Genomic DNA, 119282 nt, shown 5'->3' with positions numbered 1-119282 from the left:
TTATTCACATTTATCGGAAACTGCTCTGGGCCAACGCCCACAATAAATGTGTGGGATGTTTTGCTACTCGTTTACGCATGGAAAAGCATCGTGCCGGATACGCTCGCCTATGAGTACTTCGGAGTAGCGCTGTCTTTATTTTTCCGATGTAGGTGCCGACGACTATTTTGCTGGTTTATCTTCACTAATATTTGAGCCAGTAAATCGTTAAATATAATATAGGTATTGAAATCTTTAAATAATTGAAAAACTTTTCGTCTCTTCTCAGTGCTGTTATTAAGTTCTGGAATGTACCGAAGCTAAATCTTTCCCTCAGCAATGGGTGCACTAAATATTTTATTTCCTTGTCTTTCTTCGTTTTCTTCTTAAATAATAATACACCACAACAAGAACTAAGAATTGGCACACCAGGTTCGACAGTTGCCGACAGCCAATTAATATGCCTGGTTTACATTAAGCCAGCTCAGTAAACCAGTAGCACCTACCCGGTATGGACTGTTTTGGCATTGTTCGTCTAAATTATGCCAGCCCAGTCTTCGATCTGTAGACTATTATTGGGACAATGACTTCTAGGAAACAGAGGAAAAATCTCTTTATAAACATACACTATACAAGATTGATGAAGTTAATATCGAGGTTTTAAAAATTATTTAAAGACGAAGTTAGTGAATACTGCTATTTAGGATGCTATTATATGAGAATATGAGATCGTAGGCTTTTAAAACTAAGTAAGCATTAAAATTAAAACGCAGTAAATGTTAAAAAAAAAAAACCATTTTATATCCTCAATAGCCATTTTAGTAACCGTTTGATATAACAAGAAATCACTGTATCATTGTAATATTTGTAATATATTTATAATATTTTAATCAATAAAGAGTTACAACAACGACAACATGAATGGGCGGTTGTTGCGCAAAGTTTTTCTCCTGATCCGCAGTCCAGATAAAATTTCCCTTTTTTTTTTTATAGTCAGTAAATGCGTTTACGCACGCCTACGCCGGGCTGTGCAATGGCGTAGGGAGTGTGGGACTCGCCGGCCTCAGAAGGTGACCGGAATACCCACTAAAACCTGACTGCCCTCTAACGCATTATGGCGGGCGCCACGGGAACGCTTTAGCTTTCTTCCGTGGCCAAGATAAAGTTTCCCTAAAATAAGCAACGCGTGGTTATACAATTGTTCTGTAAGCACTGAACTGGCTTAGAAATTTATGCCAGTTGCGACGGAATGGACAAACTGGCCTGAAAAGTAGAATGCCATCCCAGTTCTCGGACTGGCTGGCTTACTGGCTTCAGTGGGTGTCCACATTATGCCAGTGGAATGTCAGCGCTGATTTGGAGCACGACTGGCTTACTGAGCTGGCCTAATGTAAACTAGGCATAATGTTTAAAGCTTTGCGGCGCCTTTTCTCCGTGGTAACGACGGCATAGTTGGTGGATGATGGGCGCGGGGTCTGAGAGGGGCGACGGGATGCGCGGGGAGGGCCACGTGCTCCGGTTGCCTGGAGACGCGCGGGTGTGGGCGCTGGCTAGGATGGCGGGGCGCGGGGCCGGCGGGAGCGCCGCTAGCGCTCGCGCTCGCCCTACCGCACCGCAACGCAACATAGCCAGTGCCGCCGACATCGAGCCGGAGTGTGCACCACTTTCGGACGCGATTTGCTCTTTTTGTAAATAATTTGCTTCGGCGACAAAGCGCGGTTGATTAGTTTACACCGATATTATGCAGGTTTCGATGGATATTGACGTGTCTCCAGAGACTTCCGGCGAACAATCTCCGATCTACGATGAGGGGTAAGTGGTCGACAACAGTTGAGCGTTTCGTTATAGTATTGCTCAAGTTTGTATGACGTATGTTTCTGTGCGTGGCGCCGGGAGCTTTTGTTTATAACCTAGGTAATACAACTCGGCGCCAGTACCGTTGCAATGCTGACTTACATACTTGAACCTACGTAACAGGTTACGAATGTGGCGCAAAACGCAAGCATTTTGCAAGTACCTAGTAGGATACAGAGCTCTACTATCCGTGTTATAGCAGTCTGAAGCAGTAAACTTAGAAATATGTGAGGAGAGGCGAACGCAGACACTTGCGAAAGAAGTTTCGCAATGTCTGGAATATGAATAGAAGTTGGTGCTGGAGCTAATTGATGTACGGTCGATGTGGAGTCTGACACAAACAAGACTTAACAAATTTCGGACGGAGTCTCGGGCAAAAGATTAAATCGATTAGCATTTCGGCAACTGCGTAGATTTACGTGTATGTTAAGAATTTATTAACCACTAGCTATTGCCCGCGACTTGGTCCCCGTTTGAAAATATTGAAATGTATAAAATACGCGCAAGTTCAAACAAAACCATTTGTACAGTGTACAGGCTGTACAGGTGATTTTTAACAGACTGAGCTTTGCGGAGGAAGAAAACTTTAATAGATATCTTTATGCTCAAAGAGTTTTCCCATATTCTGTAAAATAAAACGTGGAAATCCGATTTTCTACTAGAAGTGCCTAAATATGGTGAATACAGTGGTATTTTTTTTTATAAAACCTAATAATTGGGCTTGTGTACCGTTATACGTTTTTTTAAAACAACTTACATAAGAAAAACAAATATTCAACATTTCATTAAAATGTAATTTCTTTCCCTCAAATCTTTGCTGTTTTTTTAATCAACTTTTGCCCGTAGAATAAAATTAAAGAATCATTCACATTGCATTTGTTTTTCATGAAAAATAAAATTATTTAAAATACGATTGTGGTAGATCCCGCAACAACAACATTTGTTGGGTGCGAATGTGCCGGGTCGTGCCACGATCACACAGAGGACAGGCGTGAAGTGATAGCAATTCCGCGTACTTTCTCTTCCCACCCTTTTCTTATAAGGAAAGGATGGGAAGGGGACGTGGATTTAACGGAGGAGGGAACGCATAGGAAAAGTATATATCCTCTTACTGTATGTCCCCTCTTCTGTCGATTAAAGGTACACAAGGCATCTGCAATTGCTGATGTCTATACGCAGCGGTTGCTTCGCTGTTTAGGCGCGGACTCTGTGACCGCTTGCTCGTTTGCCACCTAATGATATATAAAAAAAATTGCATTTGTCATGTAATTTTCATACAAAATATGTGAAATCTGCATTTTCAAAGGATATCTAAAAAGCAAATTTTATAAACGTTTTTATTAAAATAACATCAGTTAAAACAATATTTATTTTTTTAAAAGATGCTCAAAATATAATTCGTCACAATTGTGATCTCAATTAATGTAACTTGTACGTTAGATGATCAATTAATTATAGTTTTAGTTTAATGCCCCGTTCACACTAGACCAGCTCAGTAGGCCAGTCGCGCTCGAAATCTGCGCTGACATACAACTATGGCATAATGTGGATACCCCTGGAAGTCAATAAGCCAGTCTGACCGATAGATAACTAGGATGGCATTCTACTTTTCAGGCCAGTTCGGCCATTCCGCCTAAACTGGCATAGTGTGGACGGTCTGGAACAGGCCAGTCCAGTTCTGACTAAGCAATTGTATAGGTACCACACGTTTTTATTTTATCTAGACTGTTTAATGTGTCAATGTTATTATTTGTCATTTTTGCTTATTTGAATAAAAATGTATTATGTAGAGACTTTGACGGAATTAAATATTAATAAAAATAGAGCTCCAAAGCCGTAATGCAACTACGCAAATAGTATGTAACTACTTAGTATGCAACTACGGATGGAAAAAACTGTATCTATTGATAGAATGGTAACTAAAATTGCTTTTTTAGGTTATAAATTGTCGCTAATTTATGCTCCCCGGATCTTCCGCCTTGAGCTGCTTTAATAGTAAATCCGACCCCCCTCCTTCTCATCTCACACTGATCTATTTTCTGACCCAGGTTTTTTTTATTATTTAACTCACAATTAATTTATTTTACAATATCCTGAAGTACTAAATTGTAGGCTTGCTTATGTAGCGTATTCCATTTTTTCTCGACGACATTTTTCCTGTAGTCTTTACTAAACCACGCCTCAGACTGGACTGGCGTAATGTGGACAACACCGTCCACGACATGCCAGCGCGGCTGGCCTACTGAGCTGGCCTGATTGGTGTGAATGAGGCAGAACTGTTTGAGATCTAAAATTCTTTCATACATAATTTTTTATATAGGTCTAACAGTGACTTGTTTAACTCTATAAGAAGAATATATAAAACTAGCTTTTACCCGCGACTCCGTTCGCGCGGAATAAAAAATAGAAAACGGGGTAAAAATTATCCTATGTCCGTTTCCTGGTTCTAAGCTACCTGCCCGCCAATTTTCAGTCAAATCGATTCAGCCGTTCTTGAGTTATAAATAGTGTAACTAACACGACTTTCTTTTATATATATAGATATAGATATATAATAGATAAATGAAAAGTGACTATTTTAATCACGTTTTATTTATGTACCTATTACCTATTATTTTCATTTATCAAATGATAATCATAATTATTATTTGTCTTGCTTTTTACACTTCAATACTACTTTTGTGTTTGAAAAAATTTTGTATGAAAATTTCATTATTTTTATTTTGAGGCCAAAACAAATTTTTTAATTATTAATTTTTGGTATTATTTAGTTTTCACATTTTTAAAAACCTACTTCGAGACACTACTCTAAATCTTTTCGTATAAATGTAAGCTGAGTCTCTACTGTCGTTATACTTGTTTTATCACAATATTTACCTTACGATTATTCACTTTGAAAAAAAGAAGATCAAATTGTTATTAAAGTGTCACGCCATTTTAAATATGTGGTAATTTCGTACCTTCCCACTTATGTAGCTTCCCATAGAGGTAAATATGTCATCAATCTTGATTCCTAAACTGAAATAATTCTACGTAACCGTCACACACATCAACCACTTTGTATTGGGTAATGTTTAAGGGTAAAACGTCCTCTTTTATAACCACGTTGATATATTTATAGGGCTTATTAGTAATTAATTAAAGGTAAAAAATCAACCTATCTGTTCGCAATACGGAAGGTGGTCGCTCCGCTAACCTCTTGGAGCCATTGACATCTTGAATGAAATTGACAACTTTTCCGATTGTATAGATAGATTTCCAAGGAATTCATGCAAAATAAAGTTTATATGGATGGATGTTTGTTATTTGGTATTTACTGAACGGCAAAACTAATCGTATCTAAATTTGTTGTAGATGTAGAACACAGTCTGAAAGAACACATAGGATACCATCTATGATCCCGGAAGTATAAATGGTTCCCGTGGGATACATTTGATTAATATATTTGCTAGATTTGAATAATTCTTTGACATAATATGTAATTGTAATTTGGCACGGTCATAGAACATAGTATCAACACAATATAATACTACTATTCATCCTGTTTTATTTTTAATTCCGCGGTGACGAAGTCGCTGGCAAAAGCTAGTATTATATTCTCCAAATTTCCGGCCTATTTTTAGGGATTATAGACATAATTTCCTAGGATTTGTATCTGTTAACGGGAATGTATTTAATCTGTCAGCTAAATGTATGCATCTTATCTGAAATTAAATCGAGTTTTGTGGCAAAATATTTGTTCGTCATCGTATAATAAATTAAAATTCAAAAATATAATAATAATAGATGGATAGATGACGAATGCCGCTCACACTTTGCAAAACATATATTTGTTGAGGCGATGCGAGTACTATAATATGTGAAACAATACTTGCGAATGTTTATTCTGCATTATGAAAGCTATCTATGAGGTAATCAAAACAAGTAGCCTCATGAAAGGCGAGTTGTAGATTCGCACGTGTTATATTATCAAATTGGAGCGCATTCCACTAAGAGGTCGATTCATAATAATTTGAATAAGTACACGGCATTTTGAGCTCGAGTATATGATGCTGTTGCGCAAGCATCGGTAGCCATTACCGATTATGACTTTACACATATATGTTTTAGCCTAGCATTTTATACAACGATACGCCTAAAATGTAATACAAACATTGATACAATTTACAATATTTATCAGCAAGCCTGGCATTCTCATAGTTCGTCCATAAATCACGTAAGGGTCAGGGTTTGGAAAAAATCACAACATCACAAACCTGGTGTGGGGTATTAAAATCAAGATTCGTTTGTATTTATTTTCAGACTGATGACTGTAATTCAATTAATAAATTAATGTTTTGAAAATGTTAATATTACTGTGTACTAAAAATAATACACGTTATATTTTAGGTTTAGGGGTGAGTGAGGGGTAGTCTAAAAACACATGATTAATGAACAACCTCTTAGCAAGTGTAACGTACTTTTCAGCCGAAACAAAATATCGTCTGCTCAAGCAAAGTTCAATTGCCTATACAAGTAGATTAATTTTATGCAACAGGCAAGAAACTTGAATCGTGTAAATGCACCTTTATTGTGGGGGCAATTTCTTTTCCATTTCGGCAATTACGCGGGGCGGACGGACTTGCGGGGCAGACGAACAAGAATTAAAAAATTGATTCTTCGTTACTAAATAACGCAAATAAATATAACATACTTCGATTTTATTTACTGTATATATCTTTCAATGTAACCTCTATCTACACTTATCTATTCACATACAGTGTTATTAAGAGGATATGCGTAAGAAGGGGGTAAATTCAGATATGACGACTGATAGAGATGTATGTAGGAGTAGTACATACTGTGCCGACCCGCCATAGGGATAAGGGCAGGTTGATGATGTTCTGATTCACTCCGTGAATTGAAATATTTTTGAAATTTCAGGTCTTATTTAGCTTCTTTTTCAATTTAAGTCAAAATAAAATTTGAAAAATGTATATAAAAAAGTATAATTTTAAAAAGAAACTATTAAAAACTGGTTATTTATAATTATTTAAACTACAATTATCGTTCTAAATGTAAAAATGCGATACATTCTTTTCAGATTTCATTCCACTAATAATAAGACTTCAAAATATAAGCATTTTCATAACTCCAAGAATCCATAACAACTAGGTATTTATTTCATAGTAACTGAAAACGGGCGAAAACAGAAAGGTTTTTGTGAAATTCATCCCGTAAAAGTCTGTAAAGTGATGGTCTAAAGTTTTTATGGGACAAAGTTGTTCTTTCAACATATTATATCACTTAAAAGTTGATGGGGAAGCACAAGCAGCATTTAATATTATCTGTCGCCCATGACTCACGTCCGCGCGGAATTTTAAAAAACTTAAGTAGTAGGCTAAATGTCTTCTTCCAGACTATGTTCTACATATGTATATGAAAAATGTAATCGAAATTCGTTGAGTCGTTCTGCTAACAAACATCCGTTCATCCAAACATTCGCATTTAAAATATTACAAGAAAGATAATTACCCATGTCTTTAATTTTTTGTTCTGTAAGGGTCTAAAACGGGATTGGAAATTATTTAAAAATATTTTACATAAATACGCGACCTAAACTCTTGAAATTTTGCGTAGATTTTTTTTGTTATAAGGTGGCAAACGAGCTAGTGACCTCTGCCCACGGTCAAATCCACTGCCCTTTCCAATCCTTTCCTTATAAGAAAAGGGTACTAAGGGAAAGAGGAAAATTTGGTCTCCGGCACCACACTCTGACAAAACGCAGATTGCTTCTTCTTCACGCCTGTTTTCTGTGTGGTCGTGAAGTGTCGTTACGTCGTTACGTATGAGTTTTTTTTCCAAAGTGTTTTAGGAAATTCGTCCTCTAAAGGTCTAAAGTAGGAATGGAGAGACGTTATTCTTTCGGCAGTATCACTAGAAAACTGAGGAAAGCACGTTTCAGCACAGTTAATTAACTAGGTTTTTTTTTACCGTTGAGGTCTAAATGGAAAAAGGCCCGGGAAATGTTGAGAAAAGAGTAGCAAAATGTTAGCACGGAGTCATTGCACGCCGGCAAATTACTGTAATTATTTATCGTTGCAGTCCGAATGTGGTTAGATCTGTCGATGGTAGGAATCTACGTGGTGACCGGCGCACGGGTGGCTTGTGGAAACTATGCCAAAGAAAAACTTGGCACAACTGGTAGGTGGGATGTGTTTGTGCGGGGCGGTCGGAGCTTGGTGCGTGGGGAGGAGGGGGGGAGAGGGTGGCCTGTTGCATTCCGCGCCCCGTCGCTGTCGCTTGTACAATGCCATCAAAACTTTATCGGCTCAGTTATGATATAACCTATGTAGTTATTTGAGGGTTGTAATTCAAAATTGCGTCCTTCTGTAAAAATAATGAAAAGGCAACAATTTCGATTATGTATGTTTTCTTCATGTAACAGAGATTTTCGAATTGAAGTATTATATACATACTAGCTATTACCCGTGATTCCGTCCGCACGGATATAAAAAAAACCAAAGTAGCAGCCTCTATGTGTTCTTCCAGACTATGTTCTACATGACAAATTTCATAAAGATCCTTTCAGCCGTTACGGAGATACTTCTAACAAACATACATCCATATAAACATTCCCATTTATAATATTTGTAGTTATATTTTATATAGTAAGATTAAAAAGGATAGAGCTTTCTTTCCTTTGTTTGAATTCCACTCCCATATGTAAAGAAAATTAGTAATTGAACTCTAAATTCACTAAAAATCGAGAAAAAAAATAGAATTAAAAAAACCGACTTCAAAAGTTTTTTCTTAAAAGGAACAAAATAACAAACTTACCTAGACCGAAATAACAATAATTGTAATTACAATCTAGTCATACGCTAGCTTTTGCCCGCGACTACGTTCGTTTTTCTTATTTCTTAAATTTTTTGTTTATATTTTTAAATAAATTGTAAAAAAAACATTTGGGGTAAAAACAATTACAGCGTCTCATTAAATAAATACGATATAAGTTACAGAGATAGAAATTACTTTTTAAGAATGTGTTAAATAATTTGTTTTTATTTTCTTATATGAGATGAAAAAGACGTAACTTATTATTGCTGTTCATCATAATATTTTGATGCAACGGGCAAATTTTTGTTGAATCTGAAATTTCCTTATTTTTACAAAAAATAAATACTTTGTGCTTAAACGATAACTTTTAGAGTTCTCTATTTCCTCAAAGCTTTTGATTGTCCATTAAAAACACTTTCATACAGGCTGTCCAGGAAATACGTGTACAATAAAGTACCACTGATTCCTTGGTCGAAACTATTATTAACCCAACTTACCTCCATCTAAAATTGCATAGTTTATTAATTGTAGATTAGTAGCCGCCCGCTCCGGCTCCGTCCGGGTGGCAAAGGAAGGATACACATCTGATCTTTTCTGTCATATCAGTAGTAGAGATATTGTAAACACACGGGCACGCGCCCGGCTCGAGCTGGTTTTTCGGTTACGCTTATTTTTTGTGATCGTGAGATTTTCTAAACAATCTCTCAGAATTATATACTGTAAAAAGCGGATTTAATCTACATAATTTTTTCCTGAAAACGAACAAATTACTTTAATTTAATAATTAAAATTAACTTCCTGTGCGTTCCATCCTCTGTAATATTGAAGTATGCGCTTGCTTGTTAGCCATCTGACGAAGAAAAAGGAACAAATAGTATTTTTTCGCGTAAAAAAAGCGAGTGAATTCGGTACCTGGGAGATAACTTGTACATTGTCGGTTGCAATACGTCTGGGCGTGACACGTTGCACGCACCACAAGTTACTTGTTTAGTACAGTTGCCGCTGGAAATAAACTCGAATGTCGATGTCTATGAGAACGAGCACGCGCGCTCCATTTTGCAAGAAAAACATTGGTATTGTGGTGGGGTTAGTGTACTCTAATCTATGAAGGTAATAAGCTGAAATAATATCTATTAGCAAAAAGCGATGCTTTAGTGACCTTTCCACCTTGTTGAGATAAACATTTATATTGGTGATATATTGTTGAGTTAAAAATTTCAAACATATGAAGTTAAAAATACATTAAATTGTAATGAAATCTTTTTCGAGTGGAGACTCGAGGAGAGAAAGAAAACAAGTTGCGTATATACTGCTAAAAAGATAATTTTGGCATAGGTACATCTCCCCTGGTTGTCTTGGCCAGATTCGGTATATTCGGCGTTGACATATCGAGTGAAATACAGCTTCGCGGTCACTTGGAAGACATGGCAACGAAAAAGGCAGTTCCTCCCCCCCTCTGTTATAAATAAGAAAAAAATAAAAAATCATCTACTATAAGCAGTCCAAAACGCCTTCACATAGTTTTGCAGTCTTACTCCATATTTTTTTTAGTAAAGGTTTAAAGAATCTATTCTCAAAAAGACAAAGAAAAAGTGACTTACATGAGAACAATATCGCACATTTTACATAATGCAATAGAGTCGTCGTTTTAAGTGTTTTACATTTAGTTTTTTTACAACAATCTAAGATGCATTTAGCTAGCTTTGATTTTAATTGATTACATGAACTTAAATATTTAATGAATGAAGGTAGGTAGTTACTACAGTTTTACTCCTTTGTATGTTGTATGCTAGGTATGTTGTAAGTGTATATGCATAAAGGGATCTATGAACTACCTACGAGATGGCAGAAGTGTACTTTGGTTAATTAAAATACTAGCAGTCGCCCGCGACTCCGTCCGCGCTGAATAAAAAAAAACGTAATAAGTAGCCTATGTGTTCTTCCAGACTATGTTCTATATCTGTGCCAAATTTTTGCGAGATTCATGCAGCCGTTTAGAGGATACCTTCAAACATCCATCCATCCATCTAAACATTCGCATTTATGATATTAGTATGATTAGATGAATATAACAAAGTATAAAAAAAACACTTTATATTACTCCTATACAAACGGCAATTTTATATGACGTTTCAAATTTCAAAGGCGGGGGATGCTGCGTGTTTTTGAGGCAAAAAAATTAAAGCTTTATATAAAACGCGGGGATTCACACAGACAATGTGAGATGCAGCTGCGATTGTGGGAAGCCGGTTGAACGTGCGCGGGGCACGCGATGTGCACGGGTACTTTCGGCCTGCGCGGCTGGCCCCACCACCCTTCTAGTGTCTAGGACAAAGACGCCGCCCGTGTGACTGACACCTTCCGCCCTCACCGTGTTTACTGACCTGTTTTTTAATACTAAAAGGGGGGGGACGATACACCAGACACTTGGTATCACTTAAATAGATAAATGACCTCAAGCCAATACCCCACAACTTACTTTGAGCAAATCATTTTTAGTATTTTAAATTGGATTACACCACTTTGCAATCTTTTCATTTTATTTTCAGGTTGTTGATGATTGTACAAATATATGTCATCACCACAACTGACACGTAATTAGACAGACAGCTATTAGCTATTATTAAAATAATTAAAACCTTTTATGCAATATTTCAATTTATTTTTCCACATGAACCTATAAAATAATGACTTTTCAGTGATTTTTTTTTCGTCGTAAATCAAAAGATCTTGTACATGTTTCCATACTAACGTATCCTGAAGTTCCATGTGGTTGTATGTACCCGGGGTTGCGTGTCCATTGCGCACCGCACGTCGTTTATAAAGCTTTTTTGTCTTGTCATTGTCATAAAAATCATCACATGCAAAAATCTTATTTCCCCCCTATCAACCCCTTACAGCCGTTATTCGCGCCTATAGACATCTGCAGAGAGGGAATCGCACGGAAAGAAAATATTTCCTCTTCACATTCGTCCTCTTCTAAGTCAAATCCTAAGTGGATTCCCATCTTATCCGTATATGAAAAGGGTGGAAAGGGCAGAAAAATTAGGCCTCCGGCATGAACTCTAACACGATCAGGCTTTCAATTAAAAATACCACTGTACTTTAGGTGTATGTTTTATTACTTTTCTATTTATTATTTGGCTATTTATCACACAATTAAAAATCATTTCAATTATATTTTCTTACATATGTCAATTAATTGTTGATTCAAAAGACAATGTGCAGATAAAGTATATAACAAGAATGCTCTGATAAATAAAAACTAGTATTATGTTGTTAATTTTAAATCATATGAAGCACTGGATAAAAAGTTTAAAAAATAAGATGTTGTTGTTGACATTGCAGTACCTACGTAATATCATCGTTCAATAATTAATTCATGCTTTATTACGGTCTGGAATCACGTCCTTTGGCCCATTGCAAAACCCAACATGATTGATCTTAGTCATAAAAGTGATTACTAAACAATCGAGTAATAATATACAGCTTTACAACAAAACCAAATAAAAATATGATTTTTATAATAAACGTCGCCGTCGTTAGATGAAAAAACATAGCTCAGTAAGCATTGAAAAACTAATATCAATGTTCAATGCAGTCTGTAAACGATAAAATGTATAAAAAACCAATGCGATGTTATCATATTTTGCAATATCTTTTAAACCGGTGCTTTATATGACATTAAATCTAGATTCATATAAATACTGTTATCATATGACATAGAGCTGCAATTTTGGACATTGCATGGCATTACTGACTTTCAGTCCCATACGTAATATGGGCATGGTCCTTTGTTCTTTTTTATATTTTAAACAACGAAAAAGGAATAGAAAGTAGAAACAATTTTATTTGTTTAGAATTATTTCTATGAGAACAACCTTCGAAAGTCGAAAAGATTCATAACGGGTTTTACCCCCAACCCCTTCCAAGATAAAATCAAATCAATTGTCAACCTAATCATCATAAGACTATTTATACGGACAAAGTAATATGGTTGAGGGATAAAATCTGTAGCTACCTGCTTATGAACACACATACTGAACTTAGTCGACCCTAAAGATAGATGCGACCACTTAGTATTGTGTAGTTTATTTTTATTATCTACATTGTGTTGGATGGAGCTAAGTTTCAGCACAAAGGGAGCGGTGATTATCCCCCGGCAAAGGGCACAATCGTGGGACCGGCGCGGCCTCGGTCCCGCCGGATAAGCAATGCGTTTTGAAAACTTCAGGGACACTCGAAGGTCACACATCACATTCTAGCCTTTAGCTTGCTCTTAGGTGAGGGGACGTCGCGCCCGCCGATTTACACCGTTGTTGACTTCCGATTTTCAAGAACTTGAACATCATTCTGTAAGCATAATGTTTAGGTATCGTCCATAATGGCATTTTTTTACTCAGTCCTCTTTTTTGGTGATATTTCAAAAGTAAGTGACATTGAAATTTTTAAAACATTTCAATATAATTTCCACAACGTTGTCGTCTATATACAATATTTACCTATTAAAATATCAATCGTATTCAACGGCTTTTCTTATGTTTTTGATTTACAAGCTGTCGCCCGCGGTTCGTCTGCGCGGAAATAAAAACTTAGCCTGGGTGTTCATTCAGACTGTGTTCTATATACAGCTTTGCCAAATTTCATCAAGATCGGTTGAGTCGTTCCGGAGATACCTTCAAACAAACATCCATCCATCTAAATTTTCGCATTTATAATATAAGTTAGATAAATAAAATACTTAAATTTACTTTAATTTTAATACATTAGATTTTTCGCAATCTTAATCTGTTTCAAAATTCTTACTTTTAAATGACAAACTTGTATGAAACGATCTGACTATAGATTTAAAAAGTATTTATTGTGTTTATGGTTTGACAGAACTTGTGAATTGTTGAGTGAAAAAATAATGAATACACATTTAAGATGTTACATGTATTGTATATTATGTTATTTGTTTTATGATAATTAAAAAATAACCGTGTATATATTAAATATTATAATAGTCATTAGTCAGAAAATAAATACACGTAATCTCTAATTTTAGCATCCCCACCTCCGAACCCCTCGTGATTATTGAATGATTCCTTATTTTATGCAAAAGGATAATGAAAAAAAAGAACATTAATGAATTTGGTGTACCCTTAAAAATGTGTCTGGCAAACTTTGAATAATAATATAAGCCTGTGGTTAAAAGACTATGTCTATGTTGAAGACTATGTTGTAATATAAATTTATTTGTTAATAAAATAATACATTTTTTATTAATTTGCTTATCAATAAATAGATATGCCCAAGTGTGAATTAGGAGCGGGGTTGTGCGCTGTGCATGTGCAAGTGCAACTGCCGCGGAGGGTGTGGCCGGAGCGCCATTGGCCGCTACCGCCGCGACGCCCAGCCACCGGCGCCGCCGCGTCGTCGATTTCGCCACCGAAACCGCTACAATAACGAAACTTTTCTCTATTTACACTAGACAATAGACAAATTACAAAGGCAAATCTAGTAATCTAGGTCCAGAGTAAATACAGCATATTATGAGATACATATGAGTTGCAATGTGCAATGCACGTGGTGTACACTGTCATTCATCCATCGACTCTATTTCAGTCATTAAAGCTTAAATAGCTGTTTTTTTTATTTGGGGTACCCGTGCCCACCTCTGTCAAATCCACTTCCAAAGGAGAGAGGAACAAAATTAGACTTCCGCCACAAACACTCATAAATAATAATAATATAAACAGAAACATGCAAAATTTCTAGGTCCCGTGGTGTAAGCTGTGCGTTATCAACGTCAGATATCATCATCATCATCATCAGCTCACTATACGTCCCCACTGAGGGGCTCGGAGCCTACTCCAAGTTAGGGGTGACTTTCCTTATTTATTTAGTTATAGCTGTCGCCCGCGACTCCGTCCGCGCGCAGTTAAAAAAAAACTTATAGCGGTATGAAAAATAGATGTTGGCCGATTCTCAGACCTACTCAATATGCTCACAAAATTTCATGAGAATCGGTCAAGCCGTTTCGGAGGAGTTCAAGTTCGAACCCCGTGACACGAGAATTTTATATTATCCGTTTATTTCGTTCATAATGTCTGGTCTTGACACATCTTAAATGCTAGTTATTCTGTAGATAATTGATATAGACGGAGGAATGTAAATGTAATGAATTTTTATACTTGATATCAGTCTAGTTTATTAAGTGTTTGATACAGGACAAAGATGTAACTTTAAAGTTGAAAATAAATATTGTAATGTGTAGGGTTTCATTTTCTAACGATCCGAGGCATGCGAAGGCATCAAAATGCGCACAAGAGAGAAGGGTCACCTCTAAATACTTATAAGTCGTTCTTTACAAAGAGCTCGAGAATTCCTCCGGCCTTACGCTTTTAGGATAAATCTTTAGCTCACATACGTATAATAATGGCTCATTTAACCCCTTTTGCTAGTGAATAATAATATCCTTTTAACAAAAAATGGTTTTTATCCCGCTTCAAACCTGATCGCTAAATAATTCACATATCAGAGGGGGGTATAGCCGACGGATACCAGTCGCAGATGGGCGATCTAATGTTCCTAACGATTAATTCTAATCGCGTCTCCTAACATCGCATTGCAACTCGCGAAATGTTTCAAACATACATTTAGCATGTAAAATATTGTGCACATGAATGAATGTGAAGTTAATCCAGTGCTAACGCAGACAATAGATACCACCTGTTGCTTTCGCTGAGTCCCTATGCAGGATTTTTGTCGGCAACATTATACTTTCATTGTACGGCGGACGGGGACACGGGACACGTTACACGTTGCAGGTGTTCCCGTCCCGCTGGTCGGTGACGGCCTATCTCCTTGACTTTGTCTATATCTAGTCTTTAACAACATCAGTTGTAAAAGACTATTATATATATCTCATATTATATATATATAATATGAGATTTTATATTAGGTTTAAATTTTTTTTATCTTTAATATGACCTATCTCATCTCTGATCGATCGTTTTGAGTTTAAGTAGCTCGGAGCGAAAGAGCTTAAGTTGACTTTTTAATTGCCCCCTGTAAGGGCGTGAACCACCCCGCATTGGGAAACACCGGTCTTAGAGCCTGAGAAAGGGACAATGAATGTTTAAAAAAAAAACAATTTTATTTCTTGTTTTCCCTGAAATTATTTCTTTTAAATCGATAATTTTTCTTTGAATTTTAACATCCCTACCTTCGGCTCGCCTGATCATTGGCGGTGTTCTTGACTTTGAAATTCAAGCACACAGCGAGCCGGTACGCCGAGCGAATCCGCGGACTTTGACTGCTCCATTGGCGAATTTAAAAAAAAAGTAGCTTATGTGTTCTTCCAGACTATGTACTACATGTATGCCAAGTTTGATCGAGATCCGTTTAGTCGGTTTGGATACACCTTCAAATTAACATCCAACCAGCCATCCATCCATCCATCCATCTAAACTTTCGCATTTATGACATTAAGTAAGAATTAAGATATATTGTTGTTTGACATTGTATATATACGATTAAACGTAAAACTTGCTTGACACAGTTATACTGTTCAAGAAAGACGTGTACAACGAAGGACCACAGATTCCTTGGTCGAAAAGATGACTAAGTCAACTTACGGCTATCCAAAGTTTCTTCGTTTATCTGCTAGAGCTTCAAAGTTTCTTTCTTCAAGTAAATTAACATTTATTCAAATATCTCGAAAAGACTAACAAATATAATTCATATTGAAATCATAATTTTCATTAGCTAAAATACGCCTTTTTCTAATTAAAAAGCAAACCTTTGTTATAAAATCAAGGGCTCGAAAAAGTGACTCATATAAATTCAATCATGTTTTTGCAACCGCCTGAACAATTGACACAATTTATTTTCTTTGCTAGAAAATTCAATTTACGTGATTTTAGTTCTCTCATAAGATTTTGATTTAGCAAGCGGTTTTGCAACAAAGTAGGTTTTTCTAAAATTTTATGCGTTTAGTTTAACAATTTAATTAATGAGGATGCAAATGCTTACATCTTAGTCATACCCTAGGTTCAATTACAATTGAGGTCATGAGAGCCAGAGTTGGCCTTATTACTTAAACAATAGTTAAGTTAAACGCACTTAGGCCAGAGATGGCAATTCTCGAACTAAACTTTAGTTCATTGTGGCCCTTAGAACTTTAACATTTGGAGGTTTATCAATTAAAATCAGTATTGAAATAATGACAGGCCACTTTGGCTCACATAGTCTCGATTATAATAAACGTTTGTGGGTGACACTGCAATGTGATACCTAAAAGTCGAATCACATTATGATAACACTTTTAGAAGCGTGTTATCTCGTGGTTCCAGAGTTAAGCGCTGTGAAGTATTTTACTTAAGCTATTTTGGGGCAAAACCGCTGGCCAAATCAAAATTTTACCGCATAAATCTTGTAAATTAAACTTTCCATTTTCAAATGAAGTTGACAGCTACAATACAATACGCCTGTTACAAAAATATGATTGATTATTCTTTAAATATTCATGTTTTCGAATCTCATGTAGGTTTTATGACAAAAGTTTGTTTTATTTTACAAAAAAGTGTAGTTTATGAAACAAGAACCCTGTTTTCAATATGAGTAAAATCCATATAGCGTGCCCTCTAGCCCTATAACTTTGGATAGAGGTAAGTTGGGTCAAATTGCCGCGCTTTCGACTAAAGAATCCATGGTAGTCCATTCTACACGCCTTTCACGGACACTCTGTTTATCTTTCGGGTTTAGTTTGCGGAAATGTTTGTTAAATGTGGTGGTATATAAAAAATTTTAGCATTGCGGGTGGTGCGGCGTGACGCGGTGGCGGTGGCGATGGCGAACGCCGCGGACGCGGTCCCGCGGTGAGTCAGTGGTGACGACGCGGTCGTTGGCGCGCGTTGTAATCGCTCGCTCGCCGATCGTCTCTCTTCCTGCATTGAAACAGAACGTACGCGCTGCTTTTGGTGTGTTTATTCATATCGCGATCTGTCAGACGGCAGTAGTCTCGCGAGCTCCTAACGAACACAACCGTGTACCACGAGTGTTTATATTCCTCGCGGCAATATCGATGCATTAAAGTGTCTTGTCTCACAAGATCGCCTACTTTGAGTGACCAAGGCATTACGAATTTGCGAATCCAACGGATGGATATCATAGTTTTGGTACGTGTGTTATGTAGATAGCGAAGACGATGTCGGTCTGTTGGCGTACGGCTAGGGCTAGTGTTGTGCTTGATACGAAATGAGGCTTTATTTTAAATCATAGGCTGTTCATAGCCATTTAAGGTGGGGGTGGGTTATATTTAGCAGGGCACGAGTCGAGCAAAGCCTATACGGGACGAAGTAGGCGGTGTCGGGCGAACGCCCCCCGCGGGTCCCAGACGAGTGCCTTGGAAAAGCAAGGGCGCGGGGAGCTGCCGCACGGCTATACTGACGAATATACTTCACGAAGTGCCTTTGCATTTATTGTAACTATACTCTGATAGTAGCCAACCAACACGTAAATGATGTTAAATTATAAAATCGTTAGAATGTAGAGAAATAAAACGAGAAATAATATTTCAAAATATACACTAAAAATTCGCATTGCTTGCGGCCAAGAATCTTTGAAAAGGCAGGTGCGTGGTTATTTTTGCTACACGGATCGCCTAATTAATATACTTCTCGAAATACTTTTCCGAAAGAGTGACTTTAATAGTAAATAATTGTAGAATGGTCAAAATTACACTGAACGTAAATTAAAGTATGACATGAAACTTCCCCTGGACAAGCGCGCATCTCGGTTAGAGCAGGGAGCGCGGGGGTACCCCGCCGCACGAATCTACTGACAAATATACTTCACGAAGTGCTTGTGCACATTTGATTTTGCGAAAATATTTGCTACTTGGAAAAAGTATGAATTAAAACAAAAAGAACGCATAATATATAACGGAGAAGATAGACAATTATAGTACGGTATAACGGTACGTTCGAAGTACAATAGCGAGGCATTTTTTTAAAATGTCACGACCATTTTTAAATTTTACTTGAAACTAAAATATATACATTAGAAGAGAGGTTGTAGATGATTTTTCAATGTAAATATTGTAGTGTAATGCCTAGTTTACATTAGGCCAGCTCCGTACGCCAATAACGCCGGTCGGGCGTGGAATGTTTTGGCATTGTTCGTCTACAATTATGCCAGTCCAGTCTTAGGTCTTGATTCGAAAAGACTATTGGGAAACAGAGGAAAACACTTTATACTTAGACATTACAATTAGTACTATAAGATTGATGAAGTTATTATCGAGATTTTAAAAATATTTAAAGACGAAGTGGCTGAATACTCGTATTTAGAATGCTATTAAAATTAATATTTCATCAGAGGTTTTTCAGCTGTAAGCATTTAAACTCGGTAAATGCCCACAGTATTTACAGAATCCTTTTTTATTCAAAAGTCGCAAATATAACAAATAAAAACAAAGATGAAAAAAATCTATCATCTATTATATTTTGAGGAATAAAATGTTACAAGAACACGAAAGAACCTTATTGCTCACAGATTCTAATTCGCAGATAAAATTTCCCTAATATATATATAAGCTCCTGGAATAAGACTTCCACAGTCTGACGCGGGAAGTAGGTGTATGAGACAACTAAGACAGAAGTCAATAACACCACAGCTTGGTTTACATTATGACTACAGCTCAGTATGACAGTACGCTCGAAATCAGTGCTGACATATAACTGACATAATGTAGAAGTGACATACTCTGAAGCCTGAACCGAGATCCTGGACTTAGCATCCTAAATATTAGTATCCAATTTTTTTTTAATCTATGATATTAACTTCATCGATAACTTCTTGTCATATTAATATTAGTGTTTGTTCATGAAGAGATTTAAACTACTTTTTTAAAATCATTGTCACAGTAGTCTAGACGGTTCGACAACTTATACTGGACTGGCATATTGGGAACAATATATACTACATTGTAATTAGTATACATGAATAAACAGCATATTTCTGAACGTCCTTAAAAATTTCCTCTTTTTACTCGTACTTAAGCTGGTTGATTCGTTAGACCTGTATAAAAATTATGTATAAGAAAATTTTACGGTATTTTGTCACAACCACCTAATCCCACATCATTTGAGGCGCAATTTTTTCGCTTCTGATGTTAATCCTTATTTCTTGTATTTGTTATCACTGATATTTATGTAGATTATAGTATGTCTATTTAACGATGATTAGTTTAAAAATTGACGAAAATTATTTTCATAAAGAAATTCCTAGTTGGGTTTCGGAGATAAAAGCAAAAATAAACTAAACGATTGACGCCTGTTCTAATGTGTGTGTATTTGAACTGTTATTCAAGTCAAACGAAAACAAATCTAATAAGTATACATATGTAATACATGAAAACGAAGCAAACGTAATAGTTACTTATTATACATAAGATAGAAACGGTTAAAATGACTTAACGGATTCGTCAGAAATAGTATCAATTGCATTCATCGTCAAGTGCATCACAGAAATGTCAGCTTTTGCTTTATTCGCACTTAAATGCATCTTGTGAAGTTTCTTACAGTATTATTAGTTTCAATACCCACCACCCCTACAAGCCAGCCGCGCCCATACATACATAACGAAAATTGAATAGGCACATAATACCACGGTTAATTCCACGATAACTTTGCTTGTTGCTTGTGCAAAGGAAAAGATTGGTCACATTCAACTAAATAAAAGAGAAATAAAAATAATTATATTTGATATTTTTTCTTTTGATTTGACTCCCATAAACCTAGTACATAATCGTAATTTTGAATACATTCGCGCGGCATTAAAAAAAACCTAATAAGTGGCTTATCTATACTTCCAGCCTATGTTCTACATCTGTGCCAAATTTCATCAAGATCCGTATAACCCTTTCGGAGATACCTTCTAACAAACTTCCATCCATCCATCCATCTTAACTTTCGCATTTATTTGTTTTGTTTATTTATTACTTTTTCAATGTTTTATTTGTAAAAATGTTTATTGTCATGTCATAGGTAAGTAAAACCATGTTTTTTGATAGTAAAATAACTGAAGATCCTATTGGGTAAAGTTTCGGATTGGTGTCAACAAAATATTGTTGATTCCAAAAATCCCAAAAAGACAAGTTTGCGACATTACCGCTAAAAGACGACCTTTTGTCGTTGATATTCGTGTTGAGGACATTTCCCTGGTTGCCTCGGCCAATATCGGCGTTGACATCGAGTGGCGTTCAGTTTCGCGGTCAGACAAGACCAAGCTGGTTTCCAAAAAGCTGGGTTTTGCTCGGTAGGGCGAAGCAGTACTTCCAGACGACCGAGCTCTTATTGATCGGCTTAATACCCAGAGTATTGTTGCGAAGGGAAGTCTGTTCCCTCTCCATTTTTATTGTATGTACCACGGGATTGTTCCGAAAAACTGTATGGAACGATTCCTGCCGCCGAGTTTAGTTATCAATTAATTAAATTATTATTTCCTGAAAGATGAAAAAATAAAACTATATATTTTAAAAGAATTTCGTTCCCAATATAATATTTTAAACCAGGTAGCTACCAGATTAGTTTCAGAAATTGTCACTAAAATTTTGATTTGCAATGTAATGTTATTCTTATAATGCAATGTAATGTTTGTTGTAAAGTAGATACCCGTTGAATTAATATTCTTGGCAATGCTAATGGGACATCGCTTTTGTTTGATTTAATAAATTCTGATTATATAAAAAAAACATTGTATTATACACAAGATATAAGAGAAATGTCACATAAAAATTATGTTACATAATTGGGGTAGTAATTTAATGGTGGGCAGGGAGTAACTGAACACTAGTGGTGGTGGGCCATAACTGTTCTGGGTAGGCTGAAACAGATTTAAGGGTTTTATTTTTGTTTCAAAAATCGTCGTCACACTTAAAGGTCAAACTTGGATGAAACGATCCATCTAGGGGTAATTTATCTGGGTAGGCTACATCTGAAGATAAATATCTATCTAACGTAACGATTTGAACTAAAGCAACATACGAAGTATTTTCTTATAAATCACTAAATAAAATATTTTTTTTCTTACCATAATCTGCTATATTCTTTAAAATTATATACTTTTATAGCCGGATTTTTGCGCAATGTTCGTATTAGAGAAAACATTAAAATCAATAATTTAGTGTCTGGAAGGTGCGGTGCGGTTACCTCTCCCCGCGGGCCTCATTCCGCCACGCCCAGCGCGCGCATTCTCCAACAACAAAATCTACACGAAATGGTCGCTCAAAGAAACGAGTCGAGCGGGCGAAGTGCGCGCCGCGCTCGCCGCTCAGCGCAGTCACGCACGCCAGCGCCCCACCAGACAGTCGTGCCGGTGTAGCGATCTCAATAGCCTGTGAACCGTACGCACGGCGCACACGTGCCTTCGCGCGCTCGCGTCCCGGATCCCATCCCTACCCCACGCCGCGGCCGCTCCACAAAACAGACGCTCGACAGATAAACATCCAACTCGACCCACCCCAGCCTGTGTGCTTCTGCCGTACTCACTGTCGCCGCACATTCTGTTATGTAACACGAAAACAAACACCGCGGTTGTTGTAGCGAGCACGTGTGCGCAGCGTATATCGTACGCTCGTTCGCACTAAAATCTACGCCGTCTTTAGCGCCACGCCACGCCACGCCACTGCACTACACTCTATCTATCTACATACCTTTAGGTTTTCTACAAACGATCCACATAGTTAAACTGTGTCTAGTGTTTCCTCGTGCCGAACAATATTTATTATTTGTGACAGTGCCATTTTGTTACCGTTTTACGTTAATATTTGAATTTTGTGAATATGTCAAACTCCTTGGACCAACAATTTGGAAGTTTAAGCCTGTCTCAGGAGGATCACGACCAAATGTTTGAACCAGAGGATCATCAGGATCAAAGGTTAGTTACAATTTTATAGAGGGTAATAACATATATAATAAATTATTATTTTTTTCATTCCTTCTGTTTTTTTTTTTTTTAATTTAATTCCCAGGAAAAAAATTACACTATGTACAAGTTAAGGTTCGCCAAAGCACTCACGTGGTTTGTAGGCGTCGCACTTTTTCGAAGTAACTTTACAAACAGATAAATGTAAACTTAATTAAATACAATTTTAAATTACCGCTATCAAGTTATCACTTATTTATTTATTTGCTTATTGCTTTTTAGTAACAGGTATTTTGGTAGAAAAGGGTTTTATTTGTATTATTCACAACACAGAACACACGTTTCCCCTTTTTAAATTTTATTTATCTAATTTAATATGTTCCAAATCTGTCCAACAGTTATATTTTGATTCCTACTATTAGCTTGCTTATCGGCAATACTTATGTTAGGGATCGGTGAATCTTTGTCCGGGTGCAACACATTTGAACCCCCCGACCGTAAGCTCCCCGGACGTCTTACAAAATATTGGACAAATCCGAGAAAACCAGAACGTAGGACCTAGTGTGGATGAACACAGACTACTAATAAACTTTTTTTAGTTCCACGCGGAAGGAGCCGAGAGCGACAGCTATTTTTTTTAAATTCGAAAACATTTACTATTAACTGTTCTATTTTATGCTATGTAATTTATATTATTGATATATTTTCAGACATAAATTGCGTTTAACAAACATTTGACTGCATGACGCATCGTATCACTAGCAGTCTTGTATACACGACTACTGCTTTGTTTTTGTCAAAATTTTGTGTTTTTTTTAACTTTTTACACTTTAATTACAATTACTTAATACTAGTTGTCTCCGACGACTCCGTCCGCGCAGAATTAATTAAAAAAAAAAAAAAACGTAATTAGTAGCCCATGTGTTCTTCCCAGCTATTCTACGTCTATGCCAAATTTCATCGATATCCGTTGTGTAATTCTGGAGCTACTTTGTAACAAACATCGATTCATCCATCCAAACATTCGCATTTATATTATTAGTAAGATTTAAATATGCAATATACTAAACGTGTGATTTTGTAAACTGGTTGTGCGGGATGTTAAGAGGGGTAGTCGAATCACGTGATATTTTTTTGGCATCTTTTTGTACTCTACACATCCTTTGGCGGTGATACATGTGGTGTGAGGTTTTAGACCACTTACCTAACATCACGTGTACTTTTATTTCGTACAAAGTAATGTGGAACTTTTCAAAATATTTTTAACAAGCTTTTGCCCGCAGCTACGTAAAAAAAATATAGCCTTTGTCATGTCCACTAAGGAATAGTGTAACTTTAAAAAAGAAAATTAATTTTTCAAATCGGTTCGATAGTCGCGGAGCCTATTACATAATGCAATACAACGCAGATTATCAAATTTTTATAAGTATTGTACAGTGTAAAATTACGTCCTCCAAGAAAATCTTCAAAATCATTTTAACATTTTAAAATTATGAAAATAAATATTTGATTAAAAATAGCTTATGGCCTGGGACACTATTTTCCAGACAGTAACCCTGTAGCGCTGGAATACAACTGGCGTAATGTAGACAAACTCTGTCGATATTCAGAGCATTACAGTTCAGAAAATGGAACTGCCTACTTGTGATTCCGGTACGGCCACTCAAGAGATATTCCAGTGCTTACATAAAAATTGCTTAGTGGTTTTTTTTTTTTTTTTTAGGGATATTTTTTTTATCTGAACTGCAAATGGCGCTAGAAGGGGTAGCGCGCGCGACCCTTAGTGGTTTTCAATCTTTCTGTTTGTTCGTCATTTTGAATAAAAAAAATTGTTTAAGTATGACTGTGCTGCCGGAATTAAAAATAAAGCTACGTCGTTAAGATTGCAACTAAAACCAGTATTTGAGTTTATAAAATTAGTAGTTGTTTAAAAAGTGATTTCAAGTGTTTTCTCGATCTCTCACTGAATGTGGTAGGAACTGATTAAAATATTTCCGAACTGATATATTTTACACAATTTAAAATAAAAAAACAACAACTTAAATAAATGCGAACAAGATGTAAAAACAAAACGTCAAAAACTGTAATGTCAAAAAAGAAAAATATTTTATGAAATGTCCAAAAAGGCTTAAGTAAAAAGTATGGATACAATCCCGAGACCGCAACACTCGCCACGGTTGACTTGACGATTAGGTAGCTTACACTGGACTGGACTCGACTCATGTAAACTAAATCGTCAAAGATTTTATTCCAGCGCGTCTGGCATATTGTATTGAAATAATGTAAACAAGGCATTAGGGAAATCTGAACTGCGAATGGGGTGAAAAGGGTTGCGCTAGTAACCACCGTTCGTTCTTTTTGTGGTTATAAATTTTTGACCGCGACCTCGTCCGCGCGGTATTGAAAAAACTTTGCAATCTTCATTTCGTAATTTTTATTAGAACTTTGTTTTATCCTGTTTAAGTACTGAATTGTAAAATAATCTCATTTCTTTTCATTTGCAACTTGAATTATGTTACATTTTTGGATGTCCGTGCGTAATTGTAATTAATTTTGTGTGATTCAATAGTTTTATGTGGCTGCAGGTGGCAAGTGGCGTTTGTAGGTATGAGTGTTATTGAGAAGGAACGCACAAATTATGCATTTCTATCTGACATGATCCTGTCGGCTTTATTCACATGCAATCCCTTCAAACTACCACAGCACCACTTGCAATCGCCTCAAATCACTTATAACCCCCCAGCATTTACCTGCACTTATCCTCAGTCACCTGCATCCAGATGTAATCACCATCATGCCTGCTACCTATCTGCAGTCACTTTCATGGATACAGGTGGACCTGTATTTACCGAAAACGACCTACATCCACTTACAACTAGCAGCATCTATACCTGCAAAATTATCTGCAACCACCTTAAATCAACAGCACCCACTTGCTACAACCGACAATACTTGTACCTTTATTCACCTGCAAATCACACAACCTCTAGAAACTACCTGTAACCACCTGCATCTACAATCATCCTTATGTAACCACCAGCAACTTCCTGCAATCACCCACAATCACCAGGAACAAACTAACAGCTAACATCTACCTGCTATCACCTTTATACACCTATAACTACTAACCACTTGCAACGACATAACAAGACAGTTTTAATATCTGTTCAAAGTTTCAATAAGATTTGTTGAACCGTTGTAGATTTATCGACTAAACATGTAGATAACAAATATACTCAATATCCCTCGGCAACCTGAAATTTTTCGGGAATAATTTTCGCTATTACTAGAAACACTTAATTTGCATATAACAAATTTATAAGGAATACAATACCAATGACAGATACGTCCTTACAAATTGGTAAGGTAAGATAGGTAAGTATAATCTGATGGAGAATAATGTATTGAAAGAGCTGCCCGAACTTCAACCATCTATTAGTAGAATTTCTTGAAAAATTATTTCAAATGAGATTATTATTAACGTTGTCTTCTGAGATCGTTTGGCGGTAAAACCGTCAACGTCCCATCACTAAGTAGTATTTCTTTGAGCAACGTAGTGGATCAGTGGAAAGTGTGTAGATGGGGCAGCGTGGGGCGGGGCGGGGGCACCCCACGTGTTTGTACATGAGTAGATCTTGTAATTATAGGTCGATGCACTGGGTAGGGGCTCTGGCCGCCTCGTTGTGCCTCCCGTGTTGTGTACGCCGCATTAAGAATGCACAATTTCGAACTCACCAGGGAAAGTTTTCTGTAGCAAAATAGATCACAAATAATATCACTGTTTATTAATACATCAATAAAATTTTGGCGCCAATGAGCCAATACATTGATCATTGAGATGAAACTAGTAGGGTAAACTGAGAAGGCTCTGGTGTTATTTTGTCCTAAACACAGGCACATGTCCACGACATTTTGTTCTTTATTCGCTAAAACCATTTGGGACGCGACGCGACGCGACTTGCCTGTTTGTCAAATCTTGCTAATCTATGAACTGTCGAAAGTCAAATCTTGTAAAAAAAATATCAATACTATTATTTTTAGTTTTTTCTGTTTATTACGATTTGGATAAATGGGGTTAAATACAAATCATTACATACCTTAATTATTTTTTGTTTGTCTTATTTAGGATGATAGTTTTGACAATTTACTAGAGACGGGTTGAGTAAAATCGGTTATGAACATATTCTAATATAATGATAATTAAGATTCGAGAAAATTTGGAGATTGTTTTTGAACTACAATATAAATAAAAAAATCTTAATATTTCTCTTACTCTCTTACTTTAAACAACATCTAATGTTTTGATTTTAATTTTAAAGTTGATACGCAAATAACTGTAATAAATTCAAAGAGTAATAAAACACCTTAATTATAGTACTGATTTTTGTGTTGTGTAAACTCTGTACATAAATAAAATAAGAGATAGATTTCTAGAACATGGTTTTTCAATATGTTGGCGTGTGACGCATTGATAGCGTTTTTAATAAACCTTGACCTGTCGCGGAGTCGACCTTAGCGTAAGCGCGTTGTATAAACAGAAAGGTGAATGAACTCCCAAATTTGATTGCTCCAGACGAAACGTTTGTTTAATGTTTATTATATTGACTGCAAATGTTGTTCGTTCTTTATTTGCTTCGTTTACATTATAAAATACTAGCTGTTCCCGGGCGGCTTCATCCGCATGAAATTACTCATTTTTGTTACACAGTTTGTTAAAAGTATTGTAAGTTATTGTTTACATTGTGTGAAACTTTCAATTGCAAATGTCAATTTAAACAACTCAAATGACTACGAAGTCTCGCTGATGATTATCGTTGTCACGACCATGGGAATCATCAATCTTTGCAGCTATTGGCTTGCAATTTGTGTCCTTTTGTCGCATAACAATTAATTTCAATTTAATCATCCCCTAATTTTAAATCCAAAGTGTGGAAATATTGACATTACTGTATGTAGTTAACTCACCCTGCCTTAATCTGACGAGCTTCGGTATTTATAACAACCGTTTTTTTTACTTAGTATTATGACCGACTACCCTAAACGCGCGACTCTTTATGATTGTTTAATTTGGGGTAGGAGAACGCTACTGGATGCTAGGTTCCCTCCTTAATTTTAAACTGCCACGCTCGAGTAAATCCAAATATCCCCGCTACGCCTCACCTTACTATCTAGGATTTAAATACAAAAAGAATAAAACAAATTATGTGATTGCTACGATTGTACGTTGAAAAGAAGTCTGTGTTTACGCTTCAATATACATTTTCTTATAGGATTAGATAGTTACGGATTTCCTATATTTGATTGTGTAAGACATAAGCAGTGTGCCCTTGCTTGAATTGAAGTTTTTTTGTTATAAATTGTTTTTGCAAGTAATAGTTCTCGATACTTGGTATCGTTGCACTTAGGGCGTAAGTGTTGCAAAGAGTTAAACCTGTTGGCAGACAATGTGAGAGGATAACAAGTGGCGTCGCCTTTTGGCACACTAACGCAACCGGCTCACGCGCACGCGCTTTCGTTCGCGCTTGGGGCAAGGTGCGCCGCCGGTGAATAATAATAGCTCTTGTTGTGTGCAGCTCTGTTATTAATACACGCGGCAACAGCTCCAATCGAAGACGACTTTTTGAGTGCACCTTGTGTTGTTGTACCGCCACCGCCCTTTGCCGAGGCTGCATCGCCAATTTTACGTAGCTCGTAACGATACCTGCAAATAAAATACTCTGTGGTCTCGCCGCATCCTGTCGTGGCTTAACCGCAGAGACGCCAGGTGCTTTCCTTGCCATTGCATCTTATAAGTATATGTTTGTTTTATGAAAGTTTAATTGAAGTACAGTCAGCTGCATAAAGAAAGTGACAGTCAAGATATCCAAATATATAGGAACTCCTAAAGTGATCAACTTACTTATATAAGTACAACCAAAGTCTTCAAATTAATTGAAACGTCCACTCTGCGCAAAAACATCGGAGCGTACACATCCTTAACCCACAAGCCCCATATATTATATTTTTATTCACATGATAAGCCAAACATTGTAAATAAAAATGTTTTTTTATGACGCTACATTCTTAGTTTTTTTTTTAATATCGCGCGAAATATACGTATTAAACTATTGGTCGGCAAACTTATTAGCCAAAGAGCCAAATATAGTCCAGTCATTTTAGTAAGTTCACCTCGGAATTCGAGATACCCAGCTGTAAGTCTGTAAATACTTGTATATTGACACCCTAAACGTTGTCTCAAAACCTACAGATGGTAGGGTGTAAGCAACGTTTAAATTTCAAGGTCAAAGGTCACAAAAATCGGTTTCTCGCGCTTTCTTTGGAAATATCTCATTTCCTATGGGTTTTTTGCTATTTGTATTTCTTATCAATATTGTAGAATACAAAATTCTCTACAAATTTTGTTTAAAAATTTTTTTTATACGGTGAATCGTTTTCGAGACAGAGGGCGGAGAGCGCGCGGTCACAGCATCACTTCAGCCTCCGGTCGAAAACGCGCCATATAGTTGATGAACTATCGCTAAATCAATGATTATAAATATTTGTCAATTTTTTATTAACTATTATATTATATTTTATCATTTTTTTCCTAACTTATCCACTTTTTATTCAGTATTAATTTATTTAACAACACTTACCTGCCCATGTAATTGCAGAATTGTTAATGAAAATATAGGAATTATATTTGAATTTTAACCTAATTAATATTAATATCTTCTTACATGATGAAAAAAACAAATAAATTATGTATTCAATGATAATCTTTTTATTAAAAAATATCATTGAATACATTTTTTATTGAAAGTAAAAAAATGAAATAAAGGGTACAAAAACTACAATTTATAATTTTAATCATCTTCTTCCTCTTCATCGTCGTCTTCTGGCTGCTGCTAAATTTCAAACTGGTCTTCATTATCGTCTTCAACTACATTTGTCTCAAGTTCTTCCATGATTTCTGGGTCAAAGGTTCCATCTTCGTTAATGTCGCTCTGATATCGTAGAACATTGAGACAAGCTTGCCCATTACCAAGTTACCAAGTTAAAGAGCATTGCAAGCCCGCTTTCTTGCATCCGCATCGCGAACCACAACCAATCTTGCAGTTGCAGAAAATTGTATTTAGCAAATCTTCTGGAGCAGGTGGTAAATTTGTCATGATAGGCTCCAGAAAATCGTTTCGCATTGCCCAACCCCATACCTGGAGTTACAAATCATGTCCTAACCAAGTTTGAACTTAATAATATACACGGTTGAAATGTTGATGAGCAGCTGCACTTGTTGGTGGAATATTTGAAAGCTGCACAGGTTTATTAAGTTTTGTAGACTTGACATAATGCATGTAACGAAGATGATCGAGACTTTTCACAGATTTCGGAGCATTATAGACTGCCAATAAGGTTTGAGTTCCACTCTGTAATAATTTCTGGGCCGAACGATTTTCTTCCTCAAATGCTGCAGCTAGTTCATCCAAATTTTAATTAATTAATTAATTTGACAAATATTTATAATAATTGATTTAATGATAGTTCATCAACTATATGGCGCGTTTTCGACCGGAGGCTGAAATGATGCTGTGACCGCGCGCTCTCCGCCCTCTATCTCGAAAACGATTCACCGTATAAAAAAAAAAATTTAACAAAATTTGTAGAGAATTTTGTATTCTACAATATTGATAAGAAATACAAATAGCAAAAAACCCATAGGCAATGAGATATTTCCAAAGAAAGCGCGAGAAACCGATTTTTGTGACCTTTGACCTTGAAATTTAAACGTTGCTTACACCCTACCATCTGTAGGTTTTGAGACAACGTTTAGGGTGTCAATATACAAGTATTTACAGACTTACAGCTGGGTATCTCGAATTCCGAGATTCTTACCTAATTTAAGCTTAAATGACTGGACTAAATATGCAAATTAAAACTATTAAAAAAATTGAGAGCCAAATCTGTTTGTAAATGCAGTGAACATTTATCATAATTTTAGAGATTCATTAAATTATAATAGGTACCCTACATATTGAATAAAACTTGATTTCATATTTAACTAGCTTTTACCCGCGACTCCGTCCGCGCGGAATAAAAAATAGAAAACGGGGTAAAAATTATCCTATGTCCGTTTCCTGGTTCTAAGCCACCTGCCCACCAATTTTCAGTCAAATCGATTCAGCTGTTCTTGAGTTATAAATAGTGTAACTAACACGACTCTCTTTTATATATATAGATAAGGACTTGATTAAAATTAATTTGATATCTAGTAAAGCATCCGTATAAATACTACTTAATGCGATGCAAAAATGTTCTTGCATATAAAGTACTTTTTTAATTCCGAACAGACGGAGTCGCGGGCGACAGCTATTCATAAAATACATGCTATATAATAAATGTATACCGCTTCGATAAATATATTAGTCAGGGGTGCTGATATTAAATGACCGTACACACGATTAACGTCCACAGCCAGATTACACAGTTAAACTGTTGCGAAACTAAACTAACCCAAAATATATTATGTTAAAATAAAATCTAATCTGCTAATCTAATAATTTTTAATTCAATATTTTTTACAAATAAGAAATTTAATAGCCTAACCAAAATAAAAGAAACAGAACGCGATTGACTGAGTCTCAAATAGACCGGGTCATGCATCAAGCATTATTGCGTGCTTTTAAAAATCGTAGATTTTAAACTAATGTTGTTTTTTTTAATGTATCCAAAAAAGCCGAAGAAAACTGCAATAAAAGATAAGGACTAATGAACTGGTTTTCTCAAAAGATTTTTAGAATTTTATTTTTTACCTGCACAGTAATAAAACCCTTCAATGACACTTCGGGGGAGAAGACGCATCAAATGACACACACCTCACTTGTCAAAATACACCCACTAGTTTACGCTCTAGGCAGTGACAATGGAATTTGCATACATACAAATCTACATACATACAAATATAGTTATATACAATTTATCAGTCGGTTAATAATAACCCGTGTGCCTTCTGTTCTAATTGTGATAAGGGTTTATATTCTTCTAGGAATGCTTTGGATGACGTTTCCTATCATTTTCGGAGAAATGCCCAATTCAAAGTTCAGCTAATAGCAGCAGTCTCTTTTTAGCTCATTCCTGGTTGTATACGAAGAATAAGAATTGCTGTAAGATACCTATGTGCATCTTCTAGTGCAACATTTTCGACAAATTCTACTGTGTGTTGTTCGATGATGTTTAGAAGTGATAGTAGCCCAAAACGTGTGTATTCTTCCAATACGTCTTCTTTACAAGGATCTGCATAATGTCTCCTATGCTTGTATATATGTTTTTTTTATCTCAACCGTATCGCAAAGTTTTAGCTAAGCAATTCGTCGCAGACCGAGACGTCTACGTACGTTTCGTCAAAACGTAGAACACGAAGTTTTAATTGCGATAACGCAAACACGAATTTTCACGTGATAGTGTGGCCATAGTTTATGGTAGTTCGAAAATACTACATATTTTCGGTATGGTATATGACGTTGCGGCCAATATATAGTCCTTTAAAATGAACGCGCAGAGCAATTAGAGGCGAGCGGAGTTTGTGGATTGTTTTTATCAGAGAGTGAGCCGGCACGGCGGCGGCGTTGGCGGCAGGCAGCGCGGGCGCGGCACGGTGCGGTGCGGTGCGGTGCGCGAAGCCCGCTTGGCATTGCCCCCGCGCGTCGCCCGCACTGGCCCAACCCCGCGCCCCACTGCTTACTACTTCAGTCAAACGACGCTCGCGCTGGCGGCATATCGTCGCGCACACGCCAGACCCGTGCCCTCCGCACCGCCCCGCCAGCTCTTTGCATCACCCACTTTGTATACACATATATTTAAAAAATTACGCGAGGTTCGAATGCTTGATCTTGACAACGACCCCGAACTACGTCCACTTCAGTTCCCGCCAATGAACAGAATGGGCAAATTTAACAGGTATGATACAATGCACATCACACCCACTGATTTCCTAGTACCGCTTGCATCGCCTATGGCATTTTAGTTGTTTGTAGGTTAATTCATGACTTCGTGAGTTTTGTATTATTTGCCGATTAACTCGTGAATCGATGGATTCGTGGTTATTGGATACAGTTTAACTAGTAATTTCTGTTTCGTATACGAACACGTGGTGTGACAAATAAAATGGCGCCGCCGCCCGCCGTGACTCATGGCGCCGCACTCCTCGACCTATCGCTGATAAAACATTCCTCGGCGCTGGCGAGCGGCCGACAGACGGCGACTAACGTTCGTTGTCCTGTCTAGGGATGGGCGCGTTAATACAAAAAGCTAGTTGAATGAATCTTTGACCGTTTTTCATTCAACCAATTGAAATCAACGTGTGGTGTATATGTAGTGCTCGTCATTTATGTTTTCTCCGAAATGTATGTACTTTCATGAATGTATGATAGATAACCCTCACTAATTGACATAATGGACAAAAATCCAAATAAAATTGTTACGTCGTTGACGGGTTTGGTGTCCCATCCCTAGTCTCTGCCCTACACGTAATCGTACGGCGTCATGCCTGCACCGCTATCGCGTACCTAGCATATCTGGTGTTGTCTTTGCGACAGAATAGCAATGTATGCTCCGAGGTTATTTAATCGATTTTAAGTGTGGGGTTTTTGCTGTAGAATAATCATTAAAATACATTTTACATTTCAAACGCATAAATATATACGTAGATATATCTGATTCGGGGCCATAAAAGTAAAGCGAGAAAATAGGACTCATTTACATTACAAAATTTACATAAAAAGTAAACCTATTAGGTTCACTGTTTTCTTACTTTATTTTTAATTTCTATGTTTTTTAAAACCATGAAATAAGTTTAATATGTTTTTTCAGGACATTTCTAAACCATAAGTTAATTATTTTACAAGAAACAAAACACATGATTGTGTTAAAAAGGTTTTGGTTTTTGTAAAATCTATAATCCTATAAATAAATCTTAATAATATAAATTTTAATATGTAATAAAAAATATTATAAATTTGACGCCAAAACTAGTGAACCGATTTAAAAGGGTTGTAAGGGGTTGGAAATTATATAAATACTAGCTGTCGCCCGCGACGCAGTCCGCGCGCAGTTAAAAAATGGGGGGGGGGGGGTTATGAAAAATAGATGTTGGCCGATTCTCAGACCTACTGAATATGCTCACAAAATTTCATGAGAATCGGTCAAGTCGTTTCGGAGGAGTATGGCACCGAAAACTGTGACACGAGAATTTTATATATTAGATGACATTCAAAGTTCGTAAAAGTTCTACCTTCAAGGTTGCAAAATAACAATAGGATTATTTATTATTAGATGAATGATGATGATTGAATTTGATGAAAGTTTGTATGGGAAAAAGGTTAAGTAAATGTTATGTACGTTTATTTATTTATTTATGCAGTACATAAAATTTAATAACAATACGATAATTTCGCCAAACTGCAAGAGCTGTTTAAATGTATTTCCGTAGTATTTCATAATTTTAAGTAAATTCCCTAAGACTGGGACTAAAGACCCAAAGTCATTAAAAATGCTTCCCGAATACAGTAATTCACGCGGACAAGTCGCGGGCATAGCTAGTGTTCTTTCGAAAACAGTCGCTTTTCCTGAACTGGCGTTATATAAACAACAACGTCTCAACCAATAAGTCTCCGATGGTATATCGCTAATTTTACGCGTTTCTCAAAATAACAACTTTATGCTTAAGAAAAAGCATGTAAAAATCGCATTAATTTTTTCCGTTTTACTATTTATCCTTATACAAATAAAAGTGCCCGATAACAGGAACATTTAATTGAGATTAAAATTGCCCTTAATAACAACAGTGTAACCAGTTACCACACATAGTTCCTAAATAAAACGAGCTGTCAAATAAACGAGAATCTCCTATCTACTATGCACGATATCTATGCGTGGTCAGCCCACTTAGACAAAGTGCATTCACTCCGAAGCGAGTCTATAACGAAGTTCAAAAATATATAGAACTGACTATATTTCGATAAGTCTCGTATCAGTTCCTTGAACTTGTCACTCAGTTTTTTGGACATTGTTATGGACTCGTTTCGGAGCAAAGACATTTTTTCTACAGTCTGATCTAACGAAAGAGTCGTTCAATTTGATGTTTACCGCCATATCTGAGCGGATATATAGAATTTAAACTAATTATGATGGCTACTACAGTGTTCAATAATAAAGTTTGTGCAATAATTTATTACCGTAATGTGGGTCTGAAAATAAATAATCTCTGAACTATATCTAAAGCACCTCCATCCATCCATCCATCCATCCATCCATAATATTTTTATTATTAGAAACGAGCTGGCCCGATACTTTGAAGACTTTACCCGACCTTTTGTCCTATCCTGAATATTGAATTCAAATATTTCACCTAACATTTTCTAGTGACCCGCTGAACTTCAATTTTTCTGTCATAAGAACCTTAGCTTACAAGAGCAACATCAACAAAAAAAAATAGCTAAATTGTTCTAGTTCAACGTGATACGAAATTAAAGATGTGCATCCGCTGTTTGATTTGGATCACGACATTAATAAAATACACTACAAAAGTGAAGTACAACATAATATACGTCAATATGAATACTATACATACATGCATCGTAAATTCAAAGTAGGTAAATGCACTGCAATGGGTCAGCGCGGGCTCTAGGGGGGCTGAGGGAGCGAGGGAGCGAGGGTGGGTTATAGCCGGTGCAATGTAACATTGGGCTCGAGTAGTGAATGGCGCGAGTGTGCGATGATGTCACCTCCGGCGGACAAGCGCCATTTTGTAAGGCGCGCGGCGCGGCGCGGCGCGGCACTGCACGGCATGGCGCGGAGGGCGTGCGTGCATGCATGCGTCTCTATCTCGCACCCGTGCATGCACCGCGCGCGTCTCGCTTCAGTGCATTTTGATGTTTTAAATAATATGGTGTCTTTTATATAGTGAGGTACATGTAGGACATATAAATGAGAAATATATTTAATTAAGAGAACATTTTTTGTAAGTTTGTCCCGTTAGTATATTCCTCGTGTTAGATTGTTCCGTGGATGGCGGGCCAATTTTCTATGTAAAATTATTTTGTAATTATTATCATTATTTTGATTTTAAGCCTTGGCAGTATTTTGGTTGGCATTGCAGCGCATATCGATTCAATTAGTAAATTATAGGTAGTAGGTACAGGTGTCCGGGAAAGCCGTGCACAAAGGAGGCTCACAGATTCCTTGATCGAGAATGACAATTTAAGCCAACGTACCACTATCTATAAAGTAGCTTCGGTTGGGCACTATAGGACTTAAAAGCAAATTATTCAAATAATTTAAAAAATATATTACAGTTTTTATAGATAAACTACACCTTTTTGTAAAACAACGCTGTCATAAAATCACTGATTCTTACGTAGATAACTATCTATATATAACTTTAGTAAATAACTATCTAGCAATTAATTTTTTAAATTTTAATTTAGCAAACAGGTTTTGCCGCAAAATCATGTTTTCAAAAATATCTAAGGTACCTGAATTACAACTAACTGTGGATAAAAACTTAACAATTAAGCAAATATAATTTTGTAGCAAAACCTTTCGCCAGAATAAAATTATGTCGAAGAACAAAAATGTTGAAAATATTTTTTTCTTTCCATGAAAGTAAGAGGTTAATGTTTGTAAAAGCCGTTAACAAAAATCTACCTGTTGACTTTATGACCAAGGTTTCTTTTACAAAATGGTCTACAACTAACTATTGTCTAAATATGAATAAAAAATGTAAAATAATTTTTCGGATATTTTAATAAATGTGAAATAATAAAAATCGAAATACCATTGGATAGAGGTGATTTTGATTAAATCGTCATTTTTCGACCAAGGAATCTATGGCATTACGTTGTTCACGTCTTTACCGGACACTGTCACTGTATGTACTGCTACGAGACTGACTTATCAATCGTACTCTGAATTGAATAGACCAATATTTTATTTAATTCCCTTCATACTTACTTTTTAAAGAAGCGCTTGCGAAGTAATGGACAAATGCTAGTACATACATGCATACATACTACATTTATATATGTAATGTATGTATTATGAGGCTTTGGTGTGTGGTGCGACTGTTTTGTTGTGTCATTATATCTCGAGTGTAGTTGTATTGTGACGTGATATACAAGTGGTTTGTCGCTTGCCGCAGCCGGTCGTCAAAGGTGCTGATCAGTGGGCTGCCGCTGCATGCCCGGTTCGACAATATCGAGCCACTGCTCGCACAGTACGGCAACGTGCAACACTGCGACACGGCGCACGCTCGCGACGCCAACACCCAAGCGGTGTACATCACGTTCGAGACACCGGAGCAGGCGCAGCAGTGAGTATTGAACGAAGAACAGAATCAGTCGCCCTTTACTATAACCACCACATCCAGTCTGCCTTTTAACTTTGTAGCCTTCTTAATATCTTCTTATCTACGACTGCTTGGCCAAACTAAAGTGCTTTTTTCTTCATTCTTGTTTAGCTTGTGTCTGTATCAATGGCTGCTTTTTGTAATTTATCTAATACTAATTGCATGGTGTGAATATCGTAACTAACTTGTAAAATTGTTGAAAACACATCGTGGCGTGTGGGAACTGAAAACTATTGAAAAATTTCTTCATGTTTTGCTGTTTCTTTTTTAAACACTCTTAGTGCCCACTTGTTACACTATCAGGCCTCTCATCTCTCTGATTGCTCACCTCTTTATCTTCTTCGATAGCGTAAGAAACGCAGCTGAGATGGATATTTCTTGATGCAACTTGCGCTCTTTACTATATTTTGTATTGTACATTATCATGGTCAACTGTGTATAAATAAGATAATGGTAAATGATTCGTTCTCTAGTGTAGTATCTTTGTTGTGCTCCCATTTTCGTGTCTGTATAGTCCACTACTTGAAATATGTTAATTTTTGCTACTAATTTTCAATTTTCACTTGGCGATATGGTCATTTTAGTTTGGGTTGCTTACTGAAAAGAGTCAATTTTGTTTAGACCCACGCGGTATGGTTGCGTAAGCAATCAGTTGCTGCATACGGATCATATTTAAGAAACAAAAAACCTAATTATATGTCCATTGGACTGATGTATTGCAATATGGTCTTTAATAAGTCACATTTAACATCTATCAGTTTTTGCTTCATGTGAGGTGGCCATTTTTATGGTAATTAAAAATTACCCTATATAAACAGGATGATTCTTAATGGACGGATATAAAGCTTTGTGGAGATCAATGGATATGGTTTCAGCCCAAAGTAAGTTCAATTTTTTGTAAAAAAGAAGTTCAATATTAGAACAAAAAACATTTCCTAAATTTAAATTATTTCTCCAAATTTGACATAGTACTATATTATTTTTACGCTAACTAATTTTGTACATATTATTTTAAAAACTTTGCCTAAGCCTCTAGAATAAAACCTAAAAAAGTCTCGCCTTGTATTTTTTATCATGTAAAAAGAATTGAAATAGTTGAGGGCAAAAATCTCTTGTAATTTTTGTCCAAACGTTTTTCTTAAAATAATAATACCTAATGCTTGATGCATTAGGTATTATAAGTAATTATAACAAAAAATGTTTTTTTTTCCTTGGGTTGCATGTTGGCCTCGGAACTCTTTTTTAATTCCGGCACATTTAATGAGCAATATGTATAATATATATGTATATAAATACAATACTGCGAGAATGAAGCATAAAACTTCACAAATGATAGATGACAGCAGACTTTTGGCACTGCGTCCGCACGCTGGGCAATGTTTCTGCTTTCTTAGGCATTTTCGGCTGATATTTTTATCTGTTTTTGCTTGAATGTGCTTTGTAACACTTAATACATGTTTTATAACGTACGGCGCCATTATTATTCCCCCTGTATATTTATATGGATACGACTATATTGGGTACGACTGCATTTCAACCGGCTCTTTCTTTTAAAAGTGGGATTAAAGAATATGTTCATTTAAAAAAACCTCTAACCATTTGTTTATAACGATGGTCTTAAGACACATTTTTGACGTTGACTTGAGTTGTCATAAGTTTGACTTATGTTAACCGGGTCAGATGTTCTTTTCGGTCTATGACCTTGTAACTTTCAGGCGTTTATTACTTCATTCATTATTTTTTGTTGAAGTTAAAACTACACAATTAGAAAACTTTTTTCAAATAACGATTGAAGACCGATAAGTCTTTGGTATTGAAACTTGCATATATCAAGTTTTGATTACGACGAAAAAAAATGATACCGGGACTAATGCAAGAGTTTTTATTTTAGTTTAAAATAACTTTTTTGACACATGTCCTTCATGTTAACGGTTAGCGATTGAACAAATATATAATGCTTACTATATAAAACAATAATACAATAGTGAAATCGTGTACATATATATCACTGAACCTATTTGTAAGGTCAACGCCCACATAGGCTCAGTGAAAAGCTAAGCACTATTTTTATTTTATACGATCTTCTGAATAAATTATAAGTTACATTACGAATATAAAAACTGTAAAGGCTTCAAGTTTTGTTTTTTTTCCACATAAATAATGTTTGTACGTCCATGGACGTCGTTGAACACCTCGGTGTTCTCGCTGCTCGTTTTCCCCCCTTCTCTCTTATCTAAAAGAACTAAATGCACCAACCATAAATAGACGAAAAATTTTACTAATAAAAAATGGGAATATGGTCGATAGTATAAATCTATAATACTGTAATATTATCTAAAATCTGTAATCTAAATAGAAGTAGATTGAAAATATTGAATTCTATATTCTGGGACTTTGGGTAGCCAAGTCAGGAATCCCACCCTTCTTGCTAGGAACAGCTTCTCTATGGGCCGTGACGCAGCAGTTCGCCTCGTCCGCTTTACCATTAGGCGGTTAATGCATTAGGTTATATGTTGCATGGATTGCTCGCATTCGTAGTTTGCTAAATACAAAACTATGCGTAAATATAATATAAATAAATAAATCAGTCAATCGGCCGTGTTTGACATTGACACAGCAGTTTAATTTGTTTTAATTTTGACTTCCACTTAGGAACTGTTTCCACTGTGTGCGCTGCATCTATATGTAGTATTAAATAAGTTTGTAAGAGACGGTTGCGCGACGTTTCAGGGCTATTAACGGTTTGAACGGGTACGAGCTGGAGGGCAGCCGCATTAAGGTGGAGGCGGCGGAGGCAAGCGCGCGCGGCGGGCGGCGCGGTCGGCCGGGCGGCGGGCGCGGCGGCGCGGCGGGCGGAGCGCGCCCCACGGACTTCCCGCTGAGGCTGCTGGTGCAGAGCGACATGGTGGGCGCCATCATCGGCCGCCAGGGCAGCACCATCCGCCTCATCACGCAGCAGTCGCGCGCACGTGTCGACGTGCACCGTAAGGACAATGTGGGCTCGCTCGAGAAGGCCATCACCATCTACGGCAACCCTGAGAACTGCACCAACGCATGCAAGCGCATACTCGAGGTGATGCAGCAAGAAGCTAACAATACTAATAAGGGGTATGTACTCTACTCCTATTGTCATATGAGAAAGTTTTGTGTGTACATATTTATCTAAGAGGTTACCAAAATATTGCCGGTTTTATTTTTTTAATTTTTTGTTATATTTTCAATTTCAGGGAAATTTGTCTAAAAATCTTGGCGCATAATAATTTAATTGGGCGCATAATAGGAAAAGGGGGAAACACTATTAAGAGAATAATGCAAGAGACTGACACAAAGATCACGGTGTCCTCCATCAACGACATTAACAGCTTCAACCTGGAACGCATCATCACCGTGAAGGGGTCCATTGAGAACATGGCCAAAGCGGAGTCGCAAATATCAGCTAAGCTGCGCCAGAGCTATGAAAATGATTTACAGGTGCAACTTTTTATCAATCACATGCTTATCACGTGTTTATGATTTAAAATATTTTTGCACAGGTTTATATTTTAACTTTCTTTTTCGGGTAGTGTGTATCAGAAATATTTAGTTGAAATGTTGAAAGTGTTGTTATTACACATATATTTATAAGTATTATGTTTAGAGAGCAAGTTGTATTGAAAAAGTTTTATCTCAGGTGCTGGCGCCGCAAAGCATAATGTTCCCTGGCTTACATCCGATGGCGATGATGTCGACGGGCCGTGGCTTCTGTAGCGCGCCGCCGCCCTACCCGCCGCCTATATACGCCCCGCTTCCGGGCCGCGGCGGTGCGCAGCAGGGCGCCGGTGACTCGCAGGTGATTCTTCGGCTGCATTCTCGTTTCCCTGACATGCCCACGCCCCCTCACGCCCTTGGCCAAATCAACATGCATAAAACTCTTGTTTACTTATATTGTTACACTATTTTTAGTATACTATGTTGTTATTTTTAACTGCTTTTATTGCTCTTTTTTGTTTAGTGTAAAGCTGTCGTTTATACATATTTTGACGAATTAATTTTGTGCGTTTTAGACTGAAACGGGTGTCGGTTCGCAGGAGACCACGTATCTGTATATCCCGAATAACGCGGTGGGCGCCATCATTGGCACTAAGGGATCGCATATTCGTAACATCATCCGCTTCAGTAACGCGTCCGTGAAGATTGCGCCACTGGAACAGGACAAGCAGGGAGAGGCGGCGGGCGGAGCGCAACAGGAACGCAAGGTGACCATCGTCGGCAGCCCTGAGGCCCAGTGGAAGGTGCGTTGTATATAAGGGTTAACGGTGATAGAGGTTGTAGTTATATTGTATCGCGAACTAGCGAATATAGAGAACACGTTGGACGTTGCAGGCGCAATACCTGATCTTCGAGAAGATGCGTGAGGAGGGCTTCATGTCGGGCTCTGACGACGTGCGGCTGACGATCGAGATTGTGGTAGCATCGTCGCAAGTGGGACGCATCATCGGCAAGGGCGGGCAGAACGTGCGAGAGCTGCAGCGCGTCACCGGCTCGCTCATCAAGCTACCCGAGCAGCCGCCGCCGGCAGGCGCCCAGCCCGACCACGAGACCACCGTGCACATTGTAGGACCCTTCTATAGCGTGCAGGTGAGTCGATGTGAATCAGCTCTGCTTAATCCATTCCATTTATACAGTGCATCTTAAACTGTCAAATATTTCACAGAAATAATATAAAAAACTGGAAGAAAAATAAAAATAACGGGGACGTGTTTTCTTGAATGACTAAAATGTAAACATTTATCTAAATAGACATTGATTACCGCGATAAAGGAAGATTTATTTGAAAATATTTGAACACGGCCAAAGATTAGTATTGTTTTAGCTCTAACTTTGTTTTAATGTATGTTAACTTGCATTATGACAGTCTAGAGTTCTAGAGCCTAAACGATTGGACCGACGAGTGAGCTGTCATTCGATCCATCTTCTTACTCTCAGTGTCACGAGGTATATTGCAACAAAATAACTACAGTAAACGCAAGAAATAAAATTATGAATTAATAAAATACCTGTTAGAACCTCACTCCCCATATTTTTTTTTCATTTCTAAATTTTTCGGGTGTATTTTAAAATGAGAAAGTGTTTATTATTTAGTCACGTTTAATCCGTTTCCTACAACTTGTTTAATCTTGTAAAATTTATCGACTAGCTGAGGGACGGCCATTATTTATAAATACAAAAGTTATGCTTTTACACTAAAAATACTGAGGCACTTTTTAAACACATTTGAACCCTTTGACCGCCGCTGTTTGATATTATTTAACTCAACGTGGTTATATGTTTCACCATGAAGTTTTTGTGGTGAGCGCCCTTGAAGTGTAAAACTCAAAATGATTTGTATTGTTCTTTTTTAATATGCAAAAATTTCTAAGTTTATGACAAAAAAAAACAATAAATCATTAAAATGATTCTGATGATTGAAATTCAATCTTTCTTTCAAAAATGATTAAAATGAAATACATATATCAAAAAAGTGTAAGGAACGGTGATTGCCACACTTTTATATCAGATTGGACTTTGAATGTGTTTTACGTGGTAGTAAATCTATTTTTTTCTTCATGCTAAGACTGGTAAAAGTATTAGGCATATAGCATAGCATATTATCTCACCTTAGGATAGCATAACTTTCCAACAGTATTTTTAAATCGGTTCAGTAGTTTCGAGTTCAATTCAAGCCAGTAGATACGAGTACTAATCAAATCTTATATTTTTATAATAATATAGAATAGATGATGGTAAATGGTTAATTAAATAATCGTTTCGGCGAGAGTAATTGTGTGATACGCACTGCGCTGCTTACGTATGTCACAAAAACTATGGTGGGAAAGCGATAACGAAGTATCGGTTTGTGAACACATTTATGCCTTTATCCCGCTCAATCGACGATGGCGGATGCATATCGCAGCGGGAGTTGATAAGTGTGAGATAAACCTAAATCCCAGACGTCCTAGGATCGCTTCATTAAAGTTTAAATAAAATTATTTTCTAAAGAGTATCTTTAAAATAGATAGTTTTTGTAATTTGTAATGATTTTTTTTTTTCATTTCGTGATGCGACAGTCATCTGACATTTTTCATCTTTATCTTCTATAGAAGTTAAAGTTAACATTTTAGAATTAAAAATATAATGTTCATAGGCCACTCCGGGTTTGTGCCCTATAAAATCGTAAAAAATATTCAAGTTCAAACAACGGAAGTAATTCGGAAAATGATTAAGGTCGTCCCCCCCCCCTCCGCGACTTTACATTGTTTTTAAAAAAAAGAGAGCATTATTGCGTTATGAAAATCATTTATATATGTCACTATAGCTCTTTTTCTTCCGAACTGTATTAAATAATTTATTTAATCTTAAGAATTTTTTGCAATGCCATATTGCTGTGCGCAAATGTAACTTGTACGTATTTTAAGACTGTGTATGTACTGAGTTTTTGGATGTATGAATGTGTCGTGATTTGGTGTGGTGTGGGGTGGGGTGTGGTTTGGAGTGAATGAATGAGTAAGTGCATGAAGAGTGACGTATGTACACATGTAGTTACAAAATAAGCGATGTCGCGAAGGGGTTGTGAAGATGCAAGTGCGCTTGCTGTGACGGTGCCGGCCTCTACTACAGATAAGTACTACATTGTTGTTGCTAGCGCAGAGCGAAATGAGTGGCGACTTTAACTTGGGATGGCGACTCACTGTGGCATAATAACTTTTTACATGTTTATAGCTATCGCCCGAAGCGGGGTGAGGAAGGTCGGGCCCACCAGACTTTGTGATAGAAACGTAACCATGTGAAAACGGCCGTCACGGTTCACTTTATACATATGACGCCGCCTTATAGGTGAGTTGCATCTATTTATTAATTACAACTCGAGGCGAATGAACTGTAAAACATAAGTTGTGCATCTAAGTCAGCGTTCTTGATTTTCGGTAGTCGTCTTTTTTATTGTTTGATTTCGTAACTACATGTGTAATATGGCCGAGTGTTGTGATTGCTGGCTGTTATGTTGCAAGGTGATGGATGTTTGTAAGGTTAGTTGGGGTTGCGCGGTCAGGTGTGATTGGTAATTTTAACTTGTGAAAATAGCACTGCTCTTTTTTCTCTTCTATATATTGTACAAGGTCATAGAGAAGTTAACTATGGTAAAATAAAGTACTATGGTATTTGATTTTGAAACATGAAAAATGTATAATGTTGTGATTCATGTTTTTTTACGTATAATACAGCTAAAAATTGACAAAAATACATTTCGATGTGTTTAAATTTATTGTGCTATTGATTGATAATGCTGGCTGTGTAATTGCATGTGACAGGAGATTTGTGCCGTTATTAAAACATGGTGGACATTGTGTGTTGCAGTCTGCGCAGCGGCGCATTCGAGACATGGTGGCGCAGGCAATGGCTCCGAGCCGCCATCGCCGCGCTGCGCAGCAGCAGCAGCAGCCGCCGCCGCCGCAGCAGCAGTAGACTGCTGCTACTACTGGGGTAGTTGTCGTCGCCGCCGCCGCCGCCATGACGTCGCCATCACCGCTACCGCCGCTACCACAGCCACCCTCCTCATACTCACACCCCTCCCCCTTCCCTACCCATACATCGGCACACACACACACACACACACACACATACATACATATGTTGGTGGCCTGGTATCATATCACCGCACCGCACCGCACCCGCATCGCATCGCATCGCATCTAAGATTATAACTCGCGACGTAAAACATGTTGTTGTCTATTTACCTAAATTATATTAAATGTAGCGAATTTTAATTGTAATATGAAATACTTTGTATTTTACCATATTTTAATAAATTTTACCACATTGTAAAGTATATTACCATATTTACGTATTTTACCATATTTTACGCCGGATAACCTTTTTAATATTATGACATGTTGATAATTTGATGATTATATGTATACTTGCTGTATAAATATTCATATACACTATTTTTATTTACGATATTGTAGATATAGCCTGTATATGAATTTTACCCCGAATAGTATATTGTTGGTTGTTGTTTTTGTTGACCGTCTGTCTGTGGGCGCATCATGTTGCTGGCGGGGCGGAAGGTGTTGCAGTGTTGCAGCAGTCACAGGTTCTTCATTGGCCAATGCCAATGCACTCCATTGCTATGGAATGGGGAATGGGCGGAGCGACTGGGACACCTCAAACCACCCTCCCCCCACCTTCCAAGCCTCCCACCGAGCTATCGTCGGATCGATGTTTTTGATATAAGTGCGATTTTGTTTAGAAGCTTCCTGTGTACTTGGTAAGCAATGATGTGTTAACTTTTTTTCTCTTATCCGTAGCTAGCTTTTGATAGTTTGTTGTTGTTGTCGTCGCGACGGCGCCTTGTGTCAAAAACGTACACGCGAGTTGCATGTTACGATTGTGCCAAGTGAAATAATTGTCTAGGAGGGATTAAGATTAAATGTACGTACATTGTCGAAATTGAGAGATGCACAAGTTTCCAATTCTGCTGCAATTGTAATTAATCCCAAGCAAACTAAACAAATTTGTTTTAGATTATGTTTCCTTGTGGCCTCATTACCTGAATACAAAGTACACGAAATGAATTTAAGTGCTTGAGTTGTAATGCCAGTTTGATATGAAAGCGAGAGAAAAGAATTAACACGGGCACTGGCGGATCATTCTTCAAGTTTATTTATTTTCATTTTAATATATGTATATAAAATTTTAATAGTCTGGTTGTCTGGTTTTACATCAATAAATCAATAACCAAGGTCCGAGGTCCGAGTCACCAGTCAAATGGTATGTACCTATAAAGGCGAACATATTTTATATCTATTTTATGGCAACCATATTTTCCGAACATCTACATAAAGCTTTAATCGGTTATTATTATTACTGAATGTGTTCGATGTTGTTATAACGGGCTTTGAGTGTGTACTGTTAGCAGTTGTTTTTATCACTGTTCTGTTGGTAGTACTTTAATTGATTAGTGTGAATAGTGAGTTGGGCTTGTCCTTGCCCTCAGTTTCATATATGGTTCATTGTACTTTAATTGATTTGGTGGATGCGGTAACAAAACATGCGACAAAGAGCGCTCCATTAAGAGTGGCATAGCGCAATGCAATAGTGTTTTGTTGCTCTGAGCAAAGAATAGTTTAGCGCGGATGGCATTGTTTCGAGTGCGTTACATTCCATTCCTGAATGACGTATCATCCGCGCACTGTACCACTGGGCGGGCGTCTGGTGGCGTGAGGCGGCGTGAGGCGGCGGCGGCCCTCATCGTCTGCTTGAGAGGAAGGGTGTACATATAGGAGCGTCGTTGATTCCTTCCAGTTGTAAGTGAGAGCGAGAGTATCAATGTACCTACTATAATTTTGATTCGTATTAGAATGCTGAAATAGTTTTAGTTTTTATTGTATCGTTGTGAAGTAGCGTTAAGTTGCGAGGTGCGGGCGCCGCGCGGCCCGAGACTGAACTACACCGCCGCCCGGCCCCGCGCCCCGCGCCCCCCTGCGCCCTGCGCCCTGCGCCCTGCGCCCTGCGCCCTGCGCCCTGCGCCCTGCGCCCTGCGCCCTGCGCCCTGCGCCCTGCGCCCTGCGCCCAGCGCCCAGCGCCCAGCGCCCCGCTGCTCGTGCCCCCATATCTCGTGTTTACTTTGTCATTCTTAGTTCTTCGTAGTTCCTCGCCAGTGTATCCACTTGTGTATACATCGTCTGTAATAATGGGTTCTGTTTAGTGCTGCTGTGTATGTATGTATGTATACATTGTATTTGTTGGAAGTCGGGACGCCGTCGGGACGCAGTGGGGTGGGTGACGCGCGGCCGAGGGGCTGTTATTGTTGCTTCTCTTGTGAACTCGTGTTAAGGTCCAATATACATTTATATTGTTTTTATTTCTGTGACTGTTCACTCTGTATTTTTATATAATCCAGCAACATATTATTTTTGAATTTACTGTTATCTCTAGAACCATTTATAATTGGTATTAAGTTCTGAAACGAATAACTACCTCAATATTACTAAATGACTAAAATTGAATTATCTGTTTTTGGTAATAATGAAAACTTGCATGATTTACTTACTTGATTATAAAAAAGACTCTTTTATATAAGAACGCTAAATCTGTATAATTTTTAGGAATAAATAATAGTTATTGTTTTTGTACACAAAAAACAATGTAAGAATGCTTTATCTATATGAATTACTTGATTATTATATTATATAGACAAATGACATGCTTTACTTGACCACAAAATAATCATAGGAGTTTTTTTTATATACAAAAATCAATAGTTTAATTTTTATGAAGAACAAGACAAGTGGCACACCCGGATGTGCTTACTACAACAATCAATTGTTACAACGCTGTAAAAAATGACATTATTTTACAATAAATCCTTCCATATATTTTATACTTGACCATAAAAAAAGTACAAAAAATCAATAGTATGAAATTGTTGCAAACTAACTATTCTTTACTTGAAAATCTCGTATCATTTACTTGACTAAAATAGTTGAATAATGCTAAATTTATGTATTTTTAAAAATCCAAACAAACATATGGTGTTGTTGATTACACTATATATATATATATATATATCATAATGGTTTATCTGAATTCTTGTTTATACAATTATATGTACTATATGTAGCATGTTTTACTTCACAACACAAATCCCTCTCCAAAGCGATATATCTTATCATTATTATTATTATTCAAAAGACAATTTTAAACAAAAATTATAATGGACAAAATAATGTTGTGAATATATGTATTTTGGTATTCGTTTTGTATTTAGTTGATTCCAAATGAATTTAAGAGAATGAGCAAACAGAGAAAAAAATAAACAGAGGAATAACTTAATCTGTATGTTTTGAAAATTTTTAATCCTATTTGATGTGTTAAATATAAAAAATAATATAAGAAGCTGTCTGCGTTTATTTTTCGTTTTTTTTTTACGTTTAGAAATTGCATGCATTATTTGGTGACATGTTTTTGAAAATGAAAACTTGAATGTTTATGATATAAGAATGCTATTAACATAATAAATGGAACACACTGTCAAATTTAGGTTTCTTATGTAATAAAAAGTGATAAAAATAAATGTGTTCATTATTTCATCATCATCATCATCTGTCCACTATGCATCTCCACTGAGTCTAGGCCGAGGTGACCAGGCCATAATCAACCATGCTGGCCCAATGCGGGTTGGTTGACTTCACACATGTTTTAATTTCTTCACATATTTTTGTTGGTTGCATCACGATGTTTTCCATTATCGGAACATATTGGCACATGGCGGTATTTGGACCATGGACCTGCAGATCAGATCAAGTCTTAACCCCTGAGGCACCGACGTTTTTCGTACCGCATTTAAATACATTACAATTATGCCTCCACAATTTACGTTTGACTATATGGAAATCCCACATCTACCAAATGATTTAGAAAAAAAATGCGTCTCGAACAACTTGCAATTTCTTAATTCCCATCTCAAATGCAAAAAACTGGCTATTGTGAGAAAACGACAGTTAAAAATGTGCCAGTTCACTGGAAACAATTCTTGAGATCTACATCCTATTGGTTCATTTGGGATAGGGTAATATTTTTGAAATAGTGTGTGAACAAGCTTTAGCATTGCATATATTTCAATCGAGCAGATTTGACGTTAGCGTGGCGTTTAAAATGTACGTCAGAAGTCGCGGCCTCATAGTTACCGCGTCCGTCGGTTGGGTAGGAGTGGGCGCGTCCAATGGTGCGTGCGGCGAGTCCGGCGATGGTGCGGTACCTGCTGTGGTACCTGTGTGTGGTGCTGTGGGCTGGGTGCGCGCGGCCCGAGGGTCTGCTACTGCTGTACCGACCGCGCGACGTGAGCGCCGAATGCGCCGCCTCACACCACCTGCGCTACGACCTCTCCTTCGGCATGGGCATGTCCGACACCATTACTTTAGTACGACACTTTATGCAACGACTGTCATGTCAAATCGAGCCAATACTAAATTTTAGTAAAGTACATAGCATCATAGATGGATCCGATCCCACCATTACAACTAAAATATACTCTGATTATATTTAACAATACATACCTACGTATGGAAGGTAACATGGCCCTACAAACTTATATGGCCCGATGACGGTGGCGTTTTCTATTTGGTTCTAAGCCTGTGGGTGTGGAAGTTCGAGTGAGGTTTGAACTAACCAGAGTTAGGACTTAGGATTCTACTGCAGTGACACTTGTTGTATTTTGTATTAATTTATATTGTCAATCTCTTTGACTAAACACAAATACAACTGTGACTGCAGTCTACGCCCACAGTAACAATGACTCTCAACAGACGACAGACTTTCTACCTAGGCAGATGAGTTTCACTAACGTCACATCGCATTCTAATAAACGACTCGAAATATCAATGCATAGCTACACTCCTCATAACAGAATTTATTACGTTCCTGCGCGTTTGCGCAATAAGCACGAGTCCGAAGATCTGGTTAATGAGTACTGCTTGATTACTCGAAGGTTTTCCATACCCTGAACGACTTCGATTATGGCTGCGAGGTGGAGATCACGACGGAGTCGTCGGAGCTTTTCCTGTTGGTTGTGATCCGGTACCCCAACAGCATCGCCGGCAACTGCGCGGCCAATCGCGATGCGTTCGTCGTGCTCAAGCGCCGGCGCTGCCTGCGGCTGTGCGATCTGGCCGGAGGGCGCGACCTCCTCTCGCACTACTACATTCTCACCCTGCGAGAGAAGATACGGTTCCGCTTCGTCAGCAATAGCAGCGTTAACGCCGATATGAACGTTAGTGCAATCACTTATTCCGCTTCAACTTCATTTAAAAAATATCAAGAAATGGGTCATGAGTCATGACAATGAGGTTGTCACTATTTCCTAATACTTTGACAAACGAACACCGTCGCAATCGCAAGGAACGCGCTGGTAATGTCCCCTCAATAACTAATATTATTTTATTTGATTCTTTCTCTTTGTTCCTCTCATTGAGCATGAGTCAACTGCAGTGTGAATTCGGCATTTCTTTACCTTCTAAGTATACTTTTATATTAGATTAGAAAGCGATTAAATATATGGAGCATAACGATTATCGCGGTTGTACATATTTTTGGCCATATTACCATAGACCCTTCGTGCACAAGGCAATGTAAATGTTCTAAACCCGGCGAGTTCAGTCACTACTCGCTAAGTGACATCTGTGTGTACGAAGAGCGCGCGACGCGACTCTCGCGATCTACCTATACATTGTTAGTTTCGACGATATACGTTGCCTTGTGTACGAATGGCTTTACAGTTTACAGCTTCAGGCAGAGAATCGATCTCACTTTTAATTTCTACTTTCATATAATTGTTTCTATTTATAGTTTTTAGTTTAATATTTGATGACAATATGAAACAAGAAAGGTGTCGTTTAGGCGAATCTGTATCAAATGAGCGTAACGGCGGCGCGCAGCGCTCCCCCTGCCGGCTGTCGCGGCAACGAGACTGGCTGTAGCATCGACGGCGGTGACTACTGCTTCACCAGCGGCGTCGTCTGCGACGGCGTCAACAACTGCGGCCTCGCCGACTGGTTCTACTCACACACTATCTCTTTACAGAATCCTCAATTCAAACTCACAACTTTCAGCATATCTTTAACTTTTACGGGTTTTCCCCAATAATTACTTTTTAAATCCTTTCGAAGAAGCAATTAATAATCGCATGATTTTTCCTTCGTTATTTTTTAGTTCATTTAATGTAAATAAATGTTTGTGGTTAGGAGAATTTAATAAAGACTAAAATTTGTCTTTTGCGGCATACATTCACATATATCTCGGACAAATAGTTATTGTGAAAATATCACTATCACAAACAATAAAGAAACCCAAAAATGAGGTCAGGAAATCAACGGAAAGGGTACAAAGGGTACTGATATGATAATAAAGAGATCAGACATATTATATTCTTAGCCACTCGGGCAAAGCGCAAAGTAGTTATGCATAAATTAATAATAACTGTAAAAGTGTATCTTACACGCATAATTTTGTCCAAGTATAACTTGAAAATAATTGAATTGAAGACGCGGTTTACCAACTATGCGGTCAGTAATGTGTGTGTAAAGCTTTTTTTTTTGTAGAAGAAGGCAAACGAGCAGCGGATCGCTTATTATTAATAACTCCGAGGTCTGTTAGAATGTCAACTGTCGAGCCACTATGAAATTTGACGCTCTGTCGTTCTGTCGATCCGTGCGAGGAGGAAACTCAGCGACAGGAAACAAACAATTTTCCCGATGGTATAGGCGTTAAAAAAAGGGGGAACCATTTGCAGAGCCAGCGAGTGAAGCCGATGAGTAAGCAGTCAGAGGTGGTGTGTGCAATATGCAGGTTCGACGAGCGGCGTGCGCAGTGCGGGCTGCCGGCGGAGCGGCTGGGTGCGGCGCCGGTTGCGGCGCTGTTGTGCGCGCTACTGTGCGCGTTGTTGATGGCGGGCCGTGCGCTGCGTCGCTGCTTGCCGCCTCCAGCTGCATCTTTCTTCATTTTCAACGCTAACGAGGACAACCGTCTCTGCATCGCCACAGTCCATATACCTCCTACCTGTATTGATATTCCCGCAGAATCTATTAGGAAGTATTCTATTATACCGGTAGGTTTATTTTAACTTTAATGATGGTTTATTACAGCGGATATAATTTCGTTTCTTTCAAAGCCCTCGCTATGGGCAATATTGCGAAATATGGAATTCAATAGGACTGAGGTTTTTAGTACATTTGTTTGATTAACTGATAATATTAATGTATTTTACAATATGGAGGTGTTTTCGGATACATCGTGTGAGAGCAAGGAACAGAACGTGGTTGTCGGTGTCGGGGTGCAGCCGTCGAGCTCTAAGGTGGTCACAATAGACAAAGATGCCACCACATCTGTCAAACTTGAGGTGATTGCATGCAATATGTACCATTGAATCTTTAAGCTGTGGTTTTAAGCTGCTTTAAGTTACCTAATAAATTGAAAACAACAGTTTCAGGAAACTCGATGTGGGATTTTGGCTCGAAAAATGGACCACTTTAAAAATCAATAAAACATAACCATGACCACCTTTTCGCTACTCAGTATAATAAACTGTTTCAAACACCGTTACTTTTTGTCAACCTTGTTTGTTATAATAAACAGGAAAGAAAAAGTTCACCGAGGAAGGTGACTCTAATAACGAGCGTGAGGACGAGCTTGCAGCGGCGGATGCGGTCCCTGGCGCGCCACGACACCCGCGACACCCGCGACACCTCCGGACAGATCCTCTGACAACAACACACTTTGTATTTGTATTATTACTTTCTTTTCATTTTATAATACGCTGAAACTGATTTATTTCATATCTTTTATGTTAACCTAAAAGTATTTTTATGACATAAATAGACCCAATAATAAAAATTATACTTTACCACGTAAAGCCGCAATTAAACCAAAATATTCATCTCTTAATTTCCAACCTCTTGGTTACAATAACATTTAAAAAATATAAAGACGAGACGTCGTGAACTAAATCTTCCCGCAGGTTCTATTTCAGTACTGGTTCTTTCTCGGTTGTCAATTTGGTTGCAATATATTATGAATCATACCTACATATATAAACCACATACAGGAATGGTTATCGACGTCTTCATGACATGTTATTCTATCCAAATAATGCATGTCAGGTCAAATAATTTTTTTAAGTCATCATTTATATTATTTCAGGAAATCTATCGATTAATTTGAAAGTAATCGGATATACTAAGTTTTGACAATTTTGTAACAGATTGCGCTACTTTAATAGATGAAAACTTTTCCAATTAAAGTGCTGTTAATTTCTATTTTATAACTACATATTATATGTAAAAAAAATATATACAAATATGTTGTTGTCTCCTCTTCATAGAAGTCCGCAAAATTTTAAAGTCAAAATGAAACACACGTATAATTTGCTCAAATCTACTGTAATTAAAATTTCAATCATCATTATTATAATATTTTACTAAATTTTAACCAACTATTGTATTTACTAAACAATTTAATTTGCTAATCGTGAACATGCAAACATAAGTTTTATTAACGTTCAATCTACAAGATTCAGCTTAAGTAAATAACATAATACAGTCATAGAAGATATCTTCGTCTATCATAGACGAATACTAAAAGTAGATCCTTGTGTTCGTTGAGCCTTGAGTCCTTGTGGTCGTCGATTACAGCACTCTCTGTTGCCATCTGAAATAACAAACAGCTTGCATTGTATGGCAATGTCAAGACACGAATGAGGAACTTTAAACAGTTTAAACAGTGCTAGAGTCCGCAATAACATCTTTTGAACAAATGGGCAGGCTCTACCGGTGAAATACCACGACCACACAAAAGGTAAGCGTGCAGAAGGCAACGTTCAAACTTTCCGCTGTATTCTACTGTAAGTCGAGACGTTTTTACCTCATGGTGTCTGTTGAATATCTCATCACGTGAAGCTGCATCCCCAACGTGGGGAAGTACTTCAGCTTCTGTAACAATATCATCTAACTCTTCAATCTATGTATATCTATTTATAATTATAGAAGATGTTTTACTTTGGATTTAATAAGTGTTTCGTGTGATTTATTAATTTGGCCAATGTCCACAGAAAAAGTCGACATCGCAAAAGGCATTAGTAAAAATTGTAGAAAATACTAATATTAGCATTATTAATAGATAATTAAGTTCTTATTGGAGTTAAAAAAAATACCACTGTATACAAAATAATTTGGCCACACGGCACACGGTGCAAGTTCAGTCGACTACATGATATTCAGAAGTTCTTTCTACGAAATATGAAATAACTTTAGTACTATTGAAAATCACAGAACATAAATTGGACTTAAACTATAGCTAAATAAACTCACATAGAGCTTTTGATACATCAATTAAGAAACACCCTGTACATGTTGTACAAAACTTGTAGCTCAAATAAGGACCACTTTCCGTAAACAGATCTTTATAACGTTTGGCAGACAACTTTAGTTCCTATTACGATGCAATTTATTTACTCTAAATGTCATTGAAATTCAAGATGGCCGCTACCACAAAATGTCGGACGACATATTTTTTTCTACAATCTCTTCCAATATGGGTATCAAATGACAAGTAGAATATCACGATGAAATCTAAATCACAATTTAAATTATTAACTTAAGAATAAATTGGTAAAAAGTGAAGTTGAAAAAAAAAACATTTGTTATATGGTTATTTTGTTCTTGCAAATTAAAATTATAGTAAAGATGCTTTAAAGAGTCCCATTTACTTACTAACCTTTTTACAGTTCCGGTTTGCAATGTTGGTCGACTCTTCGTTGAAGTTGCGTATTAAACTCTTCCATAGTTTTACATTAACGATTTAATCTACGCTTATCTAATTATTAATTTAATAACATTAAGAGAAATTGTTCGCTTTTTATTCTATGAACAAGTATTGTAGGTAAAATTTGGCTGCCTGCCACTATCGTATCGCTTAGAAATATTTTTTATTTTCCATATATTTAATATAAACTTACCTATGTAATGATTAGTCGAATGTCATTAACATTACACTTTATATATTTAGTTTAAATTAAAAAAAATGTTAATACCATATTCTAAAAAGCACCCAATTGATGGCTGATAATTAGTTAATTAGTCAGTCGGATTTTTATAAGTATTTTTTAAATGTTGTATAGGTAAGTTGTGTTCTTATTTAATTTTAGTAAGTTTTAAATTCTGTTAATATATTATGTTTTTTTTTGTTATGTATTTGATACACATGTTAGACATTTTTATAAATTATATCAGCAAATGCTAAATTTAAAACCGCGATAAAGTGGATTACCTACTTGAAATTATCAGCACGTAAAAGTACGTGAATTTGTATTCACAATTCACTTACATGTATTTATGTTAATTGTAAGAATATGTAATAGATAGAATTGCATACATTTCTAGCAAATAAAAATGCAACTTCAAACAATAGGTAAGCAAATTATGATTCAATATTTTTTTTCTATAGTACTACACAACTTCCTCGAAGGCGTTTATAACTCCGTGATCGTGTATCCAGTGCTGTAAAGGAAACAAAGGGGCAATTATTAGTAAACAATAAAAGTGTATGGGTAACAAATACTTAAAAGCATAGATTTATAAATGGCTGTACTGTAAGTCTACCATGTTAATAAATAAAGAAAAAATGCTAGAAATAGTTGGTTACTTGTAAAAAGAACCACTAGCGGCCAAACGGTTGTTTTAGTATTTAAAAAGTGCACCTTTGATGCGAGCCGGAGGTGTGCGGAGATCTGGAGGGCCCTGCAACATCCATTTTTACAGGCTCCACCACAGCAGTGGTGGTGATGGTGACACCGGCGCCTCTCGAGGCGGGGGCTGTCAGGGCGCTTGCTGCGTGGCCTAGACACGTGCAGCGAGGCGGGAGGTGCAACGAGCGCGGCGGCGGCGGCGGCGGCGGTGGCGACGGCGACTCCTCGAACCGCAGGCGGCGCAGGGGGATGTCCGGACGGGCAACGCTTCTCGCCCTTCTGGCGCGCGTGGACCGGAGGCGGCGGATTCGCGGCAGGTCGTCGACAGAGTTTATGTGTCGCAGAGGAGGGTGCGCTACGCGTTCGACCGCAGTTTGGTTATTGAGGGTTCGCAGATGCTCCTTGATGACGGAGAGAGCGGCGCTGGTCATCTGTACCAGCGGTACCTTGTTGGACTACAGTTGCGCTCCGCAGAACCAATTTATGAGCATTTATTTGAGAAAGATGTGACATGATACGACGACCTCTGATATGCCATAGTATAAATTTTAGGTCGTTTTTTATTGGGATAAAATTATCAGTCTAGTAGGTAGCGGCTAATTGTGTCTATAATGGAATGTGGAGCGATCTCCACGTCCCTAGAACTAGGCGGCGCTCACCGGTACAGTCAGCTGCATAAATATAGTGGCAGACAAGATATCCAAATATATAGCAAATCCTAAAGTGATCAACTATATAAGTACAACCAAAGTCGTCAAATTAATTGAAACATCCACTCATTCTAACAAACATTCATCCATCCATCATCAAATCATCCATTCATCTAAACTTTCCCATATTTTAATATTAGTAAGATGTACATTGCGGTTTATTGGTGCACAATTCCTGTGTAAGTGTGTTACTTACTAATCAATATCAAGGCGGTGGAGCAAGTTTATAATTAAGTGAATATTAGTAGTTAGTTGTAAAAAACCTTATCCAATATAAGCATAATATATTTACCTTATGTTTAAATATATGAATACAATTTTAAACATCACTCCGTGAAGATTAAACACTTCAAATTTGCAACAGAAAGAGGAGCGTACTGGAGGGGGACACTCACCCGAGGGCTGTTCTTGCGGTTCTTTCGGCGACGCACGTACTCCGGCAGCGTGATAAGGCTAATCAGGATCAGGACCAGGTTCACAATGTGGATGAAAATGCCCTTTAGCGCCACAAACATCATGATCAGTGTGCCAATGCGCATCAGGTCCAGCGTGTAGTTGGAGTCGTCGCCGATGACTTCTCGGGCCTGCAATCGAGTGTTATCATGTTTCTGTTGGATTGGTACAGTGGCAGGGAACAACTATCGCTACACTCACGGTCATACGTTATAATGTGAAGATATCCCATACTAAGGGTACACTAAGTCGCAGTGACCATACCTCTGAGTGTGGCTAATGGTTAAATTAATATAACTTGAATGTGTATAATATGTAGTTGTATTATGCAAGCAGTTATTTAGCAGTTAATTCAATACACTGCTGCATTAAAGCAATCATTTAAATTCATGTATATTACACAAACATACATACACAACTCACGCCTGTAACCCACATGGGTAGGCAGAGATCACGGACCTCCATTAGGCATAGCCTAACAAACCTCCGCAATCCACTTTCATTCCACCCAATAATGAAGTGTAGTGTAGGTAGGTATAGCTCACCAGGATTTCAGAAAGCGTGTTGTAGTCGCGCGCGAGGTACGATGCGATGACGATGTCGCAGATTACGGTGAAGACGTAGGACCCGGAGTACAGGTAATTCATCACCTCCGTATACCGGTACCACCCCTTCAATGTGGTCGCTGCACATAACACAACAACTACCTCAAAGCACCACTATATCATATCCTTGCCCCACTCAATGCGGGGTCGGCACACCACGTTATCATTTCAGTTGTCACTAACGTAATCACGCCAACTTCAGATGAACTCTATAGTTTCATTTTATCATAATAAAAGTAACAAGATATTTATATAAATAATCATTTTTACTCCCAATTGATACAATATATACGATTATATTCAAAATGCATTTTTAGGCGATGCTTTCTGTGGCAAAGTTTAAATTAAAATTAATACATACACGCGGTGAGCAGAATACAAAACATGAAGCTGCAGAAGTTGCATGCGATCGAACACAAGATCATGAAAAAATACTTCGTGTTGGGCGTTAGATGGAATAGTTTCTGTGCACCCGGACAGAATATACCTGCAAAATAAACAACAATCCTCACATGTCTCCACTCTTTTGCAACTGTTACATCTACATTCTTTGCTATTGCTTATTAACATTTACATTGGGACATAATGTAGAGTTTTTCGCAAAATTTCCAGTGTCGCTTTACCAGCCTTTCTATCTTCTGTCCATAGTTCAGCAAATCTCATAAGTAAAATTTTAAGGGCACCCCCTTCAAACTTTGAGATTGCTGGCTTGGAAGAAGCTAGAAACGCTTTTTTAATTGCATGCCCAGGTCAAAATTTTCCAGTTTCTCCAAAGTCACAGAGGAGCTGGGACGACTTAAACTGCAAACTGACTTACGACAATCTTTTGAGCTGTAGTACAGATTCGGCGCGTGCTAGGCTTTTGGCTGTGGGTACGCATGAGGCCGGCTACTGGCTCCACGCGTACCCGTCAACAAATACAGGAACATTTCTTGACCCTGACACGCTCCGAATCGCAACCTGTCTACGGCTCGGGGTTCCGGTCTGCATTTCTCATAAATGTCCCTGTGGCAGTGATGTCGACATTCTAGGACATCACGGACTGTCATGCCAAAAAAGTGCAGGCCGCTTCTCAAGACATGCAGCACTCAACGATATCATACGCCGGTCTCTTGCCACCGTCAACGTACCAAGTCTACTAGAACCAACTGGTATTGCAAGAGACGATGGCAAGAGGCCGGACGGTATGAGTTTGATTCCATGGAAGATGGGTCGGGTGCTGGTATGGGATGCTACCTGTTCAGACACGCTGGCCCCATCCCATCTTCATGGAACCAACAACAGAGCTGGTGCGGCTTGTGAAGCGGCTGAAAAGGCTAAGGCTAACAAATACAGGGGTCTCGGCTCCGAATATGAATTTGTCCCATTCGGTGTCGAGACCCTTGGTCCGTGGGGTCCTAGCGCTAAAAGTCTTTTTAAGGAAACATCAAAAAGGTTAGTCGACATCACAGGAGACCGAAGAGCTGGCAGCTACCTCGGACAAAGAATAAGTCTTGCCATTCAAAGGGGGAACGCTGCCAGTATCTTCGGAACCTTGCCTAAAGGGACACCTTTTAATGATATATTTTAGTTTTTATGTATTATATTTAATCTAATATTTTATTTTATTGTATATAAATTTTTAATTTTAGTTAATTATATTGTTAATATGTAGAGTTAAAATCATCATATGCTCATATGATTAATATTAGGTATAGCTACGTCTTTTTTGTATAAATTCTTATTTATATAAAAATGAATTGTGAACTGGTAACTGGTGAACTGGTGAACTGGTAAACTGGTGAATTCTGTACAACTCCCCTTTGTAATTTTGGCTTTTGGCCCAACAAATCATAAAGATTCGGCAAATAGGATGACTCGATCCTTACTGGCCTTGGTAAAAACGGGCGGCGTCCGCGATCAGACTGTGACTTCAATACACCTCACGAATCAATATAGTCAACACAACTCACGCCTGTAACCCAGAGGTATAGGGGGTAGGCAGAGATCATGGACCTCCATTTGGTGTGGCCAAATTAACCTTTGAAATCAACTTTTCGCCATTTTCTGGAGACGGAAGGTGACAGGTGGTGAGCTACGTCGCGGTCTTTTTCTCCCGGGAATTCATACATATGTGCGGGTTGCATGTTTTCCTTCACCATACGAATGTCGGATGAATGTATATATGAAAATCTAAATTCGAAAAACACATTGGTACATGGCAGGATTCGACCTGCCATGCAACCAACCAGGACCTGCACATTGCAAGTCAATTGCTTGACTCCTGAGCCACCGACGCTCATTATAGTCAAAGCTCAATATAATCAATCAATATAAGTGAAGGAGACCTACCTTGTACGTACTGTTTGTAGAGAATTTTCATGAGGTAGTAGGAGGCAGGTGTTGAGACGTGACTTAATACGTAACAATCATACTGCATTGTTACGATCGCCAACATAATCGCCACGTAGGTGAGAGACATCACCTGCGCACAAAGAAAAACACGGCATCACTCGTCGTCTCTCTTCGCTCTATCATCAAATAAAATAACTCAGTAACTACGGATTATCAACAATAAAAAAACAAATGGAAAACTGAAAACAAAACAAAAGCCATGTGGAAAATAATCAACAAAAAAAAAACCGGAAAACCTAGAATAAATACTCAAAATAACAATATCGTATTAAAATGTAACAATAAAATCACGAGTTCTCCTGTAGATATTTAACAACATCTTTAATGACTGTTTTGCAACTGTCGCTGCAAATCCAAACAACAAACACAACCCTACAGGTCGACCTGTAGTAAACCAACCAGTGTGCTCCTTGCACTTACGTCCGGTTGAACAAAAAAAAAAAAACAATCAACATCATACGCCTAATGACAAAACAAAATTAAAATTGATTGGTTCTCGACATTAATTGAGTGGCGAATTTCTAAATGCATTTTTTTTTCTGATATTAATAAATAAATAAATAAAAAACTTCCCTCAAGCATTTGGCTATCGTTAGTTAAAATCTGCTAATTGATGTCACATTAGTTTTGGTGTGAGAGCAAAGCATTGTTTGTGTTGTGCCGTCCTATAAACGTCAAGTCGAGTCATGTGAGCAGCGAGTAACGAGCAACAATATTTATGAGATGTGGCAAGCCCGAGCCCGAGTGATCGACGTGCCTTCTATAACGCTAAGGTGATTCAAGACAAGCTTTTATTAAACACCTATTTGTATAGAGACATATCCATTACACAGTCTATAGGTTTTCCAGCTTCACAATGTTGGCGACGACGACGGCGCCACATTTATTTGACCTTCGTAATTTTATTAAGCATTTCTATAAATTAACAGAAAAAAAATCATATAATATTAAGTAGATAATATTGAACTCAAAATACAATATTACCAGAAAGCCAACTGTACCTTTAATTTTGACTTTACAGCCTGTTTAAGGAATATGCGAACGGATAAACGTAAAATTGGTCACAGGTTAAAGTGAATGTGGAGAAGAAAGAGCTACTTTTAATCAGATATAAAAAAGAACTTTGATCATAATTAATGTTCGATTTCCGCCACCATTAGTACCTTTTATAAAACAACACTATTATGTTTATGTTTGGAATTTTGTTATATACGAGTATACTATAACTACTAACGTAACGTTTACATACATATCGAAAGCGTATCATACCAAATAACAAAAGACAGTTTTGTATGTAAATTAATTTCTAAGCACCTAATAGTTAGTGCTTAAAGTTCACCTGACATCATGTCATGTTTAAGATGTAGGTAAGATTTTATTCAAAAGCCTTATAAAGTTAAAAGTTGCAAAAGTTTTAAAGTAAAAAGAAATAAGGTCTCGGTAGAACCGTGTCTAAGGTAATCTCTAAATTATTAAAAACTGTCTCTAAGATGCTTTACAACAGTTTGTAGAAAGTATCAAAAGAGTGCCCGGTTTTTTTTTATTATTTACTGTATTTCATAACATACTCCATTACGACTACACTTTATATTTCCATACTGAGGATTTATGAATTTTTATATTTTTATTTTCTTCGCCGGACATGCACTCAAACATGAAGTAATGAAAGTCAAATAACTCTCAGCTGCCCTCTGTACAAATACCTGAAACTGGTAAAAGTAATTACGGGGGCGCTAATAACCAGCGCAGCGGCCAGTGAGAAGCTGGATACAGCATCAGTTGAGTTGAGTCATTAGCCAAGAACTGCGTTATTTTATCTTTCATTCCCTTTTTTGATATCATTTGTAATTTTTTTATAGTTATTTTTTTAATAATTTATAAAAGCTTCTGTGTTGACCTCGTATTAGAGAAGGTCAATTACATTAGGCACGTGTCACAATAGGCAAATTACCGAATCGACTGAGCTATTTCGTGTTCTTATAAAAGCACCTTTGAATGCGTATACAATTTATAAATAAGGAAGTTTGTTATAATATTATTATCATTAATAAATAAGATTGATTTGTGAATGGGATCATTATAATCTTTTCATAAACATTATTGAAACATGTACCTGTCCTGTATTCCATCGCCGAAACATTTTATTAGTACAACATATTGTTGTCTCTATTTTGTGAATGATAACGACAGGGACAGCGGGGAGCCGTTCTATCTTTGCACAGCAACAAGTGACACGGCGACAAGTTATCGGGAAAATGGACTGACTACTCGTAATTCATCCGCTCGAGCTCATTTTCATCAGTACCGATATTTGTTTTGAAACTAGTGGTTGTACACGATTTTGTCGATTTAAGAATCTATTAATAAATATAGGAATTTTTCAAATCGATTTAGGAATATAACAATCAAATCGTTCCTCTTTATAATATTAGTATAGACCTCGGTCTCGGATCACGCTTTTTTGTTTATAATAATAAACATGTACAAAATATGTGCTAGTTATTGTATTTTGAAGAACATTTGAACAGAAGAATAAAATGAAATTGTTAATAAAATGCCTTCTAAAATATTATAATAAAATGTACGTGTATATACTCGTATTACGAAGTGCGGTGACGAGTCCATTTTCCTTTGCCCATCTTCAAAGTGCAGGTTACATTTAATATAAAACTGGACTAATTGAAACTGAATGGAAATAAAATGATGTATGTACACAACAGTATACTCGAACAAACAATATGTAGAAGAGAATTATTAACAAGCAAAATGAAAACCGTATCCCTGTTTGAGCGGTCGTTACTTAAAATAAGAAAAAAAACTGCAATTTCCTCGCAAAGAATCACAAAATGAAGTCATTAAAGTTTGTTATAAAACGTAGCCTTACTTATGACTAGGTAAGGCGTCGCACACAACTCTCGCCTTTACACTGTACTGCTTTGCTCAAAGCCAGTGAGAAGTATTCGAACACGAAGAGGTAGTAACCTGTGACGTAGTAACCTGTTTATTAATATTTTATAATAGGTACAAATGAAAACATATAAAACAAATAACATTTAGAGAACACAATCAAAAATTACTCGCAAATGACGCCGTAGTAAAAACAAGATGTAACAGATTACTTACTTTAAATGTCAATAATTTGTGGCTGGATAAAAAATAATAAGAGTCATCATCAACCTGCCCTTATCACTATGTAGGGTTGGCACAGTATGTACTACTCCTCCATACATCTCAGTCAGCCGTCATATCTGAATTTACCCCCTTCTTACGCATATCCTCTTTCACACAATCCATACATACTTTCTTTGGTCTTCGTCTACCTTTATAGCCATCCACATTCAATCTCATTACTTTTTTGTTTATAAAAATAATAAGAGTCTAGGAAAATAATCTTTGTAATTAGTTGATGTGTCTGGTGAGAGGTGAGAGGTGAGAGGTGAGAGGGGTGAGGGGAGAGGAGTGCGCTGGAGGTTCAAACCAGCGCATGTTGTTTACACAATCTAATGAGAAAAATTGAACCGAACTAGAATTGATGCTCCGCGTATTTAAACAAATATGTACAAATCTTTTTCGAAAGGGATCTCAAAACAAATACATACATGCAACCGAAGTCTGGATTAGGGGGAAAGTACGCTTTATTAGCAAACATTTTTACTTGAATTTTTGAAACAAGTTAAATGCTTTGAACTGTCAAAGCTGTCATCCAGTTTTATTTACAACTTAATTATCAAATAAAACGGATAAACTATCGCATAATATTATTAAACAATGCAACCAATAAAGTGATCAAATTGTAGCAGTATTGAACTGTTAGAAATGAGTTAGTAAAACCTTTTTACTGTTCCTCTTTATTAACTACAAGTTTAATTGTTTATCTGGTAGAGGAGGGGGGGGGGGGCGGCACTGCACTGGGGCACTGGGAGCCGTCGGAATCTTCAACAGAGGCATTTCTTAGTTCAGCTAAATAAAGATGCTTTTATAGAGGCAGCAGTTATTGCATTCTCTTATAAAAATTATGTCCGCATTTTCTTCAATGATTTTCCACTTTTAAATTTTATTATGAATTGTTCCGATATCACTTTACAATGTTATGAAATGATTTTTAATATTCTCAACTAGCTTTTACCCGCGACTCCGTCCGCGCGGAATTAAAAATAGAAAACGGGGTAAAAATTATCCTATGTCCGTTTCCTGGTTCTAAGCTACCTGCCCACCAATTTTCAGTCAAATCGATTCAGCCGTTCTTGAGTTATAAATGGTGTAACTAACACAACTTTCTTTTATATATATAGATAGATATAGATGTGCTTGTTTATATAATGATGTTGTGTTGCTCAGTCTTGTATTCTCACACACATCATCATTTGTATGAACATTTACATGACGTAGGATCCTATCTGGAACTTTGTGTCGGTAAATAAAATTGAATTACAAGTCTGGCAAAGTTTACATTTTGTTGTTTCATGTGGACGTTGCGCATCGAAATTCAAGTTCGATTACTTGTCCAAAACTTTTTCTATGTTATATAATGTTTTAGAAGATTCACGTATTGAGAGCATTCGAAATTGACGAGCATCGTAGCCTGAATATGGGAGAGGGGGGAGAGGGGTATCAAATTAGCGACAAATGAAAATCGCTTGAATCTGCCTACATCTCTGGATTTCTGGTTCTGCGTCTTTTCACTAGAATCAGAATCGGTTCGCTCTTCGTGATGTTACATGTTAGGTTGTAGTTACGTGACAGCTCATTTAATTTTTGAACGTAAAAATATAAAGATGCAATGCCTTTGAGCGCAGAGTGGTTTCACTGAAGGGCGGCGGCGGAAGTTGCAAAGCAAGAGTAAATCGATGCCAGCGACCGTCAAGAAATACATTTCTGAAATGTTGTACAAAATAAAGATACAAGATGTTAAATCGAATTTTTAAATTATATTTTCACAATTTTATAGAAATAATTTATCATACTAATATTATAAATGCGAATTAAATATTGTTGGATGGATGGATGGATGGTTAGATGGATGGATGTTTGAAGGTATCTCCGAAACGGCTCAACTGATCTTGAACACATAGGCTACTTATTACGTTTTTTAGTAAGAATCGCGGGCGACAACTAGTTATTAAAAATTGCGATTGTAATTTTTCAATAATGTGCGCCATATTGAAGAGTATTAAATATTACGAGTGGGTATAATTTTAATTACTTCCTGTCTAAAGGTATGGTACTTAATGATCGCACAAATTCCAATATTACGAAAAACTGGTATTACTATAATGAGTTTTGGAAACAAGCCTACATGGCGTGGCTATGAGTACAATTGAGTGTTATTTTTTATAATCTCGTAAATCTAAATTAAAATCTGTTATGACTCATCAAAACTTACGCAAAATAAAAACAAACGAAGACTTAGTGTTAATTGCATACCTATATGTATGTATGTAGTTGTAAAGCTTTCGTTTCAGCTGAATGTATTTAATTTATAAATAGAATAGCTGTCGCCCGACTTCGTCCGCGAGGAATAAAAAAAGAACTTAATAAGTAGCCTATGTGTTCTTCCAGACTATGTTCCACATCTGTGCCAAATTTCATCAAGATCCGTTGAGCCGTTCCGGAGATATCTTCAAGCAAACATCCATCTATCCATCCATCTAAACATTCGTATTTATAATGTTAGTAAGATTGGAAAGTGAAATGAAGGCATCACTTGCATAGTATCACAGAATATCGAGAAACTAACGACATCCCCCGCGATATCCGCCCCTCACGATCGAGGTAAACAAAAGCCTTTGAAAGCTTTATAACTAGCCTCTGTAACGAACTCAAGATACTGGTAGCGGCATTTGTGCATTGATTCAAACAACAAACGTAAGTATTGCGATAAACAAATGAGAAAAAAAAAAACCAAAGTAGATTTTCAGGTTGCTTCATCATAATATATTTTTAGTCTTAAAATATAATTTAGCGATGTAAAGAAATATATTTAATTAAGTGGCATTATATGTTTTGACAAAAGAAGCCGTACAAGTACAACTCGAGTCACTTATTAGTCGAATATATTTAAATCTGTTGCGTTCCATTCAAAAGGAAGGACATTTTTAATCAAACTGATCGAAATTATTTCAGAAAATATCGCGAATTAAAAGAGAAAATATAAATTACTTTTTAATATATACGTTATTAATTATCTTCTATTTTTTATATGACGGTGCTTGTGGGGGTATTTTTAATGTCGCATGATTTATAAAAACGTGTGGGTGCTGTACTGTACCTCATACTAACCTCATTCATGTACAAATATTGGTACCGTTACTTTAATTGACTACTTGTATATCAACTTTTTATCGAATTAAGATAATTTACAATTAAGAGAATTCTGGGAGGAAGATAATCAAACACATTTCACGGGCGTTTGTTTATGCGGTGTTCAATAGCTAATATTGATTTATAATAACATAAGTAAACATTAATACAATGTAATGTAACTAGTGTTGTGTGTAATAGCCTATGTGTTCTTCCAGGCTATGTCCTACACCTATGCCAAATACTAACAACATGCGGTCCAAACAAACTTCACTTGATATGAAGTGGCAACAAGTCGTCAATGAATGTCTTCTATGTGTTGTTCCGTCTATTGATAAGTTATAATATTTCGCCTGTAACTAGTCTGGCCATAAATACTGTTACATAAAAGCATTTCTTTTTTTCAACATTTTAATTATTTTTAAATTTGAACACGTATATTATTTTAAAACTTAATTCGTTTTTGCGCCATTTCACATATTTTTTTGTGTTCATTATCAAATTACAATATTGAATGGGGTATTAAAGAAAATAGGATTGCAGTGATCGCCTTGCACAGAGTGGGTATGGAGCCGTCGATCATATTCCAGACACTTCAAAAGCTTGGTATCAGCCGTATGTTCGTATATCATACTATTAACAGATACAGCATCACTTCGTCTGTCGAAGACCAAAAAAGATCGGGGCGGCCGCGTGTTGTTAGAACTACAAAGGCTCTTAATGCTGTTAAAGCCAAAATTCGTCGAAACCCCATTAGGAAGCAAAAAATCTTATCGCGAGAAATGAAGATTCCCGCTAGAACTCTGTCGCGTATTATAAAACAAGACCTGAAGCTCGGTGCTTATCGACGATGTACAGGACATGCCCTAAATCAATCTTTACAATTAAAGAGCGTGGATCGATCAAATGCCTTCTGTCGTGATACGCAGGAGAAAGGCGCAGAAATATCCTCTTTACCGATGAAAAAATTTTCACGATTGAAGAACACTACATTAAGCAAAATGATAATGTATACGCTCACAGTTCTAAAGAAGCTGCTCAAGTTGTCGGAAAGGTAAAACGTGGTCATCATCCTGCGTCAGTGATGGTTTGGTGGGGCGTGTCTTATCAAGGAGTCACAAAACTACATTTTAGTGGAAAAGGAGTGAAAACTTCAACCAAAGTATATCAAGATACAGTCTTGGATCATGCAGTGAAACCTCTCAGCAATACAATTATTAAAAATATACCGTGGACTTTCCAGCAGGACTCTGCACCTGGTCACAAGGCATGAACTACCCAAGGCTGGCTTGAAACCAACGTTCCGGACTTTATAAGAGTTGAAGACTGGCCTTCTTCTAGCCCAGACCTCAACACTTTAGACTTCAAATTATGGTCAGTTTTAGAGGACATGGCCTGCTCTAACCGACACGGCAGCAGTGAGTCTCTTAAAAAATCTTTGGAGCAAGCAGTGGCGAAATTTCTCTTGGATATAGTGCGTAAATCCATAGATTCGTGGCCAAACAGATTAAAGGCCTGTATAAAAACTAAAGATGGCCATTTCGAATAGAATATTTTTTTTATTTTTTGCTGAGACCTTAATAAATATGTAGGTATAAATTTAATTAATATTACATTACTTCATTTAAAAAAAAATGCATTTTCATTTGTAACAGAACTTATGGCTGGACTAAGTATTTGGATTATTAGACCTTTGAGATTAATTTATGTATGTTACTGCAACGCATATTGAGATTATCTACAAGAAAATAATATAAATTGACTCATGATATTTGTATGTAGTTATAGAAGCTTGGTTTATAGATGACCTTAACGTAGGCGTTGCTAGTTGCTAGTCGCTAGTCGCTATTCGTCTCAGTGGAAGCGGATGTTGTCACTAATTGGCGTAAAGCTTTAATGATATCTAACAAACATCTTGTTATGTGCTATTATTATATTATCTTCATTTCGCTTTAGTACAATGTCCATTTATTGTAATATTCTATAAGTGTATGTTATTATAGGTTTTTCATAAGAAATTCCTAAAATTTGAAATGTGTTTTAAGTATATTAAAACGTTGATAGTAATTTTAAATTTGAGTCGTGAATACTAAGTACTACCTTCGATTAAAAATAAGTAATTAGTTATTTTTAAAAAAGATTTTTTTTTAAATTAAGGTCTGTATTTTAAAACATGTATTCTAGTAATAGAGGATAAGACCGTCTGATAAATGCGTGGGCAAAGGTTTTAATGCGGCAACGATTCACGCGAAATGTATAAGCTGTTTAAGCCGATTTTCTTAAATCATAGCTCTATCTATTCCTTAATAGCTACTACCCAGTACACTCTTTCCTTGATATTATATTTACTGGTTATTTTCAGATTAAAATTATATAAATATAGATATCGTAAACGCATAATTAATAATTGATTATGTTGAATTATTCACTTTATTCTTGAAAATTTAACTTATTTTACTTAAACTTATTTTTTGGTTATAATTTAAAAAAAAAGTCAGAATATAAATTGTAATAAGATTGTGCAACGGATTATAAATAAGAGATCGTGATTAATGAACTCCGCGGGTAAATACTGTTTCAATCTAACGGCTTGCAATTAATTAGTACAGCGCAATTGGATTCTTGTTATAATTGAAAAAGATTCATTAAATCAGTTAGTAGTAAAATTTATTTAACTCCTATAAATATACACGTTAACGCCAAATTAGAACAACCCCGTAGCACAGTGCTTATAGCATCTACGTATGTACGTACGCGTAGCTCGTAGCAGCTACGCGTACGTACGTAGGTTCGATACAAAGGTTACCATCGAGGTTAAAAATTTATAAATATAAATTTATTTTTCCATATAGAGTTTTTTATTTATCGCAAGCGTGAAATTATAATTATATATACGTCAGTTGTTCCAATGAGAAAAGTTTTATATATTATGATTTGTTAAAAAATTGTCTCGTAATTAAAAGAAAAATTGGCTTGTGATTGAAGTACACATAGAACAATGCTATTAATGGCTCGGGTGCGAACCCGGTACTGGTAGTGGTCAAAGGCCGAACAATGGTAGTGGTCAAAGTTCAAAGCCGACAATCTTCATATAAATAACAAAGATTGCAAGTTTGATCGCCATTGAAGTACGAGTATCCTAATCAACTATTGTTTCAATGACACAAAGTTCGTTACACACGTTCAGTTTTAAATGTGCAGTTGGACTGTACAGTTAGAACTGAGCGCGTGTAACGAGCTCGATATGCGCACAGCAATAATAAAGTTTGAATTTTAATTTGTATCGCTTCATCATCATCATCATCAGCCCCTGTCTACTCACTGTTGGATAAAAGACTTCTTTAATGTCTTCCATGACATGGGGATTTCCACTTTCCGCAGCTAACGACTTTTTTAAACGTTTATGTGTCCTCGATTTAAAATACATAATATTTCAAGAATAACAAACAAAGGTAGCTTTGTATTACAAAAAAACTTACATAGTTATTAGAAAATAATTATGAATTGTTTAAATAAATTATTAAATGGCAAGTGGCGGTGACATATATCGGGTGCGAGACACGACGCGTGAGTCCGTACCTGTCCGCACCGCACGTTGCTGCGTAGGCTTTTACTATTTCCGGAGCAAGCACAGGCACACTTGAATGCCCATTGCCAATAAATAATAAACGACAAAGTCAAACCACAACATTCATAGCGAGCGACACAGCAAAATAATATTTGTATCCATTTTTAAAATATAAAAATGTTTCTATTCACAATGAAATGATCGCGACGCGACACAAATAAAATTAAATTTAAATGAGATCATTGCACAATACGACGCACACAAATACTTAATAAATAGCGCAACAGGTGATTTTGTTTGAAAAATGTACGTTGAAATTGTACTTACCAATGTGATGGCGCACGAGAATATTGTTGTTACATTGTACAGACCCATCTTGACTTAAGCTTTGTTCACTTTTAAAATGCACATATTTATATAGAGAACATAAAACATATTGTGATGTATTGTAAATGTCACAAGTGAGTTTAATGCGCGGCTGAGGCTGCGAGTGCGGCGGCGGCGGCGGCGGCGGCGACTGATCTGAACTCTGCAGACAGAGACGAGCCTAGGTAAGGGTGGGTCGCGTCTATCAGCGCTCCGCCCTTTCCACCTCTTCACTTCACCTTACATTGATTTATTCACTTCTTTATACATCCATAAGCTGACAAATATTATTTATCAATAATTTATCCACTTCGTTTAATCATGAGTTAGTTTCTTCGTCGCAAGGTTTTACATACTTAGTGTATGTCTTTTGTCCAACAAGTTTTGATGGAGGTAAAATATTATTAAAATTTACGTTCTGATGGTTATGAAAACATATTTTAGAGCGATCGTTTTTTGAACGCGTTGCTGCAAGAAAAGTTTGGGCAAATAAAATGAAATAACATTTTTAAGGTTTCATCAACTCTCGACTGCTATTGGTCGTCCCGATAGTTTTTTTTTCTAGTATGTGAGCCATGTGATCGATACAAGTGCGCCCTGGCCGCCCGTGAGGGAAATCAATTTTAAAACTAATTTTACATAATAAATGTTTCAATTTTCATTTGAACAATCGGACGCTTTGAAATGTATTTGCTTCAATCGCGCTTTTATGTTTATTTACTTATCAATATTTGAATGGAACACATGGTTCAATTTAATTTATTGCAAAACATTTCTACTACAAAGAAATTTTTTATAAATGTTACAAACGGTACTTTGTATATTTTTACAAATAAATAAACTGATATTAAGAATCCTTTGGTCTCATCTTTCGGCGGTTTTAGTCACTGTAATCTTTCCGCACAAGGTCTTAATACCCGGTACAAGAACGATTATACGTATTTACTCGTACATTCGTATAACGAAACCTTTCGTATTTATTTCTATCGGAAATTTTATATCTTAACAAACTTGAATAGCACTTCTTTATCTACCTCTGATCTGATAGAGTCGTGAGTATATATCACCGTTGACATCCACTGCCTGAGTGTTACATTGATACGTCCACCTTAGTGTTACGTTTACTTTGTTATTTAAATACTTTTTTTAATTAAATTTCGTAGTTAATTCAATGCGAAATGTTTCTAAGTGCTGCACTCAGAGTGTTGAGAGAGATTACTTTAGTGAGCAAATACAGAATGTGAGTGCGATCGTAAGAGACATTTTAATGAAAAGAATACAATGTTTGTATATTTGCGTATTGCGCTGTAGCAAAGATTTATTTGTTAAAAGTGTCAGATGTTAGCAGAAATGTCAATAAGCAATAAGAATTAAACGTAGAAAGTGCAAGGTCCCGCTGCAGCAATATTTTCAACGGGAGACTCGCGCGTACATTTAGAAAATTATTTTCCAAATGAAAATAGAATCCGGAGATTTCGTATGGAAATAATTCTATCAGTCCAATAGATTTAATGTGACTTTATCAAACATGAAAATAAACCCATTATTTAATATTAACAAATGTTATTTCTACATTTTTAATATGAAAATAGTAACGACATTTGTTTTGCATTTCATTTTTTTTTTCGTCTTATTAATTTTATAGTTTATAGTTTTTTTTTAATTCCGCATGGGCGGAGCCGCGGGCCACAGCTAGTTATTATATAAAATCGTATCAATCTGTCTACCACTTTTATGTACCTATAAATGTATATATGTACAACTCAGTACCATGTTAGTAATTCCACTGCGTGCTCGCTCAGTGCACTGAATTAAATAATACCAATTAATTTGTTTATTGCGTTGAATAAACAAGCATTATCCTTGTCTCGTACTAATTGCACCTTGAAGGCTTTTAGTCCATCTTTCTCTGTCAAAGTTCATGTCTAATTACTTCAATGTAACTGAAGCCGCGGCGATGATGCTGTCTGGCGTTCAACCCCATGCACTGTGTACATGGAAAACTGAATGCATAAGTGTTCACATATTTTATATTATTGCGAAAATGTAATTTTTCCTCTCTTTGCTACGGCATGTGTTGTTTTAGTTCTGAAAAAAAAACGTATAATAACTATTCACGATAATTTGAGCAATATTTTTTAATGTTAATTTAAATATTTTATTTTAATTTGAATTATATATTAAATTGAGTCAGAAATCGTCGTTGTACATATTTGCAATTAGGCCGTCAGTCTCCTGGCAAAAAGTACGCTCTTTTCTTAAACAATTCCAAGAAGTCAATCTTGATGAATGGTTAACTAAGTGGGAAAATTATCTATTTAAACGATTGCTTAACAATTTGTTACTTGATACTTTGATTTAGAAGTATTTTCCGAAGATGTGATTTGTGGTGTGGTTTATTGGTAAATAATTAACTATAAGTTCTGGCCGGCGACTTGGTCCATAAGGAATATTGATAAACCTGAGTTTAACGTATCAATCATTGTAATTTATTTTTATACAAAAATATATTATAGAATAGTGTGACCTAAAGATTGTGTGTGAGATATAAGGATAAAGGAGCTCAAACATGGTTAGCTTACTGACTAGCAGTTGCCCGCGACTTCGTCAACGCAGAATAAATGAAAATCTTAAAATGTAGCTTTTAGTGAAAGACTCGTCGAATAAAGAGCCGAATCGTAGATTACCCAAAATAAACGTAGATTTGCGGACAAACAGACAAAAAATCTAGAAATTGTGTTTTAATTACAATCAACGTAAATATAATATTAATATTATTTCTCGATGTTACAGGCACTGCAGTTTTATTCATTGAATAGATTACAATTTGCTTGCGCGTCCCAAGAACATTGAACATTCTAGTATTAGATGTCAGGCGGATCTCACAGAATACAGAGCACATACACATTGTCATCAGAGAACACCATAGTGGCATCGACTGCGCAGCACTCTACTGCGTTCTACTGATTTACAAAGCTCTACGTAATCTTTGTTTAATAAAATTATATATTAGAAAATATACTAGAACATAGATTGTGCATGTATTTTAGTAGTAGAAGTCAATAGTCATTTTTGATAGAAGTTACAGAGTTACCTATATGCAATGGATATGAATTTATTGACATATTGAAACAAAAGCGAGATTAAAAATAAAATTGTGTTTTTTGTACTGAATAAGATTCAAAGACTACCGTCACACTAATATACCAAATGCAAATTCAAACCTTCGAAGACAATTTCTCAACGATGGCAAAAATAGTTTTACATAATTATCGGGGTAAGCTTGGATTTTATTAGTTGAGAAGTTTGTAATCTAGTCCTCTACTGGAGGTGCGGAAGCCAAGAACCACTTGCGAAATTATCCGCGTAATGTGTATGATGAAATAGTTGCCTTTCTCATAAATTAGGAAAATACATAACTAATTTATAAAATTAAAATAAACAAAGTATCAATAACAAACAACATTTATTTCTTCTTATTCCTTTGTATTTGTGAAATAGTTAGAGCTGTTGTGTATACTTTTATAAAATAAATAAATGATTAAAAAGTGTAGTGTGACCACGGATTTTTTCTTCCGAAGCCCTTGGAAAAAATCTTTCATCCCACTCTTACTCACAACGACATAGTTTACTATTGCTATTTATTATGCAGGTCACACACCTTCGGTTTTGCACGACGCTTTTGACTTGTCTAACTACACAGTTTTGTGTACAACGAAACTCGGCTATGTCGCCAACGTGTGTTACCTCTATTGGGAAGATTAACTCGAGTGGCGCCTCACTGCTGTTGTCTGTTGCTAACGGGATGTTTCCTGCCCACGACTTCCCTTCATTATATTGTAGCTAAAAATAAGATATCCTCTAATTAATGAATATCGTAAAATACGTGTATAAATCCTTGGTCACTGTTTATTTGTGAACATTTTTACAATATTCTTGTTGAAGCTACGGTTATTTCTGGACCCTAATTAACAATCCTTTTAACTGTAGTTAATGACGACAAAGTTTACATTTAGTATAAAGAAAAGTAAACGTCCAAGGAATAAGAAATGAAATACCCAACAAATACCGACTTCGATTCTCACTTCGCATTCAACAATCTGTCAACAATCTTAAATTACTTAACTTTTTAGCAACTCTATTTTAACTCCCAACACAAGTGTCAAGTACACGAAGACAGCTGTATGTCTATAATCTTCCGCTCTGTAGAACTAGTTTGCCCTACACTTTTTCCTTTCCTGGGTCCATTTCTTTATAACCGAATAAATAAATGAACATAGACACAGAAGACATGTTTCAAATAAGACTTTTTAATAATATTATTTTATCTTGTACTTTAAAATAAGCTTAAAATTAAAACTGATCATGATAGGAATTGAAAAATTGTGTGTTTTAATGTTTTTTTAACGGTAAAAATTAAAAAGTCAAGATGTCAAAAGAGTTCACACTTTTTGTCAAAAACTTGTCAGTTATTTTCTGATTCAAAATATTTATGTTTAGAAAAATGATAACAAAGTGATGAATACGTGTTAAATAATATGTTCAAAGAGGTGTGAAATGTAATGAGACCGGAGGAGACTCTCACCGGTCTGCTGATAGCGTGCTGGGGATGGCGCATCTGGAGCTTGTTCTACTCCAGCTACTCCATCGCTGACGCCCTCACCTTCAAGTCATCCAGCGTCACACCCAGGGTCGTGGTCACCGGCACTCTCATTGTCATCTCCCTCTTTTTCCACATAGTACCGGTATCGGAGTTCCCACTCTTCAGTCTGATAAACAAGCTGCTGAGCATTCCTTCAGAGATGTACACATTATATTTTGCGCACAGATACCTAAGTCCGGCCCTCAACAGTCGACGGTTCACATTTGTACTCTACCTTTTGACAATACTATCTATAATCAGTACCTTGTACTCCATACACGTAGATCTTGAAAAATTACAATAATGTGAAATAGTTAGATTCATTTATAGATTATAGGGGCTAGTACTATTTGCTATTCACCTCTGGGGACGCGACAGGCAACAACAACTTAAAAGAACATTCGGAAACTATAGGTCTTTACTTGCCTAGTTAATGTAATTGTCAATTTATTTGAAATCTATTCTTTACCTACTTCCTGTTATTACTCTTGCTTTACGTATTAGGTAGGAGCTACACTGAAGCTAGCTGTTAGCAAGTTTTCTTCTCCAATCTTAAAAATGCATTCGATAATCCTAGCTGATTTTACGAATGCAATTGTTTTTACTACAAGCTTAGTCAAAATTAGGACTTTCTTACTGGATTTTGATGAAAATAAAAGTTTATAAGAGTTTTCCGCGCACTGTCTTTACTTTATGTAGGTTTAACACAATAATTATTGTACTTGCACACCGATCTATCTAGATTTCATTAATCCATACCTCATATTGCCATCATATTCACACAATCCATGCACTTTATATTGTTCTTAAAAGCCAACCATTAAATGTTCTTGTATAGATAGTCATATTATAATGTATCCACTTTTACCTCTACATTATACATTTGTATGTGAAAGAAGAGTTTGGGGTGAAAAAAAAACATACATTTCCATTCGAACTACTTTTATTTTTTAATTGTTAATACATACATATTGTATTTCAAAATATTTGTGTAAGAAATAATTCAGTAAAAGAACCTCAATTGATTATTTACTTATATAACAAGTGTTACATAAAATGTTTACTATAAATACATCCATACAATATTTATAAACAGAACCAGCAAAAATCTAAGTTGAGACGTATACATTTATATTACTATTCATGTAACATTTATCTCTAACTATTCTAACAATTACAAATGTAAGAATAAATTGTATTTCTTTGGTTTTGTTTCCATTAACACATCGATCGCCTGAAGACAGAATGTCGTTAACATTCAAAATAGATGATAAATTAATTCATTTCTCCTTAGAGATAGTAAAATATATAACATAAAAAACAAAAGTAAATATAACAACAAAAAATGTTTATTACATTATAATAAAGACTAGAAAACTTAAGGTTATAGAATAATACGAACGACCCTAAACGAGGAGCCCAGCGGGGACTAGCGATAGCACAGTGGCCAACAGTGAATTTGTTACTAATTACGTTTCAGCTTGCTCGTCACAAACTATATCAGAAAGTTTTATTAACAACTAAAATTACGATCTAATGCCGTAGTTAAACTGAAGTTCGTCATTATATGACAATTATACGATAAAAAGTCAATGTATTTCTTAAAATCTCGGTAACTAAAGTTATACGAATACTTGATATAGAATTGTTATATTACTAGAAAGATTTATTAGACTTACTAAGAAATGTTTACGAAAAAATTAAATATTGCAATGGCCACATTTTTTATATTGTAAGGTGGGAAACGAGCAAGCGGCCGTTTATATTCGCCAAATTAGCGGAGCGAACGCTACCCAAAGACATTCCCGCAGATGCATGAAAACATCAATTACAAATAACCCAATAACTTAAACGTTAAACAAATTTTCAGAATTGATGAACAAAATTACCTAACATGTTATAAGTAACAATTAAGTTTAAATACTACAAGACAGGGGAGCGGGGGTGGTACGAGTAACTGGTTGCTTAAGAGGCGAGTGTGCAGCTAAGGGTGAGTCAGTCGCTTCACTCGGCCTCAAAGCCTCTGGGTCACATAAAAATACACATTCTTATTTACTTAGCGCTAAATAGCGTATCTCCTTTTTATAAAACAAAATAAATATAATAAAGTAAACGCGTTCCATTCAATTTAAATATAATTTAAGTAAATAATAATAAATAAATAAATTAATATATTGTTATATACCAAGCTAATTTACACTTAGCCTATGTTAAAATACAAAGTTTAAGATACACTCGTAGGACTTGAGACAAGACAACACATACAAAGACATTTCTTTTATATATATTAAATTAAAAACCGTATTACTGTTGATTCTAATGTAATGATAGTATTTTTAAATTTTATTCTACTTAAAAATTTCTTTAAATAGATAGACACATATCTTTGCAAAACTTAAATAGCTACTACACCTCTTTCACAATTCATGCAGTAAGGGGATTATGTTCACGTCAACGCACGACTGCGTCTACGAGTATAAGCCGGCCGTGAAATTATTTAACGGCACTAACAAACATCGAATAGATATATATTTTTTGACGATTTTTCTTTTACAAAAGGACTTGAATATATCCAATTTTGAAAATTCTAAATTATCTTACTTGAAGATAAAGTTTTACAGAAGGATATATCCAAGTGTGAAAACATCTTGGCTATGTTTGTGCCTTTATTATTAAATAACTTATCAAAATTTCACTTAGTGAAATTAGAAAGCGATCATAATAATAATTAATGATAATAATAAATAAATAAAGTTATCTCAAGATACGAAATTTTTATCAATCTTAGAGGAAATAGAACGGATTGTAATTTCTGTTCGTTTTTACTGTATAAGTTAAAACAATCGTACATATTGGATATACAAACTTGTTGCTAAAAAATATCTTAAATTTAGGAAATACAAGTTAATATAGGACATCCGGTGGTGCCCGTTGTGCTAAAAATAGAAAAAAAAATAATAATTTAATTATGACCACATCTGTAAAAATTATTTTTTCTAAATGTCCATCACCAAATTGTGAAAAAAAAATGTGTTAACTAATACTCACATGAAGAGAATACCAAACGTCTCAGTTTCCCGGAGCCAGTCCATGCCAAGTGATCAACGGCTGAAACAAATTACCCATGTTAATTTACAGTTTTACGAATTACGTTTTATCTAAGTGACTAACTACATTAAAGTTTCTTAATTTTTATAATGAACCCATGCAATTTAGGCATACGATTTTTAAACATATATTGTACAATTTTTGTCGGTAACCATAATCATCTGTATGACTGTATCCCACTCACATTCGGCGGCGCACAACGTTTTATCAACTTCAATGTTTTGGCTGGATGTTTTTGACCGATCGTCTTCTTATGATCAACCTTACTTGGGAGGAATAAATTTAAATCAAATATATATAAAAATCTAAAATACACCAACAATAAATAATATTAAACATGAATTATAAAACTTGTTAAATAGAAAAAAAGTTTACGCTCTTTTCGCTTCGTAACTGATCATCAAATGCAACTCAATTCAGTAATAATGTAACACTTTTCACCTCTACTATTCTTCATAATCGTTTTCAATTGGTCTTTCATAACTTTATTCACTCCAATAGATGAGGTCGATCTCGTTATTCGAAGCAGATGTGGCAGTATATTTGTATCAACAAGCGTTAAACCATCTTTTTAGGTAGAAATTAATGTTGATATTTTAGATATTTGGTAACACCAATGATTCGAGAAGCTTTGCCGTGACAAACTTCTGACGCCTCATGACACGGTGAACAAGAAGAGAAAAAAATCATTCCTTCATTTAAATCTCTTCCACGTTGCTGGCAAGAATCAATATTTCAAATTTATCCTGTTGTCCGCTGAATATAAATCTGAGTGTACTCATCAATGGAGTATAAATGCCGAGGTAAATGAACAACCCTTGCTTTGCTTGAGGAAAACACTGACCAGAGACATTTGTAGCCCCAAAATGCGAGGAAATACAAAAAAAAATATCCGTTTTGGTTGAGCTGCTTTTTGATATTCAAATGCTATTTTATATTGTTTCGTTTCAATTTGTTTTTCAGTGTTTTTGAAGATTCAATAATTTTGGTTTTATTTGATTTGACATTTCTTTTTGACTTTTTTTACAAATATAATCTTTCATCCGTAACCCTTAACCTTATGAAAAGGACAGAAGGTGATTGTTTTTTGTTTTGAATTTAGAAAAAAAACTCACAGGCCTCTCTGAACATGGACCCTGCCTGTCTTGTAACATTGAAATGGTGCGGGTCCGTGCGCGGGCGCAGCTGCTTTCGAAGGCGACTGTTGTAGCCCCGCTCCGCCCGCCACGGCGCTGCGCCTTTCGCGATGTAATCCGCCCTCAACCACGCCTTGTACTCCAGGTAAAGCTCGTTCCTGGTATTAAATATATGTCATGATTTCCGACCGTGGTTTATATTACAGAAATTTTAGAAATATCAATAAAACTGTTTTTAATAAATAGTGATTTAAACTTATATTATATTGGGAGGCTTACGTCACTGGAAATTGTATCCCGTCTGTCAAATTAGGAAGTGACGTTGAAAACGGATCGTTGTATTTAGGATGAACATGAAAAGTATAGATGTCGAGACATCGCTTCTGGTGGGTCATGGTCTGCTCAAGATCTTTAGGGAGCGTCAACGCCAACTCGGGGAAGAAGACAAGTCCTCGGCCGACACCTCCCGCCTGGCTGCGCTCAGTCCTTAGCAACAACAACAAACAAATATTTTACTTGAATCTATATTACGGCTTATTTGACTTTGATAACAGTATGCACATCTGTAATCTTCCTAAATTATCGATAAAACATTTTACAGGCCTTGCCTTGAAAATTTTTTGGTGTAGATTTTTTGAGGCTCAGAACCTTAAACAAATTTTAATTTTCCTGTGCGGTTTCATCCGCATTAAATTCCATACATTTTTTTACACTGAACAGCAATGTTTTATTATTTACATTGCGTAAAATTTTCATTTGCAAATGTTAAAAATTCAAATGCTCACAAAGGCCCTTCGCCATCGGCTGAGAATTACCCTTCCCATAGCATCTATGTTGCTATTGGCTTCCAAATTTTTCTTTTTCTCGCATGACTTTGTTTTATTAATCTTCTCACTTCCTAAGATTAATAGCGTGAAAATATATAGCCTAAAGCATGTGGTAAGTATCTGATTTCTTTATTACAAAAAACAATCATTCAAAAATATGCCGCGACTCATAATAGATCCTGCTTTACATAGAAGTGTTTGTTTACGCTTTATTCAATTAGTAGGTATACTAGCTGTCACCAGCGGCTCCGTCCGCGTGCAATTAAAAAAAACTTTATAAGTAGTCTGTCTTCTTTCAGACTATGCCAAATTTCATGAAGGTCCGATGAGCCGTTCCGGAGATACCTTTAAAAAAACATCCAACCATCCATCCCTCCATCTAAACATTCGCATTTATAGTATTAGTAAGATGTTGATTGTAGTAACTTAGGTACAAATACATCAATTATGATTAACATAAAATGCAATGTAATTAATAAATTTAAGTGACCTTTCGTTACGATCGCCGAACCCATTTTCAGATGAATCCGAAGATTTCACTTCAAATTTCCTCGCCTCATCAGCGATCAATTTTTCAAGTCTTTGAGGCAGCGACAGAATGGTGTCCGGTACACGAATCCTTCTTAGATCCTCGGCGGAGAATGCGCGTTCTGGCCTGTTTGTTAATTACACTCTATTAGCTCCTAGTGCCTACTCTGAATTAACAATATTTAAATGCGACGTTACATTTTTATTGTTGTGTATTATTGCTGGGCAATATTATAAATTTTATTCTAATGATATGTGATACGGTTAACATATGTCTCGACTCGCGATTGTTGATTTCCTCAAATTCACCATTAGTTTAATATTGTTATGAGTTCTGAGCTTATAATGGAATATACTTGTTATTACAGTTACAGTCGGGTCTTTACCGAATAAGTTCACTTCATGTTAAACGATTAACTTGGAACAGATATGTATGAATGTATGGATTGCGTGAAATGTTATACGATCAAGAAGGAGTTACGAAGATCAATCTGTAGGATGAAAACCGAGCCGCATATAAAGCGGGATAGTGCCATTATGTTTGTATGTTATACTCACCGTTTGGGTGTAGGTGTGGGGTCCGGGTGGGGTAGCACAGTGGCGAGTTCTCTGATCGCGAGGCCGGGCAGGGGTCGCGAGGCGCGCTCGGAGTTGCTGGAGGCCCCAATGTCTCGTAGTTTCAACGCAGTTACAAAACGATCATTCCTATTATTTCAATGTGAATAGTTAAATATTTGTTATTATTTTTTATAATGTAGATATAAAATAACTTATTCAATGAGATAGGTGGTGGGGGAGCTGGAGGTTGAAGCTGGGTGACATTTTACCTGTAAAGGTTGGGGCGCGGCAAGTGACGCGGCATCCGGATGCTGCTCCGTGCAAAATGCAGTGGCGACCCGGTGGGACTCGGGGTGGCGGCTTCCGCCTAAAAAGCCTCTTATGTGAAATCATCGTAACCTACATTATACTGCTTGAACAATACATACTAATAATCTATTTTAGCAAAGACAACTGACAACTATATCGGAGGCATTTTGGAAGCGGAATAGACAGAGAGAGCAAATTCCGTCCAATGCATTTCATCTCGTAAGATGTAAAATGTTCTAAAAGAGGTTCTGCCCGTTATTTACATATATTCTGATCAAGTAAGTATATGAACATATTATCACTGATTTCAAGTTCTGTACTTAATGTTTAATACTATGTGTATAAAAGTTGTTGTTGTTGTGAAAACGTAACTTTAAGATGGCAATCGACTTTAAACTTTGGTCAACTTACGTCGAGGTTATCATTTCGTTCGCGGTAATTCAAAGAATGCCACATGATTAGCGCAGAATTTATGATGATAAACACTGTGCCCTTGGACATGATAAGAGACATTACAGGGGCCACAGATGTCGTGTCCAGCACCACCATACCCGTGCCGAATGCATTTGCTCCTATGTAGGACAGTAGATCCGGTAGTTTCTGCGAATACACTTAAGTGTTCAATTATAGTTTCAATTTCAATAATTTCACACGTTGCTGCAGCAATCTTCAATATAATAACATCGCCACTAACCTCAGTCGCATAAAAATCATTAAGATACATTAGGAGCGCAGAAAAATCTAGCAAACAAGCCGATAACGTAATTGTAACCCATGGAAACATCGCACAGTTTCCTACAACAAAAATAAACATTCATGTATTAATAATTAAGATTATTATTAATGTCAAACCGGATAATAGCAAATATAAATTGGTAGACAGAAGACATTGTAGAAAATGTAGAAAAAACCAATACGACAATTAGTACTTACTAAACATTAGCTCGTTCGCGATTAGCCATAAAATAGCGACGGCAAAGTTAGCCCAATTTATGTATAATGTCCGATAATACGTGAACGGTGCCTGCTGCATCCTTACGAACGCCTGGTTGGGCATGCCGTCTACCAATTCTCCGATATTTATGTTGGTACCACACAGTCCAGGGTCTGCAAGATATGTTCAACTTGTACAATCGTCAAGTGTCATACGCATTACGTGTTCTCTCATGTATACCTAAGTGGGGGATAGCATATAATTCTTTGGCTGTACATAAGGTATTAGTAGAACCTCATCTCACAAAACACATGAATAAGCTATTGACTTCCGCTTGTACATTTCATTAGTAATTTTTAAGTTAAGCATGAGACGTAATGCGGAACTCTCTCTAGTTATAATATATTGAGTCGATCTCTATAGACTATAGATATGTCGAGAATGAGATCGTAATGTAAAATATAAATAGAATAAAATAGAGTGTAAACTCTTTATAACGTTATCCTTTATAACAATAAACTCCCTGTAACGTTGAAGTGAGCCCAACTTGGTTGGTTTGCGTTAAAACCCACATATTGAAACACTCTTTATAGCGACACGCCATTCTCTATTACGAAGAAATGTGTTCATATTTGTAGACACTAAATATTTATTATCGGTATTATTGTTTATGTTATGTTATGTTGTTAATTTGGTTGTTTTCTTGTTCACTCCATATAACGATAACTCTCTACAACGACAAAAAAAGCTCAGTTCCTTGAGTTTCGTTATAAAGAGTTTACACTGTATTAAGAAAAGAAATTCTTTAGCCTATCAAAATAATTAGATATGCATCTAGATATTTCTTAAATACTCGTATACCCTCAGTAAAACTCGTTTACTTACCGTGAAGGTACATAATTTTTATCAAAACGCCTATTATTGAGTCTTGGAAGAAGTCTATGTAACAATAGGCGTTTAAAATAAAAAATATTGAAAACATCATCAGTATGAGAGCTTGAATCTGGAAAACAAATAAAAACATCTTATTATCACAAATATAAGTATATTATAAATTTAGGAACTAATTAACTAATAATTTATTAAAAGAATGTAAATAATACAAAGACATAAAATCATTGCTCAGTTTGGGCACACTCTATTTATATTTTTAAAAGGCGGTCAAATTAATAAAAAGGCCATTGGTAGAATTTCAACCATAATTTATAATAAACGTATTCTAATTACTTAAATTAAACTAACTAACCTAAAAAGTCAAGATAAAGTCGCCATAAGAAGTTTTGTAAACGTCTAATCTAAGTATATATGTCGCAGTCACATTGTATAATCCGCCGTAATACATTACGGCTAACTGTTATCAAAAACAGGGCCGTTTTAAAATGCGGCGGTTCAACGAGTAGCCGGATTGAATGCGGCTGAATAAAAAACCGCCGGAATGTATTCGGCGCCACGCGACATTCAATACTAGGCTAGCCACAACGTAATAAATGTTAAGTAGACTGTCTAAGATCTCCATAAATTACTACTTTGTTAAATTGTAGTTTAGTATTATCTGTGCCAAATCATAAAGTGCCTGAGTATTAGAAACTTTGAAAGAAATACTGCTTATTGACGAATTTACATTAATTGTTTTGAGTTACATTTTTATTTCAGTAACCCTGCAGATTAAGTATTAGTACGATGTGGCCAAACGTAGGCCGCCTTATTGGAGAACGTATCGTAATGTCAATCCGGCTACTCGGTGAACCACCGCATTTTAAAACGGCCCTGTTTTTGATAACGGCTAGTCGTAATGTAATACGACGGATTATACAATGTGACTGCGACATATATATTTAACTGATCACAAGAAAAAGCAATAATTCACCAAATCTAATAAACATCCGCTAATTAACGACTTCCAAGAACTAATTATTTACCTGATAATTCTCTTCTCTGTGCTGTAAAAATACCGCTTATATTATTTAGGTTCTGTCGTGTGTCAGCAGTACAATAGTTGAAACATACATATTAAAATATATTATGTTTATTTTTTAATAAAAGCAAACGAAATAAATTCCTTTACCGCGAGCTTTCACTGCAGAAACACTTACACATAAACATTTATCGTTTTTCTATTTCCAATAAGCACACACACACACACACACACACACACACACACACACACACACACACACACACACACACAGGGGAGTAAGGGGTGGGTTCTAACATCACTACCCACTCAAGCCAACCTCACCTGCACGTGCCAGCGATATAGTAAATAAACTCCAACCAAAGAGGTAGATTCAAGGTAAACTACCCAACCGAATACCTGGCAACGGTAGCACGTCTTCTAGCTACCGTGGTACTCCCTGCTAGATAACCGACGAGGCAATGGCGACCGACGCATGGCGGAGATTCCATGCCGAATGAGAGGCTACAGCAAGCCGTGGGATAATTCAATCTCAAAAAGGTCTGGAATGGAGGTGAAACAGCACGAAAATGGAAGCAAGATTTAAAAACAAACTACCCCAGGAGGGTACCGTAGAACGCGGAGAATCCCTCCACGGGACGGGAGGATGTGGGAACACTTCACTACCTCTCAGCCCGTGCTGCCCCACGTATTCTGGGGGGGGCAAAATTTTGCAACCCGTTTCAAGCGAGAAGAAACAAGAAGGAAGAACAGAAGAAAGAAGACCAGAAGAAAGAAGACCAGAAGAAAGAAAACAAGAAGAAAAATCTGAGGAGATTACTAACCCATTTGTGAAGAAGGGGCTAAAAAGGACCCCGCCCACAAAGAAAAAGGAACACCAAGTAGCCGATCAACTAAAAAGGACTCTAGGTAAGTCACAAACAAAGATAATCAGCCTTGGTGAAGAAGAATACGTCTCCAGGAAGAAACTCTTAGAGAAACTCGGTAAACAAATCGAAGACCTGCTTGATTTCGTAACACCGAGACACAATGTCCACGGGGATATAAAAAGAAAGGTAAACGACCTTAGTACTACGTACAATAGGTTACACAACCTTAAAGAAGGAGAAGAGCAATCGCGTAATTTGACCTCAACAATGACCCAGACTTCTCCCAAAGCGCAACCACAAGCGTGGAAGGAAAATATTACACGGTCAGACGGCACTCCAGTGCACAGAAAGAGAAAGGACTTAACACCGGAGCCAGTAGTAAGTTCACCCCGTAGGGTAAAGCGGAAAATCATGAATGATCCAATAAAGCAAGACACACCTAAGCCACTACCAAACAAAAAAGTAAGTAGTAACATGGTAGTGCAGGATAAACAACGAGACGATGCAAGCGACCCCAATGAGAAATGGGAAAAGGTCACGAGAAGGAAAAAGCAGCCCCGTAACCCCAAGCTCCCAGAAGCCTTTGTGATACAAAAGAAGGGCACGCTGACGTACGCTGAAATACTGAGTAGAATAAAAAAGGATGAAACCCTCAAAGGTGTAGGAGACCATGTCGCAAAAATCCGCAGGACTGCCGGTGGAGACATGATTTTTGTAATTAACAAACATGGTACGGGAAAAACCGAACAGTACTGCAACGCCATAAAAACGGTGCTGGGTGAAGAAGCTCTGGTCAAAAGTAGAATCCCAGAGAAAACTATCATCGTGAAGGACCTTGACGAAATCACCACAAGGGAAGAAATTAGGGATGCCTTACAAAGCGTACTGGGAAAAGGCGAAACTGTAGACATAAATGCCATTAAATCCGTCAAGAAAACGTATGGTGGCATGCAAACAGCTTTGGTAGTATTACCAATGGAGCTGGCCAACAAAATTCTCGAAGCAGGGAAGGTTCGCGTTGGATGGGTAATATGCCGTATTCGTGAAGTAGCTAAACCACTTAAATGTTATAAGTGTTGGAACTACGGCCATTTGGCCAAAATGTGTAGGAGTCCCGTCAACAGGTCCTCCTGCTGCGTCAAGTGCGGTGGTGAGGGTCACAAAATCGACAAGTGCACACGAGAGGCCTATTGCGTACTCTGCAGCGACAAAGGTAAGGGAGAGGCAAACAAACACATTGCCGGCAGCCGCGAATGCGCTGCATACAAGAAAGCACTTCAGGAGATCATTAAGAAGCAAAGATTAAGATCGTCCAAGTAAATCTAAATCATTGCAAGATTGCCCAAGACCTACTCACGCAAATAGTACGTGAGGAAGGCATTGACCTGGCAATAATATCGGAACCCTACCGCAGCATTGAACAACCCGGTTGGATATCAGACACTGCAAATAAAGCCGCTATTTGGTCCTGCGGCATGTACCCGACGCAAAAAATCCTGAAGGTCCAAGAAGAAGGAGTCATCGGTGCCAAAGTGAATGGCATACACTTCTATAGCTGCTACGCCCCACCAAGCTGGAGCCAGGACAAATTCGAGAACATGCTGGCAAACCTCACTAATGCCTCTAGAAATATGAACCCACGGGTCATTGCAGGGGATTTTAACGCTTGGGCAACCGAGTGGGGGAGTAGCAGAACGGATAAGAGAGGCCAAACGCTCCTAGAGACCGCAGCTGGATGGGACCTGACACTATTGAACGACGGTAAGTCACCCACTTTTATCAAAGGTGAAGCAAGGTCCTTTATTGACCTGACCTTCGCAAGCAGCAGCATAGCAAAGCGGGACACAAAATGGCAGGTAACGGATATCTACACACACAGCGACCATTGTGCAATTACGTGGAGTATCCCCGATCACAACAATGTCCGCCGACGGAAGCTTGCGGCTCCCCTCGTAGGTTGGAAAACGAATACCTTCGACGCGGACACATTTCACGCCGCATTAGAGTGGAACAGTAAGATTGAAGGTAACACCGCAGAGGAGATGGCAGAGAACATCATGGCAAAGCTGGCTAGGGCGTGTGATTGTGCAATGGTAAGAACCGGTCACAGAAAAAACAAAAGAGATCCGGTCCACTGGTGGAGCGATAATATCAGAGAAATCAGAGAACAATGCATGAAGGCCCGAAGGTTAGCACAACGGGCAAGAAAGAAAAATTCATTTCCCGCGTTGCAGGCTACCTACAAAGACCTTCGAACTAAATTGAAAAAGGCGATTAAAAAACGAAAAGGAGAAACTTGGGCTGAACTACTGGAAGAAGTCAACAATGACCCCTGGGGTAGACCGTACATGGTTGTCATGAAGAAACTAAGGACTACACAACAACCCCGTGAAACAAAACTACTAAGAAGCATTGTCACCACATTATTCCCACAACAAGAAGAGCTGGACTACGAAATACCCGCAAACGCCGCCGAAGTCCCTGCGATCACGAACGAGGAATTCGTAGGCGCATACAACGCAATAAAGAATAAGAAGGCACCGGGTATGGATCGCATCCCTAACGTAGCTCTGAAGGCGGCAATGAAGGGAGAGCAAAATGGGTTTCAGGAGGTATTTAACAAGTGCCTCCAGGAAGGTACTTTCCCCAAAATCTGGAAGAGACAGCGATTAGTACTTTTACCCAAGGGCAATAATAACCCGGAAGACCCAAAGTCTTATCGCCCCCTATGCATGCTGGACACAGCGGGGAAAGTTCTGGAGAGAATAATCCACAATAGAATGGAAGCCGCAATCGGAAACGCCATCCACAACAACCAGTACGGTTTTAGAAAAGCCCGCTCTACCCTGGATGCGATAGAACGAGTAGTAAACATCGCCAAAAACGCCACCAGGGGCCATCGCTGGAAAGGTGGGGGCAAAAAGTACTGCCTGTTGGTAGCTCTCGACATCCAAAATGCCTTCAACTCGGCAAGATGGGACATCATCTGCAAGGCTATGGATAGATTGGAAGTACCGATGTACCTCAGGAAGATAATACGTAGCTACCTTAGTAACAGGGTCCTTCACTACGACACGGATGATGGACCGGAAAAGTACAAAATTACGGCTGGTGTACCACAGGGCTCCGTGCTCGGACCGTTTTTGTGGAACATTATGTATGACGGACTGCTGAATCTCACACTACCTGCTGGAGCTGAACTCACTGCCTTCGCAGACGACGCGATGATCTCAATAGTCGCGAAGCACACAGAAGAGATACGCAGAATATTCGAAGAAACGTACCGCCGCATACAAACGTGGATGACATCGACCGGGCTGAAGCTAGCAGAGCACAAGACAGAGGCAATGCTGGTCACGAGTCGGAAGAACGTAGAAAGGATCACGCTAGCCGTGGGATCAAGTTGCATCACATCTAAAACACAAATTAGGTATCTTGGAGTGTACCTAGATTTCAGGCTAAACTTTAACCACCACGTGGAGCAAGCAGCCGTGAAGACATCGAAGGTTACCATGGCGCTCGCCAGGCTCATGCCTAACGTGGGTGGCCCACGGCAAAAGAAGAGGAACCTGTTGATGTCGGTAAGTAATTCCGTTTTGTTGTATGGGGCTCCCATTTGGGCGGACGCTCTAAGTAACAAAATAAATAGGAAAAAGATGGAGTCAGTGTATCGGGTAAGTTTGATCAGAATCATCAGCGCGTTTCGCACTGTATCGTTAGATGCAGCCTGTGTAATCGCCGGCGCTATACCCGTGCATCTACTTGCAGAAGAGAGAAAACTGTTGTTTGACAGAAGAAGTGATCCGAGCGCAACGCGGAAAAAATCGCGATGTCTAGTCAGAAGACAGATCATCACCAAATGGCAGCAGGAGTGGGATCACTCAATAAAGGGCCGCTGGACTCACAAACTAATTGGACAAGTCGAAAAATGGATAAACCGCAGGCATGGGGAAACGAACTTCTACCTCACCCAAATGCTGACGGGCCATGGATGTTACCGTGCGTACCTACACCGTTTTGGGCACGAAATTCTCCCGGATTGTCCACACGGGTGCGGCGAACCAGAGGATGCAGAGCACGTGTTCTTTGTCTGCCCGGCATACTCCAAGGAGCGCGAAGAACTCGAGAACAGTATCGGACCTACTACGGTCGCAAATTTGGTGGATAACATGCTTGCAACAGAAGAAGCATGGAATAAAGTTAGCGAATACGCCGCCTCAGTACTAAAGAAGGTACGGCGGGCTGAGCAAATACGGCGAAAAGCCAACGCAATGGACTCAAGGAGCTAAAAAGCGCAGAGAGCTAGAAGGGAAAGCATGATTGCTGAGACCACCCCTCCGAAGTAATACCGGAAGGTAGTCCCGGAGGGGTACCAAAAAGTCCATAGAGAGGGTTGTTTTAGTCGGTAACGGGACTCATGTTAGGTTAGGTGAACACTAATGAGCCTGAGCCCGACACACCAGGCATGTAGCTCCCATGTCTGACGGTGCCCCAAGGCATTTTTTCCCTCTATAAAAAAAAAAAAAAAAAAAAAAAAAAAAAAAAAAAAAAAAAAAAAAAAACACACACACACACACACACACACACGCCGACATTGTCTTGACTTTGGCAAAGCAAGTTTTACCTTGGTTTAGCTTAATTTTAAAATTAATTTTATGTAGTGTAGTAGTATTAGTTAGTATGTCCCCTATGCATTCTACTGGATCCAGTAAAAGAAAAGCAGTGTTTCGTTTTGACTTTGAAACTACAACGCTAGCCGTTTATGTGATTTTATTTAGGTGGAATTATACGGCTGAATAAGCCGTGCACAACTCAGTAAAATATAAATTGAATTATTGGTAAAATATATATCGCGAAACAGACTTACAGGACAGTTTTAAAACTTTTTTTTTTCAAAATACATACGTACTATGTCTATATAGTAGTGATGCAACGGAAGTGTGTAGCGGAAGTAGCGGAACCAGAAACGGAAACAGATGTCAAAAGTAAATTTTAGCAGAAACGGATGCAGAAACAGAAGTGTAAATAATATGAAAAAAAAACATATTTACAAATATATTATCCAATCGGGCTTTACTTTAGTACACCAAAATATTATACTAATTTTGACATTATGGACGATGATGATACGAAGTAGATTGTCACAAATATTTGTGCTAGGTCTACAGTAGATCAGTAGCGTTAAATATCAAGACTGGCATCCAAATGGTATAATGTAAACGCTAACTGGCGCTAGTGAACCCAGACAGTTCATGCCAGGCCAGCGCTACTGTCCTACTGTACTGGCACATTATAAAATTGGCATTAAATCATAAAACAGGAAAATCGGTTTCTCGGCTTTATTATCTGTTGTTTTCATTTGTCATAAGTTGCGTTGACGGCTGTCACAGTCACAGTGTATCTGCAATTGCGGGTCGCAGCCATTTGTTTATTTTATGTGCAGGAAAAACAAAAGTAATAATGGGTGTTTTATTGAATGAAATAATGTATGGATTACTACAGATGCAGTTACAACCAAAACGTAAGAGGTAAATATACAGTTGAGTTTTTAATACACATGTAGCGCACAGCTAGAGACTTAAGGATTTGGCAAAAAAAAAAAGATCAGAGTGGGTGTCTCGCGGTAATTTGAAGCCATCGAAAATGTATGTACGTAGATAGATCGGTCAAAAGAATTGAGATATCGCGACTGATAAGATTTCGTAACGTAAGGATGGGAGAGTGTGCGACAGTTTGGTGGCACCACCGATTAGATAGATATCCGAATCAAGATGTGCAAGTCTATCATGATGACATGACGTCACATCAGCACTCATTCGTCAGTAAATTGGCGAACAATAGAAGTATTTTAATTGCTATATTTAAGTCAACTTGTGCTCTCATTAGATGCACAAAATTAAAGAAGAATTTAAAACTATCTTTATTGAATTTAAATTCTGTCGCTTTTCCTTACAAGCACAAAAATTTTACTGTATTAAAAACAAAATATTCAAGTAACTATTTTAAATAGCTGTACAATACTAACTAATTAATGATTCAATAATTGAAGTTTTCATATAATCTATAGCTATTAACAAAATAATTTATGCTTTAATATGATGCACAGTGGATCTTGTATTTACTATGCAAAACAAGCAAGTGAGACAAGAGATACTCGTAGTAAAGGGAAATTATTACATGGTTTTCCAGCTACAAGATCGGCTGAACTTATGTGAATGTAATAATTATTATAATATCAAAATGTAACAATATGACAATGAGTGTGGATATTTATATATTAATTTATTGATATTTGGAGTTGTTTTGTGAATGCATAAACTAGAAAAAATTTGCATTAACCTGAATATTAAGAACAAATTTAAAAAATAAACAAAATGTGTCTACAAAATTCGCTTTGCCCATTTCTTTTCAATAAGAGTTCATATTGAAATAATGTGTTTGTGCAAAGTTATGTTTGCAAATAATAAGAAATTTTCATTTACTTTAAATAACATAAGTAGGCTTAAAGTAGTAATTAAAATTTGTTTTACTATATAAAAATATTTACTAAAGTGTTTATGTTACCTTGTTGCCATTTATTTGATCTTATGTATTCGCACAGCTACAGAACAATATATGAGAGAAATTATATATATTATGTTTACTAGTTAATTTATACCGATTTTTGAAAGAGTTACCACTGATTTCTGAGAACAGGATCTCTGTATAAAACTTATCATCATCCCCGACATTATCTTTGACAAAACCGAGGTAAAAAATATGTTTTAAATGTACATTTTGGACTCGGAAACCCACAGTGAGTTGGATAATAAGTCAGAATAAACAAATCTACTTTAATGTTATCTATGTTATATCACAATCGCAAAGCGTTTAGCAAAATAAATAATATACTAATATTATAAATGTAAAATTTTAGATAGATGAATGGATGTTTGTTTGAAAGTATCTCCGGAACAGCTCAATAGATTTTTAAGAAATTCTCCACAATCTAGGCCATAGTCAACCATGCTGACCCAGTGCGGGTTGGTTGACTTCACACATATCATTGAATTTCTTTTCAGATATGTGCAGATTGCATCACAATGTTTCCCTTCACCGTAAGAACGTTGGATTAATGTAAAAACACATTGGTACATGATGGGATTCGAACCCAGGACCAGCAAGTCAAGTGCTTAACCCCTGAGCCATCGACGCTCCTAATATATAAACACAATAATGTAATTCAAGTTAAAGCATTTTCAAATGAAGTGTTCATAGTAAAGTAAAGACTAATATATTAATAATAAAACAACCGATTTTTATATAAGTTTTTGTTATAAATGTAATCAGTGTAAAATGTTCACTATACTAAGTACAAATAGATCATTGCTTCAACAAACATGTGAATTCAATCTCTTCTAAAGTATTTATATAGAAAAGATTTATCTCAATAAATCTTCACTTAGGGTGTCCAAGGTTTGTAGACTTAATAATTTGAAAAGTAAAAGTTAGTTTCAATTCAGATTTCAATGAAAAAGTACAATATCTTAGCGAGAACAAGAAGAAAACAAAATGTTTATGTTAAATTAATTTCATTTGTAGCTATTTACAGCCATTTACTTGTATAATGTTTGTATGATGTATGAAAGGTAATTACTATAATTGTATGACCTCTGATACATTCTTTCATTACTTTTATCTTTTTTTTCAATAAATTAGTAAATTCATGGAAATGCAATGCATGAAATTTAACAAATGCACTTGTTTACTAAGTAAACAAGTGTAAACAAAACAAACCAGAGCATAATACTACTTTATTTCAAAATTAACTAGCTTTTACCCGCGACTCCGTCCGCGCGGAATATAAAATAGAAAACGGGGTAAAAATTATGTCTGTCCTTTTCCTGGTTCTAAGCTACCTGCCCACCAATTTTCACTCAAATAGATTCAGCCGTTCTTGATTTATAAATAGTGTAACTAACACGACTTTCTTTTATATATATAGATATAGATTAGTGTAAAATTCGATTTTATAATTGTTTTAAAATAGCAAGTGCACATTGCACTCGTCATCATGGTTCCAATTAGAAACAAATAAAAATATCTAATTGGTAATAGATAATTTTTTAATTAAATCTTACTAATATTGTAATTGCGAAATTTTAGATAAATGGATGTTTATTTGAAGTAATCTCTAGAACGGCTGCATTTATCTCGCTGAAATTTTGCTTAGATGCAGAACATATAGACTGGAAGAATACATAGGCTACTTATTAAGATTTTTCTTAATTACGCGCGGATGGAGTCGCGGGCGACAACTAGTAGACAAAAAATAATGAGATTGGATATGGATGGCTATAAAGGTAGAGGAAGAGCAAATAAAGTTTGGATAGATTGTGTGAAAGTGGATGAATTCAGATATGACGGCTGATAGAGATGTATGGAGGAGTAGTACATACTGTGCCGACCCTCCATAGGGATAAGGGCAGGTTGATGATGATAAGACTTATAATAGTACTTGGATGTTATTGCTGCTTACTTTTAATGTATTGTTTTCTTAAAATCACATTACTGCTAATATTATTTACGAACACAAATAAATACACGTAGAAAGATAAATCAATGAAATTTGTCCATAATGTAACCTTCAATTAACTGTGCTTTAATAGCTGTTTATTTTAAACATTTTAAGAGAAATGTTTCGCGACCGCAGCGTGCATTAAACTGAAACACTTTTAATTGGTAGTTCACATCATGATTATTAATAATAATAATAGGCAAGCACTTAGTTGACACGTGACCTACATTCTATAGCCATTATCATTTATGTTAATCTCGTATCATCTTCAATATTTTCTATCGCTTAATCGAAAATTATAAATGCGTTTACTTAACGCGTTAACTTCCACATGGAATTCATTTGATAATGTGAACAAACACTGTGATTGTTTCTTAAAAGTGTTATGATATTTGTAATTAGGATGGATGGATACAATCGGCCATATTCCTATATTTTACTTTAATAAAAGTATTTAATATTGTTTTTGTCAAATAACCTGTAGTATATTTTTGTACAAAGTTTTCAACAACAATATAAGTAAGATATAATTATATATAGTACTTACCGTCGTCAGAACGCCTAACACGGAAGTCCTACTCGGTGCCATGTTACCTCTTGTTTGCAATACGCGCAAGGTGTTGTCCGATGGTATGCGGTGTTGGCGCTGACCGACGGTGGTACAGCGGCTACTTTACTGCTTCTCTGCCACTCCAACACTATCCTGCAACAATATCAAATAATCTAAACTTTCTCAGGCGATAACAACATCATTCTACGTGGATTGCGTACACCAAGAGATAACTTATTTATCTTAAAAGAAATTTAACATCCGAACACATTGACAAAATTATCACATTTTACAAAAATTCCCATAAAATCACTTATGCTTAAGTTTGATAAAATCTATCGTTCTTCTAATAATTGAAATAATTTTAAATAGGAACAGTATAAATACCTGTGTGTTGTAGGAGATCGCAGTGTGGAAGTTGGAGAGCGTGGGCGAATCGTCGCGTTGAGCAGCTGCACACATCCAGCTTGCAGGGCGGCCGGACTTCGACTGGCTAGTGGCTACAGAGACTGGAGTGAAGCCTGTTGCTATTCGTAGCCAACCGCTAGGGGGAGGAGTCGGGGAAGCTTCGAGACAAGTTACAGGTAAGCTTTAATTACTTATATTTTCATTTTTGACAGATTTTATGTTTTTTTTTTTCATAAATGTTTCAAAGGTCTCCGGGAAAGTTCAGATAAACGATTGGATCACATTCGAGGTGTTGGAGCCTGGATATTGTAAATTGAAACAGCTAATAGTAGTTATAAAAGCGTCGGTTAAGTTTGTTAGTTAAAGAACGGTTATATTGTTTTATAATACTTAATGATAAATAACAAAAAGAGGGACCAATTAATGAATCTTTCTATCTAATTAATTAACTTGTCAATCGGGAAAAAAGTTCATCTTGAAACATTCCTAAATTAAGGCTGTCTACAGTAGGTTACCGACGGATATTTATCTATAACTAGTCGGCTCCCGCTGTTTGATCCGCCTCAAAGATACATTTTCAAAGAACTCGGAAATAGGTTACTTTTTTATTTATTTTGCAACTTGTCAATTTTCAAATAATTTTGCTGAAGATATAACATTACTATGTAAAAATTTTTGCAAAATTTCAGGTCTCTCGGAGCTGTTTGCGCTATGTGACTGTGAGAAATATTTCTAGACATGAACCCCTCATATAAGATCTTTATGAACAATATATGGACTTAAAATGGTCTGAATTAAATGGTTTTTATTTTTTTATTTAAAAAAAACTTCCACACACTTTAGATATTTATTGTATTCTGTAAAAATAAATTAGCTAAACACATTTTGACCGCTGCGCTGCTGATTGAAATTATGGACATTAAAGTTAACACAATTAAAGAGTACGTTTAAAGCTTTAATATGTATCAATAACACTATATTTTGTATCAGTACTTTGTTATTCATTTATCAGGGTCGCATTTCAGAAGCCTTCGCATAATAATATTTCAATACTCATGGTATCTAATATAAGGGTTCAATAAAAGGTTTGACATAATATGTTTAAGCTAAAATATAATTGAAACACTGTATAAGTATTGTTATGTTTAGGTCTTTTGTGGTTGAAGATCGTAAAATACTGCGTAGTTACAGACAAAATAGGTCTACTAGTGTGTTGATAGATCAGCCGGTCACTTTAATAATACAGTGTAAACTCTTTATAACGAAACTCAAGGGACTGAGCATTTTTTTGTCTTTATAGAGAGTTATCGTTATATGGAGTGAACAAGAAAACAACCAAATTAACAAGATAACATAACATAAACAATAATACCGATAATAAATATTTAGTGTCTACAAATATGAACACATTTCTTCGTAATAGAGAATGGCGTATCGCTATAAAGAGTGTTTCAATATGTGGATTTTAACGCAAACCAACCAAGTTGGGTTACAGGGAGTTTATTGTTATAAAGGATAACGTTATAAAGAGTTTATATTGTTAACGTTATACTGAGTTTATAAAGATTAATGAAAAATTTTACAAATCTTTTACAAACATTTTTTTAATTAATTGAATATCTCGGTGAGATTATTAAATAATTAAATTTATATAGACCTATAATCTTTATGTGATAAAGGTCAAATATGATAAAATTCTGTCTGCCATTCAAAGCATATTTTAAGCTAAAAATATAAGGATTCCCAATTTAGATTTAATATTTCTTTTTACATTTATTAGGACACAAACTTTCTCTTGCGTTTTAGAAATGTCCTACAAAAGTTTTGTATCATAATTCTGTTCGGTACTTCAGGTCCTCAAGCACCGAATAAGGACAAACTTTGATTTTATATTTATATCTGCAAAAAAAAACCTATTGGAAAAGTGGTATTAATTGTAATTAGTAAAGCATTTACGCGTCTTTCAGATATTAATATTTATTTATTTAGAAAATGGAACGCAAAATGGCGAGTAATTTATTAACCGACTGACTGAGGTGACTGAGGTGGGTAGACAGGAGGTTATATTTTCGAGCGTATTATGTCAATTCCACTAACCTTCTGTTATCAAAACATTTGAACCAGTTTTGACTCGTGACATGTTTTACTAATGGTATTCATCCTCGAGTGTCAGTAGGCATTAGTCAGACTAGGTCTGACAGATTAGAATATTTCATCACTCATTTAACAACAACACTTTATTTTAAATTCTGCATTCACGTGTGCTTGGACTTGCCATTAATTGATAATAAGAAGGGTGATTATATAATTTCGTACACGAATAAATAAAACAATATCCTTCAATGACGTCCACAGCGTCTTAGTTTGGGATGATATTTGAAATGCTTTGAGCATCATTCCAGTGTGCCTGTCGAATCTCTAGAATCAATGTAGTATAGTATATATGTAATAATGTTTTTAGCCATAGTATTCGATGCTATATATATAAATATAATATATCTATCTATTCTTATATATATAAAAGAAAGTCGTGTTAGTTACACTATTTATAACTCAAGAACGGCTGAATCGATTTGACTGAAAATTGGTGGGCAGGTAGCTTAGAACTAGGAGACGGACATAGGAACTTTTTATCTTGTGTGCATTTTTTTATTCCGCGCGGACGGAGTCGCGGGTAAAAGCTAGTATATGCATAGTTTTAGAGTTAACTAGCAGACAGTTTCACACGAGTGCAGTACACATTAGGACAGCACACGCCGTGACTACTTTTTTGATAGTAAACTTGCGTTCAGCAGCAGTACCGCCTACGTGTGAATTATATAATTATCTTGAATATGTCAGAATTATTAACAATTATCGAACTAGTGTTTAAATACTAAATGACTTAGATGAAATACATATAAATGGCTGTTCGGGCGCTACAGCTTACAGTGTAAACATCGACAGCGATACAACATGGCATCTCTGGTTCGTACATTTTATTTCAATTTGATTGTTGGTAGCGGGAATTTACCGATTGTCGCAACATAGGTAGTAACAATTTACTGAATGTTGCTGGAGGACTGACACCAAGGGTGGTATATGCCACTCTTTCTGACAATTATCATGAATCTTGGCGATGTATTTTATAATACGCCTAGTTTACAGTGGTAGTTTACAATGGGGTTTTAATTGCAAATCTGTGCGAATATTTAGATCGATTTAAGTCATAATTAAGGAATTGTAAAAAATTGCAAATAGAAGTAAGTTACTTTGTACATTTTATTTCATTTTTAATTTTGTTTTTTATCGGTATGGAAATAAATGGCTTTATTATTATTATTAAGTCATAATCCTCTCGCATTAAACAGCTAAAAATAAACAGGGTCGAACGGGTATTGTTTTCCGATTACCGCGGCCAACTCTCTTCCTACGCTTTTTACTTTTAGTACAATCTTTACGATAAATAGGTTAAGATTATTAATTGAGTGACCTAATAAAATGTATGCAGCTAGAATATGTTCTGAAGGTTCACTGGATGATGGTTACTGTTGTGGTTTGCGGCTTCACTGGTACAGTGTGTGAAGTCACGGAGTCACATCCGCCATCGCCGCACGCCAAAGATATGTACGTACTTGTTACAGTGTGTTTGTTGTTGCACCACTTTCTTCTTGTTCTCTTTAAAAAAAGTTCCCTTGACTAGATCAGATTATCATCACCATCATTATAGAAGCAGCACATTATCAAATTACAAAAGTGGTCAGCGTTGAACAGTGGTAGACGACAGCAACATCAACTTCTTTTGCACGAATTGTCCGGCTCGCCCGCTGAAATATCACGACCACACAGCAATTGGATTGAGGAGTGTGCGTGCTGGAGGCTTAATTTTACTCCTCTTTCTTTTCCCACTCTATGTTAAAGAAAGGATGGGAAGGGGAAGGTTTGATTGCCGTTGTTTATGGTTCGCTGTTTCATCGAGTTCGAGTTTGTTTGTTTGCCACCTTATAATAAAATAAAAAAGTATAAAATAATAAAGGTGACCGAGAGACGCTGACTTTATAAAATCAATACTCCAAGGTCAATACTTTGATTTCTTTAAACAAACAATTGGCATTGTGATTGGTCAGCAAATTGGTATTTTATTATTTACAAGTTGCTATTTGTTGTATGTTGTTGTATGCTCGCCCGCCTTTCGAAAGAATTCGTCTAGTATTTTTCTTCTCTAAAAATCATTGTACACTTATTACACTGTAATAAATTATATTGAATGAAATTGGAATAAAATATCTTTCAATGCCAACCCACTGCAGAATACATGTTTTGTATATGTCATAGCTCACTTTCTCTGTAAAGAAAACAGAAGTGTTACATCGGCTTATAGTTAAACAGATGTACTCGTATCATCATCATCAAGCTCACTATATGTCCCCACCGAGGGGCTCGGAGCCTACCCCAAGTTAGGGGTGACTAGGCCATAGTCAACCACGCTGGCCAAGTGCGGGTTGGTTGACTTCATACATATAATTGAATTTCTTCTCAGATATGTGCAGGTTGCATCACGATGTTTTCCTTCACCGTAAGAACGTCGGATAAATGTACATATGTAAATCGAAAAACACATTGGTACATGGCGAGATTCGAAAATCGAAAAACACATTGGTACATGGCGGGATACGAACCCAGGACCTGCAGATTGCAAGTCAAGTGCTTAACCCCTGAGCCACCGACGCTTTTATGAGACAGATGTATACTTGTGTAAAAATATTGAAATGTAATTTATCGAATATATTTTAATATTTTTAGAATTGTGATGATTTAACAAATCGTCTACAGGTACGTGGTTCGCGCTACAGTTTACCAAGTGGGTATCATAACCAACAAAACCGATGGCAAAACGGACAAACAACAGTAAGATATTTTTAGACATACATATAAGTTTATTTTTAAACATACTAGTACTTGAAATGCAGTATTCTGACTCTGAACTATATACTCAAGGTGAACTCACAATATACTCTAATATCATTTATTTACGTAATATAATGCAATATTACCATCTGTGACACAGGTGTTGTCACTATACCTGTCATCCTGTCAAGAATACAAGTCCTAGTGTGTCAAATTCATTCTAACATCTCTTTATATAAATTAAGTCAGAACAGCAACCGTATTCATTTCTTACCATGCATTTTGGATACACTGGAACGTAGTGCACTCTAGTACACTCTTGCACTTCGTAGTCTTTATTTTTGATAAGTTTTTTTACTGATCCCATTGCATTTTGCAAATATTAGACAGACTTGGACTTAATTTTTGATTTATATTAATTTAGATGGCAAAATGAAATGCGATGAAACAGCTAAACTTTGGGTTTCGACTGTAGTGAAACTTGTATTTTGTAGTCCCTGTTTTTTAAAGGAGGATGTGAGCGTTCAGTCTTATAAAGGAAAGTCGTTTTTCGTGACATGTGTCTTTGATGTTCTGCTGAGCATCGAAACAGATTAAAATACGGTTTTCACTATTAGGTAGGTTATTTATTCCGGATGGTTTATGTATATATTTCATCTTAATTGAATATTAGTGTATATTAATGAAAATCGTAGTTCAGACCCCTTACAAATACATTTTATGTTGGTTAAACAGTTAAAATTGCAAAATTTAAAAAGCACGTTTTTCATTTTTTCGATTTTGTACCCGTGCGAAGCTGGGGCGTATCGCTAGTTTGTATTAGAAGTCACTGCAGTGGAATTCTGGGGTTATGTAGTTTTTAATAAACCACGTTACTTGTATAAAAACGTAATTTTACTTTAGACTGTTATTTATCGTTATTACTAAGTTAGGTACAATAAGTTTTAACATTTTCTTATTGCTACGTCTAGCGCCATCTACTAGGTACATTGAACATTATCTTTAAGTTTCTATATTACACGAATTTAATTAGTAAGCATTGAATAATACATTTTTAATATGTACTTGTTTTTTTTTAAATTAACTAGAATATCGAGACAATGTAATTGTTAAATTTGGTTATGGTTGATTTGATAGTCTTAATAACGGTTCAAAGATGGCGCTAAAACGTATTTTTATCAAGCAGCAGGTTGAAGAGGGCGCGGGGATCGTATAATTGAGTGAATACTTCAATAGTTTTAAACAATAAATTAAAATAATTTTCTATGAGTTTTTAAAAGATATTATTTCTATTTTGCAAATTATGTAAATCAAAATAGGTTGTGTGTAAATTTTAATTAACTTAAATATAAATGGTTTGTATTACTGTTTGTGCAGAGGTCATCAGGAAGCAATCACGTTTTACCATCGCAACGGTTCCGGTATTGATTTGAGTGGTATAAGCAATCCTCTTGTAACCAACATTACGGCTCAGAGTGTTGTTGGTTTGTCACCAGCGGTTAATATAAACCAGACACGTGTGTTACCATGGAATGTTCTAGAAAAACTGGCTTATTCCCAGAGTAACAACTCTTCTGGTATGTTTAAAGCAAAATGTTCTATCTATATACATTGCTATTATTTTTTTTCAGAAATCATTACTTAACACAATTACATTATTTATTATACGCTCTTTACAATTTAATTATCATGTGAACAAAACTGTCAGAATTTAAAAACCTTTGTATGACTTCCATCTTCTGGATTCCTCTTTCCCTCGCAAAATTTGTTCGGTCGACAATAAATAGATAAGCAGCACTCGTCGCTCATTTGAGATAATTACATTCTTACAAAAACTGTTTATAAATCTCTGATGATGCAATTATTTGTAACGATTTGCTCTACCGCTATACATGATTACGTCAGTTCACACTTTCGTTAGGTGATAATATATTTTTCACGTCGTAGTTCTATCTCGAATATTGGTACTTCAAACATACAAATTAGCTGTAAAAACATTAAATTCACACATTTAGGCTGTGATTGAATGACTCCAAAAAGGAAGGAATTGTGAATTTAGATTTATTTGAATATATGTGTGATTGTACGTACAATGGAGAATTCTACGCGAAGTTGTCATTCAAAAACAATAGATGTTTCTGATTTCAGAAATCAAAAAGTATTTGATTGCATGAGAGAAAGATCTGTTATCTTTTTGTTAATTAATTATTTTTAATAGAACAAACATATTGCAAAATAAAGAGAGGAAGTGAGAAAAAATTAATTATTAATAATCTTTTTTTACACAGATGAGCAACGTCCTTCCAAAGCTCAACTGATGAGGTCCAGACGGGAAGTGAGGGAAATTCCCGCTACATTGGTGGAGGGGGCGGCAGTTGTGCCCCCTACGAGTGGCATACGATCTCTCTCCCTCCCCCCTCTCATTGCATTCAATAACAATCTATCTCATATACCAGTACCAATACCAAACACTTCTATAGTGCGTTACGCTAAAATAAATACTTTGATTAAAAAAATTAAATGATTATAGTTTACAATAGGAAGAGAACATTTAGCTAATGTAATAAATTATTTAGAAATTACATTGTCTTTTTTTTTGCTTTTGGATGAAACAGGTTTTAAATATTTAGACTGATAATGATTTTAGGTTCCGGTGATATATTTTAAAGTTACTCTGAACAAAAATAATTGCATACATAGTTACATACTAATTGAGAAATTTTATTTGGAGTTAATTCTTTCACAATATAAAATAATGTATGACTTTTTATGTGATGCAAATCATTTAGTGCGAATTATCTTTGTTCATATAAAAGGAAACAATATAACGAGAACATCACTTGCTTTGTAGAAAACGATTAAGAACGGAAACAAACATTTAACTGCAGATAATTACTTTAATATTGCATTGTGTGTTGCAACACTTTGAAAATAGTGAATTAGGTTGAGATAATGATATCATTATACTCGTATGTATTAATTTGTAGGAAATTAATAAAATAAATTACAGTAAAAATCGACTAACTGACAACTCACATCCCAAAATCGAACTGTTTCGTCATTGTTTTTGTCCCTCCTACTTTATTGTGGAAAAGTCTTCACATTTTCATTTTAAAGTCATTTCTTTAAACATTGATTGATGTAGCTTTAGTTAAATAGTAATCTAGTATACATTAGTCAGAGTGCAATGATTTTTTGTAGTTATAAATGTAATTAAATGTCGGGAGAATCCTTTTATGTGTTTAAATAAAAAACAAATACATTACCTTTATTAGTCATACATTGCGTATTGCAATTATGTTTATCGAAATATATACATATATAATATATTATACAATAGTTGAAGTAAGGTTTTTAAAATATTGAAAACCCGTTAAGTATCGTTTTGTTTTTATTTTACAGATGTGATTAAAACGGGATGATCATTGCGGTGAATTGCCACTGTAGTAATATACATACGAATATTATCACCCTCCTATCATCTCTCTCATTCTTCTTGATTAGGACAGAAATAGCAACAGTGTTCTTGTACAGGAGTTAATACACTTGTAATTCATTTTTCATCATCATCAGCTCACTATACGTCCCCACTGAGGAGCTCGGAGCCTACCCTAAGTTAGGAGTGACTAGGTCATAGTCAACCACCAGCTGGCCCAGTGCGGGTTGCTTGACTTCACACATATCTTTGAATTTCTTCTGAGATATGTGCAGGTTGCATCACGATGTTTTCCTTCATCGTAAGAACGTCGGATAAATGTACATACAATTACAATTTTATTGATAATATGTAAATTAAAGATCGTAAAAGTAAAAGTTATAAAATCTATGTTTTGATAACAAAATCTCAATGTAAACTAAGATATTGTTTACACAAAATAATTTGATTAAAAATAAGCAAACAATTAACTATCTATATATAATATTTAAGTCAAAAAATTCTTCATAGCTATACAGAGCTTTTTGGATAAGCCATGGTTTTAATGTATTTTGAAATGAGGCGAGGCCGGTAGCCGCTGTGACGTGGTCCGGCAGGCGGTTGTAGACAGCAGGCCCCATGACGTGCGTCAACTTCTCTGTCTTGGCCAGTTTGTCCGCGCCGCTAATTATCATACTGCTTGCTGTTGGATTCCTTTTGTGTTTTAAAGTCACACACACACACACACATTGGTACATGGCGAGATTCGAACCCTGCAGATTGCAAGTCAAGTGCTTAACCCCTGAGCCACCGACGCTCTTAACGTAATTCACGGTTAATCTTACTTAATTTCAACTTATTCCCCCCCCCCCTGTGTTACTCGGCTTATAAGTGTGAACGATTTTAATGTCTTTATCTTTATATGTTAGTGTTAATTTCAGTGACTCTTTCAATGTCACACGATAAACTACATTATTACGTTTCATGCAATCGTGTATCAAGGTTAAAAAATATCATGATAAGGTAATGTTTTTTTTAAATACACATGTTTGAGTTGAGAATAATTGTTTCGGACACTAACCAAATTTACTTCGGACCAGCGTCAAGTGAAGCGTGTCTTCACACGTCAGTTGATCTCACAAGTGTCCCCAAATTACCTTAAATTTTGACAAATGAACTGATTATACTCGTAATCATTATAAAAGGTAAACTTTATACTCATAGTTAGCTGTGTGCTTGTTTCACAGGTGGGCGCTAGAGGGACCCAATGAGGGTAGAGTCCTTCCTGGCATCCCTTTGCTTCCTGTTGTGCGCAGCCTATCGTTGTGTTCCGAGCTGCCATAAAATTTGAATGACAATATACCACTCTTCTAACCCATCGAATAACACCGCGCCGCATGTTCATGATATTTTTGATGCTACGAGTATAGTTCTAATTATATGGAGTTAAAATTCATAATGTTTTATTAATTGATTTAATTTCATTTTTAGTTACATTAACCTTTGCATCGTCAGTTGATACGAACTTTATTATTACATGTTCGTAGAATTATTTAATTTCATGGTTATTATGCGTTGCCATAGCAACGTAACAATAACAATAACAGTTGTTAAAAATCAATAATACGACAGAAAAGTATTAAAGGATTGCATTTTTCAAGTAAGAAGTTTGTACTTTCATTATCAGATTTTTCTTTGAGTTATTTTGAAGCCTTGACAATGGACTTAACATGGATACAAAATATTACACGATTATGTAACATTTTAATTGTTCACAATTAAACTTAATTGTACAAGCAGAAAATATTCAACAAGTAGCTATTGTTTATACGCGAAGAATATTCGAGACCGGAATATTTAATTCAATATAGTCGAAGAGCGAGTGACGTTTGTGAGAATTTTGTTTTATGAAAGGCTAGTTTTTTTTGTTATTACACGTATTAAATTTTATATATGCTATTCAGTGCGCTCTTTACGAGTTGAATAAAAAATATTAATAGCGTCATATCTGAATAAATAATTTACTATCATAATTAATAATAATTAAATATCATTAAATTTTTTAGAATATATTACTGTCTACATATTATATCTAATTTTACTGAAAAACGATACGTAAAAAGTCACTATAAAGAACGTATGTTTTTATAACGTGCAGTATCTTGTTGTAACGATTACAATTTGTCACTGGCCTCTACTTGTATTATAGTATTCTAGAATAGTCGTAAGTACTAAATGCCTAATTTATAATGCTTAGTGCACACTCATATATATTTGTACACTGCACATGTCTGTGCAAGTACTATACATAAAAATGTTAATATTTTAAACCAAATCTGTAAGGTTCTTAGTGTAGTAATGTTTTTTGCTAATTATGACCTTGAGCGATAACTTCTTCGTAACTGTAGAGCTACAAAGTGAAGTGAAGTATAACAAAACATTGATAACAAAGCTCAAGACGTACAAAATTTTCCGCAAAACAAACAATAAAACATAGGTACATAGTGGTAGGTGCATCCGTTGCTGCGACGCATATCGCTCCATCGATCGTCGACCCAAAACCTGTGCCACGGAAAAGTACTTTTATTGACACAAATAGCCTACAGACAAAAACATAAGAGGTATTTATATGCGATAAAATCCTGTTACATTGTAGTTCAAGTCATGAAACAATAACACATAATCTATATATATAAAAGAAAGTCGTGTTAGTTACACTATTTATAACTCAAGAACGGCTGAATCGATTTGACTGAAAATTGGTGGGCAGATAGCTTAGAACCAGGAAACGGGCATAGGATAATTTTTACCCCGTTTTCTATTTTTTATTCCGCGCGGACGGAGTCGCGGGTAAAAGCTAGTAAATTATAGGGAATATATATATATATATAGGGAATGTATACAACACTTGAAGAATGCTACCAACAAGCAGGGAACGAAGTAAGTTGTAAATGATGTGTTGGAGTACAGAAACCTGTTATGTCGAGTCTACTTCAAATACGATAAGAAAGATGTAATTAACATAACAAAGACTATTTTCTTTACGAAAACTTATCGAGGTGTTTATATAAACAAATGTCAGCTAAAAAGATAAATCAGTAAGTTGATATTATTTTAATTGTGAGCTATGGTCTTATGTTATCTTTTACCAGCGCAACTGACCAAAATGTCAAAACTAAATGTATACAATATTTCATCGGCATTATCTCTTTTATTTAAATGAACCTTGTATATGTTATCGTAAAGATTCGGACTACAGCGAATCCTAGGCATTACTAATAAGTAATGGTGAAAGTCACAAAAGTTATGTGATCTTAATTTATTTCGGATATTTATAATAATTTAATCTGCTTATGTCTAGAATTAGTTTTTACAATAACGTGTTTACACTTTGAATTAAATAATTATATTGAAATACAATTTGAATAATGTATTCAAATTGTTTATAAGAATTAATATTCACTCATCGTTTACATCTATACAAATGGTAGAGTTTGTAAACCAACATCTATTGGCAAATGGTCCACTTGAATTTATTAAAACTATTCGGCGATTCCTCTGATATAGATACTAACGGTCTTTCGCGAGTTCGTTATAATATGTCCATATGCATCAGCTACCTTTCCATCAAAATCGGTCCAGCAGTTCTGGAGATTAAAAGGCTATCTTGCAGACAAAAATAAAGACAAAGTTTTTAAAAATCGGGTTTTTTGTTATCAACAACGCAGATACATCACGAAATATGAATTTTTTCGCGACATTACATATAGACACTCTAATTTAATACTACATTATCCATGATGATTATGAATAACGGTACAGAGTTTCTGGAAGGAGAGGGGTAGGCAGATATCTCTTTCGGTGTAGTCCCGGCACACCTCTCTCGCCTCTTCCGCAATCATGCAGGATACTGGTGCTCTTTTTAATCGACTTTAAATAGGTTCTCAATTCATCTGTATGTATTTCATTCTTTTCGGGGTTCACATTTTATCTCAAGAAATTCTTTTCATATGTACCAATATGTGCAGTGGTGTTGGAGGTGGTCTCACTGATCGACCTCAGTAGTAACTCGACAAACCTGTTCCTGTTGTCTAGTAGACGTAACGACAAACATGTTACAATTACGATCGCGACACACTTGCCGGATTCACATCACATTCTAAATGAACAAAAGTAAAATCGTCATTTTTCAATAAACGACAAACGAGCGGTGGAAAAACACCACAGGAAATACAAATACGTTGCCGGACTTAATTGGGTTTATTGTTTGGTTTTTGTAGTGCTAAATAAATTCACCGTTAGTATTAATCCATATCTTCTAGATTAAGCATATGAATATTATTATTTAAAAAAACGTTTCCTCTCTGATATTTTAATTCTATTGCTTTGATATATTTTACTTATTATATAACAAGGAGTGTAATTCTGACTGAAAAAAGTCACTCCATTTGTCACAAAAGTATTGTGATGATTTACAGGGTGGGATGAGCGGGGGAGGGGGATTCAAGTCTCCTTAGCCCCGCCCCATGGCTGCGCCAATGCGGTCATGGAAATTTAAGAATGGTATTAAATTTCCTGTAACAAACGAGCAGTGTAGAAAAGCGAGAGAGTTGGTCAGGAACATTTAAAATAGGTTAGGGGCGTGAGTTTTTATTTCCTTATGTAGATAAGTTCATATATCAAATATATATATAGTTTTAAAGTTGATGGAGCGTTCATAATGCTTTAAATGTATTTAATGAGAGCGAGGCAGATATTCCACGTCATTTGTCCACACACTAAATATTGGTGTTAAACTTTTTACACTCGCACGTATGTAGTTATGAGTGTCAGGGCTGATTATTATAGTAACAGTAAAATGTGTATCGACGCAATGTGTCGCAATACTTTTATATTCAATGTGCATTTTTAAAATAAAGATACACCGGCTATCTTGGTAAGATCATGGGTCCATTTTGCGACCTTTTCCGTAACTGCGTCGATGCCTACTGATAGAGGAAACATTCGTACAGTTAGCCATAACTTCACCAAAAAGTCAAAGCCAAGGCAAAAAGTTGTATGTTTATTTTTTTTTATAATGTTATAGTAAATTGCTACGAACTGGTAGTGTAGTAATTTGTTGTAAAGTTATAATAATGCAAAAATAAAGTAAAGATATCGGTTATATCGGCCATCTATCTCACCTGTCTTTCGATATATGCAATTTATCGCGACAGTATTCATATCGGTGAATATTATCTAATCTAGGCCACCAGTTGATTTTAAAATTTCAATCCAATAGCGTTAAGAAATAATTAGAAATAAATTGATTATTATCTACATATATTTTAACAAATACCAAGAAACATAAAATGTCCGATTTACTTTTCTATTAATGACCTTAAAATAACAATATTTTCCATGTTTAGAGACGTTGATATTGTTATCTATAGGTAATTGTTGATTACTAGATTGTCACAGGTCGCCGTGACTTTGTCTCTAGAAGTTGTTGGCCATTTCGTGAAGTGGCTACAACATGAACTTGAACAGTGAAAGCAAATAAACTTGATAACAATGATTGAGGATAGAAATAGTACACACAAGTAAATAAGTACTTTTTAGATTACAGAAGAGTGAGCCTACTGCCTGTCGAAGGTGAAGGTCAATGTATACATTTCATCTGCTACGGTAAATCGGTTATATTTCGCAAATTTCTGCATTTACATAAGTACTAGCTGTCGCCCGTTACCTCGTCCGCGCGGTATTAAAAAAAATGAAAACTTGAGAGGTGTCAAGGGACATCCGGATGGAACGAAGTTCCTATCAATTAATTAGTGAAGGAACCAATGTTTATTCTATGCATAAAAAACTTAAGTCTTCACAAGAAGTACATTTTATTTCTATGAATTTTCGTTATATATTGTCACGTCGTTGCCATGGTGATATAGGAAAAAGTGTCGTGACAACTTTTCGTAAGAATTTTTTCCGTCTAGCCCCCTTTCACAACGCACGATAAGGAACTTCGTTCCAAAACCTACTAAATTAACGATGTGTTCTACCAGACTATGTTCTAAGCCTAGTTCCGGAACTTCACACAAACATCCATCCACCCAGCCATCCATCTAAAGATTTTTATTTATAATTTAGTAAGATACAACAAGCTACACTAACGCTTCGCTGTTAAGTACGAGCATATTTATTTTTATGTATATAAACTAACTTATTTGTTACTTTTTGGCGCTTGACTGATGTATTGTTACAATAAAACAATAAGATGGAAAACTAGGACTTGACTCATTTGATCGCAAATCTAGGTTGTCTAAAACAATGTAATCTTTTTTGTTACCTCATTTGGTACGGAATTGTATCAATGAAAGACTTTGTTAACTCGTTAAATGGATATCCTATTTATAATTAAATAGAAATAATAGCTTTATGATGCCAATTTTATTTAATTTGGAATACATAATAGTGTTTTGTATTCTAACTAATATTATAAATACGAAAGTTTAGATGGATGTTTGTTTGAACGAATCTCCGGAACGGTCTAACGGATCTTGATGAAATTTTGCACAAATGTAGAGCACAGTCTGGAAGAACACATAGACTGCTTATTTAGTTTTTTTTATTCCGTGCAAGCGGAGCAAGCGGAGAAGGCAAAAGCTAGTATGATAATAATTATTAACAAAACCGTCTGAAGTTTAAACTTTATTTAGAAATAATTAAGACCCGTACATTATCTGGCAATCAGATGTGTATGTGTAAGAGTTCTTGATCACACACAGACACACCTTGTATCTATACTTCAATTATATATATATTTTTAATAATATATCGATAAGGGAAAATCTGCAGTGGTTTTTTTCCAAACGAAAACAATACGAGTTATTTTTTAAAATAAAAGTCGATATTTCTTTTAAAAAAAAACCGACAACACATTTTGCGATCCCTTGACTTGTTTGTTACTTCATTATGAAAGAGACAATTGTTTTATAGTTTTATTATTTTTGTAGATATAATAACGACGAACAAGATATTGGTATCGTATTAAGATAATGTTAACGTAGTTATGCAGGTGTATGTTTGCGGGAGGCCTGCAAGGACATTTGCAATATTTTGTTATATGTTGTGACTTATTTGAGCTGGAATGGGAAGGGTAGATTTATGAGTAAAGATTTTATGAGATATATTGGAGAAACAGAAATGATCAAAATACATTATAGATGATATTAGATATTTAGATGATTATTATTATTTTTCAAAAATTGTGCTTCGTAACGTTGATGATGTTTGGTGAATAAATTTCATTTAACCTTCGTAGAGGTCAAACCTGTGCGAATGCTCCAACAAACGGCAACGTAAGTCGCATAAATTTACATATATATTCGTCTAAATCAAAAATACCATTTTTTCGAAGCTTAATAATGTTGGTTATTATTATTTTCAATGGAGTGACAGAGGTAAGGATCGCGCCAATTGGAAGTCCGTGGTCTCTACTTACCCCTCTGAGTTACAGACGTAAGTTGTCTTCTTATTGTTTGTATTTTTATTCTTTCTTTAATTAACTATGAAAGACGTTATTATTATGGAACGTTTGTTATAATTAACAAGCGAGGCGTTCCGGATGCTCTCACATAACAGAGTATTGTGTAAACAAACATTTTGATTGGTCTTCAGGTCTTCGTATATATGTGGATAGGGAGGGTTTTGCTACTGCTTCAACATAATGTATCATCATATAAAAAATGTATAAATAATATATTATACAATAAACAATCTAAACCGTCGACGTCGTCATGATCCACTGCCTTTCAAGACTGTAAAAACACCTGAGATAGTTAGTCACATGAGTTTTATAATATGTACAATAGTTATATGTAAGTAAGGCGATTAGAGGAAATTATTTTAAATTGCAGTAGTCACGTTTTACTTATGCGAGTTTGGATTTATTCAAAGGGTTTTGAGGTGACAAGGGACATGTCAACTTAGGGGGCGCGACATGTTCATTGTTCTGAATTCACTGTGACTGTCAGAGGAGCGACATCTTTTTTTTGCCGTCTGAATGAACATTAGTCACGTCATCAATTAATAGATGAAAAGACGCTGTGACTTTGTTTCTTTAAGGGGCGCTGAGAACGTGTTGTGATCTCTTTGAAGATCCCCTCATTTCCCTGTTTTCCATTCCTAGATATTTCGGTTAGTGTAATTATAAAACGCATTACATATTTATTATATTTAACTGAAACACAAATAAGTATTTCCTATCATATTATCTGTACCGGACAAGGCCGAAGGTAAAGGTATTTTGGTTATCTTTTAATCTGATTTGATATAAATACCTACATATTGAAATCCATTATTTAATATTTCAATACCTATTTTGTTACATTATTATATTGCAATTAAAATGCTCTTCAAAACTGGATCAAAAATATGTTTTTTTTATTTTGATTGAAACATTTAAATGCAACTTTGGTTCCATATTTACACTTATATTTGTAATTCAGAGACTGCTCTTACAAACAGAAAGAGATTACTTTCTTTATCTTTTCCAAAAGTAATAGAAGACAAAAGATATTCCTTTTTTTAACTGTGTTTAAAATGCCGCACCGAAAACATCCTAAAATACCTCAAATTTAGTGATTTTCAATTCCATAAAATCTGTGAAGATTTATGCAATAATTCATATTTTTGAATACTGTGTATTTATTTCTAAACATCATGATAACTAAATATTTGTAAATTATATTATCTAGATGATAATTTACAATAGTTTGTTATTTGCTAAAAGAGGACATTTTTATAAAAGAGTATTTTTCGGGAACTCACGACCGACCACGTCCATGTTTACCAGCATACAAATGTTTAAAGCGGAACTACACGGGCGGTGACTGCTGCGGTGAACTTGTGGTACAAAAAAAATAACTGGACAAGAAAAAATGCCAAATAACAATCTATCCAGAATAAAAATAATAGTAAAAATAGTATACATAGTACTTCTATCAATCTGATATTAGACCATTTAAGTATTGAATTGGGTAATTTAAATGTAAAACAAAATCATTACTTGTGATTAATGCAAACTTTTTTTATGTCCAGGTCTACGTATTATGTAAAATAGCTCTGGTGAAAGGTCGTTAGTGATAAGCTGATAAGTAAAATTTGTTTGCATTCGTCGAATTATCGCTTTGCTACTGTAAAAATTAAAGTTTTAATTGAATGTTATAAATGAAGACTTTTTAATGACTACTGTTTTTAATTATTCGCTAATCAATTGGACCGCCGGAAGATCGTAGAAATGACGCGGCACCGTCCGTGTGGCTTCTCTGTTTACATATTATGGCAAAACATGTGCCAGTTAAAGCGCTTTAAGCTTGCTGCGACTGCGACGTTACTCACACACAAAATATAGCACTTGTCGCTTGTGATTAAAGCGCTTTACACATGTGGGGCCGATTCATATACGCGAGGCGAAGCGCTTTACGCTTGTGTTGAGGCTATATAAAGAGAGATCGGCCGCCGCCGTGCCATTTGACAGTAAAGTACTCGAGCAGTGCGTTGCTCCGTTTGTGGTGAAACCGGTTTGTCTACACAACTACAATAACTAATTTAACAACAAAATGGCTTCAAGAGATCCCGCGTCTGACCAACTTGTCAACTACAGCAAATGCGTAAAGGTATGTATTTTATACTAGTTAATAAGTAGCGTAATACGGTTATTTTAGGCACTGTATTAATTTTGTTATTTGTTGGAAGTGGTTGAATATCAAGTCATTGTTTATCATTTTGTACTTTGATCATTATTACTTAATAGTTTAGGTAAATTGTTTCATTAATGCCGAGCATTTATTATTTATTTATTCCTTGTGTTAGGTGTTTTAATTATATTAAAATTGTATTTTTTTTTCGATTAAAATGTGAATAAAGATGACAGACATTCGTTATAAATAATACTATAGAGACCTTTTAATATGTGACTGCTCCGCGCAATGCGACTTTCTTTTTATAAAATCTTGAATTTGTTTTTGTGTGATTAAAAATAGTAACCCTTATTGTGCCGATGCTTCTTATTTATCAACTTTGTGTTAAAAAAAATATTAATCTGATGTCCAGAACTGGTCACAATCCGGGCTATGAGGGCCGGGCATCAAAATCTCTTTTGACGTCGCAATCTTCTGCATACGTCTAATTTAGTTACAAAAATACGAGCGCACTCCTCATAAATTAGGTATACTTTATAAATACGAAGAATTTCAATGAATCGAACCCGGATTTAGATATAGATTTACAGGTCTGTCCGGAACCTCCAACAATAAGTCTAATGTGTTAACAATAAATATAAAAGTATTTATCTACTCAAATAAATTTAGATAAATAAGTTATCATATTATGATGGAATGATGACGCAGACAGAGGTCTTAAATGTTACGAGGAGGGAACATATCACTTCTTATCACATCTAAAAACAAGTACAATGTGCAAATATTTAAAATTTTTATCAACAAATTTTGTATCACTTAATATCTGGTAAACTCAAAGACCCCCGTATTTTATACTATGATAACTAGAATTATCATTTTTTTAAACCAAAATGTTATTGAATTTTGTCATTATGAAACATATCCGCCGGCTTTGATTTATCATTAGCCAAGTTCTAGATACAATTATTATATCTATATATCATCCACGATAAAATTACATGCCTGTGAATGATATCAATGTACAATAACAACCTTTACATCATTTTTTTATCACAAGATTAAAACGTTTTCTTGATCTTCGCTTTCAGGACTCACCTGGTTACATAACGACCAAGTCCGGAGCCCCGATCGGGGTAAAGACCGCCATCCAGACGGTCGGCAAGAATGGGCCCTCCTTGCTGCAGGATGTCAACTTCCTCGATGAAATGTCGTCGTTCGACAGGGAGCGCATCCCGGAGCGAGTCGTGCACGCAAAGGGCGCCGGCGCCTTCGGCTACTTCGAGGTGACCCACGACATCACTAAATACTCAGCGGCAAAAGTATTCGAGTCCATCGGCAAGAGAACCCCGATCGCAGTCAGGTTCTCTACTGTGGGGGGCGAGAGCGGGTCCGCCGACACCGTCCGCGACCCCAGGGGCTTCGCCGTCAAGTTCTACACTGACGACGGCAACTGGGATCTGGTGGGCAACAACACTCCCATCTTCTTCATCAGAGACCCCACTCTGTTCCCCAGTTTCATTCACACACAGAAGAGAAACCCCGCGACGCATCTTAAGGATCCCGACATGTTCTGGGACTTCCTGACCCTCAGGCCGGAGACGAGTCACCAGGTTATTTACCTGTTCGGCGACCGCGGCATTCCCGACGGATACAGGCACATGAACGGCTACGGCTCGCACACTTTCAAACTCGTAAATGCTCAAGGAGTCGCGCATTGGGTCAAGTTCCACTACAAAACCAACCAGGGCATCAAAAACTTGCCAGTCGACAAGGCCGCCGAGCTCGCCTCATCGGACCCCGACTACTCGATAAGGGACCTGTACAACGCTATTGGCAAAGGCGATTTCCCTAGCTGGACCCTGTACATCCAAGTCATGACAATGGCCCAGGCCGAGAGCTGCAAATTCAATCCGTTCGACCTAACTAAGGTGTGGCCGCACTCGGACTACCCCCTGATTCAGGTCGGTAAGCTGGTGTTGGACAAGAACCCCAAAAACTACTTTGCCGAGGTGGAGCAAATCGCCTTCAGTCCATCAAACCTGGTACCCGGCATAGAGCCCTCGCCCGACAAGATGCTCCAGGGCCGCTTGTTCGCGTATAGCGACACGCACCGCCACCGGCTCGGCGCCAACTTCCTGCAGATCCCTGTCAATTGCCCGTACCGCGTCGCCGTCACCAACTACCAGCGCGACGGCCCGCAGGCACTGCAGAACCAGGAGGGCGCCCCCAACTACTTCCCGAACTCTTTCTCGGGGCCGCAGGAGTGCCCACGCGCGCAACGCCTGCAGCCGCGCTACAACGTATCGGGCGACGTGGATCGCTACGACAGCGGCCAGACGGAGGACAACTTCACACAGGCCACCGCTCTCTACAAGCAAGTGTTCGACGATGCGGAGAAGGCGCGCTGCGTGGCCAACATCGTGGGCAACCTGAAGGACGCTGCCGGTTTTATTCAGGAGCGCGCCGTCAAGATATTCTCGCAGATACACCCCGACCTCGGCAGCAAGGTGGCCGCCGGACTCGCCCCCTACAAGAAGTATCACGCCAACTTGTAAATTATATATTATATGGGACTGATTTGGGTGCTATCTTATTCTAGCCGATGTATACTTACGGTGTGGATATGTTATAGTGCACGCTGCATTTTTTTATTATACTATAGTCACTGTTAATCATTTTAATATATAATATTTTTTCTTTTTTCATATGTTTCATTTATTCGAAACCCCAAGCCCATGTAGCTTGTTGTGTGGTCTATAGCTGTGATATGAAATGGGAAATGGAAATCATTCTGTCATTCAGAAATAGGTAACTAGTTGATGTATCACATTCACACATCTACATTGTATCAAACATACATGCAGATACCAAAAACATTTAACATTTACCTATAATACGTATTAATCATTAAGAACCTAACAGAACGATCGCAAACTCTATACTGATAGAGTTTCCGTTGTTTAGTTTGACACAGATAGCGGTAATGATGTAATGAGGATTTTGGTAAAATATTTATCGGAAATTGTTAGTAATGTCCGTTCTAAAACTGTTATTATCTTTGATAAATACAGTCAAAACCGTTTATGGCGACATCGTTTAGAACAACATACCGGTTAAATTGACCAAAATCAAAGGTCCTGGCTGAATGTTATATACATATCTTTCCTATTAATACCTGTCACCGGTTGTTACAACTATCGGTTTTTACGACTCAATATGAGTAGTCCCTTCGATGTCGTTATAACAGATTTTGACTGTACTTATATAAGAATGTACTCAGGTTAACTTGTCGATTTTCATGAGAATTAAAGTGATAAACAACGTGTGGTAAATAACTGACCGGCATTGGCGACGCGTCGCGTCGCTGTGACGACCTTGTTGTGTAATGTACTGCTAAGTATTGTAAACTACAATAATTGATACCTGCTTGTAGAATAAACAACTATATCTCAATATGACTAATATTTAGCACACAAGGAGAAATTATAAAAAAAGGTTTGTTTCTTCGATGCCATTTAACTTCAACTAACATCGATTTACGCACAATATGTTAATCAGTTTCGCGCTGTTTAAACTGGATAAATCTCGTCATGAACTGAAATTAAACTTATTTTGTTATAGAAATTGCGTAGCGACATCTATTGAATATTGTAATATTTCAATCAAATTCCATTTAAGTCACGAACCAGATGGCGTTATTCCGACCAAATGGTTTCAATTTGATGTTAAAATTATACACAAAATATAAACTCTAAATGTAAAAACATTTTAGAAATGTTTAATTTTCTTTCCTTGCATTATCTTTCTATGTCAAAGATCGTTAAGTGTATTTTCGATTCCGACAGTTGGTTGTTTTTAATATAAATTATGGAAAGCGCCATCTTTTGCTGAATTAAACAAATATCCCAATTTTATTTTATCTTATGTTCAATAGAGCGAGTTGTATCAGTATATTGTTTTAATTTCACACAATTATGCTTTTTTTAGGCTACTATACCATTATTACTATAATTTAACTACGAATTAGCAATAACCTTGATTAATGTAATATATAAAGTGGGGTCATTGGTGAAGGTCTACTGATCATCTTATAAACAGGCCGAAAAGTTAAATTAAAATAAAATGAATTTAAAACAATTTGATTGTTGTCTATTGGCAATGACTTAGGATGATATGCATGTCATGGAATAAATTTTAATTATTTTCAATATTTGATGCCATAAAATATACTGTGAATTTTAATGTTCCAAATTTTTTACGTTGTCTATTTTGGATTTTTGTTAATATGAAAAGGTCATTGACCTTAACGTTTTTTTGAGAGATTGTCGTAAAAGTGGTCAACTATATCTTTCCCGAACTCAAATTTATTCATGTGAGAGAATAAATTATCTATCTATGGTCGTATAGTGGAATTAAACATTTAAAGGTAAGAAAAAGACGCTGAGCTTTGTTTTATTTAGTAGGTAAGGTAGGTTGAGTCAAATTTAATAAGCATATTTAAACATGTCGGTACCACTATCAACCAGACTTTATATTTAGATGGATTAAGTCTTTTAAGTGAAAAAATCATACTTGAATGAAAAAATCATGTTTGAATTTCTATAATAGTATATAATCATAGTTGTTTCTCGTACATGTCATGATAAATAATGTATCTGTTATAATTAAAAATTGTCAACTTGTTGCAGTATGATTTGCAGTCAGTGCAGGAGGATTCTGAGGAGTGGTGAGGGTATCAGATGTTCGGAATGCGACTCCAAGTACCATGTGGCGTGCGTGAGCGAGACACAAGAGCTGCTGGAGAGCGGCGACCTCGGCTACCACTGGACATGCGCGCTGTGCCAGCACCCCGCTGGCAAGTCGGAGGACAGGCTGCGCAACTCCTCGGGACACGTCCTCATGGCGATGAACACCATCTCGGAGAAGTTCGAAATGGTAAACAAGATCCAGCTGCCGAGGCTCAGTCATGACATCTTGTACATCATGAATATTGCAGATCGGATTGCCAGACAGAACGATAGTATACTCCGTACTCTGGAGGAGTTGAAGAATAGGCGAGAGGTGAAGGCGACCCACGAGCAGCTGACGTACCGGCGGCGACACCTCAGCCTGATGCCGCGGACGAAGCACTCGGATCAGCCCGCTGGCTCCGCGCTGCCCGTCGCCGAAAAGTTGGCGAGGTATAGGACGAGAAGGAGGCCGAATACCTTACAAGAAATGTTCTTTCTGCTAAATAAAAAGTTGCGGTAAATCCGAACGGAAGACTATTAATTTTATTTTCCATAATAACCTATTTATTGTTCTAAACACAGTTTCTAAAAACCGTTGCATGGTTGTAAAATAGGCTTCAAATCTTTACACTTGATTGCGATGGACAGAATGAAGTTTTATCTTGTAATTTTATCACGTAGAGCGTGAGACCTACCATTCTATGATCAACCATTAAATTCTCATCAACTTTATCCTATCCATTATAGTTTGTGATTGTAAAATATAACATGTTTGTGCAAAATTAAGCAGCGGAGTGGAATGTTAAGAGTGATAATGGCGAGACTTCAGTCAATTACGCTGTTCCAGTGAGGGCTGGCTGGTTGACTTCACGCATATCTTTAAATTTCTTCGCAGATATTTTTCAGGATGCATCACCGTAAGATTGTTTATGGTATTCGTCGTTTAAAGAGTAACGCTGAACTAAAAATATGTAAATGAAGATCATCGGTGACAAAAACGTTTTGATGCGTATTAACACAGAATCCGAATTACATAACTTAAAATACATTTGCATACAATGTAATAGAAAATTTATTTATATGCATAATGGCCAGCCAAAGTTCTTAGGCGTAACATTGGGCTCTTTGTTTTAACTTTAACACGACCATATATAAACACGCTTTATCTATAAATGGGGGATAAGCAGACACCTTCGGCGTCTAAAGTTTGTTAGAATGTCAGAGACTTTGTATGGGAGTCTACGCCTTTGTTTATTGTTTTATCAAGTATCTACGTAACGCAACGACCAAGTTTCGTTGTTGCGAGCTGTGTGGGTTTTTTTTAAATATTAGTTCACACTCGCCTGTTCCACAACTGGTATGATACTTGATGTTTACAGATTTTTCCTACATAACTACGTAAATAAATTAACTCTTTCCTGACCTACAACTACCTATATATCTTTTAACTTCATCCCGTAGTAGTTATTTTTAACGTTTACCTGTATATTTTATGCGCCTGCCATTGGTAATCATGTTGAATTGACTACGTGTTTGATGACATTAGGGCTAATAAGATAATTGAAATCGATACGTTTTGCGGTCGCGGTTTAAATTGTTACTAATGTATTCAATTCAAAAACAATACAGTTGGAAATACTTAAATGATTACAAACTACCTCCAACTTAATAAAATAACTACTCGTCAAGTTCGCAAAAGACTAATCAAGTTACCAAGTACTGTCACGTTGATGAGTCAAGGGACGAGCGGAATTAATGAAAAGTTTAACCAAGCAAATTATAATAAAATTATTCTTAAATTTGATGTCGAGATCACTAGGACTATAAGAGAGTTAAAGTATTTAGCACTCGGGTGTTATGCAAAAACGTATTGCCTTCCTTTTCATTCTTCTTGGAAAAAATAGAGACAGGTTGAAACACAGAGTCGTTTTTCATTAAGCTCTAAAGACAAGAAATATACATTAGTGAGGTCTCGTGCTTACGAAATAATTGTTTTGAAAAGAGCGAAAGGTCGTCACTAATGTTGGTATTGAGAAATCATTCGAAGGTTTCGTTCGTTACATCAAGAATTTTACAAATCACCGGCCATGTTATAAAGCAAATGTGTTATCAAATAAACTTAGATCCTTTAACTTAGTCTTTACTTCATCACTTATCTCCTTGTTCTTTTCCCACTCTTTGTGGGTTAGACTTAACAGCGAAAATAGTTCCTAAATACATATATCATTGCTATAGTAATGAAGTATTTTTCTAGTTAGTAATTTTAAAGAATTGATTTTTTTTTAAACTCTTACCAAAAAGACATGTCTTCTATCAGATATTAAACTGGTCTAGAGAAGGCACAGCTGAGTTCATTGTACTTAAAAAAAACTGGTTTATTTTTCGAAAACATTTTGAATGTACAATTTCATTTTAAAATTCTATTTACTAATAATTTTGTAAATACGAATGTTTGGATGGATGGATGTTTGTTAAACGGTATCTACAGAATGTCTCAACGGATACAGCTGAAATTTGGCATGGATATAGAACATACTCGTAGTCTGAAAGAACACTTATGCTTATTAAGTTTTTTTTAATCCCGCGTGGAGTCGCGGGCGACAGCTAGTTTCATATAAAGCGGTAAATGTCTAG

General features: G+C 36.4%; 6 protein-coding genes and 2 long non-coding RNA genes across 14 annotated transcripts; 6 read left to right on the top strand and 2 right to left on the bottom strand.

Annotated features, from left to right (window-relative positions):
* The first annotated feature begins 1620 nt into the window (after positions 1-1620).
* On the top strand, positions 1621-45068 carry LOC106717223 (insulin-like growth factor 2 mRNA-binding protein 1). Of its 7 annotated transcripts, XR_001357318.2 has the most exons (9): positions 21972-22578; positions 36740-36910; positions 39677-40054; positions 40174-40417; positions 40617-40775; positions 40990-41217; positions 41309-41563; positions 43685-43798; positions 44318-44336. XR_001357318.2 is itself a non-coding variant. In XM_014510958.2 (8 exons), exons 1-8 carry the CDS (start codon positions 1721-1723, stop codon positions 44423-44425), a joined length of 1614 nt encoding a protein of 537 aa, XP_014366444.1. In that variant the 5' UTR covers positions 1621-1720; the 3' UTR covers positions 44426-45068. The 7 variants fall into 7 exon arrangements, 6 of the variants coding, with proteins under 6 accessions (XP_014366444.1, XP_014366445.1, XP_014366442.1 ...); XM_014510958.2 differs by lacking the exons at positions 21972-22578; positions 43685-43798 and adding an exon at positions 1621-1791 and having other exon boundaries at positions 44318-45068; XM_014510959.2 differs by lacking the exon at positions 43685-43798 and having other exon boundaries at positions 41014-41217; positions 44318-45068.
* Positions 45069-48665: 3597 nt separating this feature from the next.
* Positions 48666-51858, top strand: LOC106717196. Its single transcript, XM_045686228.1, has 4 exons — positions 48666-48884; positions 49452-49733; positions 50360-50514; positions 51308-51858. Exons 1-4 carry the CDS (start codon positions 48687-48689, stop codon positions 51579-51581), a joined length of 909 nt encoding a protein of 302 aa, XP_045542184.1. The 5' UTR covers positions 48666-48686; the 3' UTR covers positions 51582-51858.
* A 1245-nt stretch (positions 51859-53103) lies between these two features.
* Positions 53104-53949, bottom strand: LOC106717214. The gene is made up of 3 exons (XR_006756757.1): positions 53824-53949; positions 53378-53445; positions 53104-53164 (listed from the first exon to the last, which is right to left on the bottom strand). It is a non-coding gene; the product is annotated as an uncharacterized LOC106717214 (long non-coding RNA).
* A 23115-nt stretch (positions 53950-77064) lies between these two features.
* On the bottom strand, positions 77065-93787 carry LOC106717173. Its single transcript, XM_014510904.2, has 12 exons — positions 93526-93787; positions 82523-82640; positions 81637-81810; positions 81398-81498; positions 81115-81303; positions 80664-80761; positions 80395-80541; positions 79799-79963; positions 78761-78967; positions 78461-78639; positions 77286-77345; positions 77065-77173 (listed from the first exon to the last, which is right to left on the bottom strand). The coding sequence occupies exons 1-12, from the start codon at positions 93565-93567 to the stop codon at positions 77142-77144; spliced, it is 1512 nt and encodes a 503-aa protein (XP_014366390.2). The 5' UTR covers positions 93568-93787; the 3' UTR covers positions 77065-77141.
* On the top strand, positions 89803-94698 carry LOC106717175. Its single transcript, XR_001357311.2, has 3 exons — positions 89803-89949; positions 93929-94112; positions 94626-94698. It is a non-coding gene; the product is annotated as an uncharacterized LOC106717175 (long non-coding RNA).
* A 1902-nt stretch (positions 94699-96600) lies between these two features.
* On the top strand, positions 96601-101361 carry LOC106717197. The gene is made up of 5 exons (XM_014510933.2): positions 96601-96903; positions 97445-97542; positions 98749-98823; positions 100201-100400; positions 101112-101361. Exons 1-5 carry the CDS (start codon positions 96892-96894, stop codon positions 101345-101347), a joined length of 621 nt encoding a protein of 206 aa, XP_014366419.2. The 5' UTR covers positions 96601-96891; the 3' UTR covers positions 101348-101361.
* Positions 101362-111735: 10374 nt separating this feature from the next.
* On the top strand, positions 111736-114619 carry LOC106717287 (catalase). Its single transcript, XM_014511103.2, has 2 exons — positions 111736-111894; positions 113007-114619. The coding sequence occupies exons 1-2, from the start codon at positions 111838-111840 to the stop codon at positions 114471-114473; spliced, it is 1524 nt and encodes a 507-aa protein (XP_014366589.2). The 5' UTR covers positions 111736-111837; the 3' UTR covers positions 114474-114619.
* A 1574-nt stretch (positions 114620-116193) lies between these two features.
* LOC106717311 lies at positions 116194-117168 on the top strand. Its single transcript, XM_014511151.2, has 2 exons — positions 116194-116344; positions 116607-117168. Exon 2 carries the CDS (start codon positions 116608-116610, stop codon positions 117166-117168), a length of 561 nt encoding a protein of 186 aa, XP_014366637.2. The 5' UTR covers positions 116194-116344; position 116607.
* Positions 117169-119282: the final 2114 nt, after the last annotated feature.

This window comes from Papilio machaon, chromosome Z, assembly GCF_912999745.1.
Source record: "Papilio machaon chromosome Z, ilPapMach1.1, whole genome shotgun sequence".
NCBI lineage: Eukaryota > Metazoa > Arthropoda > Insecta > Lepidoptera > Papilionidae > Papilio > Papilio machaon.
This window is presented reverse-complemented; position numbering and strand designations above follow the sequence as displayed.

Excerpts from the sequence above, each read along its gene's own strand:
- LOC106717223 (XM_014510956.2), top strand. The coding sequence starts at position 22,484 with ATGTCAAACTCCTTGGACCAACAATTTGGAAGTTTAAGCCTGTCTCAG. Across the intron at positions 36,911-39,676 it reads ACACCGGAGCAGGCGCAGCA|GGCTATTAACGGTTTGAACG; the intron begins GTGAGTATTGAA and ends GCGACGTTTCAG. Across the intron at positions 41,218-41,308 it reads GCCCTGAGGCCCAGTGGAAG|GCGCAATACCTGATCTTCGA; the intron begins GTGCGTTGTATA and ends TGGACGTTGCAG.
- LOC106717196 (XM_045686228.1), top strand. The coding sequence starts at position 48,687 with ATGGTGCGTGCGGCGAGTCCGGCGATGGTGCGGTACCTGCTGTGGTAC. Across the intron at positions 48,885-49,451 it reads TGTCCGACACCATTACTTTA|GTTTTCCATACCCTGAACGA; the intron begins GTACGACACTTT and ends GATTACTCGAAG. Across the intron at positions 49,734-50,359 it reads GCGTTAACGCCGATATGAAC|GCGAATCTGTATCAAATGAG; the intron begins GTTAGTGCAATC and ends GGTGTCGTTTAG.
- LOC106717173 (XM_014510904.2), bottom strand. The coding sequence starts at position 93,567 with ATGGCACCGAGTAGGACTTCCGTGTTAGGCGTTCTGACGACG. Across the intron at positions 80,762-81,114 it reads AACGAAATGATAACCTCGAC|GCGGAAGCCGCCACCCCGAG; the intron begins GTAAGTTGACCA and ends GAGGCTTTTTAG. Across the intron at positions 77,346-78,460 it reads GTCCATGTTCAGAGAGGCCT|CCGTTGATCACTTGGCATGG; the intron begins GTGAGTTTTTTT and ends AATTTGTTTCAG.
- LOC106717197 (XM_014510933.2), top strand. Across the intron at positions 97,543-98,748 it reads TCGCCGCACGCCAAAGATAT|GTACGTGGTTCGCGCTACAG; the intron begins GTACGTACTTGT and ends AATCGTCTACAG. Across the intron at positions 98,824-100,200 it reads GGCAAAACGGACAAACAACA|AGGTCATCAGGAAGCAATCA; the intron begins GTAAGATATTTT and ends CTGTTTGTGCAG.
- LOC106717287 (XM_014511103.2), top strand. The coding sequence starts at position 111,838 with ATGGCTTCAAGAGATCCCGCGTCTGACCAACTTGTCAACTACAGCAAA. Across the intron at positions 111,895-113,006 it reads ACTACAGCAAATGCGTAAAG|GACTCACCTGGTTACATAAC; the intron begins GTATGTATTTTA and ends CTTCGCTTTCAG.
- LOC106717311 (XM_014511151.2), top strand. The coding sequence starts at position 116,608 with ATGATTTGCAGTCAGTGCAGGAGGATTCTGAGGAGTGGTGAGGGTATC.